We start from the raw sequence: 144,179 nt of genomic DNA on the forward strand, positions 1-144,179 counted from the left end.
GAGTCCTGCAGAGGAGCAGAAACTGATTTTCTAATGCCAGTCCTGACACGGAGCGGGAACGTCGACTGAGGATGGGAATTTGTGCCTTTTTATTTCATCCTATTATATTTTATTTTATTAAGAGGTTTTTAACAATAACAGGGAAACCAGTCAAAACGTCATTCACAATTTAATTTCATTAATTTGACTCATTTGTAAAAAGAAAACTAAAAAAGGAGGGAGAGAGAATGTTAAATAAAATGTATTACTACTCCTTCATTTTGTTAAGTCCACTAAGGACCCAGATGTTTGATCTACTGGCACGACTGCTCTAATTTTGCTTAATTCTACTTATTGTACTGATTATTTCGTCGAATTTGTCGCTCCTGGAGGATAAAACAGGACATTTATCTGACAGACTTCCCGCCGAATAATACATCTTAAAAGTGTCCTCATCAAATTGGACTTGGTTTGTTTGAACACTTGCCGATCTGTGCGCGCAGTAACAGCTGCAGTAATAGCTGCAGTAATAGCTGTACTGTTGTCAGCAGTGTCAGCCGAGCTGAAGCTGAGCTGAGCTCTCCGTCTGTTTTTATGAGGCAATAAATTAGATCCAATCTCATCTTATTGTGTTTTTATTGTCTGTTAGTCCAACGGAGATGTAAAGGGAAGTGCGGCCATTATTTATGGGAGCCTGATTTATGTCCAAAGTTTTATGCTGCTCTCAAACGTCTGAGCGCGTGCAAGAGACAGAGAGAGAAAGGGGTGGGCTGAGCTGTGGGTTAGAGACCACGTGACCGGGCCGAGGCGCGGGCCCCGGGCCCGGCCCCGGGCCTCTTTTGTTTTTAATTTTAGATGTAAACATGGACACAGAGGACACAGGACACAGCCGCAACAGGACGAGCGGCACGTGCTCCTATGAAGAAAAGTTGAGTGAAGTAAAATTATGAATTATTACAAATCAAAAACAAAAGATTGAAATAGTTATCTAATGCTGTTTCTGCATGGTGACACTGAGGCCAGAAAGGTGTCAAAGAAATAGGAGCTCAACTCCAAACACCTGCTGGAGGCCTCATCAGGTTCTCCTGCTCTATTTTAACCACACGGTCTGAACTCATTTGTCAGATGTGAAAACTGACCAGCATGGACACTGAAAAGTTCTTGAACGCAGACCTGTAGTTCTGCTCTGCAGGTGTCACAAAGAACAGCAGTGTTTGAATTGTTTAGCTGAAGACTGGCAGCAAATCAAGTAGTTAGTCCAATCAATTCTGACATTTGGCTGAAAGTTGCGGTGGGAAGCAGCTCAGTACGTCTTATCACACAGCAGATCTCTGGTTCTGGTCATAAATAGCATTATTTATTATAAATCTATAATGCTACCGTGCAGTGATTGGTACATTAGTCCACAGTAGCTGTGTAGTTTGTATTATTAAAGGAACAGATCTGAAGGTTAAACGTGTCTTCTTTTGACATGTTACATGTGTCTTTCAGATTCAGGATGAACATTTTCTGATAGTGATGCCATGTTTTAATGTTTTAGCCTCAGGTACTGACCCGATATTTAATCCTGGCATCAGTGTCAGGTCATCAGTGAACCAGAGACGGGCTGTTTGAAAGAAGTCCCACCTGATGTGGGATTCATAGCAGCTCTTTGTTCCCTTTAACTTTCACTGATAGAACTCATCAGCCCAGAAAATAAACGCAGAACAAATAGTTACAGTGTTTGATATCATTATATGCTTCTGATGTTTTATATAACTTTATAATATTTAGAGTTCCTACCTTTTCAGTATTTTTGTGTTTTAAAGTTGCTGATCAATAAAACGATGCATCATCACAGAACCTGACTTAAAGTTGGAAGTTAGTTGATCTCTAATTCTGCTGTTTGATGACTTGCACAATTTCATACTTGATGTTTTCTGACCCAGTTGGCAGCCAATGGGAGCGCAGCAGTGCGGCTTGTTGTCTGCGTGTTGCCATAACAATGAATACAATCAGAGTTCACCTGACAATAGCATGACTGCGTTTCAACGCAGGAATGTGCAGGTTCATTTCCGTAATTATTCACCCGAACACCACGAGTCCCGTTTCTCACTGAGCTTCTTAAAAAACTGACCATAGCTCTGAATAACATAACATTTTATTAAAGAATTGTTTGACAGACAACTCTCTCAGCAATGAAAGAAAAAGGAGCTACAAAGGACAAAGAAAGAAGTTGTTTTTCTCCAAAAAGACTCGATCTTTTTTCCAGCTAATAGTTTGTCTAAATATTCCCACTAAGCCCGGGCGGGTCACCGATCCCCATCCCTGCCTGTTCCCTGTACAAGCCAAGACATTTATGTACAAGGGTCATTATAGGAACATAAAAACTACTTATTTTCTTCTAAAATACAAGAACTAAAAAAATGTAACTTCAGTACAATGGACAAGAAGAAACACAATGTTGTTTTTTTTTCTTTCATAACAGGTAAATACTAAAAAAGTACAGTATTTTTTCTCGATATAAATACATGAAGGATAAATAATAATAATACAAAACAGAAAGTCTCTTTAAACTGGCTATAACAAATAAATATTTATATATGAATGTTCACTCGAACACACATTTGCGAAAGACGCTTTGATTGGAGGGCCTTCCGTCTTCAAAATAAGATTTTATTATTTTTACCTTTAACCATCAAAATGTAAACTCTAAGTGCAATAATGATGCCCGGGAGTGAGAACGTGTCACATCTGCACTTTTAACAACAACATGCAGGATTTACCTGGTGAGCATCGGTGAGGACCAATCAGAGCCCAGCTTTAGCGCAGGTCGTCTCACTGACGCCTCAACACGCGTGTTAAACGTGCAGCGTGTACACGTGAGCTCACCTCCATGGGACATGCATTTTTGTTCAAATATATACCCTGTATCCACGTTTAAAAGTCAAGATATTTGAGAACAAAACAAAAACAATAGAAAATGTGGACTTTTACGCGTTGGTGTCGGCGGATGTCAGAGAGCCCTCCGGAGTGATAGAGCGAGGAGGGCGGTGACTTCCCCCGACAGACAACCACGTGTTCTCCACTCTTCTTAGTTACCCTGTGTCGATGATGTGCTAAAATAGGAACATTAAAACGTTCTCCTCCGTGTGTTTGTGTGAAGATGTCAGCAGCTGGCGGACCCTGCCTGTGGAGGTGTGTCAGGGGAAAGGAAGCTAGCTTAGCATTGCTGTGTGTGTGTGTGTGTGTGTGTGTGTGTGTGTGTGTGTGTGTGTGTGTGTGTGTGTTAGCGTGTGTGAAGGTGTGATCAGCTAAAGTAGCTTAGCACGGATATGTGTCTGGGAGCTAGTTTGAGTTTCTTAAACCCTGTAAGAGTGATGGAGGGTGTGTGTGCTGATTGATGTGTGGGGGGGGGGGGGGGAGGGGGGGAGTCTGTGGGGGATTGTGGGATGTTTTGCCTTCGTTAGAAGCCATGTGCTGCTGCCACAGACAGGAAACGGTGGGTTAGTAGTGACCGGGACAGAGACGGCGGCGGCAGGAGGAGACACAGTGAAGCAAGGACCGTCCAGTGGTTTTAATGTGCTTCGTGAACCGGGGGGGGGGGGGGGGGGGGGGCTGTGTGCTCCCTCTATCTGGCTGATGGAGAGGCAGAGCCCTGCACATAGCTCAGCCCGGCTGACAACAACATGTGTAGCCTGGAGGGGGAGCGAGCTCGGCGTCGTAAATCTGAGCACCTCGTTAACAGCCCATTAAAATCTCAACTATTTCATTTAGCAGGCGGGAGTCCTGTTTGTATATGTGCATCTTAGGGGGGGAGATTTTATTATCAAAGTACAATTTTAAACCACATAGAGTTATGTGTTTTATTTTACTGCTGCTGAGATTTGCTCCGCCCACACACAACCTGTGTGGAGGAGTCCAGGACGTCAGACATCCGTCCCGCAAGGCGTTTAATTAGTGACGCTGCGGTTCTTTTTGCTGAGTGACTTCAATATGATGCAAACATTTTTCTTTCATTTCAGATTTCTTTTTTATAGTTTCTGACAAATATTTCGAATCAAAAGCTTCTTGTTTTGTTTCAACACGAAAGTGTTGAGACAGAACATTATCAGTCTGATTGCAGCCGATATTTCCCTGAACCACGCATAGGACACGTGTTGTCCCGTGGGGGCCGCGTGGGGGACATGTGACCGTCCACCACACCTACAATCAGCCTCACCGTCAACAAATGCACTCGGAGTAGAGTAGACGTTGCTCTTAAAGGGTTCGTGAAGGAGTTGTAAACATTTGTAGAAAGAGTTGTGAAGTGAAAGCTGAATGTCTGGCAGCCCAAACAGTCTGATAACACTCTGTTGGAGATGTTGAGAAGCTACTTTGGATGTCTGTAGTTTTACTCAGCGTTAGTGTCTTTTATCGACTGATCCTGCAACATGAGGGTTTTGGGTCCATCTCTGTTACTTGACACTAGGAAGAGCCTCAGCCTTTGTAAAATGATATTAACAGCTCTTTCCAGGCAGCAGTGAAAGCTGCAGCCCTAATCAGATTAGATGAAGCTCTTAACGATGGCAGTGGAAACGGGAGGGGGGGGGGGGGGGGGGCTTTGTGTGTGAAGAGCACAGGACAAACCACCGGAGGGCTCCTGCCTGTCTTGTTGTGTCCCTCCTGCAACCCCCCCTCTCCCCCCACGTGTTAGTGGAACTATTCTGTCGTCTTCACTACTTCCTACGTTGTCGTATTTTGTTTCCAAACCTGCTACAGGTGAGTGAGCTTGGGTGCTTCCTGGATTCTGCCCTGAGTCGAGGTGTGGTGCGCCGACAGCTCGGTGTACGTGGGGTGTGTGGGCGGGTCGCAGGGCCCCGGGGGGCCCCCCTCCGCCTACGTGATGCTGGTTGGCGGCCGACATGGGCCCCGCGCCGTTGTAGTCCATGGTTTGGTGATGCTGCGGCGTGGGGCCGAGGTGGTTTAGCCCGTACATGGAGGGCCCCGATCCGGGCATGGGTTCCACGTAGCTGCCACCCCCCACGTAGACTGGACTGGCCTGCATGTTGGTGGGAGTCCCGTAGCCGGTGCTGTTGGCCTGCACCAGGCCGTGGTGGGGATGGGGGTCGCCATAGTCTGGGTCTGGGGGCGCCGTACTTCTGCTGGGTGGGGCAGCCCTTCATGGGGACATTGGAGTAGGCAGTGGACATGGAGTAAGACACACCCTGGTGGGGCTTGCCGAAGGACGGTGGAGACGGGGCATCGTAGCCTGGGCCCCCGCCTCCGCCCCCCACTCCCATGGGGTGCATCGAGTTGAGGAAGCTGGCAGAAGACTGCATGGACAGAGGCGGGGAGCCCGTCGGAGAGGGCCCTCCAGAGCTGGAGCTCAGGCCCTTCAACTTCTGGTCCTTCTTGTACTTCATGCGTCGGTTCTGGAACCAGATCTTGATCTGGCGCTCGGACAGGTTGAGCAGGTTGGCCATCTCCACGCGCCGCGGCCGGCACAGGTACCGGTTGAAGTGGAACTCCTTCTCCAGCTCCACCAGCTGGGCGCTGGTGTACGCCGTACGAGCCCGCTTCGACGACGCCGAGGAGCCTCCGGTGGGACTCTTCTCCCCGCTGCTGCCGCTCTCAGCTCCCCCTGAAGCTGAGGACACACGAGAAGACATTCAGGTGAGAAACGGCAAGGCAGAAAAACAGAGGGACAATGAAGGTGAACAAAGGGGAGGTTACAGGGTAGAAGAAAAACAATCAGAAGAAGAAAGAAGTTAAAGTGTGAGAACTGTACAGAAACCTGGACGCTAAACAGGAAGACAGGGAAAGAAACGGATCAAATGAAAATGGAGAGAGCGAGGAAGGTAGAGAGAGTCTAACCCAATCAGGCGGCACACTGGAGGAAATTGAAAGCATTCAGGTTCTTAATAAAGCAGCAGGGGGGTCCGCGCAGGCCGGCTGAATTATCCCTTGATATTAGTTGTCAACACTTCATAACAGTGGCAGTTATTAAGAGACGGAGGCCCCGCTGCTGGGCGAGGGCAGCTAAATTGCATCTTGGCTGGAAAGACGAACCCCCCACAGCAACAGTAGCTGCAGCACAAGGACAGCGAGCAGGAAGTGATGTCATCCTGCTCTCACTTCAACCGGCTCTCCAATTTCTCACTACATTCATGTCATCGTAAGACTGACTTCTGATTGGACTAGAAACAGGAAGGAGTTTGAACGCTTTTTGAAATGCCTTCTGTTGGTGTTTGGGTAAATCTCCTGACTCTTGAGCTTTGGACAGAACCTGCTACCTGCCGGCTGATTGTGCATCACTCTTTGTAAACTCAAGTGACAAAAACACTTCCTGCGTCTCTGTAATAATAAAGTGGTTTCTCATGATGCTTTCCATCATTTGTCTACAAGCAATAAAACCTGGAGCACCTCAAATATACCACTTACCGTCACTGGATAAAAACAGCCGTGAGCTTCTTTCACACAAATCACACCTTACTGACAAAACGATAAATAATAATATTGCAAAATAAGTTGCAAAACTCTCGAAGCTCAAGTCGCCCGTTGGTATGTGAACGTTATGAAGCCTCCAGTTCTGATTCTGTCCATCACCATGATTACACCACAGGCCTGTCAATCAAACAGACACGCCCCCAAAAACAGGTCTTCTTGAATCTTCTTTTCTAATGAATGAGGGATTATTTTCAGATGGACCTCCAGAAAACTAATAAGAAGGAGTGACTTTAGCTAACAACACCGAGATAACTGACGGACACATTTTATTCACTTTGGATTTGATGAGAGAAGTTGAATGGGAGTCTATGGAGCCGGAGGCTTTTTGGAGCCGACCTCTAGTGGCACTCGCTGGTATTGCAGCTTGAGGCACTTCTGCATCGGAACCATTTTTCAGAGCCAGAAGCTACGGACACATTTAAATACAGTCTGAGCCTGAACATGCGCCTCTAAATGTCCCAAGAACCAGAGGGAATGAAAAGCTTCGTCCTGCAGCTTCCATGTCAGAGATAAAAAAAAAAAAAAAAAAAGTGTTGCTGCCACTGGTTTCGATCTGCAACGACGATGTTGTTCTCAAAGTAACAGTAATCCTCGAAGGCTACATACGACCCGTTGTGTTCACGAGGCTGTAAGGTGTCAGGTGTCAGTTTAATGTGGAAAGTTGAAACAGGAAGTTTGTCTTTAAACTGTGACGGATGGTTTGGTAATAATCTTACTGTTCTTCAATTTGTTTTCCAAATAACTTTGACTCACTTTGTTCATAACGTGTTTCTTGCTGTGATTTCAGGTCTGTGATACGGAGCTATAAAATAAACCTGAACAGCTCTGTGTCTTCAGTCTGCTCTGAGGTCATCCTTGCTGAGACAACCCTGAAGGTGTTTGTCTCTTTCTACTCGAGCCCGAACGTTAAAGGCTCAAAACGAGCGGCGTCCATCAGTGATCTGACTTCCGTTGCAGCAGGATTCTTCTTCGATCTTGATTTTGATTCTATCATGAACAGAGCGACAGTCGCTGCTCCGTCTGCGAGGCTGCAGCAGGGATGTGATGCCATGTGCCCGTGTGAACGCTTGTAATGTGTTCATGCTAATAATAGCTGCTGCAGTGGAGTGCAAAGTAAGACCTGAGATGCTCTCGTGTTTATTTATGTGGACGGAAAGATAATAGCGGGAAACACGATGTCATCTAAACGATTGATTCAAGTCCTCATCAATAAACAGTCTGATCTGTGAGCAGCTCTCATTATGGCTCAACGTATTTTTACTCATTAATTCCCACCAACTCTACGAAGTTATCCGTCTGTTCTTCACCTCTTATCTCACACGCAGATGATTTTCAAATCCATCATCCTCTTGTATGTTTGTTCCATTTCAAATGTCGGCCTGTCGTTCTCTCTCTCCTGAAAATCTATCCATCTGTTATCATATTTAAATTCATCCTGTTAATATCTTCCTACCTACAATGAGGAGAGGAGAGAGGAGGAGGAGGAGAACGGAAATGAACGGAGGTCAGGTTAGTAGACTGCTGTAATGAACTCCTGACGGCTCAGAGGTCATCCAAGAGGCAAAATGCCACTAAAGTTTATGAATCAAGTCCAACTTCTGCTCTTTAGTTCGGTTCTGACACCGTCCTTCTTTCAACCACCTCGACAGCTGAGCTGACCGATGATCTGATTTTCAACAAATATGATAACATGCAGCGCAGCAGGTACCAGCTGTCTGCGATCGCCGCCCCGTCTGAACCAGTGGAAACCTGTTCTGCCATAATAGCCTCAGAAACCCGGTGAATCCTCTGGGAATCTGGGCCTGGAAAGAGGATGCTGATAAGAGAGGTGAGGAAAGAGGGAGGTGGTGACGGGAAAGGAGAAGGCGGGATAACAAGGACACTAATGAGAGAGGGGGAGAGGAGGGAAGAGAGGGATGGTGGTGATGCTGTGGAGCTATGGGAGTGGATCAAAGACACAGACAGACAGACAGACAGACAGACAGACAGACAGACAGACAGACAGACAGACAGACAGACTCAGGTGCAGTGAGACACACCGTTGCCAGAGTTGTTGCTGGGTGAACCGTTTTTCTGCTTGGTCGCCTGCCGACTCTCCTTCATCCAGGGGAAGATGTGTTTGGCCAGCGTGGGGTTGGGCGGCAGTGAGGAGGAGGAGGACGAGGTGGAGGAGGATGTGGAGGAGGAGGAATTGGAGGACTTATTGGGGGCTGATTTAGAGACTGATGAGGCCCCAGCACTGCCCCCCGGCTGCTGAGCCCCGGTATTGCTGTTGCTGCTGGGGTTGGGGGGCAGCGGGGGGGGACACCTGGGAGCCCGGGTGGTGCTCAGGCGGCAGGCTGGGCCGCATGCAGCTGCCATTCAGCTCCTTGGTCTTGGCTAGCTGCTGCTGCTGCTGCTGCTGGTGGCTGCCATTACTGCCCAGTGACTGTAAAGAGCAGGCAGAGCGCTGGTACGAATCCACATCCAGATGGGCCGCCGACTGGAAGGCCGGCTGGTGGTGGGACACTGGGACCGGGGCATCGTAGCCCCCAAAGCCGTTGGCGGCGGCTGCGGCCGCGGCCGCGCCTGGCACCTGGTAGGACGAGTAGCCACCAAAAAGCGTCGAGGAGTTGTCGTAGTATGTTGTCTTCTGCATTTCTGAGAGAAGTGGCGGCGTCTTCTGGTGCTCCGGTCCTTATTGAGAGCCACTGCCGGAAGACCATTTGGTACCAGGGGTCACGTGACGGTGTCTCTCCAACGGTCCCCTGCAATCTGACCTAAGAGGTTAGCAGAGACAGAATAAAGAAATGAGAGAGATAAATCCATCTTCCTGCAATGAAAGGCGTCATGACATGAATAGAAACCACTGCTTTTCTTTCCTCCCCCCCTCCCCTCCCCCTCCCCTCGCAGCCCAGTGCACAGCCTGCAGATGCTCGGGTGGAGGGGGCACGGGGAGGGCACACACACACAAACAGACACACACACGCACACACACATACTATTGTTCAATTTTCACAGAAATGTCGACTTAATTCAAATAGTAGTTCACATTAGTTATTATTTCTATTATAGTCAGTTATTGTTCCTTGGCTTTTATCACTATTATGATAAGTTATTATTACCATTATAATTAGTTATTATTACTATTATAATTATTTATTATTACCATCATAACTAGTTATTATTACCATTATAATTATTTGTTATTACCATTATAACTCGTTTTTATTGCTGTTATAATTAGTTATTATTACCATTATAATTAGTTGTAATCACTATTCTAATCAGTTAATATTACAATTATAATCAGTTATTATAACTGTTCGAAATAGTTGTTATTACTATTAAAGTTAGTTATTATAATAAGACCTGACACAATGTAGTTGTCGATTTATTAGTTATTATCATTTCTATTGACTGATCATTTTATTTAAAAAATTGTATTTAAATCAAATAAAATCGCCGATGAGCAGGTTTAATGATGTTTTTCTACTTGAGATAATTGGCCTGCATGCTGAGTATTGTGTTTTTCCAGTAAAGCATTGCCCCATCATGTCTGCTGTTATTGGCTCTCAACGTGACATTGTGTTGTGTAATGGCGGCAGTGGCTGCGGCCTGTGTGACTGATGTAGGTGGCCTATTTCTGTCACCCTCCGCCGTCCACATGTGATTTACTGTATCCCGCCCGTGCGGCTGTTACCTCACTCTCAGCCGTCCCCCGCCACGAGCGATCATTGTTTCTGATTAACGGGCTATTTCTGCATCACAGTCCACTTTTCAACCGGTCAGCGGAAGATTGTTGGAGTTATTGAGATTTTTAGATTTTCTAAATGAAGTAAAAAAAAAAAATAATAAAAAAAAAACAGTGTGGGGAGAAAAAATAGGCTGTTAATAGAAGTCATATTCAAATGTCTCCCAGCTGGCATGGGGGTTTTAAATCCAGTCAGCATGTGGAGGAAAGTTTCTGAAAATAGTGCTTCCAATTTTCTTTTGGGTTTTTGGTCATTTGGTTCATATTGTGGGCCTGAAAATGAACGAAAAAAATATACAAAACACTTGGAGACAAACAAGGCACATCACAGAGGGAGAAAGGAAGAGCCCACTTGGAGCTCCTTCCTCCTCAGGAGATGAAATGTTTACCGGGGAGAAGCGCAGGAGAGGCGGCTCTGTCAGCACTCGACCCCGGCTACACTCCAGCCACCTCCGCCTAAACTACTGAGGCTCCGCGGTCATTTCTCTCCAAACAACAGAAGGGAAGTTCATCTGAAACGACGGCGTTTGTTCGGAGCTGCATGGTTGTTTTTTTTAATTATTATTATTTATATTCTGAACATTAAAAAAAGAAGAATAAAATGAGTGACAATGTTCTGGTTGAATAAAAACAAATACTAATTTGCATGATGATAATAACGGAAGTCTTGAAAAATATGTTGGTCTAGAAATAAATAAATAAATAAATAAATAAATAAATCCTACTTCAATTTGGGATGATTTCATAATCTGGTCAAATTGTGAAAGCCTACAATAATCAAATATTTGCCTTTGAACCTTTTTTAAGATGTATCACGAATATTTGGTTGCTAACATGAGGCAGTCCAGCCTGACTCCAGCTCTCAGCACGTCACACATGTCAGCCATTTATCTTTGTGCGAGACAAGCTGGAATCCTAATTATTTACTCTGAGGAATAGTCCGGAGGAAGGAGGGAGGGGAGGCCGAGCAGCGGGCCGCTGGAGGAGGAATACCTTATTAAATCATATTCCTGTTTCGCCATTAAACGGGACACGTAATGTCTGGCCCCTGGCATGTAGGGCCACAGCTTAATACAATCAGCAAGTTTTCCTGGACGCCTCCTCCCTCGGTCGTCCTCCTGAAACAAAAACAAAGGCAGAGCGCGGCCTGTCCTGGTGTCCACTGTCTCCGCTTTATCGACGGATATAAAATTACAAATGGCGCCTGCGATGAAGAGCTGTGCGGGCACGAGACGCATTAAGTTGGACAATCCACGCACTCCTTATCCCATTACCGGACACGCACGGAGCACCGGAGAGGGGCCAGGGGCCAGGGGAGAGCCGGCGAGCAGCACACAGCCAAGCCTCTAAAATCTCGTTCAAAATACACCGTTCAAACATTTGAATAAGAATCCAAATACCTGTCGAATAATATTTTAAAAATATAAATATATATATAAATTAAAAAAAAAAAAAACGCGCGGGGAAGGAGAGAGCCTGGAAGTGGATGATCCGTCAGAAACATGGTGGCGGTGTAAATAAACAGCTGAGAGGAGGAAGAAAAGGACAGAGATGGACGGCGGAAAGAAGAAGGGGGTGGGGGTGGTGGTGGTGGTGGTGGGGAGCTACGGCACCTTCCAGCATTGTGAACTCTTCTTGAACCGGGATTGAAGTCATTCGGGCCATAAATCACCGAGCCGCCCTCCGCCGTTCACAAACTGCACAGCCAACAAACACACCGTATCTCTGGTTTGTTGTTTTCAGCTCGTGCGTTTACCGGCTGGCCTGTTCCCCGCCGGTGACGTTCCTTACCTTCCTTAGCCCCGGTGGTCCCGGTCCAGTCCGGCACGGATCGAGCAACGCCGCATCACAGATAAGTCCTCACGCACGTTTCGCGTGGTGATCAATAATAATAGCAAGTAAATAAATAAATAAATAAATAAATAACGAATCCAGTGGATTTCTGCCTCGGTCCGCTCTCCTCCTCCTCCTCCTCCTCCTCTCCTCTTCCTCGCTCCACAAACCCCGCTGCTCCTCCGGTGCTCGGCCGCTTGCTGCCACCACAACACCTCCACGAGCCACAGCAGCAGCGGGAGACCGGGCTGCGCGAGCGGGACGGACACCGTGTGGCATGAACGGCTGGCGGAAGAGCCTGGGGGGGGCAGCCCGGTATCTACCGAGCCGAATTCACCGACAGGCTTGGTTTAGGCTACAGGCAGGCTAGCTAGCGCGCGAGCTGAACGAGTTTACCGGGAGCCTGCCTGCTGCCTGCTCGCGCCCCCCGCCCCCTCCACCTCCACCCTCCGCCCCAGCACCAGCACCAGCACCAGCGCTGCCTGCACCGCTGCTGGCTGATAACAATGGCCTCAGATGTGTCGCTCACAGCCTGCCAGACAAACAGCTTCTCCACACAGCGTCACCCCATCGCATGTTGGGTGTCCCTCGTTTTATGTCCCCTCTTCGGTTCTGTCTCCCCGGGTCTCCTGTCTCTCTTCCCCTCCGCGTCTCCCTCCCCGTCCGGGTTTCTGCGCTCTCGCCTCGCCGCGCTCTCCGCAGGCTACACGGTACCAGCCCGGAGGGGTGGCGGTAGTGGCCTTGGTGCTCTCACCATGGTGTTGACACCCCGCGCGGCTCTCGGCGGCGCTCACGGGGCTGTAACGAACCAGATCTCGGGGCTCGACGGTTCCCTCATCAGAAACTCAGCGTCACTCTCAGATTATGCTAATTTCTGTGGCTGGACGCGGAGCACGCAGGCGGCATGTTGGCTCTACACAACCAGGCCTGTGGGCTTCTTTTCCACGTGTCACCGTGAGGTCTGAAGAAGCTCTCTGAACTACTTTCTATGGTAGTTATGGTAACAGACAGCCTGCCCCTGGACCTGTTCACCGGCTGAACTTGGGCCCAACTTTTACGCACAATAAAAACAACATTTCAGGACTGAATCCGTGAAATTCCTTTTTAGCTTTTACATGTCTGAGTCTCCTGCTCAGACTTCCAGCAGCAGAGAACCCGCTGCTCCCAACAGACCCAGAGAAACAAAGTTCAGGCTGAGTCCATGATAGGAGACTCTTAAGAAGATAGGCGGCCTTGTGGTGCGTTCATGAGCAACTGGGAAGTGGGAAAGTACCCCTGTCGAACCGGGAGTATCCCTGTAGCCAAGGGAGGTGTGTGTGTGTGTGTGGGGGGGGGGGGGGGGGTTGACGTAGGGTTTGACGTCCCTTAAAGGGCAGTGTTTGTGGTGAAATAACGAAATGTTGCTGCTCTGAAGTGAAATAGACAGACTTGGTGAGTCCAGCCCACCGAGTTAACGAGCAGCATTAAACAGCAGATCATGGACACGTGTAGAAGAAGTGAGGACCTGCTGAGCTCTGTGTTCCCTGTGTGATGAGGTACTTTGTCACTTTTCTGTATCTGACAGTAGAAACAGCAGATTTTCTGTTTTTGAACCCTCTCTGGAAGTTGGACATTCCCAAATGGGAACCTTCCTCGTTCCCAGTTCCCTGGACGCCACCATTAGCAGTCAGTATTATAGCTTTGTTTTTTCAGCCACAGGTTAGCGGTTCCTGCTTTTAGTTCTGTATTTACTTTAATTGGAAGCAGGTAACTTAAATATGTAGGTGACTAACGCCAAACAACTCGGCTGTCCTTAGGAAGCCACTAGGCCTCAAATCTGACACGTACAAATACACTGCATAAAATAATGGAAACAATCACAGCGCAGACATGCAACATGTGCTGGACGGCTGAGAGCATCACTCAAAGCTATTTCACAAGGCATCGCTGCACTTATGCACACAAAAAGCAAATTAAAAAATGAAATGTTGGAAGAGAAGATACCGACATGAAGGATGCAGGTAAATGTGGCAGTTTACCAAACCAACAAAAGATGTGTGATGGAAGCAGCTGCTGTCGGGGAGAATCTTTAAAATCACCACTTTAAGGACTTTCAAAGAAAGAAAAACATTAGGAGAGGCTAAATGTTTGACTTGAACACGTGGGAGGAAGAAACAGCGAAGAGCAGCGACCTTTGAAGAGACATCTGAAGTGTAGAAACAGCGAGAGTGACAAGAAAATCCGGAGAGGAGGAGACGGAGGAGCTGAGAGCAAAGTGTGGAGGTGTCCTACACTGTGGAGGTGTCCTACACTGTTTTCATACCCCTACACATACGCGCACGCGCGCACACGCACACTCTCTCGCTCCGGTCTCTGCAGCTCTCTCTCTCTCTCTCTCTCTCTCTCTCCCACTTCCCTCTGTTTGTATTATTCAGGACGCTACCCCTGTCGTTTATGGCTACGTAAGATTTATGAGTTGTCTCGCTTCCAGCAGCGTGTGTGTGTGTGTGTGTGTGTGTGCGTGTGTGTGTGTGTGTGTGTGTGTGTGCGTGCGTGTGTGTGTGTGTGTGTGTGTGTGTGTAAACAGCCCAACTTTAAAACAGATAGCTGTGGTTGTGGGCTGCAGAAATGAGAGGATGAGCTCCGTGTAGGTGGAAGGTGGGAGCCTGAAATGTGTCCGTCTGCAGCTTCTCCTTTGTGCGGACTGAGGATCCAACCTCTCCACTCATTAACCAAACCACCAGTCAGCTGTTTTTTTGTCTTCCTTTTCTTTCTTCCACTGAGCAGCAGGGTGGGAAGAGACGTGCATGTGGATTACGTGTATGTACTGACTTGTGAAAGCACGCCGGTGCTTGTGAAGAGCGGCAGTTGTTCTGTATTTTCTGGGACTGCAGACGCGCATCGACGGTCGGTGTTTCGGACTGAGTCACGGATATCGGGTTTCACCGCCGCAGCTCCGCGCCGCGCGCAGCGATGGGAAGCCTCTCTCCATTTGTTTCTTTCCCCCTCTGGGACTGCAGACGTGGAGGCCTCTGAGGATGACACTCAGGAATTTCCTTTGACTCCTCTTTTTAAAAAATCACATATTAACGTGCGCAAAGCGTGTCGCCGTTTAAAAGCCCAAACTAAAATGTACAGATTCAGAATGTTCACGTGCGATGTTTGTTCCTGTTTGTGTGACCTATTTTATTGTGCTGACAGACAGTTTCATTACCCTGTTATGTTCCTACACTGTAGTGTTATTAGCAGTTACTGCATGTGCAAAGTGCTGTTTTAATAACTGTCACATCATGAACTGTTGTCTGCACGCGGCTCTAACCCGCGGCCATCATCACAACGCTCGTCATACCTCTGGATTATAGTTTATTACATTAGCACGTGTCCATTACATTAGATTACATCACGCTCGTACACTCGCGTGCTTTCGGTGCGAACTCGACGATTTTTAACAACTTTCACCAACATGTCTTCACACTGTTACACCACATTAATATGTTCGAGGTAACACGGCTTTGGAAACGGTAGTTATAAAACAACAACAACAATATGACACTACTAGTAATAATAATAATACAGGCTAATTATTATTGATTAACAAAATAATATCATAATAATAATAATAATAATAATAATAATAATAATATGGAAGGGATTGTGGTAAAAAACAAAACAACCAACAACTACATAATCTATCTTAAAATTTCCATTGAAAATAGAAATGACCACCACGGACATATGTTTTAAGATATGTGCTGTTTTCTTAAGATGATATGAGGTTATGATATGAGGTTATGATATGAGGTTATGATAAGAGGCACATCCTCCTCATCTCGTGCGTCTAACAGCGAGTGGATGCACAGACCTGGGCCTCTGTCTCATGTCCACGTGCATCAGGAGGAATAACGAAGCACTCACCGAGAGATGTTCTCTTTTTTCCCGGTGGTTTAACGGGGCGAAACGGGTTCCAGAAGTCTCCTAAAACCTGCAGGGTGGAGGGGAAAATAGGGGAGACAAGGGTGAGACAGAAGGGAGGGAAAAGGATAAGAAGGAAAAAAAGAGATATGCAATCAGAAGGTCTCGGTCAAATCCGATGCAGAGCACAGACCTCTTGTAGTCTAATCGAGTGGTTGGGACAGGAGCAACCCGCTGACAGGTATCTCTGACCTTAAACTATCCCCGGAATAAAAGCAGGAGCAGAGGGAAGTATGACGGCTGGCTGACAGTGATGGGAGAGCTTATTGATTCTGGATATCATATTACACGCAGTTTCCTTTCTTTTGCTTTTAAATAGAGGAACTCTGGCTTCAGCTCGAACTGTCTCTAATATTTAAAACAGGACATCACAGATTACATCACGTCAAAATGAAGAGACAGAAAAACACGAGGAGGTTGTGAAATTATCCATAAGCAATGACGCGGAAATTAGTTGCTACAAATCTGCACACACATAAATCCCGTTCAACCAAAGCATGTGTGTGTGTGTGTGTGTGTGTGTGTAAATAATAAAAAAGAAAATAAACCGCTCAGGTTACATTATAATGACCTTAATAAACACTGGGACGGTTGAGCAACACTACGAACACACGTCTAACAAATGAAGTCAGTATCGGCAAAAAAAACTGAATTAAAACAGAAGAACACTGGGCTGCGTCTAAACCACCAATCCGGATTATTTACATTGAAAGTATAATATAATATAATATAATATAACATAACATAATATAATATAACATAATATAATATAAAATAAAATAAAATAAAATAAAATAATATAATATAATATAATATAATATAATATAATATAAGCCGTGTGGAAAAACCTTTGAGTTAAAATAAAATGCAACTTATCTCAACTTATCTCAACACACAATGAGAAGTCATAAATTTTGTCAGCAGGAAGAAAAAAAAAGAAAAAAAGTTAAGTAATCGTAATGAAGCTGTTTCATCCACGCACACCATAAATAACCTGAACATCATTCAGAGAGAAAGCTCTCATCCCGGACAACATCCTCTGTTCCTGCCCTGAGCAGGAGGAGGCCTCCCGGCCGGTCAGACAGACATCCACCCGCTGCGGTAAACAGCGCATACAGCTCAGTTCTAATTGTATAACAGCTCCTCCGACCACAGGATGAAAAGCGCTGTCCGTGTCGTTGCATAGAAGCTGTTTTTATTAAAGCGGTGGAATAAAATCTGTGGCCTGCTCTGCTTCTGTTTCTGCTCCTGACAGCTTCTCCCAAACACATAAATCAAAGCCTCTCGTACCAGCCTCCACCCGCAGCAACTACACTGCTGCCACTACTCCTATGCTACAAACTTATTTATTCTTTCCTTCCATGCACTCACGCACAGCTCTGGCTGCCGTCCATCCCCATCGCAGCACCGGCCGTCGGGCTTTCCTTTCCCCACCCCTGCAGCCCCGCGGGTTAGTCGGAAATTTGCAGCCGCGGAGCAGGACTGGACTAGTCTAAAGTTGCCCGGAAAGTGATGCAGGGGCCGACTAGCTTAGCCAGCTAGCCTATAGGCCGAGACAAAGAGGGGAGGCCGCCTCCAGAGTCCCCAGAAGAGCTGATGAGCCAAATTCGGAGTGGAAGACGAGGCCGAGGGAGAAAGGGGGATTTCACTCCAAATAAAACACACGGGCGCTTTTCTCAGGGTGGATAGAGAGGAAAGTTTGAAGGGAACAATGGAGCAACAGAAACAGCAACAAGATATTATAGGAGCAACTGCAACTATAATTAGAACTGGACTCGTGCCCAGCGCGCAACAGAAGGTTTAGTGGGTGAAACACACCAGAAGAATGGAAGGAGGATTTCTACTAAATAAATCTTACAGTTAAAATGATTAGATAGATGATAGTTATATTATTTATTTACTTTATTCCAAGAAAATAAATATTCAGAAAACACCAGTGTGTGTGTGTGTGTGGGGGGTGTGTGTGTGTGTGTGGGGGGGGTGTGTGTGTGTGTGTGTGTGTGTGTGTGTGTGTGTGTGTGTGTGTGTGTGTGTGTGTGTGTGGTGGGTGGGTGGGTGCTTTATCTCTATTTCTGCTCTTATCTCTGCCTGGTTTGGTGGTGCCATCACCGGCCTGCCTCGGCCCACACACACACACACATACACACACACACACACACACACACACACACACACACACACACACAGAGAGATTGCTGAGTTGCAATATTTTATTTTATTTTAATTTCTTCGACATTAGAAACGATCCAAACACAACAGAAACATAAAAGACAGCTCCAGAAGTCCAGACCCTGCAGTAGAGGAGGTCTCACTGAAACACTCACACAGCAACATATTGGTGCATACCGCTCCAACCGTGACCTTTGACCCTCTCTAATGGTTAACGACTGTGCAGCAGAATCCCATGTTGGCCTCCAACTTTTATTCAGATACAGATTCGCAGGAATGCAGCTAATAGCACAGAAAGACAGTTTCAGAAATCACTGCTGCAACCCACAACAGTCACTCACGTGAACGGAGGAAGCAAAGCCACAACAAGCATACGGGCATGCTAGTTCTACAGAGAGTATTAAATTACAAGTCATAATAAATATTCATGCATCCTGGTTGTTTCTGCACTTGTTATAACCAGGAGGATTTTCCTCTGTTTGACACCAGTGTAATATTTTATTTTATGTTAGTGTGTCAGAGGCTGAATAAAGCAACATATTCAAATGGTGACCACAGCATTTGAATGTCAGCTCAGTGCTTTACAAATGATTATAAAATGTCTGTCCGTGTTTCCGTTGTTTGAAGTTTCACCTTCTGAGAAGCAGAGTTGGACCCTGAACGAAACCTTCTTCAGCTAAAAAAACAGGGCGGGGGCTGCAGAACTTTTCAACCAGAGCTGATGATAACTTTAAAATGTCCTGGCCTCAAACAACCCGTGGAGCACATACCCCCATGGCTATCCAGTTTCCGGATTTGAGGTCACGTGCTGCGTTGCCAGTGGGCTTGTGGCCATTTCTATTCTTTTCAAATGACGGCCATGTTAGAGATCAGTTACACCTGTGTTCTCTCTGTTTGGAGGCTGCATGTTGCCATGACACACAGTCGTATTAAAACAAGCCTGTCTTCACACATGCTTTCAATTCATAGGAGTATTTTCCAAATTTAAAATAGAACTTCATCTAAAAACATGTCACATATTTCCTTGACCTCTGGATACCTGAGTGTCTCTATGATTGTTGTCTTTTGAGCGCCGCCGCTGCTTCACCGTCAGCCTGCCGCTGATCAGTCACTATCAATACTCGTTTCACCTCAAAGGACATTTTCATCAAGTTCCTTCAGGTGTAATGAGGTCGAACGGCCGTGCAGCACCATCAGCAGCACCACAGACACAGGAACGCCAAATGGACAAGCGACGACAAACCGAGCACCGCAGCACATTTCACCTCCTCCCCTCCGGCTCCGGGCGGATGACACACAAGTTTCAACACCATTTTTCAAGGGGGAAGATATGCAGAGGAACCGGAGAGAGACACTCTACCTGTTCACAGCCTCCAGTTTGTTTGACTAAAGTGTTGGTCTCAGAGGAGCAAGAAGCGCTTCACATCTATTAGAACCAGAAAGTGAGAATCTGTCACAATCTTCTGTGAACTAACAACCACATGCGGAAGTTTAGTTTCACCCAGAAGCAGGAGGACACTGACAAAGTCATATTCAGACAATGAAACACCACTTTTTCAAGAGAGGAAATTAAGTATTCCCAGTTTTCCTGATCCAGGTGAAATGCATCTATATTACATCTGATCACCTGTAAAGCACCGAGAGCCAATAAAAACACATGGAATGGTTTGACATTAAAGGTGTGGGCCTATTGATCCATTCAAAATATCAGCTGAAGCCTTGTATCAATCCCTGTTAAAGTTACTGCATTACTCGTTGATAAAAACTCAACGCTTCCTGGAATTTTTTTTCAAATTAAAAGCCCCTTTGGCATTTCAGTGGAGAGAAACCCTTCTTTTCTTTTATTTTGAAACATTTACAGGAAGGCGTTGCGGCTGAATCGTACAGCCACACCGTAGTGAGGCGATGAAAAGGTTACATGACTGACTGTTTGTAAACTCTACACACAACCTGGACACCAGCACTGTAGCAGTGTAACAGCACACAGGTTACTTCAACACACACTCATATCATTTCATTCCTCTGTGTTGGTATTTTATCAGACAGGTTTGTGGATGAACCAACTCTGTCCCCGTAAGAACCTGGAATATCCACCTCACAACCATCTGAATTACAAACCCTCTTTGTTTGTAGCGCCGTGAACAGCTTTCCACGTGTTCTACAGTCGGCTGTGAACTGTTGAGATGTGCATCCTCTTATATCATTTACTGAAATCTTCCACTCACTGTCTAATGCTCCAGTGGACACATAACTGCAGACAAAAGAGCTATTCAAGGCCTGTTTAGGCCACAGGCTTTTCTGAATTTTCTCCCCAATTCATAGCCTCGCAAACTGCTGAAAGCTTTACGAGGATTTTACTAGCAGTCAGAGGTGCCGTCTTAGGTTTAAGAAGAACTTCCCTTTAATAGTTAATAAAAGTTTCATGTGATTCTAATCCAACCTGACTCCTTTAAAATGAATCCGTCTTTATGTACAAAACATGACCAAAAGCTTGTATCTTGCAAAGCGTGAAATAGACACGTCTGTCCACTACAGCAAAATGTGATAGCCACACTCAGAGCTGTCCAGGCGTTGACAGTTACACATTTTGTAAGTGTGAAACTGACACGCACAATAAATGTCACATGATGAAGGATCATGTGACCAAGTTACCGCAACAGAGACGTTGAGACAAAGTGCAAAGGACACTTTTCCGCAGTAGTAGGAGGCAGGAGCGGTGGCTTGGTGGCATTAATCACAGACTTAATCGAAGACAGAGTTTATTTTTTCCCTAACCCCAACCATGTGTTTTAGCTAACAGTTTCATTTGTCCGTAGATGACACAGTTCAAAGTGTGCAGTTCCACTACAGGAAAACGTGTAACTGTCACGCCTAGAAAGCCCAAAGCGTGGGCATGTCACATTGTCTTTAAGTCTTAAATCTCTTCACCAAAAAGTTGTATTAACTACAATGAATCAAAATACGTTAGATGGTTTTATTTTGTCTTATTTTATGCCCAACATGAGATCCTTCGAGCCAACATTTCACCCCAGTGTGACGATCCTCTGTAGCTGCAGGCAGGATCGCTCATCACCCCGAAGAGCTGCCCCTGTGGCATCAAGAAACTCCCAGCGTCAGCGCCTTCCTTTCACAGAGAGTTAATCTTTATCAGAGATGCTAATCTTTAACTTCCAACTCAAAAGAGAGCCCCGACATCAGGAGGGAGAGAGAGACAGAGAGGGCGTGAGGATGGGTGGGTTACAGGGAGGTATATGTGGTGGGGGTTTGCCCTTTCTGCTCAGGGCCATGAAAAGTGCCAAGCTCACCAAGTCTGTCAGGCACTGGAGGAACAGGGATGGATGTGACTGCTCAGACCGGTGGATAGTACTCACATGAAAGGAGAAGGGCTGCATTTCTGCTTGAGAGTGTGTCAGCATGCACGACATCGAAATACTGGAAAAAAAATGCCAAAACTGGCTTAAAGCTGCTAAAGTGGTTTGGTTTTGTAGTTTTGTGATGTTTTCAGTGAATTTTTATTTGGTGTCTGTTCTCCATATTGGAAGCCGAGTAGAATGAAGTTAATATTGTGCGTGAAATAGCAATGTGGCAATGTCTAGGCGTGACAGTGACACGTTTTGCTGTTGTCGACCGGCGTGTCTATTACATGCTTTGGCCTCCTTTCTAGGAAAATTAAACCTACTGCATAGTTGCAAGCATGTGACTGGCAGGAAAATGACACTATTACAAAAACACATGGTTGGCTAGGGGGGGAAAAAAGAACTTTGTTACCTTCTGGATTTTAACCTCATCATCACACATGACAATCTGATATTGATGCCATCAACCCAACGCTCCAACTCCTAATGTAGCAGGAAAATGTCCTTAGTACTTGATTTCAAGTACAACACATGATCAAATGATCTTTCCTCACCTGTATGTGTGTTTAGTTCCACGCCTACAAAACGTGTAACTGTCACGCCAACACATTTCCAAGTGTAGCTATCTCACGTTTTTCTGAGGTGGACGAGTGTGTCTATTTCACGCTTTGCTGTGATACCGGGTTGCATTGCGGTGTCTTGAAACATGGGTCGGCTGACCTCTCCAGTTAAATGCACAGCAAAACCTCTGATGGGTGATTGTACAGGCAGTCCAGTCTGTGTTGGATCCTGAGTGGAACGCCCCAAACATTAGCATCAGGCAGTTTTTAAAGGCCTCCTGCTCATCAGAGTTTAGGTTTGGGAAATCCTTCTGAATGTAGCCACATGTTCCACTAGCTCTGGTGTATTTCTCAGGATTAAAGCAGGGTGGGTTCAGGTGGGGGGGGGTTTGGATGTCCATTTCGTCATGGCGTGTCTGACCAATGGGGCATGTTAATTTTCTGGACATGCGGCCTCTATGGTGTCAGCCCATCCAGGCACAGGAGCCCTCGGTGATACGTGTGTGTTGTAATCTGTGGTTTGGCAGCGACTTCCAGTGGATTTTCCAAAGTTGTTATTATACAGCTTTGAGTTACGCTGAGTGTTGAACAAGCTGCACCACTATAACAGGCCTGTATCCATTTCCTAACAACATGCTGCTCTTATGGCACATGAATCAGAGGAAGAAGCCGGTGATTGTAATATAATCAGGCCACTTGGCTGAGCAGCAGACAGGCCTGCCATTAAGGCTGTTAGAGGAGGAGAAAGCGGCTGTATGGATGTCAGCCAGACCTGTCAGCCTTTATACACTGCAACAGCGTGCCCCCACTACTTTACTCTGATTGGTGTTTTGCCCATAGCTTGTCAGTGATGTATGAAAAAATCAATTAAATCACGGCCGTATTGGAGTTGCTGTGGGTTTTTCAGGACTTTAAAGTCTCTATATCCAAAGTGAGAAAAACCACCAAGGTCAAGCACGCTGGCCGATGAGCTGTTAGACATACAGCACATGCAGGGCAGGTGTTCCCAACCTCTCACTGGCTTTGGAAAACGACCCGGTATTTCTCCAGAAAAAAAAGCTAAAAGAAGGCGAAAGGTCCGTTTTTTAGTGATCTTCTAACTTTTCAGGTTCAGCAGGTGACCGACTGGGTTGGGGTGCCCGACCTGTCGATATTACCTGTTTACCTATTAACACATCTTTCCTGCTTCTAGCTCTAATTTAAATGAAGATTAGACTCACGTTTAATTTACTGATCCAATCTTAAAACATCCATCCAATCAGAAGCAGAGGATTTTATTTTCTCTGTTTGTCGGGTAATACTTGAAAGATCAAGAACAAAACCGGTGTTTGGTGAAACCAGTGAATGGCACGGGTTATGACGAAGAGGAGGTCATTTGGTATTTACTGGACGGGGGGACAGGCTCGTAGATAAAGCTCCTCAGTATTTGGGGGATTTAGGGGATTCAGAAACCTTTTTCAGTTCCTATTCATGTGAAAATATATCAGGAGGCTGACCACTGGCTTATTATTTGAAATGTGGGCCTTGTGTCTTAAGTCTTGTGATTCATATGGCCCTACATGGTGTAATTTATTTAGGGGGCATCTGTGCTTGAATGTTTTTGTAAGACTGACTTCACTAAAGACAGCTTTTCATCTGAGACCTTTCCCTCAGACTGGGAGGCTACTGCTTGGACACGCGTCCAGAAAAACAGGCAGGAACCCCACATCTTATCTGTAAAAGCCTCATGGCGGATCGGTATCTCTGCCCTGCGTAGAACCGCACCTGGTCTCATGCAGCACTTACACTGACAGCACACAGCAACAGATAATGGAAGTCTGTTGTTTTTACTTGCAGGACGACTTTTGGGTTAAAATGGTGTAATTCCTTTTCGATGCTTTTTATTCCCACTGCAGCTGCATTTCTAATCACTGCTGTGGGATGTTGTGTTGAACCAGACGAGATATCTACAGAAACAATATTAAAACTCAACAAATGAATGAAGAGGATTCAGATTGCTAAAACTATTTAATGCACATGTATTTTGCAATGTAATGGACATAAATTCCTCACTTCACCCGCTCCAAAATTCAATTGTGTTCCTATTTTGCTTATTGTGGTTTCGTATCCTTCAAATCTCCCATTAAATGGAGCTAATGTTCCACGTGGTCGATGTAAGCAGAAGAAACTCAACACATTAGTCAGAGCGGATTACGGTCATGATGGAATTAACTTTAGTCTAGAAGTGTTGCACCATCAGACGCCTATTTATTACCATGTTCCCTGTTTTCTTTTCAAGATCTGTGTAGAGGTAAAATCAGTTTTTATAGGACTATTTGTCCATTTGTTGTGTGTTGGGGTGGGGGGGGCCATAGAAGGACATGACAATTTGTGGATAGGTTAGAGGGAAAGAGAGAAGGGGGGGCGGGTGCTTCTTGAGTAAGCAATCTCTTCACACCATCATAAATCACAGCATGGCTAACATGCATCTTCTTTCCTTACACCAAGCAGCAGGTCCCTATTCACTGAGACACACACACACACACACACACACACACACACACACACACACACACACACACACACACACACACACACACACTTCTATGTCTGCACGTTGCAGGTAAACCTCTTTTTTCAAATGAGAGACTCAAAGGGAAAAATAAAGAGAGCGTGGCGCCCTGTTCGCCTCCTTCTCTTTCTGAGGCATCTGTCTTCACACACACGCACGGAGAGAGAGAGAGGGAGAGAGAGAGAGAGAGAGAGAGAGAGAGAGAGAGAGAGAGAGAGAGAGTTTTTTTGGCTTGCACACGGGCACACCCCGTGGATGCCTCGGCGAGTTTGAGAGAGACCACGGCCACACAACAGATAATTAATGACATGTTGAGCCGCGGAGCGCGTGGGATGGGGACGTCGGGAACACATAGCGGGACACTGAGCGGGAGGCATCCCGGCAGACCTTACCTCCTCTCTGTCGGAGTGTCTCTCCTGCTTGATCTCCTCCTGGACGCAGTCAGTTTTGGACACGGACGCACCAGAGAATCCCCTTCTTGGAAAACCTTGGACCTATTTTTGACTGACTGCGAATGCGTAATTACGCGCGGTCGGTCCAGGGGTGCACTCGCGTCCGAATGACACTAGAGTAAGATTCATACACATTAAACTGCAGCACTGCATGTAATCAGGACGCCTCTACAACGCAACGTAAAGAAGACGCCGCGTGTCTTCATGTCCGGTTTGGGAGAAGACATCAATTTTAGAGGTCCGTTTACAAAGCTCCAACAGTGAGCCTGCCTCCAGCTCACAGGCTGGCTGGGACTGCTCGGTCTGGGGCTCACTGTGTTACTTTACCCTAAAAAACACACCGCGTGCGCGCGCTCACCCCCCTCCGCCTGCACAGCAAAGTCCTCTTTATAACGGGCTGTTGCCTGTCCGGTACCACGGAAAGGGCTCGCGCTTTCCTTTTCTCACGCCTTATCGTTCACCGTCCACCGTCCACGAGCCGGTTTGGGGTGCAGCGCCGGCGGAGACTCCAGAATAAAGCTACCAGAGGCTCCCTGGATTGTGACGCGGTATTCCCTGGACTCCCTGCGCTGCGCCTCCTGTCTCAGCTCACCGACAGAGACAGGCCCAGTCCTCCTTCGTCCTTCCGTCTCTCCCTCTTCTCTTTCCGTCTTTTCTCCCTGACTATCTTTTTGGTTCAATTTGGCCTAATTCACACACACAAAAACAACAACACGTTGTTTAGTTGTTGTGCTGCTTCGTGGTCATGAGTCACATTGCTGACCTGTAACGCTCGTGGACATAAACCACAACGGAACCCGGTTCTTTCCCTTCTGTGCCACGTTCCCTTTTGGTCTCCTCTCGGACCTCTGGTTGTAGGTTCGTCCGGCTCTGGCGGATTGACACCATGAACTGTTCCTGAACCGGGCTGCGGACTGACAGATAGACAGGCCGCGAAGACCCAGGGAGTCGCGGAGGGGGAAGGGGAGTTCTGGTTCTTGTTCCTGTCCAATAGGGAATGTTGTTGAGGTGGGCCAAGGGGTTTGTGAGGTTCAGCGTGACCTGCCTGTCTGTCCTGCCTGTGCAGAGGCCAGATGTTGGTTATTACATGGCGTCAAACTGAGCGCGATCAGAGGAGAGGAAGAAGGAGAAGGAGGTTGAGAGCGGGGAGGAAGAGCAAAAATGTCGCTGTGATTTGACCCGCGCGAACTGTTTCCGTCGCGTTTGTCTCGATTCCACATTCAGTGAGTGAATATATGGGGATATATCCCCATATATCATCAAATTTACAATATTCCTGCAGTGTGAGAGGAAGCAGAAGTCAAATTTATAAATATAAGTTTACAAAGGGATGATTCAGATATCCAGATGTTGTCAGTCTGTCTCAGAATGAGCATCTTGGGACATTTGTGGACACTCTGGACATGAAGGTGCATCACTAAACTTTTTTTTTTTAGCCCTCCTGTTATTTCTGAGATGAAATTCATACCAAAAACAGATGCACGTGGCCTCGATTTCCTTCTGTCTCTCCCACTGCGTTCATTTGTTTTATCCGCCCACGCGCACACACAAGCTGAGAGATAAAGCGAAGAGGAGAGGGAGCGGAAGAGGAGTTCAATTACAGAAAGAAAAGCGTTACTTTGAGTTTGTTGTCGAGCCGCAGCGTGGCTTCAAATGATAAAAAAAAAAGAAAAGAAAAAAAGAGCACGGAGAGAAAATAAGCGCGTGCCTGTTCCCCTCCTAACATTTCCGGCTCAGCAGCTTATCGCTCTCGTGCATGCAGCTCCGCAGCCCGGTTGAAAAACGCGCAGCTCGCTCGCGGATTCTGGTTCCACTTTCGGCCGCTCATTTTTCGCGAGCTTTGAATCACTGCTCTCGCGCAGACCCTTATAAATTAGCGCGAGGCGTCTTATTGATTTATTTCCGAACAGCTAATCATCTGCGCGCGAGGAAGAGCCCGGGAAGTACCTGACGCAGGGAGCACGAGACTGGATATCTGCAGCCTGTAAGAAGACATACAGCAATTCAATAATAATAATAATAATAATAATAATAATAATAATAATAATAACAATAACAATAAGCTCGATGATGTTATTTTGTTTCTTTTGTAATACATCATGTAAAATGCTCCTTTCCGTTGCCGCTGATTTAAAGCTTCGGTAACGTTTTGTTAACATTATTTTTCCCACACTTCAATCTTTGGCTCGTTAACGTCCAGCGGCTCCAGATTTATGAGGCCGCGCGCTACTCTGATTTATGTTGGACTGTTGTCGAAGGCTCCTGCTCTCACTGCACCTACACACATACTGCTTCTTTCTTTTTTATTATCATTTTATTAAAGAGAGAATTAAAAAGCACTTCGGCCGTGAAGAGACTCATGAACAACCTTCGTGTCTGACGGCGGATATGGATCCACTGGATATGAGATATATTTTCAGAGCGGTTCAAGAGTTGGATTTATTTGACCGTTTTATTTTTAAATTATTTTATTTTACTGTTATGTTTTTTTTACAGCGCTCCCCTGCAGGTGGACTCTATCAGCTACATTTTAACGTGTAGATTAAACAGAAAACAGGTTAATTTTCTAAAATGTATTTTTTTTATTCATTTCACTTGTGTATCTGTTCTTCACCATCGTGGTTTCTGGTGTTAAATGGACTGTTGGACTCCGAGTTAAAAGGCGGATTTTAAAAAATAAATAAATGGAGACTGCTCCCTCTGCGCTTTAAAAAAAAAAAAGTCTACGAAGTGAAGAGAAGCGCGAGGCAGACAACATGGCTGCCAGTGTCAGCAGTGAGTGGGAAGATGCGCCTTGTGTGAAGTCTTGTCCGCTGACCTGCTTACGTTCTTCCAGACGCGTGGGTCTGCACCGACCTTGTCTTTGACCACATGCAATAAAAGGATGCTTCGCTCGCGCTGCATGAAAAAACACTCACGTTCATTTTGTGCTTCGTTTTTTTCAGCATTTCATCCTGAACAGAAAAATACAATCTCCCCTTCGGCTCTCAGTGAGCGGCCCATCAACAGCAGACAATACAGCCGAGATGAAGACTAACTCTGCGTCTCCACACACACACACACACACACACACACACACACACACACACACACACACACCGGATTAATTAATTTCAAATGCGCGAGACAACATTAAAAAGTAGAGCGTTAAATTCACAGAGGTGGAGATTAAAAAAACAACAGTATCCTGTTTGAAATGTCCGATCGACAGTTTTAATATGTCTCCCTACGCACCTCTGATTGTAGCAGATGTCACAGAGCTGCAAACATTATTCTCAGATTCAGTTATTTCAGTTTGTGGTGTCACAGAAGAGGACATGAATGATTCATCTGTGTGTTTGTCAGGTGAGTAACACACGTGCCTGTTCACTTCTAATAACAGCGCAGCGGCGACAGCGAGGGCAAAATTGTATTTAGTGGCGCGTAATTCGGAGAAAGTGGAGAGTAAATGTACCGAGGCCTCACAGGACTGAGAGAGCAGCAGCTAGAAAGGACGTCAGACGGGGAGATGTATCATTTCTCAACGCTGATTCAGATATTTGAACTATTTCAGCTGGTTTGACCCACAACTATGAGCCCAGACAAAACATACTGAACAGTGGACACACGATCATTTAAACCGACTGATCCTCACGCGCTGTTTTAGGAAGCTGTGTTTGACTCGATTTTTCACGCCAGGATTTCTCCCCTCCGTGCAGGACCGGGTTCACAAGCCGCCTCCTGCCTCCTCAGTCCGCAGACTGGCACGAGGAAAACACATTCCCGATGTTTCCTTGTCACCCAAATCAGATGTGAAGTCGAGCTACCCGGTAAAATATATAAATATATATGAAAAACGAAGGAGAAAAAAAAGAATCCTGTAACCCCCCTCCCTCCTCTCGGTATCCCTCCATTTCTTCCTCCGTCCACAGAAATGGGGCGAGATATTGTTTGTGACGTGGCGGCGGACAGCGCGGCCTCTCTGCCATTTCTGTGTGATGGGAAGCCGCGGAGCTGCTCTAATTTGGTTACACTAAGGTTTACACTGGTAGTGATGGTGGTGGGGGGGGGGGGGGGTACCAGGAGGCGGAAGAAACCGAAGACATATGACTGTAAAGTGATTCCAGGAGCACATGCGTCCATCTGCACGAGCTGCAGCCCTGCATTAGTCAATGGTTACAATATAATAATAATAATAATAATAATAATATTAATATTAATAATAATAACTGATAAAATTGTCTGGCACACCAATATTATTTCATGTAATAAATGTATTTGATGCTGCTCCCTGTCTTTTGTCCTTATTACATGTGTTACCAGTTGACACCAACACAGCAGCACAAGCGTCACAAACTGCACTGAATTATGGTCAACCGATGAAATTACCGTTACCTTATACCCCCCTCCTCCCCCCCCCACACAAACTTCAAACACACACTTGCTCGTAGCAAATTGGAGAGGCTATAAACGGAAGCACGAGCAGCTCACCGTGTCTCACACTGATTTTCCACAGAGTGTGCAGAGGAATGCAACATTTGAAATGAGACGTATGTTGATGGGACGAGAGAGAACGAAACCCTCCCCGCCCCTGCAGCTCATTTCCCCGGCACATTCAAGGGAAGAGAAGAAGGTCTGATTCACGGTGAAGGGTTTGAGCAAAGGCAGAGACTCTGAGTGCTGACATGAATAATGGCGAGCAGCTCCAGTCCAGCGGCACGTCTGGGGGAAAAATGAAAAAATGCAGGGAGAGAAAAAAAAAAATCTAAAACTGTACTCGCAGTGAATGAAGAGTCTGGTTCCATGTGTAAAGTTTAACTGAAGCATCTGTGTTCATCAGAACAGGAGAAGAACATGCAGGTAGTTTTGGTGACTTGAATAAAGCCACCATGCGCATTCCTCCCCGGAAGCGTCCTTTCCTGCACAAAGCATTTTAATGGTTGCACTTCAGTGGAAAGCAGGGGCCTAACTGTGCTCAGGAAGCCATGGACTCAAACCGGGGTCATTTATATCCTCAGCCTGGCTCCTCTGGCTCAGCTGCTGGGATTCATTCACACCTCCTAGCTAGATAAATGAGATTTTCCTGGCCGCCAGGTCCTTTTTATGAAATTTCATGGCGGCCGAGGCCACATTTAAAACAAATCTCCCGTTAATTAGTCGCCGCAGTAAATTAGGACCCGGAGCTACAGCAAGGCACTGTCACAGTGAGGCGGGAAACAGAAAGCAGCCCAGTAATAAAGTGTAAGAAAGCGGAGGGTGTGAGTGAGGGCAGAGGAGGAGGAGGAGGAGGAGGAAGAAAGAGAGGAAGGCAGTGAAAACACAGCCGGAACAGAGGCGACATCTCTTCCTCCTCTCCTTCTTCTTCCTCGTTCCGGTGGGTCAGCGGTCCGGCCGCCGTCGGTTTTCCATCTCCGTCTTCCCGCCGTGAAGGAAAACATGATTTATCGCGGGCAGCGCCGTAAACAACAGCTCTCCCTCACAAACACACAATGGCAGCCGCGGCCGCACGCTGACACCCTGCCTCTATCTATCAAGAGACGGAGAGAGACGAGAGAGGGAGAGGTAGAGGGAGAGGGAGAGGGAGAGGGAGGGATGGACGGAGGCAGAGAGAGATGTGGAGGCAGACAGGAGGTGATGGCACAAAGATGGAGAAGAATATCCAAGTGCTTCTTAGAATAAAAACAGCCATCGGCTGACGCTGCCCTGCTCCTCTCTGCTCTCTCCGGTTTGCGGCTGCACCGCTCCAGCCTATAAACAATGGCTGATGATGATGGGTGGGGGGGTGATGTGTAAACAACACGACAGCAACATGCACGATGAGAAAACACGGAGAAAGATGGGTATTTTTTGGGGGGCATATTTACCACGTTGTTAAAATAGCCAATGATTCAGTGAGAGTGATGCGGGCGAAGACGGCGCAGCGGCGGAGCAGATGAGGAAGAAGTGTGATTCCCCCCATGCAGTCCCCTTCCTTCCGCAATACTCACGGTGTCCACAACGACCCACAAGACGCACACCCGTCCAAATTTGTTTTATTGCAGCCTCCTTCTCTCTTTTCTCTTCCTCTCTCTCTCTGTTGGCGTTCCTCAGTGTCTCCTCTTCTCCCCCTCTCTCCCTCTCTCTCTCCTCTCCTCTCTCTCTCCCCCTCTCCCCGGTGCTACAGGGGGGCTTGTATCGGGGTTTTTTTTTTTTTTTTTTTTTTTTTTTTTTTTGAAAGGACAGTTAAGTTTTCCACGTCAGGCACTCGCGCGCCGGAGCTGCACCGTGTCTTGGCGTGATATTCCTGACGAATACATATCTATTCTGCAGCCTCTGCATTCATTATTGGATGAGTCACGTGACGGCGTGTTGGTCCGGGTGGGGGAGGTGGGGTGGGAGGGGGTGTGAGGTGCCCGTTCACGGGACAGATCTGGAACCCGCGCGTATATCAGAAATAAATGTTAAAAAACAAAAGGAGAGCACTTGTGTTATCGTGTTCACCTTTCAGCCTCTTCAGTGGGAGGCAGAGGAGTGTGTGTGTGTGTGTGTGTGTGTGTGTGTGTGTGTGTGTGTGTGTGTGTGTGTGTGTGTGTGTGTGTGTGTGTGTGTGTGTGTGTGTGTGTGTGTGTGTGTGTGTGTGTGTGTGCTGTAGGGTAGGCCTCTGACAGACACAGACCAATAAATGAAGATTGTCACCGCCTCGGTTGGTTTTTAAAAATGCCTGCCCGCTGCAGACTCCCTCTTCGTTATTCCTCACTGTCATCTCGCGCTCAGCTCCCATCAGTCGGCCGGATGAGGGGATTCCTGCTTTCTTCTCTTTCACAGCTCAAATATTCGATGATGACGGCGGAGATCATTTCTCTCCGGTTTATTTCTCTTGTTTGAGTGTCCAAAAACTAAACCAATAATTTAAGCAACTAAGACTCTTGCTAACTGCGTCAGTGAAAAGAAATCACGCCAATTTGCTAATTTAATCATTTTAAATTCATGCCTCGCATCGAAATATGAAAGTGAAGCGGCTGGAAACCAAAAAGTACAAAGAGAAGATAGGCCAGGCTTTTCTCCCACCTCTGTGACATCATATAATCAGAATTACGTTAAATAATTGATTTGGACCAAATTGTCCAACACCTCCTTTTGTTTCCCATGAACAAATGTTCCTGGTGGCGCGAGCTGCAGCTCGTTTCGAAGAACCCTTTTACTCAGCAGGGAGACAGTGGGACAGGTAGCAGCAGAGGACAGAGCCACGGAGACAAAGAGACACGCGGAGAAAGACACCGAGGAGGCAGAAAGAAGGAGAGAGGGACAGACAGACGAAGAAACACGGCAGAGACAAAAACCCCCGCAGCGAGGCCGCGCAGGGCAGCAGCAGCACAATGTAGGAATCCAGAGCTGGAGCCGCCTCCAGCAGGACAATGGAGAGCACAGAGCTGGGGCTGCGAGGCTCGAACCGAGCTGCTGAGGAGCAAACAATCAGCACTTCAAGGTCAAAGAATGGGCCGCAGCAGCCCGAAGACTCGCTGCTGCTCCTCACCGGAGACGGAGGGGTCGAACCTGAGTCTGCAGCGGCACCAGAAATATTCCAGAAGCTCCTGTTCACCCCAAACCAAACACTTCGTTTTATATTTCAGTGGGAGAACCGCGGAGACAAGAGAGGAGGTGGAAAATAAAAGAGAAGAAATATCAGACAAGGAGGGAATTCGGGTTTTGTCTCTAAATATGAGGGAAAAAATTGTTAGAATTGAGGAAATAAATGGGGAATTAATTTGGTGGTTTTTTTCTTTAATGCTAAACATGCGCAGATATTCGTATGAACTTTATCCCGAACACGCGCCGCTTCCTCCAGATTTTTACCCACAACAAGATTAAAATCAAACATTTGCGGTGGTGATGATGGCGTCTTTAATGACGGCCATAAATTATAGCAATCACAGTGTGAAACAACTGCTAAGATAAGTAGCAGCAGAGACCTGGGTCGGCCTGACAACAGCAATACGAAGCAGCTCTGTAAACTTGGCACAGCCACATGCAAAGCTGTTCCCACACAAAGCTCCAACAGCACAAACACAACGGAATTATGAAGGGCGGGTTTGTTGAGTCAAGCACCGGGAAATACTCACGGTAGCGGAGTAACGCTGCGAGCTGGGACTGTACTGATTGTTTGTGTGATGCTGCAGAGACACTTCACATCAGAGCACAGAACAGAACTACGTTTCACATGTGCAGCTTCCTGATTTTTGCAGGACAACACGCTGCAGATTCATGTCAATAAAAGCATTATTTTAACAACGAGATGCAGAATAACGGCGGATTTCTCTGAGTGTCTCTCGCTCCGTGATGGATTAAGACAGATTTTTCCTGCTTGTTAATGATTAACGAGGCTGTGAATAAAAAAGAGAGAAACTCAAAATGTCTCTGAGAAAGACCGTAAAATGTAAGTGTCAAGGCACCTGACAGGATGGTAAAATACGATTAATTTTTATCATTATTATTATTATTATTTTAAATTATATATTCGGATCAGTCGGGTCTCGTGCAGAGAAGCAGAGGAGACAGGAAAAGAAGGCGACAGATTGATTTACAAAACCTTTTACTGCGGCTCGTAAATCTGTTTCGAGACGGCAGCACGTGCACAACCGGTTTTTGAAATATTCGTCTCTTGCACGAGACGTGAGGGCTTCCCTCTGCTGTGGGGTTGCACCAGACTTCCCCGGCCGGGCTCACGAGCCGTGGCCCGGTCGCGCGCCCTCACTTATATTCCCTTTATATTATATTTATGTTAATAAACATATCAAAATCCATAAGTAATAACAGCTGAGTGATGAGACACGGGTTTTAATGCATATGTAAGCACGTTATGAAAGAGGCGGGACCTCTAACGTTGACCCTGAAATGGTGTTTGAAAGCCGCCTGTGAGGATTTAAAAAAGGACCAGTGACACTGCAGTGCACCCAGCCGGAAGGCCACGCAACAACTTCCCTGTATTTGTTTTATATTTTCACATGTTCACACATGTTTACAGCTTTAAATGTCACGTGAACACCAACAGGCCTCCCGGTTGTCCGCCAGCTCCTGCTGCATCCGTGCTGATGGAAACCGGGAGGTTAAATGACTAACCAACGGAGCCTCAAACATTTACAATGTTCTGCTTCACACATGAAGAAGGACGAATGCACGGTGACATTTTGTAGTGATTTCATCCGCCTTTGTTCTCCCTGTTCTTTTCTGAACCTCTCATTGTGGAATTAAAGACACTTAATTGTCGTCCAAATGAAGAAGTGAACAGGAGGTCTTAAATTCGTATTTGTCTTCACTTCCTGTGACTAAATGACCTTTCAGAAAAACAAATGTGAAGAACTGTTTTTTTATTCAAAACATGTTTTTGATATGACCGTGTAAAAAGTAAAGAGAGATTGGGAGATCCTAATGAGCCGCCATCATTTCTACAGGCCGCAGAAGGTCATTTATCAGAACCGGATATGAGCGAGGCGGGTCGGCTCCTCTGCACTCACAGCTGGACTTCACAACAAAGTCAAGTTTAAGAGCCACAAATGTGTCTTCAAGTGTTTTCTTATTTTTTCCTGTCAGTGATAAAAGCTCAGACTGATCTAATATACTGAGCAGTTTGTATTCATGAGTGCTCCAACTGCAAAGAAGCACCCAAATATGAGTATCTTCATGGTTTTGGTTCAGTGAAGTGTTTCCAGAATGAAGTGCACTCTTCATCTTCCTCTTCCATCCTGCAGCTAATTCAAGTAAACCGTGCACTGATGCTACTGATATAAAAGCAGTTGTTACTCATCTTATCATCAAAAAACTCGCCTCTTACTAACAAGGCAGAGCCCGCGTGCTCCAGCAGCAGGCCTGCAAAAGGAAACTGTTTCTGCGCGTGCAGCAACTTGGCAGCTTTCTTTTTAATACTTAATATGTGTCTACTTTTAAATACACACCCACACAGACACACACAGCCGGTGCAGTAGTAAAAGGCTGGCAGCCATATATCTTTCGTGACGACCTCCTCCTGCAGTCCGCGCGCCTGCACCGTGACCTCCTCGGCTCCTCGCGCTCTCCAGAATAATAAATTTCTCGGGCAACGCGGATGCAACGAGCGAGAGGGGAAAAACGCGCCGGCGATTTGTCTGGCAATTAGCAAACCACCGCGAGACTCCGCGGGCCAGAGCGCGAGAGGGAGAGGCTGCTGTTACTGTTGGGCTTTGTTGCGTGTGTGCCAGTCTGTGTCTGCACACGTGCACGCGCATACTGGACACATAACTGGTGCCTGCATGTTACCCTGCGTGTCCATCCGCGTGCATGCGTGTTGTGAAGCCTCTGCAACAACCTGTGGAGCAGAGTGAGAGCCGCCCACCTGCCCGCCAGCTTCATGCTTTTATTTCACACTTATCACACTGCTAATCCCACAAAAACACACATCCAACTCCGGTTGGAGAGACGAGTCAGGACAAGAGATGAGGCTGCACATCATTTACACAATCTGAAATCACAAAACTTATGTCTGTTTCACTAAATAAATAAACTGAAGAGAATTTTTCTGTACATGAAAGAGCGCCAATATCTGCCCTATGAGGCCATTCCCTTATGATATGACATCACTTGATCTCACCAACAGACTGGATGGCTTTCCTGCCACCAGGTCTCCTGGTGTCCTTCACACCTGCACCTTTCTTCGGTGCATTTTCCACCTCTTGCAGCCATTATTTTACTGCAGTCAACAGAGTCAAACCTACATGACACAAGCAGGCCTTGCCTGAAAGTGACAGGTCCATCCACTACGGTAAAACGTGACATAGCTACGCTGGGCGACGTCTTTCCATCAGAGTTACACATTTTTAGAGCATGTCTATTATAGCTTTTAAAAATGTCCCTTGCACTTGTTCTCAGTACCTTAATGTTAAGGTACATTGGTCACATGATCCTTCCTCATGTGACATTTGCATGCATGTAAGTTTCACGCTTACAAAAGGTGTGATATACAGGTTCCACATCAAAACCTGTCACGCCTCGACGGCCCTCAGCGTGTCCACCTCACGTTTGGCTGCAGTTGACGGGCGCGTCTGTTTCTGGCTTCGTTTGTACCTTTTGTTCCACAACAACAAAAGTTGGCCCCGACGCTCGTTATTCCTGTTTGCTTGTGGTTTTAATCCTTTGATGTGATCAATAATCGATTAATTGATTTTTTTATTTTTTTTTTGTAATAATGATGCAGGAAGAGACGGATGCTATTGAAGAATCCGAGCTCCATTACAAAATAAAATGAAGAAAACTCAGCTGTGTGTGGTAAAGAAATGCAACTTCGCTTCGGAGGAGGTTTGTAAAGACTTCCAATAATCCTCTGGGTGTTCTGACCTTTGACCTTTCTCTGTAAATGATGGAGCTGAGGCAGTTTACCACGTCATTTGCTGTAAGTGAACTTCTCTGGGTTACATCGTCAAAATATTTCAATCTAAAATCGAACGCTGTGTTCGGACGTGTTTTCAAAGCTCCTCTGGAGCACCTGACGGACACATGACTGAAAAACGCTCTGTGTTTGGATCCAGTGGGGCTAAAAGGCTAAACATCAAAATGTAGGAGACCTGAGAGCAAAACGTGCAGTTTTACTGAATTATAAATATAAGGATAGTTTAAGGAGGTGGTCGGGTAACAACGGGACACGAGGTCGCAGATTTAATTCCAATAATAGCCACGATTAAAAAAACACAAAGCTGCAGAAGTTTCGTCCTAAAATGGTTCGATTCCCCTGCAGTTCTGTTTACAGGATCTGAATCCTCCTTTACGAAGTCTGCTGGTTGACATGAAAACAGTTGTCTCCTGGATAACTTTTTAAAATCTTGCCTGACTTATGAGACATCAAATGAGAAATAGAGAATGAAGAGACATGACAGCTGTATGGGAAACCAAACTGACCAACGGCTTTTGGCCCTGTGTGATTATTCTTTGATGAATCAGTGCAGCCAGCACCGTCTCAGCTGCAGGTCAGATTACCAGCCGGTCCATTCCAGATGAATAAGAATCACACACGAGCACTTTCACAGTAAAACTCTCTTCCGTTTTATATGAATCAGCTTGGAAATGAATGTAATGTCAGAAATTTTACCAAACATGAACCAATATTCTCCTGATGAGTAGAGCATCATGTGAAAAAGGCTAACGGAGGAGGAAGGCTGTGTTTACTCTGATGTTCTCAGCCGAGCAGATCCAACAACACATTTAGAAAGGCTCTGTGTTCATGTGACAACATGTTTCCTCAAAGGAAGGAGGATTGAGAATCGTGTCCTGTTATGGCCTGTAGCTGACCCCAGCGAGGTGAAAGGGTTGTCTGTGTGTGTCTGTCTGTCTGTCGGTCTGCTGTGGGAGCGCCCGTTACAGTGAACCCCCTGGTGGAGGAGGCCTCCGGAGGTCTGGGAATGTCCGAGGGAGCTGAGGGTCTGACAGCCTTGTGAGGTCAAAGGGGGCCATAGTGGGGGTAGGTAGGTATGGTGTGTGTGTGTGTGTGTGGGGGGGGGGGGGGGGGGGGGGGGGGTAGCCACGGGTCAGCCTCTGGCTTCAGAGCCAGTGGACCTCATCGGTCAGAAAAACGTGTCCCCTGGTTGAACCCTGTGTGGCAGCTCGGCCGTCCCTCTGTCCCTGCAGGACCATCGATTTCCCCTCTTCTCTCTCTCTGCTTCTGAATCCCTTCAATACTCGCTGCTTCTATTTCTGCCATTTGTTTCTCTTACTTTTCCATGCATCTGATTACGTCATTGACGTCCTCGTGAGAGGCCGGAGCTGCTGCCCTTTTTTACTTTTTAATCCCGGGCAGATTGATTTCTGACGGGGTCAAACAGGAGTGAGTGCGCTTCCTGCGGCCGCTGCTGCTCGGTTCGGCGCACACCGGAGGCCTGAGCGCGCGCAGCGGCCGCCGATCGTTCGCAGTTCATTTGAAAAGTCTGCAGATCGTTTGTTTTCCAGCTAAATTGTTTTGGAGCGCAACCGAGAGAGTATCCATTAACTAGCTACCCGGGCTCTTGTAATTTTTCTTTTTCACCCCCCCTCCCCTTCTCTCCCCGTGAACGCCTCTCTCCAACTGAACGCCGTATTATTCATGTTCCCACCACAGCATCTCATTAAAAGCTAAAGGCCTAAACCACAGCAACACGTTTTAACCACAGCAACACAACCAAGATAAAACGCAAAGCAAACTTTCACAACCATTTCTGGCATAGACATTTCTGGATGTTCCTCAAGTCATATGAGCCTCACAGGCGACACTGGGAAACTAAAATTATAACTTTCGGATGAATCTGAAAAAAATCTCCTAAATGGACTGTCTCATACTTCCCACAAATGCCGTGCGTGAAAGACGCACAGCGGCACATTTTACGCAAAACAACAGATGCTCGAGAAGTGGCAGGCCTCACGTAGAAGTGACACCGGGGTGGAAACAGATGCACAAACTCAGGAGAAAACAGAACCCAGCACAACACAAGACCGTCATCTGTAGCTGTACGCTGCATGCAAACACACACACACACACACACACACACACACACACACACACACACACACACACACACACACACACACACACACACACACACACACACACAGCTTCCAACACAAACACTCAACTCCAAAAGTCCTTGCGCTAAAACCGAAGCCCCCACGGCCGTAAATGCCCCCTTCGCCTGACCTCACCAAATGTGCAAGGGGCAATAAAACCATAAAACCGCCACGGAGCCATCAGACACGGAGAAGCAAAAGAACCAAAGACAGAAAAGAAGAAATTAAATTCCCAGGCCTCTTACCTTTGACGCCATCACTTCCAACGACCTCTGGGCCCTCTTCCTCTGCGCTGCGAGAGCTCGTCGACTGGTTTCTTTTCAGGGATTTTCTTCCTTCCAAAGAGGAAGAAAGACGTTTTCTTTTTTTTTTTCTCGTGGTAGGATACATGTGGGGTGTAAAAAAATAGCTTGCTGATGGGTGGGAAGGGGACGTGTACGTGCTAGTGTGTGTGTGTGTGTGTGTGTGTGTGTGTGTGTGTGTGTGTGTGTGTGTGTGTGTGTGTGTGTGTGTGTGCGTGTGAGGAGGGCAGGTTGGGAGGAGGGTGGTGTCTTCCAAGTGTCTTCCAAGACGTCTTCTTTTCCTTCTTCTGTGTCTGTCTCTCTGCTCCTTGCCCTCTCTCTCTTGGCAGAAGGGTTCTTGTGTGTGGCTGCCAGATGACAATAGAGAAGGAGAATAAGGAGAAGTGTTTAAAGAAGAACTAGTGATTAATGATTTGTTCTTGTATAATTCTCGCATTTTTCTTGAGGAGCCGTCCCCTCTGTCCTGTCCAGAAAATAATGGCGGTGAACTTTTTTTTTTATTTTTAGAGGGTTGAGTGGGGGGTGGGCATCCTGACAAAATCTGCTCCCATTCAGAGGAGCAGCAGAAGGCCCCGGCTGATAAAGGAGGCTCAAAGAGAATAAGGATTCCTCGCTGGATTTTTATTGTGCGCGGTTGTCACCCCACGCGCAAATTCATTTATTTCATCTGGGACTGCAGTTGCCCGGGGACTTTAGTGGTTATTGTGGAGGCACATGTGTGCGTGCATACTGGAGGGGGAGGGGGGGCCGTGTAGGTGCTGCAATATAGAACACTTGGCAAAAATTACAGCATTCGGACACAAATATTATCTCGTGTGAGGAGAGGTGCACCGCCAGAGGGTGTGTGTGTGGAGGAGGGATATATATATGTATATATATATATATATATATAGATTTATATTAAATAGAAATATAGAAATTGGTTATTCCAGTCAGGACACTGTGAAAATGGCTCACGGGTCCGTTTGCAGTGACCACATGTAAGAAGAAGCGCAGTGTCTGGTCGTGTGTGTGTGTGTGTGTGTGTGTGTGTGTGTGTGTGTGTGTGTGTGTGTGTGTGTGTGTGTGTGTGTGTGTGTACAGTTTGATAGGAGGGCGGTTGTTTCACTGCTGGAGCCTCATAAATAGGAAGAAAACAGATAAATGGGCAGAGGGAGTCTCTGTGGCAAGAGGCCCAGGGAGAAATCAACCAACAAGTAATAGGGAATCTACTCTGGGCCGAGGAATACGAGCGGACCAATTTGGGGGGCACACTTTTTTTGTTTAAAGTTCATCGGGAGGAATGCTATTTTCTCGTTCACCCCCCCTCCTGCTCCATATTTTTCTATACCTGCTCTAAGAAAAGAAAATGAAAATTAATACGGGAGCCGCGCCTTACAAAAGAAGCCATTCGTCTTGTTGATTATCTATTTGGTTGTCAGGGTTTGAGCTATGGCGCCGGCCCGCTCCCTTTTTATAATATATAAAAAAATAAAACACACATGCACTCACAGCAGCGGCACAAAACACCGAGAGGACAGAAAAAAAACTGTTGTGCAAAAATTACACTCATTAAAGCATTAAAAGACCACGAACCGAAAAACTATTTAATTTTTTTTTTCGTCAGAACCAGGAGAAGGGAGGGCTGCTCAGTGTCGGGCCCGGTGCAAGCGCATCTGAGCAGCCGTTAAATTAACGGGAGAACCGGAGTGAAACGGATGGACGGTTTGTGATTTAAAACGAGATTACAGGACGTAATGTACCAAGATCACTCAGGGCCGGGACAGATTAATCATCGAAGGCTCTTGATTTCTCCAGACAGGTCGCTGTGCCTTTGTAGGCAAAAACCAACACCGGAATGACGTGAAGCTGTTCTTTGTGTGCGCGTGGAAGCGACGGCATGTTTGCTTTCAATAAATCCTCCACCTTCGAAATGTGAGGAGAGCAGAGACGCACGTGCCTTTTTTGTTTTTTTCCACTGCGGGAATTGGAAAAAAAAAAAAACATTTTTAGAAAATAATAAAACGGGAAAATAAAAATAATAAAATAAATATACACACAACATGTCTGTTAATTATCGGCGCAATTATGGAAGCAGCAAAAACTGCAAACCCCTTGGAGATTCAATTTTAGAACGAAACAGAATTCCGAAATAAGAGAAGATAGAAAATTATACCTTTTCAGCAATTTATTTAAATTTCTATGAGCTATTTACAAATAATATGAAGGGAGACACTGAGGAGGCAGAAGCAGAGAAAGGAGACACTTCCATCTTCAATAATACATGTCATCAACAAGAACATAGAAACGGATCTTTGGAATGTCAATAAAATATCATCGAATAAAAACACGTGCAGGATGAAATGTCTAAAAAACAAATGTCACAAAGTGAACGAACAGAGACAGAAACAGGAAGTGTGCGCGCGTTTCATGTTCGTGAGGAGAAAAATAAATCAACACCTTTCATGCAATAAGAAGCTCATTCTTTTTCTGAGTGTCCCTTTCTACAACAATTGCTTTTAATTAAATTACGTTTTTTTTTTTTTTAAAGTTTTCCATATACAAGAAATGAATAGCGCTTTTTGTTTTGCAGGTAATAATTATTATAATAACTCGTCACACAATTTCAAAAATATAAGAGCTCGAGAAGCCGTCACTTCAATAAAAAAGGAAAAATAAGATGAGCAAAAATAAAATAAAATAAAATATATATAAGTAGAACTGAGGTAATAGGTAGTACATTGTATAGTGCTATAATGTGTTGTTGAAGAATTCGTGCCAGGATTTTGCTGAAATTATTAGTATCCTTCATTCAGGCAGCTTTATAAACCCTGTTCGGTAAGTAGTGTGAATTTTTCCGTGTTTCCATCATCACAACATGAAGAACAGAGCAGCCACGCCCCTCTCCGCTCCGCAACAACAGCACACACAAAATAACAACACGTACAATTTCAAAAACGACATTTTGTCGTGAAACAAAACGGAAACACCAACAATTAGAAACGGAAACGGGCCGCAGGAACCACCGAGGATCACACCGGAGGTTACATCTGATGTGGGCGCACGTGCGGGTTTGTGCATGTGTATGTGATGAGTTTAAGAAATGAAATAAGGATAATTTCATTTATTACACGTGCGTGTGTAAAGGGGGGGAGTGAAGCAAAGAGGGGGGCGGGGGGCGGGGGGGGAGGCTTTGCTTTGTACCTGCAGAGTAAACATGACAAATGGCGCCGAGTTTTTGGCAGAATTAAAGATGAAAATGAGGATCCATCTTCACAAAACAAGAAGTCCTGGATAGAAACAGAAAAAACACGTGAGGGAACACTGAGCCTGCCGCCTTCAGTTCTGTCACCGAGCCGGTACCGGGCTGCTGTACCAGGCTGCTGTACCAGGCTGCTGTACCGGGCTGCTGTACCGGGGATATAAAAGACAGAAATAACTAGCAGAGGGGGTGAAGTTATTCATTTCATCTGTTCTTTCAGTTTCCTTCCTCTATTTTTGTTCATTTCATATCTTATGAATGGGATGGGAATGGTGGGACCCCCCCCCCCCCCCTCGTTTCCCACGTCATAACGTCATATCACGGAGAGTAACATCAGAACAGGGTCAGGCGGCGGCATCTCTCCCTCCCTCAGATCAAGGGCGCTATTCCGCTCCAAAATGCACATTCCGGTGTTACAAGCGGGAATCAGGGAGCGAAAGATTGGGCCACACAGAGAGCCAAAGAACCGGGCTATAGGGGTCCGGAGGTTCGGTTCTGGGAGCCGCTCAGAGCCTGGGAGTTTGTACTGCCGTTTGTCCCGGAACGGACCTTCGTGTTGGGCAGCTTGTGGTCTTTCTTCCACTTCATCCTCCGGTTCTGGAACCAGATCTTGATCTGCCGCTCTGACAGGCACAGCGTGTGAGCGATCTCCACTCTGCGCCTGCGCGTCAGGTACCGGTTGTAGTGGAACTCCTTCTCGAGCTCCAGAACCTGCTGACGCGTGTAGGCCGTCCGCGAGCGCTTCGGTTCACCTCCTGTGTAGTTTGTGTTCACTGTGGGACAACAAGGGGAACACAATCACATTCCACATAATACAAATCATCATTCTAATAACAGGCTCGTTGTTAAAGGTCGTGTGGTTGCTGCTATGAACATATGAGAGGCCTCCTGTAACATGGCGGACAGCAGACAGTGATTGTTTCATGTGGGTTCATTGAAGAAGACGCACCGCAGTGAAAACAAACGGAAACAGCACATGAAGCTGCAGTGAGGGACAAAATGTCCCTGTGAGCGTGGAGCCACGGCCCCGCGGCCCGGTGCACCGAGACAGGCTGAACTCGGTCAGACACTTTGAAGCGACACCTCCCGTTTATCCGACACTCTTTTACAGACTCTGTTTTCACAGAACACGTGTTGTCAGGTGTGATTTCAGGCCCCGCGGCGGTAAATCCTCGCAGCACAGCCGGCCTGACGCTGCTGTCCAAATGTGGTGAAGTGGGAGGACATCGGGGGCGAAAAGACAAACGGTGCAGCTCGGAGACACGATGAGGACTGATGCTACATGTGGAAAGAACAGAAGCGGGGACATTCTGCTTGGACTGATCCGGTGCACAAACTGAACGTAACGATGGCAGCCGTGTGTGTGTTGTACCGGTGGAGAATACAAGTGTGTGTGTGTGTGTGTGCGTGTGTGTGTGTGTGTGTGTGTGTGTGTGTGTGTGTGTGTGTGTGTGTGTGTGTGTGTGTGTGTGTGTGTGTGTGTGTTGGGGGGGGGGGGGGGGGATGCAGCAGGCTGGGATTCAACCAACCTGAAAAACAGCAGCGAGCAAACCAGCTGCGGGAGAATTCAGCGTCTCCTCCGGGAGGAGCACGAGTCCACAAACACACCGAATAAAGCGAATCATTCTGTCACGGAGGAAACAGCCCGCTGGAGAAAACGCGTTCCGGTGACTGTGGAAGGAGCATTTAGTCTCCGGCCGATCACGCGCTCCATTATTCCATCAGTAAATGTGCTAAAACGTCACAGAGACGCTGTACTCGGTTTTACATTCAAGGTTTTACGGCCGGCTCCATAAACAGAATATTTGAGCCCACATCAAACTCTCCCTCCCCTGGAACAACGAGCGCGGAAGGAAGGCTCACAGAGTAAAGTACACCGTTTACACAAGCCCACCACTTAAAATCAAATTACCAAAGCATAAAAGCTAACTTATGGGCTGCTCGGAGTTGTCATAAAGCGAGGAATTAGAGCAGACGAGCCTGAGATCGGACTTCAAGAGGCACCTCAGCGGAGAGGTGTAATAAAAATTTATGGAGGGTGTAATTATATTGGCCTTGCAAACAGACGATCGTAAATCTTGACCCAAGGGCAACTCTCCTGCTTGTAACGGAAAACCGGGAGGGAAGCCGTAGATTGTGACGGTGGACACCTCGCTGGCTGCATGGCTTCAAACTGCAGGCACAAAGGCGCACGGAGAGAGAGAGGGAGAGAGAGGGGCAAGTTTGCATGCAGCTCTTACCGATGTTTACATGGACTTTCTTCATCCACGGGTACACCACGGGGTCCTTACGAGAGCTCGCGGGGGAAGAAGTGCTTTGGCTGTGGGGCGTTTGGCCGCAAGACGGCGGTGGAGGCGGGCTCGGTGTCACCGACTCGCAACGGTGGCTCGGCTCCGGGACCGGGGTGGTCTGCAGCGCGGTCGGGGGGACAACATGACCCCGAGGGGACATCACCACCGAGGCGGGCTGCGCTGCACGCTGACACGGCGTGTAGGGCGGCTCGGATCGCTGCTGCTGCTGGTTCTGGTGGTGTTGATGGTGGTGGTAGAGAGAGTCCGGCTGGAAGGCAGCGGGCTGCTGCCTCTGGGAGCTGTAATAGTCCGGAGAGTGACTGGGCAGATAGTCGCTCTGTGAGTATTCCTCGCACGGCGGGAACTTGGGGTCCACATAGTTGGAGTTGATCAAATAGGAGCTCATGGCCATTAATTTGTCTTTTTGTGGAATTGCACCAACTCGGAAAATATATAACTAAAATTTATATCTCATCCCTTTACTCTTCGGTTATTCCTGTTCCGTTGAACCCTCCTACTTTTCTGTCAAGTGAACAAAGTTAAGAAGCCACGTGACGGCAGCCGGCCAATGGCGCGTCTTCAGGCCGAACCCCGGATAAGGAAATGGGATTAAGCATATACATGGCCCCCGCACGCGCATCATCATATGGCCTCAGTTTGTGGGCATTCACGGTCCTCCAATACTCTCCCCTCTCCCTCCTCCGATGCCCGCTCTGCTCTGCACATCTCTGCGCCACATGTCAGCGCGCCCGCCGCCGCGAGCGGCCGCAGAATCCCAACAATAACAACGCGTGTCCGACACGCTGCAAACACAGCACGAGCAGAAGAGAGTACCGGACAGGTGACAAAGTCCTCCCCTATCCCCTGTCCCCGAATCTGGAAGAGAAAAATAAAAGAAGACACAAAAAAAAAAAAAAAAAAAAAAAAAAAAAAAAAGCGCTTGCAAGGAGGTGTGTGTGTGTGTGTGTGTGTGTGTGTGTGTGTGTGTGTGTGTGTGTGTGTCCATGTATAGGGACGTGCTTTCCACATCTCTTTTTTTTTTTTTTTTTTCAAATGGTTTTAAATCGCTGAGGGAGAGGGGGAGAGGGAGTGGGAGAGGGAGTGGGAGAGGGGGGAGAGGGGGAGAGGGGCCTGCTGCACCGCCACCCAGCACCACCGTGTCAGAGATAAATCTGGCCTGTTTAGGATCGATATAAAATTCATCAACTAATTCAGGTTGCTCGGCCTCCTAAATCACCAGCAGACCTTTGCATTAGGAACAGAAGTCAGCACCGCTTTCCCCCTTATCAAAAACCCAGGCTGGTCCAACACGCGTCCCACTCCACATTTAACTCGCCCGGCATGTTAATGCAGCCTCAGCACGGCCGCCTTTTGCCTTGCATGTACAAACAGGATTTATTTCCTCCACTTTCTCATATTAACATCACTGGCATAGTAAGTCCGCCCGACGGTGCAGTTTTGCCCTTCAGCTGTGCATTAGTGAACACAGACCCCACTCACACGCACCGCCGTGTAGCACAGACTCACTCTGCCGTGCTCACTTTTTACCGACATACACGGACACAAAAACACCGACACACCGAGGTTTGGGTTTTTGTTACGCAGAGAAGACGCGCACAAAACACCGAGTTATAAAACATCAGAATTATGTTGAAGTATTGCTGCAGGTTTTACATGAACTGAAAAGTAATAATAGAATAGAATAGAGTAAAATAGAATAGAGTAGAATAGAATAGAGTAAAATACAATAGAGTAGAATAGAATAGAGTAAAATAGGATAGAGTAAAATACAATAGAGTAGAATAGAGTAAAATAGAATAGAGTAAAATACAATAGAGTAGAATAGAATAGAGTAAAATAGAATACAATAGATATTTTCCCGTTCAAACAGAGGAGACTAGCTTTGTGTTATCAGTAGAATTCACATATATACACACACACACACACACACACACACACACACACACACACACACACACACACACACACACACACACACACACACCCAGAGAGAAGATTGAAACATCCAAGTCCTTTGTTTCGAGAAAAAATTGACCATTTCTAAATCCCCCCACCACACCCTCCCACGCACACGAACACACACAACCCCTCCACAGCTGACCGCATCGTTTTTCACCGAGACAAATAATAAATAAAAACAATAGTCCAGTTCAACGTGCAGTTTGCCTTCAAACAAAGACGCACTCTGATGATCGAAAACAAATTAAAATAAAATGTAGAAACCTTGGATTGAGTTTTTGTCACCGGAGAGACACAAACGAAAATCAAATAAGCACCAGTCCAGTTGTCTGGTCCATATTTACAATATGCATAAGGGAAACAGTCATTTCTAACCTCCACGTTTATTCTGTCTAACGAATTTGACCGTGAAGCAGCAGTTGAAGGCCTCTGCTCCTCCTCCTCCTCCTCCTCCTCCTCCTCACAGCGCCGTCGTGTTTAAATCCACTATATACTCCCCTAGAAGCGAATTTGTGATTGTTGCAACGATTTTTACACAAATCCGGATCTACAGGGTAGATATAGAAGACATGGCTCTCTGCAGGTTCACACCGTCAATTGGCCTTTATTACTTTCATAACCCGCCGGTGCACAGAGATATTTAATCCGTCAGAGCTGTGTGTGACTCCTGACCTCCTCACGGCTGCTGGGTATTCTGGGAAATAAAGTTACAGTGCTGCAAACACTTCTGTCAATTTAAAAATCTAAAGCGCAAAATAAAAGGAGCTGCTGAGAGAAAACAGGTTTGTCTGTTTCACTGTCGCTCCACACAGTGGAAATGTTGATTTGTGTTTTTATGTGCAGATTTAAACACACAAAAAACAACAACGTGAACATTGATTATTAATTTAATGGACTGTGGCTCAATGCGTTTTGGATTACTATTCGCTCACCCTCGCGAACGAGTGAGCGCGCGCAGAGGAATAAAACATATAGAATTATGTGAAATATTATATCAAATCTATCAATTATATCCTTTATAATACCAAATACTATTATTTTACTCTGGCTGTTTATAGTGGAGGCCACATCAGGCCTCTAAAATGTTCTCTTAGTGGGTGTAATTTGTCACTTCTGCCATTAAAACAAGTTGGATCCAAAATTGAAGTATCTCTAAACTTTCTTCTTTTTTTTTTTCTAACATACGCACACACATACCGACACAATTTAATCAGAACTCCAGTTATAATTATTCAAAAACAGGGAACAGAAAAGATAGTTGGCAGCGCTCTCACAGGATGAACACAGTCTGAGAAGAGACAGATCACTTGGCACGAGGAGACGCTGTCCTATCAAAAACTATTCCGTACAATCTGACTGAAGAATGGATGGAGCAGAGAAGAAGTGGATAAATATCTCTTCATTGTGGTGAATGAAAGTCTGTCTCCAAAACTGATTTAACTGAATTAAAAAGTCACCAGCAAAAGCCTGTAATTTATAATACTCATATCTATCTATCTATCTATCTATCTATCTATCTATCTATCTAAATAAATACAGCTGTTTGTTGTTGTTTTTCTTGCGTCATCACTACACTGTAAATTAACCAAAACTAAAATTCAACTGAAACTATTTTAGTTGACATCCCGTCACACTGGCAGGCTATGATGAAAACAGATCATTTAATATATGAAACACGGATTCATGTATGAGTACACACACACACACACACACACACACACACACACACACACACGTGTAATTTCTACCTGCTCTTCTTCTCCTGCTCCCACATTGATTTTGTGACACGAACACTCCCTCACTGCTGCAGGCAATATTGCTGCTCCGCTTCCTCCAAAAGTTGCTCATACATCACCAGACCGGAGGGCAAAAGCAGAGAAAAGGCCGGTTCTATTCTATTCTATTCTATTCTATTCTATTCTATTCTATTCTATTCTATTGTGCTGGCGCCGGCAGGTGTGGGCGTGCTTCTGTCACCTTGACCTCCCACTCTGTGCGGGTCAGCTCAGTATCGATCAAGGTGTGTTGAGTCTGACTTCCCTCTGTCAAGTTTGTCACCAGCAGCCATTCAGGAGCCCGCTGCTTCCGGCAGCAGGTAGAGTTCAATGTGCCGAGCAGAGATCACACACACACACACACACACACACACACACACACACACACACACACACACACACACACACACACACACACACACACACACACACACAAACTGCCTTCAAACGAACTGAAATGATTGAGATATCACGAGATGTAAAATAAGAATTCATCTCTAGGTATGTTTTCAGTCAAATTTTTCTATAAAGTCTAATTGTGTGTAAAATAAGCAGCATCTTTTCTTCTGCTGTTTCTTTAGTGTGAATATGAGGCTACATGTCAATCAGCTGAGGATCCTTCACGAGCTGTGACACATCCAGCCTCCACACACACCACGAGTCAGTCAGTAGCTGTTCACTATTAAAATATCGAAATTCATGTTTCAGTAAAAAAATGTAAAATAAAATTAACTCGATTGTAAACAAATAAAATAAAATAAGTTATCGACATATTTTACGAAAGGGAGCAGCGGGGATAAGTGAGTGTTCAATTTCAGGATCTGGTTTTAACGTTTTATTGCGGGTCAACTTCGTTTACAGTTCAAACACCAACGGTGTGTGTGTGTGTGTGTGTGTGTGTGTGTGTGTGTGTGTGTGTGTGTGTGTGTGTTTGTTTACGGCTTTCCAGCAGGTCTGTCCCTCCAGCGGCCTCACACTCTGTTGTTTAGGTGCTGAGTGAAAAAGTAAAAAAAAAAGAAAAATCCCCGCTCCATGCTCGAGCTTCAACTCTTCTCTAAAATTGACTTATTTGAACGAAATAGTTGGTCACGTTAGTTTCATAAATACAAGATTAATAGTTAGGCTCCTAAAAAAAATAACGTGCCAGCTTCGAGTAAAATAAAATCCACATATAATAAAATAAAATGATTGTGTTTAAATGTGATGTTTAAAAAGCCACGCGGGTTTGGAAGAGTTAAAAATCCACAAAGAGAAAATGAAAGGAACAGATTGAAGGGTTAAACGGCCTCATTATCTGTCAATGCACTGAAATATTGTGAGGTGAAGAAGCTCCAAGGGCACCGACAGGGAAGAGAAATGTGCTTTTACTCCTTTGTGCAGTTTGAAAAATAAATCGAGGTCCGTTCCTGCTTATTGTCATGCAAAGAAACGGCCGGAGAAAACAAAGGCCCGCGTGGCCCTCCGCGCAGCAGCCACTCATCTGACACCGGGACAACTACACGGGCTACTAACGCTGTAAAATCATCTCAGTGCAGCAGGAGGTCCATCGCACCTCCACAACAAGTCCATGTTCTGTAGGCAATAACCCACGGATTAATACATACATGCAGAAAAAACGGGAAAAACACTCCTCACACGCTGCCAATAAACATGCAGAAATAAACCGGAAGTGGATTTAAACAGAAAACAGAAAAAAGAAACAACTTGTAAAAGCTGGGCGTTTTATTTTTCAAGTAAACAAACAACAAAAGAAAATAAAGACCAGCACGTGCCTGTGCAAAACAGCACAAAACATCTGGATGCAAACTGATAAAACCACAGAAACGCTCAGTCAAACAACCTCCGGCTGTATTTCTGCTTCTGCAACTCATTTTAGGATTTATTTTACAAGAACACAGAAAATCTTCGGATTGAAATGTTGGCAGTGATTCAGAATGAATTAAACTATGATATAATTAAATACAAATATAATAAAATTGTATAGAATACCGATGAACAATTATACATCCGAATAAAATAAAAAACTACAGGGGGAGAAAGTTGTCCAGCTTGACCTTTAACCTTCCACTGGCCACGACCTCGCCTTCACCCTTGGTAGCTATAATGATGTGGTTTGTGTGTGTGTGTGTGTGTGTGTGTGTGTGTGTGTGTGTGTGTGTGTGTGTGTGTGTGTGTTGAGGGGATATAAGACTGAGGATGTTTCTATTAAAACCTGATGATTATAGTAAACATGCAGAATTTTAAATAAAGCATGTTGATGTGAAGAGGAGTAAAAAAAAAATATTTTAAGCCAAAAACCTCTTAATTTTGGCCGAGCACGTGCACAGCCTGTAATCGATCAGACATATAAAGTGATCAGGTCTGAGCTGAACGCAAACAGGAGGAAGAGGAGAGAACGAGGAAGGGGAGGAGGGGATTTCTGCAGCAAGTCTTACACGTGGTCCTCCCTCCTCCCGGCATGGGCAAAGCACCTGCCACACACACACACACACACACACACACACACACGCACACACACGCACACACACACACACGCACACCGATGTCTAAACGAGGCGGTTTGTGTTTTCGGGTACTCACTCCTCTGCAGCTCGCGGATCATCCTCTCTTCTGATGTCGTCGACTGTCACCGACTTCCACAGTTTTCCTGATGTTATTACGAGTTCTTCTTCTTGTTCCTCGTCTTCTTCACACGTCCAACGCATCGGTAGCTGTGTTTCACTTATTTCCGCCGTAATGAGAAGCCTTCCTACCTCCCTCAGCACCCCCCCCCCACCCCCCCCCCCACACACACACGTGTGTCCATTCTCTCTTCTTCCGACGCCACAGGTTGTTTCTTCGTGTATCTTAAAAAAAATAAAAGTCGCTGTCATTTCCACGGACACCCACACTCACACGCACGGCGGCACAAGCGCAGAGATACGCAGCCTCCGGTCTCCGGTAAAGCGTCAACATAACGCTATGAGAGCAGCTGTGCTCAAACGTGAGAATACTTCACAGTTGGAGACAATTGAATCCTTCGAAAACAAGACGCAACGCTTCCATCAACATCGCGACGCTCCGTGCGTAAAATCCGAGCGAGAATCTAGAGGAGAGCACCCCCGCGTCGGCTCCCGGTGCCCGTGTTTCCCCGTGTCACAGGCAGCGGCGGGGCTGAGGGAGACCGAGCAGGACTGCTGCGGAGGCTGTGGGCTCTTTAAGGCATAAAGTGTTGTGTGTGTGCACGGACTCAAGTTTTCAGATTAATCTGCCAGTTTGGCACACTCTTTGTTTAACGGGCGAGGCGTGTCACCCCGCGTCCCCGGTACACATTTTAATATTGGTGAGACGCGCTGACCTTCCGTTCACCCCGAGCCAAGCCAAGCCCTCCCTCTGTCTCTCTGCCCCCCTCCCCTCCCCTCTACACACCCTTTCTTTCTGCCATTTCCACCTCTCCTTCCCTCCCCTCTGTCCCTCAGCCGCTCTCTGTCATTTCGTTCTTTCCCTTCTCCCTCTCTCGCTCTCAGTCATACTAAATTGAGTTGGAGTCATTACTTTGGAGAAAAATGGTCAGTAGAAGAGGAGGAGGAGGAAGAAGAGGAGGAGGAAGAGGAGCAGGGGGGTCTTTCTCTTTCTCTCACACAGATTTTTCTTTTCTTCCAGGATCATTTCTCCCTTTCCTTTTGTTGTTGCAATATAAATGACACGCCGTGCACGCTGACGTGAGAACCCGCCACGGAGCCGCGCCGTCCCCTCCGAGCCCTGAAAAGGAATATTTCGTAGAACATGAGTCTTTAGCTACTGCAGCTGAGTTCGAGTAAACCGGCTCTGATACCTGCTCCAGAAATATCAGGTGGATTTATTCGGATGTTATTGGACTGTCTGCTGAGAACCACCGACGGCTCTATTCTCTCCTATCATTACTCCGTGTAGCTCCAGGTATCAGGATTCACCCAGGTCCAATTCATTTGACAGGATTTATATTAATAACACCCTTCAGGTTTTATAAAGTTAGAGACATATGGGAAGAAATCGATAAGTTCCAGAAGGACCGCGCACGCGCAAACGGTGTAGAATATTAAAACCAGTAGCCTCCGTTTGACAGACCGACAGACCTGAATTGAAATCGGTGAACTCGGGATGAACTCGGGAGAAAGATGGAATCTAGTTATTCAGTCATTACTGTGTGTGTGTGTGTGTGTGTGTGTGTGTGTGTGTGTGTGTGTGTGTGTGTGTGTGTGTGTGTGTGTGTGTGTGTGTGTGTGTGTGTGTGTGTGATGGGGTGGCAGCCTGTTTGCGTCAATAAGCGCATTATTTATTGACTGAATTATCATTTTGCTCCTCGCCGGTGCAGGATTTCTCCTCTTGTCTGCCCTCTTTCCGCCTTTGAATCAAAAAACGGTCCAACAATCCACGAATTCAACAGGAGCTCGAACCTCCCGTTTAATCTGAGGTCAGAGCTTCCGGTCAATAAGGCGCTGCTCCACTTGCAACCTATTTATTTTAACTTTGTATTAATAAATGAAAATATTGCCAGTTCGTATTAGTAAGATAGTTAAAAATGTATTAATAACAATAATATATATATATTATTCTCATTATCATTATTGATCCACGACATAAATTCTTAGTATCCTGGTCATCTAGACCGAGAAAGAAAGAAAGAAAGAAAAAAGGAAAGAAAGAAAGAAAGAAAGAAAGAAAGAAAGAAAGAAAGAAAGAAAGAAAGAAAGAAAGAAAGAAAGAAAGAAAGAAGGAAAGAAAGAAAGAAGGAAAGAAGGAAAGAAGGAAAGAAAGAAAGAAAGAAAGAAAGAAAGAAAGAAAGAAAGAAAGAAAGAAAGAAAAAGAAAAAGAAAAAGAAAGAAAGAATAACAAGAGTTTGAGGCTCGTTCTTTTGAGCTCAAAGTAAATGGAGAAGGACATTAATCTTCCAATGGAAAGATCAGATAGGGAGAGTAATGTTCTGTGGATGGTGCGTCAGATAAGAGTTTATTTTGGACAGGCCTGTGCTGATAAGAAGAACTCTGCTTCACTGAACTCCCTCTCCAATGTAGCTGTTAGTTCCAAGCATGAAACCACCACTTTACAACCACTATATGCACCTGTGAACACACACACACACACACACACACACACACACACACACACACACACACACACACACACACACACACACACACACACACGCTTCTAATTTCAGACTTGCATATCTATGAAATAAAGTGTCTTTCAAGGGAGATCAGATCACACACTGGCGACTGCAGCTGGAGAAACGTAGAGGAAAAGGTGATATTTTATTATATTCCTGTAATGTTTTTTTCTGTTTAAAAGGCCAGAGCAGCTGAAAGGTTCATGTAATAATCATAAATCCAATTATACTATTTTTGGTTCCTCTTTGTTTCATGTTCAAAGGTCCAGAATGATCTTTAAAACAGGCTCTATATTTGAAACAAATGTTGGCCGGTGTGAACAAAATGTGGAGCCAAACACCTGCCCCCCTCCCCACCCACCCACCTCCATGTCACCGAATACCTTCCGCCCTCCCGCCACCACCTCCAACCCTCCATTTGTCCCGTCATGCCTCTCTCTCTCTCTCTCTCTCTCTCTCTCTGCGCACCGCGGCGGCAGGAGGAGTTTAGCTTTTGAAACCGGGGAAAGGAAGGGGAGGTCAGGCCTTCACCTCTCCTCTAACTCCTGCTATCATTTCTCTCATGTTGGACCCCCCCCCCCCCCTTCTCCCCTTCACCCTCCCTTCTGTCTTTGACGTACAGCCATTGGTGCAGAGTGGAGGGAGTGAGGGCACGACTCACGCACGACTCACGCACGACTGTGAACTCTTGACCCTTCAACTCTGTGAACTCTGCTGTAAACTGCCATCAGGACGTGCAGTCATATTGTTCTCTGACGCTAACCCTCCTCTTCCTCCTCCTCCTCGTCGACCAGGAAGACCAGGGGGAAGAAGAAGGAGGAACACCGACACTCACCCGGTGGAGGATACTTTAACCAGAGGAAAACACAGAATCACCTCCATTCAGGTTTGGAGCCTCGGTTCCTCTCCCCGAGCTTCCCTTCCCTCTCCATCCATCAGCTGCACACAGCTGTGTTCGAACAGAGGGCGGGAGGCGGGAGGAGGGAGGCGGGAGGAGGGAGGAGGGAGGGAGGCGGGAGGTGAGCGCAGGTTATCGTCGGTTAGCATTCAAAAGAAGTGGGAGCGCGTGCGGAGAGGGGAGGCGGAGGAGCGCAGCCGGGCTCGCGCGGCTCGCGCGGCTCTCCTTCTCTCGCGTCCTCCTGGTCTGAAGCGGGCTCTGGTGGCGGCGCGAGGGAGCTGCAATTCTCTGGGAAATAAATTGGTCTGACAAAACACCGGAGTCACAGCGGAGACGAAATACCGAGGAAGACGGTGAAGTCGTGTTTGTTTCCGCTCTCGGGACGACCAGCCATCTGCCCACTTATGATCACTATTATTGCTTTGGTATTGTTGTGAGCAGGAGCTGGAGAAGCTACTGGGATACAAGCTGCTATATTTACTGTCTACGGGATAATCAAGATTTAGCTTCAACAACATCCTTTATCTGATGCAGTCACTGAATCACACCGCTGCGGGACATTTTGTTCACATTATGGACACGTGACTAAAGTGTAAGGTTCATATCAAGTGAGCATGTACACCTGGAACATTAAAATAACTTCAAAAGAACAAACAGATTTCTGTAGTGATCAGCCTAAAATCCTGGTGACGTTAAGGCAAAAGACTGTCACGTTTTTACTGTAGTGCGTGTCTATTTCACGCTTTGCCGTGTTGCCAGAACGACTGTTGGTGTTCTTACTGAATATTTACCGACCTGATTTAAATTGAGCTTGTTAGTCTGAAATAAACTTTCCGCCCTTCTGATCCGGAAACGGGGAACCCTTGAAGACAAATAAAAGCAACCACCTGTTAATTCCCCCACGTGTGTGTGTGTGTAAGTTTTCTTCCCACTCCTTTGTAAACTCGAGGCCGTGCGTGGCTCGAGCCTGTCTGCTGACCTCTCGGTGACTCCTTCTCGTTCATTATTCATGAGGCGTGGCTGCGCGGTTCACCCTGTCAGATGTCACTTTAAACGGAAAGCAATCACAGGAGATGCTGCGACGGAACCGGCGGCGGGGGGAGGGGGGGGGGCTTAACCCACATTTAATGAACCCGCCACGGATGATCAAATTGGAGATGAAATAGAAAATAAAAAAGTTACACGCAGTCGGTTTCTGTGAAAACACACACAGGATGTTCACGTCGGTCATCCACCGCTCTCAGCTTTCTCCTGCCACTAAACACACCGAATCACACCCCACTGGAGCCCGCGAGACTCTCCCACACAGGCAAACACACACCTCAGCCATGCAGTGAGAAAAGAGCTCCTGAGCCCACTCATCATCACCAGCACACAAGCTGCGGAGCCACAACTCAGCGCCCTGTGACAGGTTCAAAGGAGCAGCAAGCCCGTGCACATAACACACAGAACACACACAGAACACACACAGAACACACACAGAACACACAAAACACACACAGAACACACAATGGCGAGGAGAAGCGGCTCTGCAGGCTGGAGCTGCCCTGTGTACATACACGGGAAACAGACACACACAGCACAAAGCCGCTGCTTCGCCCTCCCGGCACCGCCTCTCACTGCACCGACAAGAAAGGAGCTACATTTGTGTCACGCGTGTCGTGTCCCGTCCCTGTGTGTGTGTGTGTGTGTGTGTGTGTGTGTGCGTGTGTGTGTGTGTGTGTGTGTGTGTGTGTGTGTGTGTGTGTGTGTGCGCGATGGGGGGTGTCTGGTGTGGGTTCCTGTATCATCATTAAAAGGAGGAAGTTGATGAAAAATGACATTGGGAGTTTTTTTTTTTTTGCCTTCCTGTTTACTGAACTGAAACTTCCTCACGGACCGCGCGCTCCCGCAACTGACAGACACACACACACACACACACACACACACACACACACACACACACACACACACACACACACACACACACACACACACACACACACACACATATGTCCCCTGGCTGGAGGTTTATCTCACACCAGAAACACACTATTCAGTTTGGTCGTATCGAAAAAAAAGCAGGCTGCACAACATCCACACAATGCAAGGCCAATTATTATTATTATTATTATTATTATTATTATTATTATTATTATTATTATTATTATTATTATTATTTGTTGTAGATTTTTTTTCTAACATCATTTTGGTGCAACACAACAGAACATTTCAGACGCTGTTATTTATATATATATATTTATTTATGTATTTAGTCGTCCTCTAAAATGTTGTTAATTTGAACACTTTCTCGCCCAAATTATAGTGACAGTATTTTTACTGTACATATCTTACCACGGCACTATTATAAAATAAACCGTGGAGAGAAGGAAACCAGAAAAGATGTGTTTTTGTCACCATCATCGTTATTTCGGGTTTTTACATTTTCCGTAATTTTGTACTTTGAAGCAGAGCGCCTTCCTTCTCGGTTTCACCTCTCCACTGGTGCCTCAATAATTTATGGGATCACAAACATGATTGTAAACTACATTCCTGTTCGGCCGTGAAGAATCACTGCGGTGTCGGACGGCAGCTCCAGGAATCCCCAGGCTGAAAATACATCGTGGCAGAGTGGCTGCACATGTAAATGAACATATGACATGAGAGCCCGAGAACAGAGGAGCTTCCGGAAGCAGGATCCCCCTCTTTGCTTTCTTATTAGCGGATTAACTGTTGACCGACAAATCCACAGAAGCAGCAGGTCCATAGAAATACTGTAGAAACACTTTGGTGAACAGAGAAGGGAAATCTTCACTTCAGTGGGTTTAACGGATGAAATCAAAACAGAAAACATATATTTGCACTAAAAATAAATAAAATAAACTTACACAAAGCTGAAAAATAAACAAACGAACTCTCCCTTTATAAATAGGTTTCACGAGGCCTCGCGACATTATATCTTAGTATATAAAAATGTGGCTGCCAACTTGATAATAAGTCACAGGGTGAATAAATTCAAAATAAATTAAAAGATTGTTTCTAAATGTCTTAATGATCCTCTGTGTTCAGGCCTCTTCATGGCGCCACACTACGCAACACTAAAACACACCTATTCATTTGATTGTCTGATAATGACGTCACTCCTCTGATAGACAGCTCAACCACCTGAGATGAACGTGATAAATATACACCGGGATATGACCCCGCGCACAAGAAATTACTGCCTCGTATTTACAGCCAGTGAGACGGTAACACACACAGTTCACGGTCAGTTCATGAGATCACGTCAGCCCGTCCGCCTCTTCAACGGTGAACATTCATGACTACATTCAAAACAAGCGTGTTACTGTTCATTTCGCGGACAAACCGGGCGTCACGTCGTCAGAACGATTTCATTTGGATTTTGATGTTTGCGTCCACAAAATGTTGTATCGGTTTATTTTAAAGGGAGATTTATTTGAGTACATTTTATATATGCACGTGCTTTATTATTGTTGCTGGATTTCACTGAAGCTAAAGATGGAGCTTCCGAAATGAATTAGGCCCACTGGATATACTGGAAGTTTTGTGTCCCATGTTCTCATATTACTTTACAAACCCAAATGATATTTTATTTTGTTCAGACAGTGGCACGTGCTTAAACTTTTTTGATTTTAACATTTTATTTGGCTATTAATTTTGACCAGTTAGATACGAACTGTATCTCCGTATGCTTCAGTGGAGATCCGCAGTATCTGAAATAGGAAATATTTACATGAAATATTAACATGAACGCTTTTTATGGTTAAATTCCTCATTTACAGAAACTAAGTGAATATTGTACTAAAAAAGACGACATTTTACATCAGGTTACATACATATATGTATGTCTTAACAATTGTACCAACATTTCTGTTTACTTGGTGCGCGTGATACGTTTCCACAACAACATGTTGACCATCAAATATTCTGTTTCGTTTTGGTATTCCAGAGTGGATCTGCAGAAGTAGAAGCTTTTCTAGGCAACAAAAACAATTGCAAATGGGTACACATTCCATGTGTGTGTGTTTGTGTGTGTGTGTCTGTGTGTGTTTGTCTGCTAAGAATCAAACAACAGACCCAAGTTTTGGGGAAAAATACACCCTCAAAGGACTTGGTTAGGGAGCTTCGGAAATGTTTGTATCCACGACAGTCTTACACTCACACCCATCCTGCCTGGAAAGTCCAAGGGCGGGTGGGGGGGGGTGCATATTACTACAGTGTGTGTGTGTGTGTGTGTGTGTGTGTGTGTGTGTGTGTGTGTGTGTGTGTGTGTGTGTGTGTGTGTGTGTGTGTGTGTGTGTGTGTGTGTGTCCTTGTTCATCAATTTATTAGTTGACGTTAGCACACAATTTTTTTTCTAACTGTTAATCAGGGTGTTAAAACCAGTTTTACGCACACGATGGCTGTGCGTAAAACTGGTGTTTGATCCAGTTGATCCAGAGGGAGAGTGAACAGATGAGTCAGATGAGTTTTACGCCTTCAAAAATGACAAAAACACAGCAACACACAACATCTGTGGTTCTCTGTCAGTTTATCAGCCATTCAGCGAATGTGTTATCCAAGTTATTATCCAAGCAAATTCATTTCACGTAAAACGCAGGACGGAAAAACTCCTGACACTCGTCTTTACGCGTCATTCCAACCACGTTCTTAACGTTTTCTTGTACTTTAGTTTGTCACGCGTACAGACGGACACACACTCACATTACCACAGTACAAATGTACCCCTCTGTGATTACTACCAGTCACCTCGCCACACAGAAACACACAGCACGTCCTCTGCGTGCCTGATCGCAATCTTGACGCACACACCAAATCGTGGCCGTGTAATTGGTCTACACACAAACGTGCGTCTCACATTGATAATCTCACTTCATCTGTGACGCCACCACAGTCGCTCGGCCTGGGCCAGCCACAACAAGGAATCTCAAATGTCTGAAATACAGCAGAGCTTGGCGGCACTCCGCGAGCGCATTAATACAGGAGCAGTCCACAGTGAGTGAGTGACATGGTAATTACAACCCCCTCCCTCTCTCTTTCTCTCTTTACCACCCCTGCTCCTTTCTCTGCTTAGCCCCCACTTACAAGCAGCCTTCAAACTCTACTTACTGTGCATCTTGGCTCTCTCCCTCCACCGGGTTACCCACGCGTTCAGAGCAGAACAGACCGGAGATCGCCGGGCTCCGATGTGAACCGGAGCTGGAGCAGCGGCCGTAGTAGTGGCCTGCTCTCTCTCTCACACACACACTCCCTCCCTCTCCCGCTCTGTCCTACTTTACTGACCCCTTTAGGATCCCCACGAAGCCGTTAAACCGTCACTTGCTTTCTAGAATGTGAAATATATAGTACATTGTCAACTCCCCAAAACCATAAAACTAACTTTATGGACCCCACGTGACCAGAGGGGAGCCAGTGAGAGGTATCGGTTTGAGGCAGGCCTGATCTTTACGAGTCAACTTGGAGATAAAAAACCGTCATCTGTTTGACATGTAAATGTCAAAGCTTCCTTTTTATAGTTTGGCCCAAAGCAGAAGGGGGTTAGCTCAAAAATATCTCAACACACACAGACAGGAGATAGAGGCTGTGTCCGGATGAGGCTCGAAGCAGGACCAGCTCAGAAAAAAGCTGTAGGAGCAGGGAAACTGTAACAGCACCGGCCGGTAAGTGTAAAAGTTCAGGTGGTTGTTTACGATTGGAAACCAGGAGATGGAAACTTTTAATTAGTCTGAGAGTGACGTGCACCGCGGGAATATGTTGTGTTGTCAGAGTGGGTTGACGGGGATGAAAACTGGCCTGTGTGTGTCGGCTCTGTGTGCGCGTGCCTCTGGGTGTTTTATGCAGCTTGTGTTGTGATTGGTGAGCTTGGCGCCGTGATGCTGTGGTCCAGGAGGTTGTCGTCTTGGAAATCTGGTGTTCAGGTTTCAAGAAAGGCCTGAAATACAGAGAACGAGTCTCCACCCAGCTGTTCGGTGTGATGCCTCTTTATGGCCCAATTTGTTTGTTTGTTTGTTTTCACGCTGAATTAGTTGGAGGAGCTGAAAACGGACTTAGTTTCAGGCCGTGCTGTGTTAGATCTCACAAAATGCTTCACAGATATGTGTACAAAATGGCGCGTAGCAACCATGAACAGAAATATGTAGGAGGAGGAATTGTGGACTCGTTTCAGAAAGACAGTTGGCCCAGACCTTTCACAGGATTTACCCGGATCAAACCACACGATCCCAGGCTGCGTTGTGATATCACGCTCTGACCCGGAGAGACAGAGCTTTGCACTTATCATTCACAATCCGTTGGCACACAACCTGCCCGTCTGAACCGCACTGCACCAGGTTTTCAGTCGTGGTCTCTCCTCCAGCACAACCTCGAGGCTTCTAAACACCTCCACGTCTGAACAGCTCATGAAATTTGTCTGCCTCTGATGAATATGAGCAACTTTATTTATTTATTTTTTTTAACTCCGAGATACAAACAAATACAAAAAGCTCACTGGCAGAAAGCGTACAGGCCTTCAAGGACGGGAGCCACTTCTGCGACAGGCACACACACACACACACACACACACACACACACACACACACACACACACACACACACACACACACACACACACACACACACACACACACTCTAACACACTTTCACACACACCTCACACACCGCAACTGCAAACAGCCAACTGGTCACATTTAAAAATGTCCATATATATATATCTATATACATAATTTCTGAAACATTGATCCAATAATTACAATAATAATAACAATATAATACAGTTACACTGTTATGAATAATAGATCTATACACAGCATTGTAAATCGATACGGAGATGATGAGAAATACACACACACACACACACACACACACACACACACACACACACACACACACACACACACACACACACTTCCTCCATAAAAACAGGAGCAAGTAACGAGAGGGAGTTGTTTGGGCTGGGGAGGGGTACACGCGTTATTAGATGTAAATAACTTACAATAAGAGCTCACATGCTAATTTTTCTAAAGAGCACTTGGTCAATTACAAAACACCGACACATGAAAACAATATTGAGACATGAAACAATAAGTAGGTAGCGAGGTTGTAAAGTAGGGCCTCAGTGACGTCTTCATCCTGACCTCTCTCCTCCGAGCACATACTTTAAAAACGACGACATACAGGAACATTTAAGGATTTTCTTTTTTGTTTTGTTTTTTGTTGTTGATTTTTTTTGAAGAGCAAGTACCACAGTCATTTTTTTACGTTGCTCTAAAACACCAAAGACCAACATGCCAAACAATTAAAAAGTGCTGCGCTGTTGTTGTACAGTACTCCGTTGATAGCAGGACGTGTTATTTTCATGTTTCTTCATCACCGTCGTCTTTCTCTGCTCCATTTTCCGCCGGCCTCTTCGGTTGTTTTCTGTGATTTTCTTTTGCTTTAGTCTTCCCGCCGTTTGTCTCTCTTTCCCCTCCATGGAAGCATGTCGGAGTAACTTTCCCAGAGAAATAACAGGATGGGATCTTCTTTTTAAACGGTTTCCTTTCTAAGGTTGGAAGGCGCTGCCGGCGGCGGTGAGGCTCATGCTCTTCAGTTTGTTGTCCTTCTTCCACTTCATCCTCCGGTTCTGGAACCAGATCTTGATCTGTCTCTCCGTGAGGCAGAGCGTGTGCGCGATCTCGATCCGCCGCCGCCGCGTGAGGTACCGGTTGAAGTGGAACTCTTTCTCCAGCTCGAGCGTCTGGTAGCGGGTGTACGCCGTCCGCGCCCGTTTCCCGTCGGGACCTGTCATATCTGAGGGTTTGGAGCGGATAAAAGCCTGTTAAGGAGCCGGTGTGGATCTAACATAACGTGCCGCTATCAAGAAACGGACACATGGCAACATAGAAGGAAAACTCGACAACATCCTAAATGGACCCAGTACAGCAGAACCACCAAATATGGTCTCATGCCACTACCACAGATGTTGAGAGCTGCAGATTTGTTGTATTTAATCCTAGTTTTTGAGCTACAGGTGTTATATTATGGTGTCTTCCTCTTCTAAAGCCTCACATGCACAGAGCAGAAGACAGTTTAGATTTATTAGAATTAACGTGCGTAAAAACAGTGCGTAAAACTGTCCCTCATTCTAGTTGCAGTCTTTTATTTCAGCTGTTTCCACTCCACAGCCTGCGCTAAAAGATTTGCTTTTATTTGTCACGTTATTATTTTCTTTTGTAACTACCCCTCTTCTGTATTCCCCCCTTTTTTTCACTCCCTCTAGCTCCCTTCAGAGCTTTATTGCCCGTCCTCACCCTCACCTCTCTAATAAAGTTCCCACACGTAATAAAGCTTCAGTTTTCAAAGGAGCAGCAGCTTCCAAAGACTTCCCGGCCTCTCTTTCTTTTTCTTTTTTCCCACCCGGCTCTGTCTGCTCTCCCAGCCTGTCGGGCTCTGCTGCCCGGCTCTCTTCTCCCCTGACAGATTTATGACGCTTTTGTGGAATTTGCTGAAATAAAAAGGGGGGAGAGAAAAGACAAAGGGGGCAACAATCCGCCGTCCCATGCTTCTACAGAAGGAAATGTAAAACGAATTGGACCCTGATGCACTCAGAAAACACGCTAATACATATCTCTTCAGCTGGTTAACTAGAGGGCGAGCAGCTGCATTAAATTTCTGATTTCAGAGTCAGTGAAAAATTTTGAAATATCTCCAGTAAAGCAATGCGTAAAAAAACCCTGTATTTTTGTGCTTTTCTAGGAAGTTTAGACGCCTCGCGGACAGATTTTTGACAGCCATATGAAAATATGGAATTGACATTGACAAGAAGGCTTGTGGGGGTGCAGACAAAAACAAGGAACTGTGACTAATTGTGTGTCTTTCAGCTATTCGTAAGTTTACTCAAATCAAAGCAGCGATAAGTCTGGTGAATCTTTAGTGTGTGTACAAAGAGCACTGAGGCTCCCCGTGCAGCTCCAACAAGCACTAAACTGTTACCAGCCCCATGTGTCCATACAAACTATTGAGCCAGCAATATGAATATTATAACTGCTATGATACAGAGCTAATAAGCTTTAAACACAAGGGGAGCATGTACCATGGCTAATATGCAGCTTCCTCATCCAGGGGAATATCTGTGGTGGCTGAGCCTCGCTGCCCGTGCTGCCGGCGGCTGATCCCGCCGGGACGCCCTCCTGCTTCTGCACGGGCTGCGGGCGCCCGGTCCTGGATGGCGGGTTGCTGCCGTGACCAGCGTCTCGGTTATGTTGCAACTCCTCAGTCTCTGGTGACGCGTCGTCCAGCTCCGTGAAGTGCTGCGCCGTGGAGGACGCAGAGGACAGGTTTGGAGAGCTGAGATTACCGCTTCCTGGTTGCTCCGTGCGGGGAGACGAGCTCTGTGCGCACAGCTTGATGCTCTCCCCACCGGGTGACAGCAGAGAGTCCACCGGGGAGGCGAGGGAGCAGCTGGCCGGCTGTCTGAAGCCCCTCTCAGAGGCCGGGGAGCCGAAGCCCCGGGAGTCCCCGACGACCGAGCCGCTCCCGAAGTGTCCTCCGGTGTTAGCAGCGCTGCTGCTCCCCCCTCCCCGGTTGGTGACGGTCAGGTCCATGCCATTGTAGCTGTAGCCGTAAGAGCCCGTCGCATGGTGCATGGTGGCGGAGGAAGAGTCCCTGTACGTCCCGCAGTTCATCGCGCCGTTGCTGGCTCCATAATTTAGCAGTTGATAGTCGGGGCCATTTGGGTAGCGCCCCGAGAACGAGTTTACAAAGTAAGAGCTCATTTAGGTTGTTTTAGAGAGTTGCAGTCTTACAGCTGAGGACTGAGGGGAGCTTGATTTGTTAGATTTCTCTCGGTCGTTATAACGCGGGTACTTTCAACGATTTATGATGTATTAGTGAATTATGGCGTTGCACTGTACTTCGGTTTTAGCTATGTATGCGCCGTCCAAATATGGGGGTGGGGTGGTGTGTGTATGTGTGCGTGTTGGATAGAGGGGTGTGTGTGTGATGGGGGAGGTGAGGGGTGAGGTGAGGGAGGAGAGAGAGACACAGAGAGAAAGGGGGTGGGGGGTGCGGTCACGTGCTTTTGTTGACCAGTCGTAAATTCTCGCCGATGACTTTGGAGAGGTAATTCATGCTCTGAGGTTTCTCATGATAAAGGGGTGGGCGGGGAAAGCTCTCTCTGTTTCTCTCCCTCTCTCTCTCTCTCTCTCACACACACACACACACCCTTTATTCTACTGCGAGAGGTGCTGGGGGTGAGCTCAGAGCGCCCCCTACTGCAGACATAATTTATTGCACTGTAACGAAGTCAGGAAGAGGAGCTGGAGAAAGTGGATGCTCCAAAAAGAGTCGGAGAAAGCGCTTTAAAAATGTTATTTCTCTTCTCTCTTTCTGTGTGTGCGTGTGTGTGTGTGTGTGTGTGTCTGCGTGTGTCTGTGTGTGCGTGTGTGTGTGTGTGCGTGTGTGTGTGTGTGTCTGCGTGTGTCTGTGTGTGCGTGTGTGTGTGTGTGTGCGTGTGTGTGTGTGTGTGTGTGTGTAAAATCACTAACACCTGTTAATTGACTTTTGCTTTGGAGGGGAAAGTAACTGCGCGCGAGCGTAAACCATAAAAATAAGGCTATAATCATATATCATCATTAATAATAATAATAATAACAATAATAATAATGATAAGATACAGTAAAGCACTTAGGGCTTATGTACATGACAGACCAGATCCAATTGAAAAAAATGGTCATTGCTGCGCATTCAGCTCAGTCATCCATCATAAAAGTGGCTTTACGAACCAAAATACATGAACTTCTGTTGTGTTTGCGTTGTGAAGAGTTCCGTCTGTTCTCTAGAAGCAGTGGAGGCAGATTCACACTGTAAAAACACGCTGATGATAAACAACCACCACACACACACACACACACACACTTATGAACTCATGATGAGAGAGAAAGTCAGATTGAACCATCGCTGTACTTTTCTTTCTTTCTTTCTTTCTTTCTTTCTTTCTTTCTTTCTTTCTTTCTTTCTGTATTCCCTCCTTCTTTGTTGGCCCCCTTCTTCTGTCTCCCTTCCAGCTGCAGAGGAGGAATGTTAAACCTGATCTGTGACGTCCACACTGGATGGAAATCTGCTGATTTATGATTTGTTGATTCCCGGGTTGGGATGCATTACAGCCAGGGTGCCTCTGTGTATCTGCGTGTGTGTGTGTGTGTGTGTGTGTGTGTGTGTGTGTGTGTGTGTGTGTGTGTGTGTGTGTGTAGGCCTCTTGTGTGCATGTTTCATTGGAGCTCAGATACACCGGCTTGAACAGGGGACAGATGAAGAATTCCAGATTTGTGTGTGTGAAATGACAAATGAATGTACTCTGTGGGGGAGTGTGTGTAAGTGCAGACCACATCTCAGACACTCGGTTGCTTTCACACTGAGCGTCGGCTGCAGAAACCAGCAGTTGGAATTGAAATCATCTTGACTATTCCACAGTAACCAAGCAGATAAGAATCAACTGCACAAAGGGACTAAAAATCCACGAAGCACATGTCAGATTTATTATTTTGTCCACTTAAACTAAATCAGCGGAGCTGCGGGGACAGACAGGAGGAGGCTGTGACCGAGTTGGCACACACTTCTGAACACACTCCCTTGTTATATTTAGATTTTCAGTAAAACATTAAGCATTTGTTCCATGAACCAACTCGTTGAGCAGTGTCACAGTTTTTGGTAACGGGTGTCCGGTGAATCTGATTTTTCAGGTTGAGGACAGAAACTTTAAAAGCTGCTGAGCGTGTTGTTTTATGAATTATTTCTACAGAAGAAGAATGTATTAGTGTGTTCTTATAAATCTGTGTGAGCCCCCGGCGCCGGATGTAGATTTTAATCCCTGTTAGAGCAAGGTGCTTCACAGCCTGAGCTCCAAATCATCCTCCAGAGTAGATGGACAGATATTTTTACATGCACCTACTAATGTGAGCACAGTTCTTTGTAATGGAGAAGGAGACCGTCATCTCAGGCCCAGAGATATTCAGAGGCTGTTCAGATGCTCCACTTTTTTTAAGGTTCTTGTGTGTCGCAGATCATTTTTAAACACTTTAGAATCAGCTCTGAAAGTCCAGCATTGTTTCAACACTGCTTTTAACTTGAACTTTAACACAAGACTTTCAGTAGAGAATAAAAGGCACAGACAAAATACAAAACATTTTCTTGCCAGAAAACACACGTGTGCAGATTGTGTGTTTGTCTGTAAAAGGAGCCATGTTCGCTGTGTTAGAACATCTGCCAGCATGAAGTCGACAGCCACCTTACGGCAGACTCACTGTGGGAATCAAACCAGCGACCCTGCACGGTCACAAAGAAGGAGCCGCTGTACACCAACTAAATCAATCATCGGCCTGTTCATTTTTCTAAGAGTCATGTGAATGAAGTCACACTAAATTCCCTATTTCTGTCATTTATTGAAATCAATTTCTCTACAGATGAACAGTGCTTTTATATAAACGTATTGAGATCAAACTCCTTTAATTTTCGGGCTGTTGATTATTCACTGACAACCCGCCGTTTCCAGCTCGTCCTCAACTGGACGAGAATTTTTTTTTTTTAATGCTAGAATTAGAATTATTTTAGAAATAAGTGCGAGCCTTTTCTACACTGCTGATAAACTCAGAAACTAAATACCGTTATGGTTACATTAGTGTGTATTTGCTTCATTTTTTTCATGATAGTCAACATTAGGAGAACATTTCGTTCTGACATTTTCTGTCAACACACGTTGATCAAATATAGTAAACTAACAATACTCATGATTAGCACGAGATAATCTGAGGCTGCAGTTGTGTTCATGCGCGCGCATCAGTGAAACCAATGCTGGAAGCCGCGCGCCGGTCATTCAGGGGGCAAGCAGAGTTCAAAGAGTCACGAGGACATTGTCCACTTTGTCTGGGTGAAGTGTGTGTGTGTGTGTGTGTGTGTGTGTGTGTGTGTGTGTGTGTGTGTGTGTGTGTGTGTGTGTGTGTGTGTGTGTGACGTGTCTTGCTGGCCAGCTCGAGGACAGGTTAACTTTCTCTCACTGGGTCTGGTCATCAATTAGTTCAGGCCGCCGTAAGCAGCAGCTCGCGCCCCTTGTCACTTCCCCTTCGGACCGCCGCGTGCGTTTACATGGCCCCGGCCTCGGCTCGCGCGTCGTAAATATGTGCGTGCATGTTTCACACTAAAGTAAAGGGCTAAAAGGTTTATGAGTGTTTGAGCTCGCGGGTTTATGGCCACTAAATCATGAAATGAAAATGTTCTACTTCTGATACGGAACTAAAACGTCACTCCGTTCACGTGAGTAGTATGAATCATTAAACCTAAAAACAACCTCTGTCCATCCGTTTCTGTACATTTTATTGAACATTTCTCATAGATATACGGAATTACTGGACAAAAACACGTAACATAAACAAACAATATAAAAATCCATAAAATATGCATTTTCCTGAACGTTTTTAGGTAGTTTGGAGAATAACATCAGTAGGTTAACACCCCACCCCCACGCACCCCCTCTGTACTGAAAAGGTTAAATTACCCCATCCCACCCACAGGTATTGTTTCCACCTTGTTCCCTGGCTTTTTTCTACACAGTTTAAATGTGAATATGATATAGATACACATCCCCAATAGGTTTTTCCTCCCCACATTGTTTTGAGTGCGTAGAGCGTGTTTGAAATTGAAGATATATAATAGGCTACACACAACACATTAATAAAACCATGAACGAAATAGGGGGTGGGGGTGGGGGGGCAGTCCGAAGTCCAAAAGCTTCAAAACAAGTGCCTGACAGGAAGTACATCTAACAAAATTAAAAGACTAAGGAGCACAAAGAAGAAGTTCGGTGCTTTTGTTGGAATGCAGCAAGAAAAAAAAAAAAAAAAAAAAATCATCTTTTCACCGTTTGGCGGCCGATGACGTATTTAGTGAATAATTACTTTGGATGCACCTGACCCTTTTTAATTTTGTTTCTCTTTTCCCATTTCCTTATTTAATGTGTTCTCTCTCTCTGTTACTGATTTCCAATTATCAGAGCGCACAGAGAGCCTCCCGATCTGAGACGGATCCGTCTCCTCTTTATTCTCTCCTGCATGTTTCAACCCTGCAGCTCCTATAAAGAAAAGAAAATAAAATAGGCAACATTTTCCCAGAATTGTTACACCGGACCAAAGTCCGGGTGAACCGTGAGACGGGGAGGGAAGGGGACCAACCAGCACATCTTTTCTTCCATCCTCCTCTTCCTCTTTCATCAGTTTGTTTGTTTTTTCATCTTTTTTTTTTTACTCCGTCCGTTTCTCCTCTTCATCTGCACCGTTCACTGTGGAAGAGGAGGACGACGAGGAAGAAGAGGAGTTAATGAGCTTGTTCTCCTTCTTCCACTTCATCCTCCGGTTCTGGAACCAGATCTTGATCTGCCGCTCCGTGAGGCAGAGCGCGTGCGCGATCTCGATCCGCCGCCGCCTCGTGAGGTACCGGTTGAAGTGGAACTCCTTCTCCAGCTCGAGCGTCTGGTAGCGCGTGTACGTCTGCCGGCCGCGTCTGCCGGGGCTGCCGAATGTCCCTGAGGGAGGAGGACAGACAGAGACACGTTTTTACTGCGGCAACAACACGCCAATTATTCTGTTCTATTCTATTCTATTCTATTCTATTCTATTCTATTCTATTCTATTCTCTGGTTCTTTGCTGGTTGTTTAATACGATCTATTCTCTTCCCCAACAATCGGTGATCAGTACAGTTATTAATTCTTCCGTTAATAAACCCTTTCTGCATTCAAATATTATTTAATAGGATCCTTAAAATTCATTTTACAGTTCTAACGTGATTTTTAGCAGCCTGACTTCAAGAAGTCTAGACTGAAAAAAATCAAAGACAACAACCTAGCTATTCATGAATGTAATAATAATATAAATAAAAATAAAAATAAAAGTAATAATAATAATGATAGTAGTAATAATAATAATGGTAGTGGTGGGGCTCATGTTTCCCAGGGTATTCCCCCCGGTGAGGATCAGCTTCCTCTGATGCTCTCTAACAGTATTTCGGCCCCTGGAGGTAAACACATCGCCATGTTGTCAGTTTAGCAGCTTCAGTTTCTGGATCGATCTGGAAGGCAGATCATGGATGGAAAACCGCGCGCTACACTCAGGGCTCATATCTAAATATCCATAAATAAAAACTCAGCCAAACCGGATTATGGAGGAGCACTCGAGGGTTTTTGTGCCATCCTGTTCTCTCTCTAGATACCATTTACATCCGCAACTGTCATTTCCAGCCCGTGCTGCGTTTTATTCTGAGATATTTCTCTGTTTCCACCTCATCTGTCATAACCCAGAGGCCCTTTGTGGAGCAGGAGCCCTGCATCATCCACCATTACTCTCTTCACTCTCACCAGGCCGTTTTCTGTTAAACAAAGACGCTTTGGTTTGCAGCGCAGCATCCCACAATACTCGTTTAATTCTGCGCTTTAAAAGACCAACAGTGTAAAACAGGACACACGTGTGCTTATTTTGGGGAATAAAATGAATCAGATTATGTCCAACGAAAGATGGACCTGTACGGCTCTCTTTGAGCAGCATTTGAGGCCTGATTATCGAACTGTTTGGAATAAACCGTACGGCGCAGTGTTAACAGTATAAAACAGAGAAGAAGTGATAGAAAAAAGTTAATTCCAGGAGCGTGTTTTCTCCTTAAATATATATTTTGGATTTTTTTTTTTTTTAATTTAATTTTTAATTTTTAATTTTTTTAATTTTACCTTCTGTTTTACTTGTTGTCTAAATGCGGACTCGAACCGGAGAACAGTGTTTAAGACTTAAATAAAGACAGCTCCAGAGACAGTTAGACGGCAGGTTTTCAGGTCTATCTTTGTTTTCAGCCACAACACCGTCTGACAGCCTCTTCCTCCAACTTTCCTTCCCCTGCTCGGTAGCAGCGCCGGTCAGCAGGTCATACAGTAACCGGATCCACAACTCAAACAAACCCGCTTTATGACGGGCATTAAAATACCGAGCACATGACTGAGTGACAGGCCAACAAACGGGATCATAAAGCTGCTACTGAGAGGAGGAGGAGGAGGAGGAGGAGGAGGGAAACATCCGAGGAGCTGACAGAGGAAACAAACGTCACTTTTATGACAGAGATCATAAAATATGCAAAAAGAGAAGGAAGAAGAAGAAGACACTCACCGTTGCACGAGTTCATCCGCTGCATCCACGGATAAATGGGAGTCGACTTGTCGTCCATCGTGTCACCGAACAGCCCCTTCCCACCGAGCCCCGCGCACTCCGATTTACGGTGCATGCCGTCCTGGCTTGGCGCGAGTTGGTGCTCATCCAGACTGCATGGGTGCTCCTTATCCCGGTAAAAGCCCGTAGCTGCCGCTGCGGCCGCCGCTGCAGCCGCCGCCGTGGCGTAGTCACAGGTACCGGCTCCTGTCGCGCCCCCGACACCGACCCCTGCCGCCACCCGGTGCCCGCTGAACGCGCCGCTGGCCGCCTGCTGGTAGTAGGACGCAGGGTACCCTTTCTCCTGGTGCACGCCGCCTCCACCGGCGCTGTATGCCACGGCCGCGGCGGTAACGGCGGCTGCCCCCGGGTAGTGCCTGAGCGGGTGGTCGGTGTATCCCGAAGAGTAAAGCGGGATCTGACCCAGGAACGATTCTGCCGCCGCCGCCTGCCCTCCTCCACCAGTTCCCGGTATCGTCACCGGGAAAGAGGAGTTGACAAAATAGGAACTCATCGGAGAAAGTATGAGAGAAGAAGAAGGAGGAGAAGAAGAGGAGAGGGGAGGACAGGAGGGCACGGAACAAACACAACAACAACGTTGACGCGATGAAGAACAAGAAGGAAGCGCAGACGGAGGCTAACGGCTAACGGCTAACGGTTCTCCCTCCCGTCCTCCTGCCTCTCTGCCTTCCCCTGCCCGCACTTTATGATTTGTTGTGTTTTATAGCCGACAGTCCGACGGGCTGCTGCTATCACTTAGTTTATCGCAGATTGGGAGGAGGGGGGGAGGGGGGTTGGGGTACTGGGGTGGCTGAGTGCCAGTGTGGGACACAGAGAGAGAGAGAGAGAGAGAGAGAGATTGTGTGTGTGTGCGTGTGTGTGTGTGTGTGTGTGTGTGTGTGTGTGTGTGTGTGTGTGTGTGTGTGTGTGTGTGTGTGTGTCAGAGAGAGTGGAAAAGACGGGATGGGGTGTGGAGGGGTATAAGGGGGGAGGCAGAGACCAGCTGACCTCAGACTGACCAATAGGATGCCTCCGTGCCTGGCATTCGTTCGCCCCTTTTCCTTTCGTTGGAGAGAGGAAGACGAGGAGGAAGAGGAGGAGGTCTGGGAACTGCCCCCCACCCCGCACCCCCCTCCCACACACACACACCACCGCCTCTCGCCTTTCCTAATTCCCTTCTTCAATCTCCTTCTCTCCTTCTAATTTTCATTCAATCTCTCTTTCTAATCTTCCTCCGGTTCCCGGTGAGATTGCGCAATCATACCGGAGTCCTCGGCGCGTTAAATTGATTCTTTCTGTCCCTGCGTGTCTTCCTCCGTCTGTTGTTGGACTCATAAAAAGCAGCAGCTCGTTCACACGCACTCGTGCTCTCCCTGAGGGGGGCTGCTGCTGCACCACGAGAGGCCACCGAATAATAAAACATATTCCCGCCGCTTTGCAGATAATACCGAGCGCATTAAAACGAATTTGTCGAGCGTAAATCACAGCCGGGAGCGCGCGCATGCAGTCCGCGTGTGGTCCCGTGGTGTGTGTGTGTGTGTGTGTGTGTGTGTGTGTGTGTGTGTGTGTGTGTGTGTGTGTGTGTGTGTGTAGGCAGGTATGTGAGGTAGCCTGTATGTAAAGTATAATTGCGGTGTTTGTGTATTTGCTGTGTGGTAGATTTACGTCCCCTCCGGTCACCGCGTGCGTCCTCTTCTTACCGCAGGCTTTCTCTGAGATTCTCTGAGATTCTCTGAGATTCTCTGACGGTCACTGGATGCTTGTTCATGTTTTATTGCAGAGAGATAACCTGGTAGATGCAGACTGAATAGTGTTTCCTGTCCAGTGCTGCGGGTTTCAAACTGAAGTCAGTTTGTGTGCCGTCAACTATTATTTCCCTCCGCTGCGACGCTGTTAAGGCTGAAATGTAAAAGTAAAGAATTTATCCCAAACTGTCCCATTTGTTTGTATTTTTCTGTCCGCTGAAGGCTCGCGCCGGCAGTGAGGTATATTTCATGTAACTCCAGAACACAGCAGAGAAAAGAAAAGAAAAATCTAACTTTCATTAATGCATCCAGACATTTTATAACTTCTACTGAATCAATTTAATTGGTCCGTAATATCAACATGAATGCAATTCTAAATGTAAATAATAAATCAATTGATAACTGATATTAAAATAAATTGTACATATTTTAGTTTAGAAATATTTCACACAACTATCAGAATATAATTATATGCAAGAGAGGGAGGATTTTGTTCAATTGTTATTAGAGACTGGTAATATGTGTTATATTTGTGTGACTTTTTTTTATTTTGTACTTAATTGTTTTAAAAATCATGAATTTAATAGTAATATTAATACCAGAGTGTAAAGAAACAGCGACCGGATGGCCAAGTGAGTCCCCGGTTTGACTCCGGGCTGGCTGAACCACTGATTTCACTGCCTGTCTGTTGATAATAATAATAATAATAATAATAATAATAATAATAATAATAATAATAATAATAAAATAATAATAATAATAATTATATAACACACACACAAATAAATATTTTTAAAGAAGCTCACTACTCCTCTTCTTTATTCTGATCTCTCTTTAAAAGCTGTATACAAACACTGTATACAAATACTTTATAAAAAATACTGTATACAAATACTTCATAAAAAATTGTGTATAAAAAGTAAACAGAGAAGCAGCAGAATATTTTAGTGGACTTTCCTTATCAAACGGAATATGTGTCTGAGCTCGTAAAATAACCGCAGCCATAAATAAGTCTCGCTGTCTGTGTCTCTGTGTTCCCCCACAGGCTCAGACTTGTCTACATGGCCGAACTGCAGACAGTCCGACTGACAAATAGAGACAAAGACTCTATTTTTACTTTTACTCTACCCTCCCACCCGTCCATTCCTCCATGTCCTCTCCTCGTTTTTAAAGGGACACTGTTCAGAGGAACGACGATAAGTTTCATCTGCTGCCCTCGTTTTCTGTGGAGGATCACACAGACGGGAAGCTGTCTTTTTCTACTTTCGTTTTGACCTCTCTCTGTCTCTGTGTGTCTCTAGCTGTCTCTGTGTGTCTCTGCGTGTCTCTAACTGTCTCTGTGTCTCTGTGTGTCTTTGTGTCTCTCGTTGTGTCTCTGTGAGTCTCTGTGTCTCTCGTTGTGTCTCTGTGTGTCTCTCCCTCTTGCTGGCAGGACGCTCCGTTTCCTCTCCGCTTTGTGGGAACGGGAAGCAGCAGCATTGTGTTGGAGCTGACTGTGGTTTAATCATTAATGAGCACTAACAGTCGGGGACAGGACAGGCATGGCCTCCAGTCGGGGACACACGGGGGACGGTAATACTATTATATGTTTGGATGAGGTTGTGTGTTTGGATCACCTGGTTGGTAGGCAGAATAGGACCACCTGACAGAAGACGTGTCCGGTTGTAGATGGTGTGAAACTACTAAAGTGGATTGATATGCGGTTAAAGACGTGTTTTGGTGTCTCGCAGAGTAAATGAATGACAGAGCGGGAAGTTTATGTCCCTCAACAGATGCTGCATTCGCTTGTTAACACCAAACTGCTCCAGTGACATGGTGAAATCTGGATTATGATCAAATGAAAGTCTTTAACAGGATTTAACATTTCAAAATCATAGCAGGTGAAAATATTCGAGAGAAACATATTTCTAATAATTGTTACAATACAATACAAGTCTATAGGCATTATTATAATGTGGCACGATGACACGTTAGCAGTTGTTTTTGTGTGTGTGTTTTGTTTAGTTTTTATTCGATGTAAACAACGACTGTATATAACGTAATAACATGACACTCATAACAAGTCTTCCATACAGGCTGATGTCATAACAGTAAAAAGTAAATCAGTGCTGTAGGTGGAGGCTCGAGGCTGCACGAGACATATGTTAACACAACATCTAAAGCTGCACACACAATATAATAATGCTAAGTGCACATTTGACTTTATTAAAACGGAGTTACAGACTTATTTATTCAACTGAACTTGAAGGTAACAGTGTGGCCTTATTGCTGCTGGCCTCCAGCATCATGTGACTGCGTAAAAATATGACAATATAATATTTATATATATAATATAATAGAGTACATTGTCGTTGTCTGTGTGGCGTTGTTGTGGCTAATGCGCTGATTGTTGTGTATCTTTGCAGATGTGTTGTAGTTTCGGGAGAAACGGGGCGGCAAACGGCACCTGACGGCCCAGAACATAACGGGATAACGGAAGGACAGACGGAGACCAGCCACGTCTTCCGTCACGCGCCCTGCCGCTCCGCTGTTTTCCTCTCTGTACACCGTTTAACGGACACAGCCCGCTGGAGTCCACAACAACCAGAACCGCGCTCATTACGTTGCAAAAAAAGAAAGAAAGAAAAAAGTAGGCCACACGTTGCTGTTTCCTATTCACCGTCATGTTCAGAGCGGTTACCGTTAGTCTGCCCAGTTTTTACCGACAAGGTGACCAGTCATGTTTTACTACCGTTACCGAGCAGAGTGGGAGAACTGAACTTACCGAATTTATTCAGGCCTCTATACTCAGATGTACCAGCAGCCACATCAACATGCAGCTACTCCCACAGTCACTGCCAACACTCTGCACTGTTACTACTGCGAATAAAAATGATTATAATAATAGAAGCTGTGCACTAAAGCGGCGGAACTAAATCCGAAAATATTCTGGGACGAGTCTCCCACCGGTTCCCATTAGGACGAGCTTTTCAGGACGGATGTGCGCTTTGAAGCTGCCGTCTCTCCGCGCGCAGTAAATCCGAGTGCTGAGGCCGTGATGGAGCTGCAGTGTAAACAGCCGAGAGCCGCGGAGGGCTCCATGAATGTGAGGAACTCCAGAGATTACTGACAATTAAAGCTCAAGGAGTCACTGCTGCTTTACAGCTTTATGGCTCTTTTTCACCGTGTGTGTGTGTGTGTGTGTGTGTGTGTGTGTGTGTGTGTGTGTGTGTGTGTGTGTGTGTGTGTGTGTGTGTGTGTGTGTGTGTGTGAAAGAGAAGTCGGGACTTTTATGGCTTTATGACTCTTTATGACTCCTTGTAAAGTCAGAGGAATGTGGACGAAGTGAAAAACCGGCAGCAAACAGCAGAAGAACAAAACGTGCTGATCTGCACACAAGGAGCGCGCGTGCACACATGTACAGTTTCATGATCAACGGGTCCCGTGAAAAATATGAACTGTCTCTGAAATTATAGCATCGCTATTTATTTGACTGATTTCGGCCTCTTTGGTTGTTTTTCTGTTTTCTGTTTGTTTGTTGTTTTTAATGCAGAATGTATTTCCGGTGTTACACAAAAGCAGCTATGCTTTTAAATCTTGGCCGAAGACAAATTGTTTTTAATTCAAAATTTGAAGGAAACGTATTTCTAACTTTAAAAAATTACTAAAATACGTTGATTTTAAAATGTATTCCAAACATCTACTTTAGTTTAATGAAGAAATTCAGAAATGCTGTTTTAAAAATGTGGTAAATGTGTGTTTAAAATGTTTCTGTCACTCCACAGGTGGTTTCTTTTCCAACGTTTAAACATGAAAAGAGGCTGCAGACATGTTTCCAGTTCAGTGTGAGTATAAAGGAGGAAAATGTGTTTTCTTTTACTCATCCACGCGCCGTGTTTGCATCTTTAGTGTGAATGTTTGATTCACTACTTTCTGGTGTGTGTTGTTGTGTGCGCGCGCTGGCCGACCTCTCCTGCACGAGTTAATGAGAAACTCAAAGAAACTGCCGAAGTGGAGCTTTTGTTTTAAGGTATTAATCGTTTCCAGGCAGCGCGAGCCGGCTGGCTGCGTCCTTCAGGGGACTGTGAGCTCTGCTCTGGGTCACTTCACCGGACTATTACCGGGGAGCGCGAGCCCTCGGGCCCCGGGCCCCGTTAAAGATTAACGGGCAGATAAATGCAGCAACACGCCGAGACCTGCTTGTTGTTCTCAGAGTTTCTGAGATTCACTTCATCACTTATCATCAAACCCTTTGTTTTCATGTCGTTCTTGTAATTAAAAAAGAATAATAAAGCACGACATAACCTTTTTTTTTTTTTTTCTACACACATAATACGCACATAAATACGCATATAATTACAAAAAACAGTCTTTTATGCTGTTATCACCAAAAATACCGTTATATTAACCTATATTAAGTATAAATTCTGTCCGCATGAATATTTATCCTTTTTTTTATTTTTACACAGCTGAATAATGAAGTGTAATCCCCCTGATACCGCCTGTCATCATAATACACCACACAGAAATCCAATCCAGTTGTTTGTACGTCGAGGGGAGCGGTGTGTGTGTGTGTGTGTGTGTGTGTGTGTGTGTGTGTGTGTGTGTGTGTGAGGGGGGGGGGTATTGATTTTCTATCTGATTATAACACACTGAAGTTGATTTTAATGTCAGATTAAAGTCAGATGATGCGGCAGTCAGAAATGAAATAGCTTCAACACTGTGGTTTCACACACACACACACACACACACACACACACACACACACACACACACACACACACACACACACACACACACACACACACACACACCCTGATGCACAACAGATCTGCAGATGAGTTGTATGAAACGATGAAATCACCAAGGACGAGCTATCATGTTTACACACGCACGAGCCTATTGAAATACGTGCACGCGCACAACGCCTCTGACCAATCAGCACACATTTGACTTTCTAAAATTCTGTTTCCTTGAGCGTAACGCACGCTCGCGCACACTCATCAGCCTGTTGTGTGTTGTTGTGCGCGCGTGGCCTTTTTTCACGCCTCCTACACCGCAAGGCAACAGCAGCCTCGGAGGGAGACTAAATGTTGTCTGTCCCCCAGTGAAACCATTCTGTCCCTCACATCAAAGACAGAGAAAAGACAACTGCACGACACCACGTGCAAATGCACGCGCTTCTCTCGTCATGGTTGTTCTGGTCTGGTTTAATTCTAAAAGGGACATAAAGTCCACAAACGACAGCCGACGAAGAAGCGTGTGTTCGGTACTGCTGTCGACACGTCGCTAGATGGCACCAGAGCGTTTTGTTCGGGAAGTTCCGGAGCTGCTCGGAGGCTCGTTGTTGAGCTCCGCCGACCAGCATCGACACCGTCCCGGCTGTGTTTCAGTGGGACCGCCGCACCCGCAGCTCCGGAAGCGGCTCGAGAGTTGTGCAGCCCAACATCCGCCCAGTTCACTGTTAATTTATTAATATTAATAACGCATCATCAATGTTATACACACACGTTGTGGTTTAATTGTGACATTTGTAATACGGTTACACACAGGCTGTGTATGCAATGCAAGTTGAAATAAATCGTAGCCACTACGTATGTAGATACACATGTGTGATATATGTATAACAAAATTTAAACACAATGTTTAAACAAATATGCTTTTAATATAAATAAATACACGTGACTTCACCCATTGTGTGTTGAGTTTTACTGCTGATTATAACCGCTTCGGTTAGAACAATCAAATCAAAATAAAAACAATAGAAACAATGTTATTAATTATAATAAAAAATATTCATATAACCCACAATAATAATCATTTCTACTGCATTACGGGGACATTAAGAACGTTAAAAGTAACTCACTCAGAGACTCAGGAGTCTTCACTGAACCTCGAAGGTTCCCCGTCTGTTTATTGTGGTACAAAGAAGTACAAATAACATGCATACTATACAAATATAATTTCCAATTTAGAACCACGTTTTGATATTTCAGAAAAAAAGGAGCAGAGTATAGCCAGAGATGAATATCGTAGGTGTCCCCGATCTGAGTACGCGCTGTGATGCATGTTCTTTGTTCTTACTTTCAAACAGACGTGTTGGTTTCGTGGTACTGAAGAAATATTCGATTGAGTTCATGTTTAATACAATTATTCATTACCATATATCACTGCACAGATTTTAAAGACACATCTGAATAATATTTGGTACAAAAACACTGCTAATCCTAAATAAAATAGAAGAAAAATAGTGAGAAAATATTACGTTTATAAAAGAAAAATAGTGAGAAAATATTACGTTTATAAAATTGAGAAAATGTGCAGTCCACTAACGCTTGTTATGCTGCTGCTGTGACTTGGGGCTTATACAGTTTGACTCTGCTGCTTATTGAAGTTACAATATTTTCCCACTATGAAGGAGGGACTGTATTTTTGACTCCAGGCTAATTTTCCACATGAATATGTTCCATAATGTATCATATAAGAAAGTCGCATTTCAGCTGCTGTTTATCGACAGAGCAGAACACTAGCAGGCACTCAACACGGTCACTAAAACTATCCAAAAATGATCCCATTTTAATTGTATTTTTGCAGATATTATTTATTTAAATTGATTTAAAATATAAACTAAAATAGAAGTAGAAAAGCTCTTTTTGGGTGCATTTCCATTTGAATTTGAATTAATAACCATGAATATCGGTTAGATCTGCTCATGAACTCAGTACACAACAACTTCTTAGTATTCGTGTGAGAGAGAGAGTGTGTGAATGAGTGTGAATGTGTGTGTGTGTGTGTGTGTGTGTGTGTGTGTGTGTGTGTGTGTGTGTGTGTGTGTGTGTGTGTACGTGTGTGTGAGGCATTCTCTCCAGTAGCTATTTGATATTTGAGACAGCAACAAATTGGAGACCAAAGAGATGACAGACAGACCTGCAAATGTGTTTGTGAGTGTGGGTGGTGTGTGTTTGTTGTTGTTGTGTGTGTGTGTGTGTGTGTGTGTGTGTGTGTGTGTGTGTGTGTGTGTGTGTGTGTGTGTATTGGGTGTTGTCCTGGCCTGTTAGGTGCAGAAAAAAACAGCCTGCCCCAGGGAGGAAATGAGAAGGGAAACAAAGTCATAAAAGTGGGCTGGACGGCTAAAGAAACATTCCTCTGTGTGTATGCACACACACACACACACACACACACACACACACACACACACACACACACACACACACACACACAAACAAACAGGGTGTCAATCAGCTGACAGAACCTGGAAGTGAAACAGTTGCCACAAACACAGAGCACCAAACTCGGATGCAGCTCATTTAAAGCGCCTCCACCTGCAGCCAGGTGAAACCTCCAGAGAAGAACGACCCGGGAAAATGCACAGACCAACATCTATAACGTAGAACAAATGATAATAAACCCAGCCTAACATCAAAGCTCTGCTGTATGTATCTACCACCTTCCTCCGTGCAACACGCGGCTTTGGGCAAAAAAAAGACGAGCTCATCTTCAAACAGCCGAGCTTCCCCCGATGGATGGCTCCACGCTACTAATCCCACCACTCAGGAGAGCCAATTCATCTGGATAATCCATCAGAGAGCCTAATCCAGCGACGGAACGCTCTAATCGGAGATGGAAAGTAACACCTCATTTAGAACCTTGATGTCTGCAGCAGACGGAGCACGATCACGCAAAACTGCAGCCTCAGTGTCTTTCTCATTTAGCTCCTTAGCACTGCACATGCAGCAGCGCGCGCTGGGCAGCCGGAGGAGAAACGTGCATGAGCGGCTCTTACCGTTTGTTGATAATCCGTCACCGGTCCAACACACCTGCAGCTTACTTCGGCGTCCCGCGTGCAGGCAGCCAGACACCCTGGAATGGCACCAGAAAGCCTCAGACCGGATGAATGGATGATAATGGATGGAGGGGGAGGTGAGGGGGAGAAAGAGGAGGAATCGGTGCGGTGCGTTCCCCGTTGTCACTCAGTCGTCAAAACACTGCCGTCATCTTCATCGCCGCCCTTGTTATCATCATAGTCCTCCTCCTCCTCCTCCTCCTCCTCCTCCTCTTCCTCCTCTTCCTCGAGGCAATAAGTGGCAAATTAAATAAAACGTCAAATTCAAATCAAAAATCAAAATGATGATGTCATCTCCGGAATATTTTCCCGGGCCAGGTCTCGCCTTGTTTTCGCCTCATCCCAGCGGTACTGTCCCCATCTCGGTCCGGTGATGTAGGCAGAGACAGCAGCACGAGACCAGACGGAGCAGGAGCCATAGCGGAGGAGGAAGAGCAGGAGGAGGAGGAGGAGGAGGGGGACTAGGAGGAGGGGGGTTGTTGTCAACTTCTCCTCGTGCCGGTTTTCCAAAGTCACAACTAGCATGCAGAGTAACTCGTCCGTTTAATTATAAACGTTGTTTTCACCGCGGCCACCGGGCTCCGCGCGAGACACCTCGTGATCCCCGGTATAGCAGGGCACGAGAGGAGGCTGCTCGGGCCGGAGCAGAGTGCAGCAGCAATATAGCCACTTGGGAAATCATAAAAAGTTCATGTTCACGTTAAGCGCGTCCACATGACCAGCCCGTCGGCCAATCCCCGCACGCGGCCACTCATAAACTTGTATCACAAAGTTGTAAATTTTCATAAAACAACAAGGAATTTATTGCATTTCTTCACGGATGCTGTTGGAGGAGAGCTGCTCCTTCTCTCTCTCCCCGCCGCCATTTTCTTCTTCTTCAGATTCAAACACCGAAAAGAAACGAAGAATTGTGCTTTTGGATTCGAGTCGGTGTTTCTGGGTTCTCTTGTTGAATAACGCGCTGCGTTAACAACAGCCTGATCTTTTTATTTGCTGATACTGGGAAAAGGATCACATCAGAAACGGGCTATGTTTTTATTTTTCAAATCTATTTCATTCATATTTAAAACCAAAATGTTACAAAGTGACTTTATACCGTTACAAGTTATTATTTTCATTTTCTAATTCTATTAAATCTGCTGTTGTGGACACAGTTTTTGCTCAAATCAGAATATTTCCATATTATAATGTCTTCTTGCTGAAATGTACACGTCACCAGTATTCAACGCTGTCAGGAGAAAGTCACAAGTGAGTAAACATCAGCAGTCTCACGAGAGCCGTGAAAAGGTGTATTTTAGTGAAAGTAGCTCTGACGTGCTTTCTGGGTTGCAGAGAACAACATTTAAATGTTGTCATGTCTAATAAAAAAAAAAAAAAAACAGGAAAAGTCTCCTCGCTACCAAACAGTTTGTAGAACTTTGATTGTAATACAATAATTTCAGGCACCAGGTGAAACAGCTGGAGTCCTGGTACGTTGTTGGTCTAAATGATGCATGATGCACTATTTAAAGTGAACAAAGTGACCACGAGCCCGACGGTGATCTGGAGGCACGACACCAGCATCACCTTCGTGTCACTGCGGCTCCCAAACGTTGTGCGTAAAAGCGGTTTCGCAATGCGGCAACGCGTCACCAATTTAAGGGCCTGCAGGCCAGGAAGCCGCAGGACGACCTGAGACACTGCCAGAGACAAAACGCTGGGATTGTTTGGTTTTTCACATAAAAGTAATGCAGTCATACAGGACGAACCAATCTGATGTGAAATGTGAAAACACACCTGAGTGGAGGACTAGTGTTTGGACAGAAATATCTTTCCTCTGTTTAGGTAGGTAGGTATTTACTTTATTAATCCCCGAGGGGAAATTTTTTTTTAAATGCCGTTTAAAACGCTATTTAATGCCGTCTGAAAGCCTTTCAGTGCATCGTTTTATTTGATAATGTTCTCCTGCACAGGAAACGGAACCCAAATCTAACGCGTCCTGAATCTGAAATATGAAGCTTTCGCTCCAGGATGACCGAACATGTCTCCGCGTGTCTTTAGAGCTCCTCACTGATCAACGGAAAACCAACGTGTTGGACAAGACACGTCGAAACCACACAAACACTCCATTCTACACCCAAAGACCCACATGACCAACAGCACACAGAGCAACTGAACAACTGCTCTCTGTTCCTCTGGCCACCTCAGCCTGCAACCATCGCCGTTCTTCTCAATCTGACGCATTCAACTTATTTTAATTTATTTAATGGAGAGGGAATTTTTTTTAATCTGCATATAATATTCAAACTGCAGGACAAGGTCAGGTCTGGTCAAAGTGTGCAGATTTCCTCTGGATTTAATTTAAACACAGAAAACTTGATTGTAAACCGTCAGTGACCCACATGTGGCCTTTTTTTCAAACTCCAGTCTGGACGCGAGGCTTCCTCTTCATACACAGAATCCGTGTTAAAAATTAACAGAGAAGAAAGCAGCAGCACAGCAGACCTCCGACTCTCCATCGGCTGCTGCCTCTGTTTGATGGTTTTATTTGGGATTTCCGGTTATTTCATGGACGCAATAAAGACATTAGGACATTCTACAACGCCCTCCACACACACACACACACACACACACACACACACACACACACACACACACACACACACACACACACACACCACACACACACACACACACACACACACACACACACACACCACCACCACCACCACCCTGTCCTTGATGTAGCCTCTTTTTGGCTCACACAGACAGCCGAGGACGTCCAGAGGCAACACGGGCCTCTTTGAAATTTCGTCTTGATTTGATGAAATTTTTCTCTAACTTGGATGTTTCTGGCTGCTCTGGAACTCAGGTATTTAAAACAAATAAAATACATTTGCATAGAGTTTGTGCAGGTTGAAAATCAAGCTGTTGATCTCTTGTTCTTCTTCGACCACCCACGTAACCTCAAAACAGTCAGTTATTGGACCTCCGACTTCCAAGGTTAGCTTTAAGAAAAAAAGATAAAAGGAGGTGGCTTGTCATACTGAATGTGTTTTTAAATATTTTTACAATGAGAAGATATATAGATATATCTATATATATAGATATATATATATCTATATATACATTGGCACCACACATTTTAGCATTATTTGGTGGTTTGTTCTGACTGCTGAAGAAAATGTGCCCACATTTCGGCCTCAATTATTATATCAGTAAAAGTACGTGCAAACTCTTAAGAAAAATGTAGCATTTTATAGTGTTGTAATATGTTATCTAGTTTAATGAGGCTTAACAGTAACCTTCAAAAGTATCTTAATCAAATAATATTCCACCTCCAGCCTCATGTTCCAGTTTGATTTGTTTGGTTTCAGTTTACCGGATATTAGCTCACCAACTTTCATTTTTCAGTGTCAAACATTTTGTCACCTGCTAATATAAAGCACATATTAAACACATAAACATATCAGTTAAAAGACACTTTAATTTAATGTACTACGGACTTATCGTCTTCGTTTGATTTTATTTTCAGAGGGAGGACTGAAGCTTCATTTCTGCTGTGGAAATACTGAAACTTCTCCTGTAGATACGGTTAGCCGGAAGTAAAGGAGCATCAGTGTGCTGCATTGAAGCGTGTGAAGCTGCTGAGGATGTTTGAGGAGCACACTGACGCTCCTGCAAACCAGTTCACGGCAAAGCGTGAAATAGACACGCTTCCTGTAACCTGTGACGGCCGGTTCCAGCTTCGTGACGCTTCTGAGACTTCTGAGAGTTTTAGGATTTTCTCCGCCACGAGTGAGACATTTCAAACAAATGCCGACTTTACTACGTGCATGCTCCTAGTTGGTGAAGGAGCAGCGAGTAACTGGTTAAAATAAATATTTTTGAAGCATATTGAAGTGATGTGGCTGAAATTATCCCATAAACTGTCTTTATGATTCTTCCCCACACTGTAGTAAAATCTTACTGTAGATTTATAATATTAATCTGAAAGATGTGACAACACGCTCACTGTAGTTACGTTTTTTATTATTATAGTTATTATTTACACAAAAGAAAAGTGCACACGATGAGCAACAAACGAAAATATAGCTTTCAATTATTTCACATGGAGAGCCTGACCATTTTAAACAAAGTATAGTCTATACATTAAAATCACCTTGCATTTGTTTCGAGTTCTACCAAATACACACAGTATGAATATTTAATATGAATTAAATCAGGTGTCTCCGCATCTGCAGACTTTGCGTCTGTGGAGCCGAATAACTGATAAATATTCTAATAGACAGGATCAGATTTTCAGACTGACTGCAGAGTGCACTGCAGTCATATCTTCAGTAGGAATATGAAGGTTTGATTTCAAACATATCTTCATATTTGGACTTATATATCCACAGCAGTCAGTGCTGTTTAATTCACTGCATGTACAACTCTGCAGCTCACATGAGAGGAACGGATTCCTGAGCTGAAACTGAAGTCCTCCCGCGCACATCATTTAAGAACAACTCCTGTTGCGGTTTTATTTTCAGATTTCTGCTGAAAGGTGAAATATGATTTTAAAAGGTGATGTTTAATGTAAGTTGGTTGAGCCACGATGCAGTAAGCTATGAACAGTTAAACAATGTGAATTGTATGAAGCTCTGACCCTGAATGCAGGACGGAAGTCGTTTCTTAGTTCGACGAGTGCATCACGAAAAAAAACGCAGAATTATGAAATAAGAGATTTGTATAAGTCTGTATGCAGTGGAGTCATCATCATCATCATCATCATCACTCTTCCTCATCGGCCTCCGCCTCCGCCTCTGCTGCTGTTGGGGAGCCGCTCTCGGTCACCCTCTTCTCCTTCTTCCACTTCATCCTCCGGTTCTGGAACCAGATCTTGATCTGTCTTTCCGTGAGGCCGAGCGCGTGCGCGACCTCGATCCTCCGCCGCCTCGTGAGGTACCGGTTGAAGTGGAACTCTTTCTCCAGCTCGAGCGTCTGGTAGCGCGTGTACGTCTGCCGGCCTCTGCGTCTGTCCGCACCTGCAACACATAAGAACGCATGTTCCCTTTCAAAATAAAGTCCCTCCACTCTGAAGGAAGTCCTCTGTTACAGGATGGTCCTACATATTTCAGGTCTGATCAGCATACTGTACTTCATAGCGCCTGTTGCAGCAGCCAGATATCTGTGACACGGTGTCACGTGAGGTTTCGGTGCTCTCAAAACAGATTTGGAATAAAACGTTAGGAACGTGAGTTTACGGCAGCCGGTAGGGTCCAACTGAAATCGATTTCATAGTCACAGATGCAACCGAACATCAGATCTGTATCGGGTTATGGTTATAATTAATCTTATGGAAGTCCAATTTCAAATAATGTTTCAGTGAGAAATATAAAAAAAAACACTCATGGTAAATCAGATTATGCAAATGAGGCAACATTATGGCACTCGTATCAAAACGGATCATTACTTTGTATAAATTGTCATCATGTTAACCTGCAGGTCATGGAGTGTCCATGACACTTTTTTTTAGTTTGGTCTTTCATCTTTATGGAAAACAGTTCATGCCAAAAAGAGAAAAATAAAGATGAAAATTTAGTTTTTCTTATTTTAAGAAAAACTAAATATTACATAAAAATTCTGATATAAGATTAAAAAAAAAAAAAAAACTAACTCAAAATGATTGTGTTGTTTGTTGATTTGTTTGTTTTATATTTTACAATCTGATATTTAGGATTTTCGTCAGGTCGTTTTTTGTTTGTTTATTTGTTTGTATCCTCTTCAATATCCTGTCGTACAAAGTTTTGAAATCATCTGTAGGCAGTTGTTTTGATTTTATAAAATATGAGCTATGAAGGACTTCAAAAAAATTCAAGTTCCAGGATTTAAACCACTGAATTTTTTTTCAATATTAATTATTTGAAAATTGTATTATAATAAAAGACATTGTCACAAAGGCCTACACATACGTAGTGATGACATAAACAAGTTACATCAGAAAAACTTAATGGAACGAGAAACACTTGCATTAAAGAAGCCTCTGCAGAGGCTCAATATCACTTTATTATTTTGATGCTACTGATTTCTGAAATGATCAGATTTATAAACAGTTTCAACAATCTGACCAAATCTTTGTATCATGGTCACATTCACATGCTCCACTTCCTCTAAATGATGTTTAACTGTGGTTTCATCTGCTGTCTGTCTGAGCTGCTCCTCAATATTTACTTCACAACAGCTGATAAAGAACACAAACTGTAAACTAACTTCAGTAAACGGGCAACAAACCCGACTGATTACGGCTTCTGGTAGTCGGTGGTGGATATGAACACATGCTAATGTTGCACATGTACAATGTACATGCTGAAGCATTGTTCACTTCATTTAAAGCATATTTCCACTGCTGTTGATGTGAAGTAGTGCTGAGGCAGATTCAGAAACCCCTCTGACCTTCTGTCTTCATGAGGTCGCACGGCGCCTGAAGGTTGAAGAGAAACTGGGTCACACTTTCACAGCTCAGAGGTCGTCTGCAGGCCACAAAAACCTCTCAGCATGAATCTGAGTGAAACAAAACACCTTTCTGCTGCTTCTTCTTCTTGAAGTCCGCTGCCAGCTGCTCTAACCAGTTTCTAATCTTTATTTTGTACGTGTAATTTTAATCTGATCCCTGTTTCAGTTTGAATTCTGCTGCTCTGCTCTGGAATCTCTGAATAGCAGCTCACAAAGCCGGTCATCTGAGCAGCCATAAAAAAGGAGCGAGCAGCCCGACAACAAGCAGCCTCTGACGGACCTAGCTGGTATTTAGTGAAGGTTCAACTGGAATCCTCACATGGACAAGAACATACATACAAAACCAGGTTTGGTGCCCCGGAGAGGAGAAGTATTTCTGCACCAGACAGCCGTGAAACAGCATTTACATGCTGCTGTGTGGAAATATGATTTACTCAAAATGTAACTGATATCATGTAAAATACATAAAGCATGAACTGGTGAGAAGGGGGGGGGGGAGGGGTTTGTCGTCAGACCCTCACTGTTCCACATATTTTGTCTTTATGGTTCAAAATGCTATGAATCCTTTTCGGTGATGTAGTTTTTACTGATAAACAAATACATGACGATAATTATATTACTACATATATCAATAAATGCTCATTATTCATTTCCCATTCATGCCAGTGAAAGTTGTCCGTTTTCCCTTCTCCATTAAACAACTTATTCCATATATAGAAATATATAATATATATTTTATATATATATATATGTGTATGTGTGTGTGTGTATATATACATTAATATATAGCCCACACACACATTATATATATATATATGCCATGGTAATCACATGTTTAAAATGCAGCAGCATTTACATTACTGTAGGATACATCTATTATCTGCTATGCTTTTAAAGACCAGAAAATTTCATATTTTCCGTCCCCAAGCATCATGTTTCCTCCTCTGCTGACTGCGTGCGTGAGTCCCAGTTTCATTGGAGGCAGCAGTCAGTATGTGTGAGAGACTGAGTGTCAGCAGCGTGGAAGTGTGTGTGATTAAGTACGTGTGTGTGTTTATCGCAGAGCCATTTCCTTCTTGTTGAATGGCGCGGTGATACTTTGTAGTGCATCACACACACACACACACACACACACACACACACACACACACACACACACACACACACACACACACACACACACACACACATTAAATACATCTATAAAAAAATAGTGTTAGAGTGTTCATAGCGTGAGAGCCTGAGCACCTCCTTTAATAAGCGCTGTTTGTTTTGTTAGATGTTCACCTCACTCCAATCTTCTTCCACGCTCTGGAGTGGAATCAGATCTAAATTAAAATCTATAAATTCATTATCCAGACGGTACTCTCTCTCTCTCTCTCTCTCTCTCTCTCTCTCTCACACACACACACACACACACACACACACACACACACACACACACACACTAATGAGAGAGATGAGAAACGTAAATATAAAAAATATAATATTTAAATAAAAACATGTACTCTCCCTTTTAGAGTTAGACTTGGACTTTATTAATCCCACAGTGGGGAAATGTAGTACTTTTCAGTGTGTTTATATGTTGTACACACACGCGGACGTATATATATATGTATGTAGGCCTATATATAACAGTGCAAATAAGAAAAAAGAAAATGAGAGCTAGGTACGTTTACATTATGAGCCATGAGTGTAATTTTAATGCTGTTTAGTACATTTTCTATAATAATGTCTCAAATCTGTGGCTTTGCTCCGGTACTCAAGAAGAGACAAAAGGCATTTCTGAAAAACGTTGTTCATGAACAAGCAAATGAAACACGTTTTATTTCAGTGTTGAAAAGCTCCGTTTGTGTCACACACAGACACACACGGGGGGCAGCGCCTCGGTGGGACAGGTGACGGAAATGAATGAAGCCTGTTTAGTAGCTGTATGCCAGGAAGCTCGCGCTAATAAGAAGGGACCTCCCCAAACGCTGCTCGGAGCAGGCCGGAGTCCTGCAGTCGGAGTGTGTTGCTGCTGGAGACTAAGAAACTACAGCTCGAGCTCATCTTTTAACACTGAGTGGAGGAAACGATTTACCGCGTGAATCATATCCCCAAAAAGTACCATTAAAATATGTGCGCGCACTAATGGAGCGAGTCAAGTCGTCATGACTTCTGTTTGTATACCATGCTGACGTTTTTCAGAGAAACAACATCTTCACTTTTACGCACCAACATTCTCACCATATTACCCCGTTTTGAGGTGTTTAAATGTATTTAAATGCAGCATAAAAAACCTCTCTCACGGTGTTTGTTGTGTTCCGAGGCCCCGCGTCCATTCAGCTCCCGGTCCGCTGTGGCTCACAAAGCCGCTTTTACAATCGGGGGAAGAGCAAGCATTCAAACATCAAACCAATCCTCTAACTCAGTGTTTATTAGCGGACTGTGGTGACAGTACAATGGGCTTTCAGTGGGCCGGACAGGGAAACAACACGACCAGGACTCAGAGCCTCAGTATGAAAGAGAGAGAGGAGAGGAAGATTTTCTTTATTTCAAAATAGGTCAGGATCAGGCTCCAGCCAGCCCCGCTCCCCGCTCCCCTTCTTATACAACACCATTCAATGAATATTCACAAAGTCCTAAATTATGGTTTTATGGAGGGGCAGAGCCATAAAAGATGTGCAAAGAGCGCGCGCGAGAGAGAGGCTGTAAAATGGTGACAGAGAGAGACAGACAGGCATAGTTCAGCTGCCGCCAGTGGCCGCTGCGCAACCGGGCCAACAGTTTAAAGAGCATTTCAAGTCATTATTGGAACCTAATACACCCCCCCCCCCCTCACACACACACACACACACACACACACACACACACACACACACACACACACACACACACACACACACCGGTCTACATCTCCAATTTGCATGCACATTGTCTTCTAGTCCCCCCCCCCACACACTTACCTGAGGCTCCACAAATCACCTCATCACCTCTCATAACTTCACCGCCTCCATGTCCTCACCTGAGCTTTGCATCCAGGGGTAAATCCGCAGCTTCTCATCGTCTAGCTGCTGCTGCTCCGTGCGACTCTGCCTCCTGCATGCCGCCTCAGGAAGCAGAGAGGTCGGCGACCAGAGCTGAGACCGACCGGGGAACGGCTCCGCGGGGCATCCCTGCAGAGAGGAACACAGTGACCGGGCTCCTGGCGCCCTGTAAGCCCCTCCTGTACGTTCCTCCGTGGGGTTCAAATGATGCGCGCCAGGCTGAGTACCCCCGATGCTCCCGTTCAGTCCCGAAAGAGACAAACCGAACGATGAAGGAGAAGAGGAGGAGGGGAAGGGGGAGGAGGAAGGAGAAGAGGAGGGAGGAAACGGGAGCCTACCGCTGTTTCTCCCACTGAAGGCATGATGGTGGTGGAATCCGCGGGACACGAGGGCGCACGAGGGAGACACGGGAGGAGGCGCGGAAGAGGACGGGGAGGAAGAAGTTGGAGAGTCTGTGAGGAGCAGAGCGGAGCAGCTTGCGGAGGCTTGTTGGTATTTGGAAAACAACGCGCTGGCGAAGTACATCGAACTCATAATTTGATTTGTGGGCCCGGGGCGGTTTAATGTCGGCTTTTACGAGGACGCGTGAATTATTGGCGGGGTATTACTGTCTAGATTTACACAAAAAAAAATCTACCCACCCCACCCTATACTCCTCCACTCCCACCTCCCATTGCCCCCACGTGACATAGGGTCCATGTGATGTTGAGAAGACCAATAGCCGAGGGGGTTTCCCTCCGGATGCAATGTTATAATAGGACAAATTAGTTATATATCCATCCATCCATTTTCTTCCGCCTATCACGAGTGGGGTCGCGGTGGAAGCAAGTTGTGCAAGTTTATGTATATATATATATATATATAGAGAGAGAGAGAGCGATATACACACGTGTGTGTGTGTGATATTAAATGTGTTTGAGGCACATACGTAAATTCCCGAGAAGACTAAAGGACGTGATGGATTTCCTCTGTTTTGAATGTCGGTCCTGACTCACACTTTGCAGAGACCACACATGTAGAGGAGAGGAGAGGGTCACAGCTCCACAGCAGAACAGACAGGCTGTTGTGCTCCCAGCGTACCGCGGGCCGCAGCCTGCAGGCGGAGAAACACTGAATGTGAGCGACGTTTGGAAGCAATTCAAAAAAAAAAAATCATTTATCAATAATGAAATGTTAAATCTGCAGAGCTTTCACTCCACATTAATTCAATTTATAATCGTACCACTGTGTTTTACGTATCGAAATCTAGCCATAAACCATGTGACCAAAAGATCCTGAATGCTTCAGAGAACAAACCGTTAAAAGTTTATAGATTAAAAAAAAAAAAAAAAAAAAAAAAAACACACTCCTGGCCAGTTAAAATGAACCACCTCCGCCTGTGGGTTCACATCTGATATGGGTTTTCCCCGCGGGCACAGAAACTCACCTGGAGTACAGGTTACGGCTACGTGCCTAGATCTGTAGTTTGCAATAGTTTGCTGAGTGTAATGTTTAACGGGCCAAACAGGAGTCATCGGTGCATAAAAGTCCTTTTTTTTCTAGCGGGGTGGATGTGGGACCATGATAGGATCAGAAAGAAAAGATTTGTTTAACCAACGGCAAAACGAGAGATAGCCACGCAGTGCTGTCTAGGCGTGACGTGAAACTTACACATGCGTAAATGTCACAGATGAATGATCATGTGACCAAGGTACCACAATAAAGGCATTGAGACCAAGTACAAAGGACCCTTTTCCGCGGTATTAGGAGGCAGGAGGGATGGCTGGCAACACAATCCCAAGTGTAACAATGTCCAGTTTCCATTCTCTTCAAACATGTTTTTATTTGCTAATAGTTTTGTTTTTCTGTATATCACATGGCTCTAAGAATGCAGGAGGTTTCATTTTCGTCCACTTCAGGAAAACTTGTCAAGGTCACGCCTGGACTCGCCCAGCAGCTATCTCTCGTTTAGTGGACTGGCGTGTCTATTTTACGCCATGAGACCAGGTTGGTTCAACACATCTCGTGTTGGCCTTTCTTTTAGGCTGCTTTGTAAATTCCACTTTGAGCAATCAGCAATACTTCGCTGTATTGTGTGTAAAAACATCTTATCCTCATGCTGCAAAGAAGGTTTTTAATCTTCTTTAAAGGTAAAAACAAAAACAAAAATGCAGCAGATAAGTGCAAAGGATGAAACTCTGAAAAGCGGACACATGTTTAGACTATCAACACGTCCTGTTTCTAGTGATGGGCTCTGAGCGCGCATTTAAGTACTCACTTAATGTTCCGAGTGCGTCAGTATGGTCACACCGTCACTATGGAAACACAGAGTCGACGAACTGAGTGAAACATTTCAGCCTCAACAATCTCCATCATGGCTGCGGCGCAGAGAGAGAGAGGAACCACCGACCCGGTTTCAAACTGCAGCTGTTCCTGAACGCAGCCCTGTTTGGTTTCCGGCCTTTTTCCAACGGATCGGTAGACCTCCTGTCTGTTGAACATCCTCAGAGCAGGCCACCGACACGTGTGCACCTTATTCTCAGCAGAGTTTCTCTTCACATCGCAGCGTCATACGTAAGACACATCGAACCGGAAACCTGATCCGACACAATAAACAATAAATAATAAACAAGCTCCGGTCCAAACTGTGTATCTGCGTGAATGTGGACATATCTGTGCTGCTCCTGTTTGATCTTCCCACATGGAAACAATCCGAGTTCATTACGTCACCGTGATGATGATGGAAGGCGGTGTAATGGTGAATATGGAGACCAGGCAATAAATACAGTGGTGTTGGGACAGGATGTGTGTGTGTGTGTGTGTGTGTGTGTGTGTGTGTGTGTGTGTGTGTGTGTGTGTGTGTGTGTGTGTGTGAAGATGGGGCGGCGCCTGTTGTTTTAAGAGGAGATTTCCGAGTCAAGACTGAAATATTTGGCCTCGTGAACTGTGCGGTTTTATTAGTCTGGTGCTGACAGGGCGCACATGGATGAAGGAGAGGAGAGGAGAGGAGAGGAGAGGAGAGGAGAGGAGGAGGAGAGGAGGAGGAGAGGAGGAGAGGAGAGGAGGAGGAGAGGGGGGAGGGGAGGAGGAGAGGAGGAGAGGGGGGAGGGGAGGAGGAGAGGCAGGGAGGACACGGGGAAGGATGGAGAGAAAGTGGGATTGAAATAGGCGGAAGAGGGTGTTTCTTATTTCTGCCTATTGATGATTGACAAGGAGACTAAACAGAGAACTAACATGAAGCCTCATAAATTTCATTGACTCATAACAGAACTCCAATTAAACGTATTTATTACATTTTTTTTCTCATTTTTATTTTTATGAATGTTCTCTTTTTTGTCTGCACTGTGCGCATGCGTTTTACCCAAAAAGAGAAAAAGAAGACAACATAAAACAAACACCATCGATCCAAAAAAAACAAAAAAACAACTAAAACGACAGTTAGAGTAAAAAAGGAGCCAACCTACTAAACCGGCATAAATAGGCAGTTTCATGTTGTTGGAAATTTCATTAATTGCTACGTCATCATCATCATCATCATCATCATCATCATCATCATCAATCATTGCCATAACAACAACAACAACAACAACAACACAGAAGTGAGAAGTACAGTAAAAAGTGCACCATCATCATTTTAACTTAAAAACTATACAGCTGCCAAAGATCAAACTGTTAATGATAAACTTCTAACGATAGAAAGGTTCCACGATCAATGTTCCACAAAGAAAGGAAGCTATCTCCTTTTTTTTCTTCTTTTGTTTGTTTGTTTGTTTGTTTGTTTGTTTGTTTGTTTTACACACTAGTGTAGACTATGTTTGTATGAGTTGTGGATTCAGCCCGCCCTCTTCCATCAGTTTTCTTCATCGCTCCAGCAGCAGGAGGCCTGAAGCCGCTCCAGTCCGTCCAGCTCTCCAGTCGCCATTTTGGAGACTCCAAAGTGTCCTCCGCATCGGAGACAGCGGGGCAGTCCACGCCCACCCCCCACCCCTCCCGTTCAACATTTACACCCAGCCCTCCCCCTCCTCCTTTCATCCTCTTACACCCCCCCCTCCCTACATTTGCTTGTGGGTTTTCTCGCAGCAATCCTCATTCACGGAAGCCTGTGACCCCGCAGTGCCCGCTACCGCCACCACCACCGAGCCCCCCCCTCCACCTCCACCTCCTTCTCCTCCACTTCCTCCTCCTGTGCCGCCGTCCCGGAGCTCCTTCTCCCTCCTCTCCCTCTCCACCGCCTCCTGCTCGCTCTTGCTGCTGGGGAACTTGTCCTTGTTGTTCTCCTTCTTCCACTTCATCCTCCGGTTCTGGAACCAGATCTTCACCTGCCGCTCCGTCAGCGCCAGCGCGTGCGACACCTCGATGCGGCGTTTCCGGGTCAGGTAAGGGTTGAACAGGAACTCCTTCTCCAGCTCTAGGGTCTGGTAGCGGCTGTAGGTCTGCCGGCCTCGCCTCCTGCCCGCAGCTAGTGGGGTGGAGGGGGAGGGGGAGGGGGGAGAAAGTACCTTTGTTAAAGTAACTGGTCCCACTGATTTTCTTATCACAAATAAAAACATTCACATATCAGTTCAGTGGTTCTCCACACACACACACACACACACACACACACACACACACACACACACACACACACACACACACACACACACACACACACACTATCTGCTGTCATTACACGCAGACATATGGAGCCCTTACAGAAGTGCACATCAATATTTGATGTTACATCGTAAAAACTTTTAAAAGGGAAAAAGGACCTGGCAGAGCAAATATCAGAGCTGCCGAGTGTTTTCTGTTAATAAAGACCATCATGTCACATTGTTCACCTGCAGTGTTTGAATCCGGAGAGGACAGACACACACGAGGAAATCAAAACTGTCATTAATAATTGCAATGGCAGTCCAGAAAAATTAAGTGTTTCATGATAATATGAGTGAATAGAAATGAGGCATTTAACCATAAAATGCTGCAGCAGACGGTCGGCACATTAAGACGACATAAGTAATTATTTTCCATCAAAGTGTTTGTCTTTCGTTGCACCGCGGACAAAATATGGCACCTTTGAAGTAAAAACTGCTGCTTTTAAATCACTGATGTGAAGGAAGTTTAGTGGAGCTGGTGTGAGAGCAGCACACCGACGGAAACAATCCAGAACAAAAGAAAGGCTCTTTTTCTTGGAGTCCTGCTGATTGGTGCACTGAGCCTCGTGGTCTCCTGATGACCCGTCACGGGCCCAGAAGTCCTCCTCTAACAGCCAGAAGGAGACGTTGACGTGCAGGTGATGTAAAGGTTTTCTGTCTGGCGCTGTCACAGGACAACATCACAGCTGTACCAATTCCTGGGATCAGGAGGAATTAAGGAGCAACACGGATGCTTGGATACGAAGAAGGATTTCTGATATGCACGGGGAATTGAACCCTCAACTCTGCAGTGACTGAATGGAGGCACAGCACACCTATGCAGCTGCTTTGGAGGATGAATCCTACTTTCATCATTTATTTAGTATTTTCCTGTTTGTAGCGTCTCTTAGCTGCTGTCCTTCTCTCTCTGCTCTCCCCTAACCTCCAACCGGTCGAGGCAGATGTTCTCCACCTCTGAGCCTGGTTCTGTTGGAGGTTTTTCTTCCTGTTAAAAAATAGTTTTTCCTTCACTCTGTTGGAGGTTTTTTACTCCTAGTTTACATATGAATTGTTGAATTGTTGGGTTTCTCTGTAAAATGCTGTAAAGTTCTGTTTTAAAGACTTTACTGTGTTAATTGCCCTGAAATAATTTGTGTTGTGATTTTGCACTATATATATATATATGTGTGTGTGTGTGTGTATAACTGAATTGAGAGAATGATGCAGGCATTGGGAATGTGAAACATTTAAGACCCATTTACAAAACCTATTAAATAAGCACTAAACAAAAGCAGAGCAGTTGGCAGTTGACATTTGGAGGAATCAGACCAGAGGTTTCCACTCCACAGCAGATGTCACTGAGAGCTGAGGCTCCATAACACACACTAACTCAGCGGCCTAATCACATCTCCATATTCTCTTTTTCCCCGTTTAAGGTCGTTCAGAAAAAATGATTTATCCAGTCTTCCACGGAGGGTGAAAGAAATGGGTATCAGTTCAGAGTCCGAGTCCGACATCAACCCTCCTGCTTGTGTGTGTGTGTGTGTTGGGGGGGGGGGGGGGGGGGGGGGGGGGGGGGTTCCCAAGTATTTCATCCAGCGAGCAGGAGCCTCCTTCGGTGGGGAGGTTTTACGGTGCGGGGGAGTGAAGAGGCGATGTCCTTCTTTTTAATAATAATTATGACACGTGCCCCCTTGTTACAGTAGACTTCAGAGGCCCGTGCCCATCTCACGTTTCACACACAAAACGCACGCGCCCGAACCAGCCCCGGTCCTTCAGCAGCCCCGGTCCTTCAGAATCCCGGTCCCTCAGAATCCCGGTCCTTCAGAATCCCGGTCCTTCAGAATCCCCGTCCCTCAGAATCGCCGGTCCTTCAGAATCCCCGGTCCCTCAGAATCCCCGGTCCTTCAGAATCCCCGGTCCCTCAGAATCCCCGGTCCCTCAGAATCCCCGGTCCTTCAGAATCCCCGGTCCTTCAGCAGCTCGGTTGCAAAAAGCGGTTTTCCTGTTCTGACCACACATTTCAGCTCCCGGATGATCCGAGCTGCTGCACCGAGGACCACCGTGAAGCCGAGCTGTTAGTCAGGGGCCGACTCACTGTCCGGTGGTGGAGAAACATGAAGTCATGTTCAGAGTGGCCGCTCCTTTTTAAAGATGAAATGGGTTTTTTTTTTTTTTTTTTTTTTTTTTTTAAAGACATTCCAATCAACGAAGGCTAAATATTACAGAGGTTATGAAAATGTAAAATATGAGAATCTACAGGCCGAAGAAGCAGCAGGCACACTGTGAAGCAAACACTACAAGAAATGTTCATCACTATGGAGAAGACGCGAATATTATCTTTATCAGGTGTGTAAAACTGCGTCTCGGAAGGACACACGCACACACACGCACACACACACGCACACACACACGGTAACAATAATAACTGTATACTATTTTAAATAACAAACAACACACACTAAAGCTTTCAAGAAATATGGGCTCAAACAAAATAGGCTAGTATACATACCCCCCCTCCACACACACACACACACACACACACACACACACACACACACACACACACACACACACACACACACACCGAGTGCCTTCCTCTGCACATCATCGGTCTTATTGTGGTGTTTCTTTAAACCATCAATTATAAACCTCTCAAAGCAAATCATTATATTTTATTTTAGAAATCACGTTTTTTTATGCACTCACTCACTCTCACCCCCGCCCCCCCCACACAAACACACACACACACACGCGCACGCACACACACACACACACACACACACACACACACACACACACACTTCACCCTGTGACCACCGTGTAGCCAAATAATCCCTTCGACCAGGCAAGTCGTTAAAGAAAAGCAGTAAAAGTTAAACCCGGGTCAGAGCTGCAGGTCTAACATGAGGACCCGGTCTAACATGAGGAGTCACTCAGAGCTTCCTCCGTCCTCTCAGACCTCTCAGACCTCCAGTCCTCTTCCGTCTGCTCCCGTCGCCTGTTTCTTTCTGCTATGTCTTCTTCCCATCCATTCTCTCAGTATATGACCAGAGCAATTAAACCCTAAAGTCATTCATGAGTTTGGTGCCGTCAATAAAACCATAAACGGGCTTTTATCGCCCGGTCTGAACGGAGAAGGCTCTGATTGCCCTCCCTAAAGTTCTGCTTTAAAAAAAACCTTTTCCAACTTTCCCCTCATTGCTGCGACTCCGTGTCTACATGTTGTGTTCCCCTCCTGGAGGAGCAGCTCTGTTCCACGGACACGACCTGCTCTGAACACGACTAAAAGATTCAAAAGAAAAAAAAAGAAAAAAAAAAGAAAAGCACCCTCGCAGTCCGTCTCTCGTTTCCTCACCTTGCGGCCTCATCCAGGGGAACAGCTGCGTCGGCGAGGGGCTCTGCTCGGTCCCCTCCGCATCCTCGCCGCCGAGTCCCGGCGCGCCTCCCAGTTTACAGTCGCTGTACTGGACCAGATCCGCGTCCTGGGCCCCGAAGAGCGTCTGCCGCTGCAGGGCGTCGTATCCATAGAAGTTGCCCGGTTCGCCGTGGCATGTGACCGCGCAGGGGCTCTGCTGGTAGGGATTGCTGGGCAGCGTCGAGGCGCTGTGGTGGTAGAAGTCCTGGATCTGCGGAGCGTGCTGGAAGGTGGCACCGGAGCCCGGGCCGTACACCACGGTGGGCCGGTTACCGGCCAGGTCCTGTGCGAAACCGCACTCGTAGTAGTTCGGACGTAACGAGTCCCCGCTTTTATATTTGGAGAAGAGCGAGTTGACGAAATATGAACTCATCTTTGTGTGTTAGTTTCAGGTTGTTTTCGGCTCGGTAGGATCACAGTGGGGCTGCAGGAGCGACCGGCGGCTCGCACTTGTGTTTTCTTTACTTTTTTTTTTGCTGCTTCTGTCGCGCGGTCTGAGGCAGCGGCGCACCGACACGCGGAGGGGAGGGAGGGTGAGGCAGGTCTGCCGCCGGTGTCGGTGACCGTTGTTGTGGTGTTTCCCCTCACGGCCACAACAGACGAGCCGGTCGTGATTTGAGTAACGGTGACGGCAGCCGGCCAGAGGAGTAACAGCTACAACCACCACAACAACACCAGCAGTCACAGCGATTCCATAAAATCTCCAGCGAAGAGGAAGAAAAAGAAAAAGAACAGGGAGAAGAAGAAGAGGGAGAAGCAGAGGAGGAAGGGCTGGTGCGCATCACAATTCCGGTGTTCGCGCTTCAAGCGGAGCCCTGTCGAGCTCTCAAACGGGTTTTCCGTGATTTACTCCTCTGCAAATGAGTTGTTTCATATTTTTTCTCTGCCTCTCTCTCTCTGGCTCGCTCTCTTGCGCGCGCGCTCTCTCTCTCTTTCTCTCTCTCCTGGCCCCGGTGTGTGTGTGTGTGTGTGTGTGTGTGTGTGTGTGTGTGTGTGTGTGTGTGTGTGTCGGTTTCAGGGATAATTTGCATCTATTATCAACTCTTCATCCCATTGGCTTTTCTGCGCACATAGACAAACGTGCACGGACGCGGGCGTGCACGCACACACACACACATACACACGCACACACACACACACGTAGGGTCTTTTAGGCTACACATTTATCCTTTTCTGCGCCTATACTTGCGCGCGCCTGTAAGCGTGCATGATTGTCCCTTCGACGTTGGTTGGAGGAGAGAGAGAGAGAGAGAGAGAGAGAGAGAGAGAGAGAGAGAGAGATGAAGATGAAAAAGAAGAGAAGTTTGAAAGCGAATATGTTCAACATCCAGCAAGAAAGGACGAGGAGGAGGAGAGGTGTGTGTGTGTGTGGGGGGGGGGGGGGGGGGGGGGGGCATGTGAATTCCGTTTTGCATTTAAATAAACATACACACATGCACGCGCACACTGCCTACACTTCCAACAGAGGACACAGATTTGTTTTTTCTTTAAGTAGAGATAGAGGTTGGTTGGTATTGAGGGTGGTAGTGGTGTGTGTGTGTGTGTGTGTGTGTGTGTGTGTGTGTGTGTGTGTGTGTGTGTGTGTGTGTGTGTGTGTGATGGTGAATCGCAGCGAGCATCTCTCATTAATTGATCTGGTCTCATCTCCCTCCTTGAGTCCTTTACAGGGGAGCAAAACCCGAAAATGTCACGGAGCCCGCGAGAGGGAGGTGAAGTGTGTGTGTGTGTGTGTGTGTGTGGGGGGGGGGGTTGCGTGTGTGTGTGTGTGTGTGTGGGGGGGGGGGGGTTAATTGGTGTCGGTTTTAACAAGTACCGGCCTGTAAATGTAGCAGGGGTTTTAAAGGCAGTTTCTCGCCTCCGTCTCATTCCTGACTGCTGTGCAGAAAATAAACGAGCTCCACACATGCTCTCTGATCATCATATACTCTTATAAATATGATTTTAATCTACATGCGAGGAGGAGCAGGGAGGTTAATAGGCTAGAAGAAAGTGGCTGTAAATGCTTTAACAAACTATAAAGCTCCGTGTAACGGAGGGGCAGTGGGTGCTTGTTTACGTCCTCGCAGCAGAGAAACAAAAAGGGGGTGGGGGGGGGGGGGTCGTTTACGACGCGCCCTTTGCGCGAAACGGAGGCCGTAAAAGCCTCGATCCTTTCTCTGTATTTCCCACTAGACTGCGGGCCTTCCTGCCGGCTGTGAGCAGAGATCAAGTTATGGAGAAGGTTCAGCTCGGTGGTCAAAGATCAGCGGTCATCCACCGAGAGGGAAACCGAGAAATCCAGTTCCCGGGATAAGTCAGGCACGAGGAACTTCTGATGGATGTTGAACCGAACTCGCTCTTCTGATTTCGTTTAATATTATTTTGTTTTGCTTTCATTTCATTTCCAACCTGGACGCGCGCTCATATCAGCCGAACACAGTTCCTTTAATTTGTTTAGATGTTACTGCACTGACTCAGGAGGCCCAGACGTTCCCAGCAGAAGCCCGAATTACAGACAGCGTTGCATTAAATCAGCTGATTGTACGCCCGACGTCCTGAGGAGTAATTGCCGCAGTATTTTTCGAAGAATTACCCAGAATATGATCTTATTGAAACTTCACCGAGCCGTGTTTTACGTCTCCAATAAAGAGGTTGCTTATGAGATCTGTTGTGTGCATGTAAGATGGAAATGTAGTCACTATCTCCGATCAGCTGGCACGCTCACGAGCCGGTGTCCACACATCCCCTGTTGTCGAAAGATGGACTCCTCAATTAGGAGAGCGTGGAAGCGTGTTCCGGGTCGGTCCTGCAGAACACACACTCAGGCCAACACAAAGAGCGGCCGCGATGAACACGTTGGAGAGTTCCGTGCTGCCGTGAACATCTGCGTTCACACTCACTGCGGTTCATTCGGAGCAGGAAGAAACATCCAAAACTGGACTTCTCCCGCCTCGTTGTGCGTCACGTCCCCTGCGTCACGGCAACACCGATTCAAACATCTTAACACCGGAGAGAACGGATTTGAACCTACCAGGAAGGCCTCTCCGGAGCCTGCGCGTGCTGTTTTACCGGAGATCCGATGTTTCTGCACCACTGTACAGGCACAGATACGCCGACACTCTGATAGACATGTGGTGAGCTGCGTGCGTCCTTGGTGTGATTTTTGCACCAGGAAAAGTAAACATTTCCTGGTAGCCTATATGTATCCTGCACGCCAATGGGTCATTCCCAAGGCCTCAACCCTTCCTCTGCACGATGACAAAACAACCCGCCACTGCTTCAGAGGCCCGGATGTTCGGACAGAATCAGAAAGTCAACTCACTTCTTCCGAAAACACCTCTTTTAAAATACATATAAAAACAAATCCGTAGAGTTTCAGCCCCTTAAAGGAACCCCGGAATGTGTGTCTCCGGCGTGGGGAAACTGGCTTTCGTCCGAGTCCTGTTTTATCGATGGAGCACGAGCGCCATCAAGCGGCCGGTTGGAGTAAGGCCAGGGGGAGTGCTTGTAATGCGGCTTTATGGTTCTATTAAGTCCGCACATAAAGCTAAATAAGCTGCTTTAAAACAAAACTGCGCGTTGTAATTGGAAACCCGATGAGAGCGACGGTTTGGGATTTGTGGGAGAAAGAAACTGAGAGAGAGAGATGAGAGCAGGTCTGTTAGTCTGACCGGAAACCGGAAAACCGCCGTTGAGGCCGCATCTTTCTGGCACTTTAATAGCTATATTTTTAGATTCGTTTATAATTCATTAATCCATTCACAATATTATAACTTCAAACTGGGTCAATAAAATAAAACTGAGAATGTAACTTCACTTTGTCTCCGTTTTTTAAAAAATTTAAATCTCAATCAAAACTACAAATTTAACTCAGCATATATATATATATATATATATATATATATATATATATATATATAAAATTTAACAGTGTCTCTATCGGCTCCTGATATTATTGTTTTCTATACAATAGTATCACATAGAAACCCATATGTATTATATATAGCTCATAATAAATGCATTATTTGCTAATGCAGCATTTTAATTTAATTAGTAACGTAGAAGCAAATAACGCGCTGCTGCAGTGGCATTATAATAAAATCAGACAGCTAATACAAATGAAACACAATACTTACAAATAATTAAGTCATATTATCTACAAATGTTTTTTCTATCAAAATATTTGTATTGGTTGCGTTTAATTCAAATTCTACCACGTGCTGCTGTTTTAAACTGTAAAGACAAATATAAAGTGCGGAGATGTAAGTGAAGAGTTTTTATTACCGCAGATGATCGCTGCTCTTATGTGGAGTGTGTGTGTGTGTGTGTGTGTGTGTGTGTGTGTGTGTGTGTGTGTGTGTGTGTGTGTGTGTGTGTGAGAAGACGGCTAAATTACAGGCTGTAAACAGACCGTAAAGAGCGCCTGTTGCCATTACCTGAAGAAGCTGCAGCCCAGATCGTCACTTTCACCTCGTCAGGCTGCCATCACGGTGAGAACACACACACACACACACACACACACACACACACACACACACACACACACACACACACACACACACACACACACACACACACACACACACACACACACACACACACGGTGGGTGACACGAGGTCACAACAAATCAGCATACAATGTGGTGTGATAATAAAATAATAACAAGGAGTTCCCGCTCCGTGTTTCCACAGAAGGTTCCACTTCACGGAGGCATGTTTCAGCCTCTCGGGCCCCGCGCGCTCTGTAGGCCCAGAATAAAACGTGAGACGCGGCGTCTGCTGACTGCTTTTGTTTTTGGTGTAGTATGTGTGTGTGTGTGTGTGTGTGTGTGTGTGTGTGTGTGTGTGTGTGTGTGTGTGTGCGCGTGTGTGTGTGTGTGTGTGTGTGTGTGTGTGTGTGTGTGTGCGTGCGTGTGTGTGTGTGTGTGTGTGTGTGGTGTGTGTGTGTGTGTGTGAGTGTGAGTGTGTGAGTGTTTTAGACTGCAGAAATAGCCACAGAGCCAAACGGCCAGAAACACAAAGAAGCTCCCGGAGCTGAATGCAGAGGAGGCGGAGTGTTTATCACCAAACGCAGATTTGTTGATTTGTTGTTTTGCTTTTTCCCCGGTTTCCCGGTTTCCCGGTTTCCCGGTTCCCCGGTTCCTCCGCTGCCTCTATGTGACATGCAGAAGTTCCTAGAAGCTCTCTGATATTTGCCCTCTGCCTTCAGCTCCTATCAGCCCGTTTCTAACCTCCAGATAAATGATCAGCAGGGATGGGAAACTTTTCCTCTAATATTTCCTCTCCGTGTGGCTTTTCGCGCGCGCCCCTCTCCTCTTCCTCTCGGCGTGTTTGCTTTACAGCCGTTTAGTTCTTAACCTTCAGAAATTTATACGCTATAAACTTTTATTGCCGTCATATTCTTTTATTGCGCCGCACCGCTCTGAATCCTCCCTCTCTCTCTCCGCTTCTTCTTTCCGTCTTCCTCTTTGCTGATTTTACGACAGTCGGCGGCGGCTTCTTCCAACGCATCCGCTCCCGCATCCCTCATCACCCCCCCTCTCCCTTTCCCCCGAGCCCCCCGGTGCGTGCAGCACATCCTGCTCCTCTCGTGCTGTTTGTTTCCGCGTTTGAAAATAGGAAGTGTGCAAAACAACTGACGTGAGAAAGACGAAGATGAAGAGGAAGAGGAGGAGGAGGAGAGCTGCAGGAGCTTTATTGGGCCGGTGGGAGAAATACTATCAGACTTTCTCAAAGCAAAATAAAATAAAACGAAATGAAAGAAACCCTGACGGCCGGTTCTGACCTCCGGTGTCCGCGTGTGCTTCTCCAGTTCCAGAAGAAATAAATGTGGGAAGCTTCATACTTCCCGTGAGAAAAGAAATCAACCCGGTGTGACACGTGATGATGTTCAGATGATTAAAGACGGATCGGAAACATTTGGAAGAAACGAACGAAACGAGGGGCTTCTTCCACCGATCTCAAACCGGCCAACGGAGGCGAGATTCCCGCCAAACAAATAATCTGAGGCTGCCTGCTACAAACTGACATTATACTCAGAAATTTAAGCAGGGGAAATTATTATTATTATTATTATTATTATTATTATTATTATCATCACTATTATTATTATTGTTGTTGTTATATAACACTGTTGTACATATATAATTTTCAATTCATTTTATTCGTATTTACTGAGAGTTGACAAATCACAACTGTTTCTGACAAATAGTCCATATAAAAAATATGTATTCATTTTTTATAGAGACTTTTGTATTTATTATTATCAATACAAACATAGGCTACACATTTAGAAATAAAAACATCACACATTTGAGCTTTTCCACAAGTTATGTCGTTTATTATAGGTTTCTTTATGGACTTATATGTCTTGGTTGCAATGTGTATAAATTATTAATTATAAGAACGCTCATGCCTGTAAAATTCACAATAATATAATTATACAATTATAAGTCGAGGTATTATTACTATTGTTATTATTGTTGTTATTGCATTTGTGCTAATGCTGTTATTGTTGTATTTCATGTTATTTTCAGTGGTAATATTTCAGTGCAGCTGTACAATGTGCGCACACTGGTATCATATCTGCATTAGAAGTTATTATATTTCTCTCATTTGCAGCTGGAACATGTGCAGAGCAGCCAGCAGGATGTGGCATGCCGTCCAACTGTTAATGAGTCCAATGGCTCGTGCGATCTGATCCATACAGCCGCTTGTATCAGCGGGTCCATAACTCTCTTTGAGAGAATTTATGAATATGAATGATATTCTCTGCGCCTTGATGAATTATAGAAGCTGTGCTGTGTAAAACAGCTCATTTAGAGAGGGGGACAGGGAGAGCCGCTCTGGGTCCGCCGCGCGCTCATCCACCCAGAGTGCGTCAGTAAAGCCGGTTATTATATGAGTCTACATATAATTTTTTAATATGAGAGGATAAAGGGAAGACATATTGGCCACGTTCCGCCGTCTTGAAATATGATTTTTTTTTTTTTTTTTTTTGCCAGCAGCAGCACGTGGTTTTGTCTTCTGAGTTCATGTATAGTTTCTGAAAATATCAGTGAAACGATGAAGCTGCAACTACTTCAGCTAAATCATGCACAATGAGCCAATCTGGATTTTTTTTCCCACTGCCTCACACTGAGGACTCGTCACGGAGACAGGGGTGGAGGTGGAGGTGGGCGGGTGGGTGCACTGGGTGGCGTTTTGGTGACAATTTCAGCAACATAACCGCAATTGACTCCAGACCAGTGAGTTTCACACTGTCAGAATTATAGGTAATTAGAAACAGATTAAACACGAAGGGATTTTCTTCTGCAGGCTCGTGGGAAGAAACATTTGTGCTGTTGGATTATTTATATAAAGTGTCGTTTTTTAATCTAAAACAATCTACCAAACAAAATGGTTGCTGTTGTAGATGTCTGGCTCCACACTGTACTTACGGCTGACCCCGCCCTCTCACATGACCCCGCCCCCTCCACTCGATGTGACGTCTCTAGTGTTTCTGCACCTCCACAATTGAAAGTCATCTTCTTATCTGTGTGTGTGTGTGTGTGTGTGTGTGTGTGTGTGTGTGTGTGTGTGTGTGTGTGTGTGTTGTGAGACTCCTGCTTGCAGCATTCTCTGAGATTTACTGTGCCATGTGTCACAGCGCACACACACACACACACACACACACACACACACACACACACACTCACACACACACACACACACTCACACACACACACACACACACACACACACACACACACACACACACACACTCACACACACTCACACACACACACACACACACACTCACACACACACACACACACACACACACACACACACACACACACACACACACACACACCGGTGAAGCAGTTCGGGGCTGAGGCTGGAGGGAGGCCTGCAGTAGGAGAGCTAGCTGGGGGCTTCTGGATTTAATGAAGCTCGGACCCTGCGAGGCCTCAGAGAAGTATCACAAGTCCACAGATGGTTTATTGGAGGTCTTTGTTGGAGCCTGAACCTGCTTAAATCCTGGGGCCTCATCAGTGCAGCATGTTAGTGCTCAGACTCAGTTCACCATCACAGTTCTACCACTACAACGTGATAGTGCTAGCTCTACCAGCATTATATAATAAAACCAAAAACATTTATTTGACTGTCATGTGCTCATAAGCAGATAGATGTTTTTTTCTGTGAATCGGTGTATTTGTTTCAAGCAATAATCTCTAATAACCCACGAATAACACATTTCAGTGTAGTTGTGTGCATATTCAAACATTTTTGGTGTTTATTAATTAATTTACTGACAGCTTTAACTCCTATTCATGATTACATGAAAAAAGGTTAATGAATGCACAACAAAATATGATTCTAATACAAAGTATGACAATGATAAATGGATGCTTCATAACACAGGAAAGATGTGTGTTCATGTTACACTGTGTTGAATGATGTGGGATCTGTAAGCAGTCATGGAGGCTTCATTGAAGGCAGTAAATGCTTTAATATTCACTTTCAAAAGTGCCTCACATCTTCTCCCAACTGTCCCGGTGTGTTCTGACATCTTCTGCCTGAATGCTTAAAGTCAAGTGTTACCCAGGTTGTCTTGGTAACACTTGACTTTAAGCACATGCCAGTGCTTCTTCCCTGCAACAGATATTCACAGTTTTGCTGCACTGATTTTGCAGATCAGGAATTGTAGATCTACATCCTGTGAGCGTGCAGCTGTCTTCATCTGGAAGTTATATGTGGCGTGAATTGATTTTCTCTTGTCTTATATAGTTTTCATTTATCAAGTAACTTCATATGAAGTAAAAAACATTGATTAGATCAGTATTTGCTCAGTTTCCTGCTACTCAGCAGGCAGCGTGTTCAGCATGCTGGAGAACTGTCCACAGCTCTTCCTCTGTGGATTCAGCCTGATCCGCTCTGACTCCATGATGCTGAGTTCAGGGCTCCGTGGGGGCCACACCATCTGTTGCAGGACTCCTTGTTCTTCTCAAGTCTTTATGACTCTGGCTGGATGTTTGACCTCCTTGTCCTGCTGCATAGTGAATTCTGGACCAATCAGATTCCTCCCTATTAGTGCTACATGATGGAGTCTAAAATGCCCAAAACTCTTGCAGGCACTGTGGATCTGAAAAATGTGAAGATTTCTTTGGCAACAATGTTTGGGAAGGGTGGAGCAGCTCTGGAGGGATTTGGATCTCTGACCTCAGTATTTCTAAAATCTTGGCCATGCCCCTGTCTGCAACCACAATCACCAACAGCAGCAGCAGAGTGCCCTCACACAATTTGGGTTGGTGCTGCAGTGTTGGAAATGTACCCTCCTCACCGTGTTTCTGTAAGTGTGCATTGAACTCCTTTCTGTTAATATCGTATCCGTGCTTTCTTTTGCATGAACAGCAGACTAGAGAACTTTTACTGCTTCCAAAATTTCAGCTCCAGCTCTGACTGTTTCTGTAATGTGAGAAATAAAAGAGGAAACAGAGACTGGATCAGACTTAGTGTCTGTACGGGTCATTTGGTGCAGAGACAAACAGAAGAACCGCAGCAGCTTCAAGCTCCTAATGGACGGATGACGACGCTTCTAATGAATGCACCCATCATCTCTGTCTCTAATCTGTGTGTGTGTGTGTGTGTGTGTGTGTGTGTGGTGGTGGTGGTGGTGGTGGTGGTGGGGGGTGTTTATGGGTTTATGACAGTCTTTTGGTGTTGCAGCCAAACAGACGCCTTTAAGCTCCAATGTACAACTGAAGAGACACATATTTTCAACACATGCTGCTTCATCCGCTTCTTTCTCTTCCTCTCCGTCTCTTCTTATCTGGCGACGTATGAGAAGAAGACGCAGGCAGAGCTGATGTCTTTAAACGTTGCCATCACAGCTCCAAACGCACGAACACGTCCTCCCCATCCCTGCTAGATAGATAACCGTCTGTTTAATTAGCAATCGGCAGGAGCAACACAACCACACGGAGCCTGGTCGTTCTGTAAAGTCTCTTCTTTAATAGGAATCCAGCATCAGCAGTGCCATCACACAAAGAAACAAGAGACAACAACACCGAGGAAGAAGAGAGGAAAACATAGAAGGAGGGAGGGAACTCTTCACATGGAGGAGATGAAGAGGAGGAAGAGGAGGACTGCAGGTCGGCCGCTGTTAAAAAGCCTTTTACTGCGGCCACGTGGCTGAGAAACAGAAAGACTTCAGGAGCTGCGAGCAGCAAAAGACCCAGAAACCTCGTTCCTCAGCCAGGACAGGAAAACACTGGGGCAGAAAGGAACAGACAATAACTAATATAAAAATCATAATTTATATATAGGGCTATGGAAGCGTTGCTTCATTGGAATCAAAGTTTTTCTTCCGTCCCAAAACATCAGCAGAGACACAGAGAGCTCATCAGACTGACATGACAACAGTCGGCACAACAACATGGAAAACAATATCAAGAACAAAAAGACAAATCATCTACATTACAGTAAGAGGACAAAATAATATTCAGCATATTCAACTCATTCCAATAAGAAAGACGAGGTTACTCACTTTATATACAATAAATTAGAAATGTTTACTTTTTAGGAACTTCTATGTCTTTTTTTAAAATGTTTTTTTTCCTCCTGTAAGCATTCCCCTTCGACAGATTTAACACACAAAGAGATAAAGGACGAAATAACGTCTTCAAAAGGACTTCGGGCATGCGCAAACCATGTAAACATTTGTACTCAGATATAGATTTGATGCTGCTTCTCTCTTTTAAGACGCGCGGGAAGGGCTGGCTGTGGACCCCTGGAAACGAACTGCACTGAGCAAAGATCCGCGTGTGTATGTAAACTATAATACTATAATGTGTGAGCGTGTGTGTGTGTGTGTGTGTGTGTGTGTGCGTGAGGGATTTTTATGGTGGAGGTGTTGTTTATGATCCGTCCATAAAGCTGCCATTGGGCGCCGTGAGTACGCCGACACTTTGAGAAACGCCACAGTGGCAGGCCGGCCTTCCAACATGGCCTCTTCATGTTTTAACAGCCCAATCAATACAACTCTGCATAAACTGCAGTCTAACCAGATAATACTCAGAGTTAATACATGTTTGTTCAAGCATTTTGGAGTAAATCCTAACTGATGCCTTGTCAGCTGATAGAGGGCTAGACTTTAAATAAAACCTCTGTAATTTTATTTTCAGGGATAAAATGACAGAAATATAGAAAATGGTCAGTAAACATCAGAGTGGTTTGCTGTTTCTAATTTCGTTTGGAAAGCGTTGGAAACGTGTTTCCAGTTGAAATGAGAGCGAAAGCCTTCTTGCATAGCAGATATTACGTAATATATGTATGTACAAAAATAGAGCTGATTCTTTTTTTAAATGCACGTTGAATAAAGACTGGACGGAGGTGAAGTATCTTCATGTTCTCAGTGTGCTGGGCGCAGACTCGTGCTGCATGCTCACACCGATCTGTGCGCACTAATGTGCATGAAACAAGTAGCAGCCGTGAGGAGTTGTGTACTGGCCGTCTGATTAAAAGTGTTTGTGTTTAAATACAGTTTGAGAGTTTGTGGCGTGAAAGCATGCAGAGTCAGAGGAAGTCCATCAGAGGCTGCACTGAAACATCTGACAGGGGTTCACACCAAACTGAGTCTTGCTTCTTAATTTGACCGATGGATATGAATTATTAAAAACCTGGTGCTCTATGCAGTATCCCCTCTCAGATAAAACCCCACTAACTCCGGGCTCGTGGGAGGCGGAGAGCTCGACTATCGATAGCCGATACAAGTCGCAGATGAGCCGCCGCCGCAGCGCATAAAGCATCCGGAGAGCCGTCTGAGGGGCGGAGATCCACCGTATCGACAGCAGCCTAATCGGATCTCTGGCTGCTGAGTCGGGGGAACACCCCTGCCCACCGCATCACTTCCACACACACACACACACACACACACACACACACACACACACACACACACACACACACACACACACACACACACACACACACCTCTCGTGCCTCCTCCGGTATCTACTCATTACTTTAGGCCGACAAGCGGGAAACAAACGGCGGCGGGCTGCTTGTATCTTCCAAACATTAGGCGCGTACTAATCAAATTCTAGCAGAAGAAGAAAAATAAGCACGAACAACAGTGTGTGTGTGTGTGTGTGTGTGTGTGTGTGTGTGTGTGTGTGTGTGTGTGTGTGTGTGTGTGTGTGTGTGTGTGTTTCTTCGTGCTCATTAATGACCATGTGAAATACGGCCTTCTGCACCTCCGCGCGCCGCCGGTGTCAGCCACTGAAAAATAACTAATAAAACGGTAGAGCAGGGATTTTTTTAATTTATTTTTTGGCCGACCCCTCCTGTTTTGTAGCATCAAAAGGCTGCTCCCTTTCTTTCCTTTCACAATGCAGTCTAATATCAAACCCTAATTAATAGTCGAATATAAAACCCCACAGACGTAAAACGAAAAGTCGATGAGGTCATCGGACAAACAGTCTTTTCCACAATTTCATGAGTCCAACTCGTTTAAAGGAGAGGAAGTCCAAGAAGACTCATCATCATCACCCAATAAAACAAACGCCAATGGTTCCAAAGTTTCGTTCTGTTTTACTGAGCAGTCCTTCAGACCGTCCTCAGGGCCTGTCAGGAATCAATAAAGCAGCTGATCGGTTGGATTGATCAGCTCGGTCGGACTGGAGCTCACGTGTTCGGTCCTGAAGGTTAAAACAGATTGGAAACAGCAGATATGTATATTTTTGCAGTTCTTGGAAAGGCCATTTTGTGTAAATAAGAAACAAAAGGCTTTATGCCGGATATACGGGCTGAGCGCGTGTGCGTCTAAATGTATGTGCGCGTGTATTTGAGCTCGGCCTGCTAGTCCTTGGGTTGGTCCTTGGTCTGTTTCTTCATTTTCATCCTCCGATTCTGGAACCAGATTTTCACTTGCCGCTCGGTCAGGTTGAGTGCACGTGCCACCTCATGCCGCCGGTCCCGCGTGAGGTACATGTTAAACAAAAACTCCTTCTCCAGCTCGAGCGTCTGGTATTTGGTGTATGGGCACCGCTTCTTCCTGGAGGAGCGTGCATGCAACCAGTTGGCCGAGGGGTCATCTGGAGAAAGAGAGGACGGGAACAAAGAAAGACAAGCAATTAGGAATAAAATAAAAGTAAATCCATTCTCTTTTTTTTTTAATTTATTTATTATTTTTATTTATTTATTTAATAAAACTCAGGAAACAAAGCAACAAAAACTCTCAGAAGAAAATATCTGCGTGCGTAAAAGTTGTAGAAACTTGTGCCTAAAAGATTTTCTCTGACACACCTTACTTGGTAATTGACACTTCAGTGCGTAAACCGAGGTTATGGTGTCAGCTGGCTGTTTTATTTCACTTCACCAGACGGCCTGCTCAGAAGGCAGAGTAAGGCCGGGACTCCTCAACATGCAGATGTAACAGGACAACATGACGGAAATAATCTGACTTTTAAATTACAGAGGCTCAATTCAAAAGTTGTGTATAAAATAAGTCAAACAAAAGAACCTAAATTCAACGGAATTTAAAGTGTCGGAGGAGATATGAAGAACAGTTCACAGGAAGAGAGAGGACTTTAAGCAAATGACCAACTTTAGTAATTCTGCAAGCAAAAAAAAATAAAACACAAGTGGCGGGAAAAAAAGGCGGAAACGGATAAAGGTCATACAGGAAGAAATCAATTAATTGGTATGTAAAGAATTCACAAGAGCGGAGGAGAGGACGAGACGGAACCAAACACACCGAGTACTGATGGGCCAAGGAGACAGGTGAGAGCAAGAACTGGCGCCAAAAAAAAAAAGAAACAAATTAAATACAGGAAGTAATTAGAGTTATTAAAAAAATATAAATATAAAAAAACCCCTAAAAGGCAGAACCAGGATAAGTTGATTACCGGACATCAGGGCAGGTTTGTGTTTGAAGGTGACCTTCAAAGACGAAGCTGCTCTGCTCAGGTAGAAATAGGCTCCTTGCTTTAGTACGCATGCGTGTCTTCAACTGAATCTTATTTTGTGACCAAAAACGGGAGCAGATTAATTCTCACTCCTGATGGCAACAAACACACTCATACACAAAGAATATGGTCTTTTTTGGTTTTGTGAGAGTGATGAGCACTGCGTCACTTCTGAATGCTCCTGAATTAATAAGCAGCGGGAAATGTGTGGGAACACAGGAAAATATGTCTTATGTTCATCTCCCGCGTTTCATGAAGGAGATCCACGTGATCTCCTCACGGTTCCCTCGGTTGATCTCTGGACTGTTTGAGTAAAAGTAGCACAGTTTCTTTTTGACATCAAGTACCCTCCATTTTCCCGCGTCACAACTATAAGCTCCAGCACGCGAAGAGACATAACGACACAAAGTCTTTCATGGCGGGAAACTACGACTGAAACGGTGAACAACAAGTCTGCGAGGAATAAATTCAGCTGCTCTGACATGTCACATTTCGATGAGAGAAAATGATGAATTCCTGTCGTCATTTTTTTGCATCTCCCTTCTTTTCTTCTGTCTATCGCCTCCCTTGTTTTTGAGGCCACCCTGGCTTGCCCCCTCAACCCCTCCATTCCCGCCACCCCACCCCTCTTTATAGCTTGCAGGCCGATGTAATTATCAGAAAGTTCTTGGTTGGGGAAACCTCTGATTGGTTTAGGGCTGAACACACTCAGCAGAGAGCTGAGGCTGCAGGAACTCTCACGGCAAGCTTCTTAAAGGACAATTACAAACAAAATAAAGGAAGAAGAAGCTCAATTTTAATCAATTCATAAACATCTGTTTTATTTTTTCCATGAAATAATGATCTATAACTCACTCAGAGCTGGTTGCGGTTCATTTCAACTGTTTACATCCTCTAAATAAAACCCAGAGCAATCATCCCCTGTGGTTCGGTCTCGCTCAGTCAAACCAACAAAAAGACTCTTCCACCAGAGTCAGTGAAATTAAAAACAACTTCTGTAGAAACAGGTAACATCTCTGTCTAATCATTGTAAAAGGAGTTATTTCTCAGTGAGTATAATTAAAACAAATAAAGAGAACGTTACAGAGGCCGTGATGAAGAGCAGCAGCAGCATGCACAGCACAGATCAAGACCCCACTGGGATTATTTCCAATGCAATGAAGAAACAACAGCTTTAACTATTGTTCCTCCACTGCGTTTTATCAATTACACCATCGCAGTCAGCAGTGCAGTGCCAGCAGTCTGCTACACAACCCAAATGGCACTCCTGAGAGGGGACTCCACTCTGGATAGGAAAAAACAGCTTTACATAAAGTCACCGCGTTATTCTTAAAGAGGTGATGGAAGTCACACTGACTGAAACGCAGCACACACGTAGTCCAAGCAGCAGGACGAGGTTCAGTCTGGGTGTTCAAAGCTTCATACTGCTGAGTGACGGCAGAACAGACAATCGGGCTCTCAGCAGGTTTGAAGAGAAAGAAGTTACAAAGGAGACTTTGTGTTTACATGTAAAATACAGCCACAGTCCTGCAGCCTCAAAAGGAAGAATCCCTCACAAGTCATGGGCAGAGACAGCTTCAGCCCCTTATGATGCTGAGCAAGGACAATTACTGCGCGCGCGTGTGTGTGTGTGTGTGTGTGTGTGTGTGTGTGTGTGTGTGTGTGTGTGTGTGTGTGTGTGTGTGTGTGTGTGTGTGTGTGTGTGCGTTACTGCCTGAGGAGGCAGTCTTTTTCCGAGATGAGTTGGGTGGGTGCTTTTGTCTGTCTTCAATTTCACTGGTAATATTTCACTGCATGACAATCACACTCGCAACAACTGCAGACGACATGCGTATGAATTGTAAACAGAGTTGTGGCACCAACAGTTAGTTTCCATTCTGCATGGAAGTCCAATTCCTCCTGGATAAGAAAATAAAATGTCCTCGTCATAAGACCAAATTTGCGCTTTGAAACTATGTTTTATTTGAAGTTTAAATGATGTGACAGTATAAGTCACAGTGGGATAATAACCTCTCATCCTTTTCACTTTATTTGTTTTGAGATATCTCTATTTTTCACCCATACGTCTTCTCTAACCTCATAATTTAGACTTTTCTGTAAGTGTTTCCTTTTCCTGTTGGATATCATTTCTTGTAGAAAAGACACACAAGGAGGTGCTGAATAATACATCAAAGCAACATAAATCTTAACCCACAGTTTATTATGCAGTTATTATTACTATCATAACTTTTATTATTATTGTAACACCTGTTTTGAGCCATCGAACGTGACCTATATTAACGTCCTCGCTGTCAATCATCTGCCCTCGGGGTTGGATTTCATAATGAAAGGTGTGTTGATTCAACAATAACAAACTCTAAAAATTAGTCCCTCATTGTGGATATCACAAATCTGATTCATCAGCAGATTCTCATCAATCGGATCAATAAGCTATCTGTTTCAAACAGAACCACTTCCTCCCTGATTCTCCCAGATTCGGGAGAAAAATCCACTAAAGTGATGACCATGCACTGCTTTTTTTTATTTCTTATAGATGAGAGAGCCTTAAGAGTCCCATTGGAAATAATAAAATACAATAAATAAATACAAATATATGAGTTATCTGTTTTCTTGTTGTCTTGTTTTGGTGAAAAGCACAAAAACCGTCCAACTCTGAGGACTTGCATAGCCCCGCCCACTCCAACACTACAAACATGTAGGAATGTACCGACGAACAGGGCCATGGCTTCTTTTTTTTGCCTCATATGAGGGATGTGAGAGGTTTTCCTGCTCGGTTTGCTGGTGTGTAAACTCAGCAGATTGGAAACAAGACACTTCGGGTTTAAAACGATTGGGAGACAAAGATGGCCGCCAGTGTTGGAAGCAACCCCCCCCCCCCCACACACACACACACACACACACAGACTTCCTCCCTGTGTTGTTCCCACCAGCCGAGTTATAGTTAGTGGCCATCGTCAGTAAATATGTCTTTAATATCCTCTGGAATCAATTTCCTCCAACATGACCGGTGTGTAGAAGATCGATTTGCTCTCGAGGCACAATGATGCCTGGTAAAGAGGTGGAGCTGGGGGGGTGAGGGGGAGGTGGAGGGTGCGCTGCTTTTGTCCCACAGTAAAGTGGGTGCTTTGCATTCCCTGCGTGTATAATCACCTCGAGGATCATACATTACTCTCGGAGTTGTGCCGCAACCGTGGCTGTCATCCAGGATGACAAACCAGCTGACGGGTGGTGGGGGGGTGGGGGGGGACCCTTTTCCTCTAAGGACTGGACAGACGGGCATGATGATGGATGGAAAGATAGAAAAACATGTAGGTGAGGAGGGTTCTAGCAGGAAGTTGTCCGGCTGGATGAAAACGTTTCTACTCGTGTAAAGCCGCCTGCTGTGGCCTGTACGACCCTGCAGCACCATGTGTTTAATGGTTCGCTTACACAGTATGTGTGTTTGTCTAGGTGTGTGTGTGTGTGTGTGTGTGTGTGTGTGTGTTCACTTTGATGAATGCTTGGAAACAGTGATGAAACGGATACAAGACTAATATCACGTCTCTCTCTCTCCGTCTGCCTCCCTTTGCAATTTCACCCTAATAGTTCCAGAAATTGACCTCCCATATATCCTAAAGGCACGTTATTACATTTCCCCAAGTCGTATTTTATGAGCCCCCCGCCCCCATCCCAACACCCCCAACCCGGTACACCCCATCTCCCCCCAACCACCAACAGCAACACGCCAATTAATGGGCTTGTTCAGCCGCCGTTATAACTTAATAAACTTCAGGGGTAATAACTTTCTGGCTCTGCCTGGCAGCAGCAGCAGCAGCACAAAGACTGAAGTGTAATCTCCGAGTTGATTCTGGATGGACGCCCGGCACCAGGAACACAAAGAGAAATCTGTAGCTGGATGCGGCTGTAATTGGATGTGACGTCTGGAAAGGTGGGATTCCAGTGATGTTATTCACACGGCAGCCATTTTGAATAGATGCAGAGAGAAATCGGTCCTATTAAGATACACCATGCAGACACTTCTTATTCCTCCGCCTGTATCGTTATCACAGGCTGGATAATCTCGCCCTCAAGATGAGCTGCCGGTCGGGAACCTTCACAGCGTCTCATTTGATCCAGTTTAAATGTTTGGAGCAGGAATCAGGACAGTTGGTTGTGTTGATAGAATATTCTGGGGGAATGTCTCTGTTTGCCTTCACAAACACCAACTACATCCTGCTTATTATCAAAAGAAAAAGCAGCTCTGTGAAATCTGCCATGCAGTTATGTTTATAACAAAGTCAAAGCTCCGGGAGGATTCTGGCCGCGGCTGAATAAGACACTGTTCGTCCACTTATGTGAACACGTCTGAATACAACGCAGGAACAAAACAACAATGAGGCCTCTGAAATGTTACGAATTCTTCCTGAAATAACTCAGCAAAGTTTCTGTCCTTATGCTTTCAATTTACAGATAATAGTCAAATGCACTTTTGCACTCTCTCCCGTGAGAAAAACTATTCTGGACTGCGAAACATTTTCTCGACACAATCAGGAGCTGAGTGGAGACTGAAGCTGTCTGAACTTCTAATCCACCCTGAAGATTAGCAGTAATATTCAGGTTAGGTAGAAAATAAATGAAGCTCGTGAGCTTTAGAGGTGCTGAAAGGCCTCTTTTTGAACCTGTAGACACAGACACGGTTGCAGTCTGAAGCTGAGCTAAGTGGTGGCTTCAGCCATGAAGCTGACGTCAGTCTTCTCATCCAACTCTCACAGAAAAGCACAGAAACACACCTCGGTCAGATATTGATGAATTTAAGCCAGCAGTGAGGGCAGCTCATTCCAACCCTAACCCTAAACTTCTTAGATAGAGACAACGTTTCACTTCTAAACACACTAATTCACACCAACAGTGAGAAACAACCATGGCTAAAGGAGCATGTGTATGTCCAACTGTCCCAGAAAGGTCACAGAGCCTTGAGGAGCTGGTTGGTTGTGTGCTCACATGACAGGTCCTACTAACACACTCAACTAACACACTGCTGTCCAGACACATGGAGACACAAACCACAAGAGCAGCTGCTGACCCTGAAGACAGCTCACAGGGAAACCTTTTTCTGTTCTTCAGACAACTCTTGGTCCATTTGCACCGACAAACCTTCCTGACCACCAGGCCACGCAGACACACAGTGGGGACACCGTGTTATTGGTGGAAAGTCTAATAATTCAGGCTGGAGGCTTCTGGGCTCCATCCAGCCGAACCGCTCCATGCTCTGATGGATTGCACGCTCAGATGCTCTAATAAGGTGGCTGTGTGTGTGTGTGTGGAGGGGGGGGGGGGGGTGATTGTAACTTGTATTTCTTCTGAAAAGGCCAACATGTAGGTGGAAGTCTCTCTTTCTGCCTCGCGCCCTGCGCGGATCAGAGTCCTCGGACAGATATTAGATTTATTCAGCAGGGTCAGAGGAGGGAGACAGAGCCCGTTCACATGCAGCAAAAACAGCTTTTTTAAAAAGTCTAATAAATAATTTTCTAAGGAAACTCATTTCTGTCCCGCCCAAAATAAGTCAGGAGGTTTTGGAAAAGAACTTCGAAGGGAGCCAAAAACCGCCAACACGTGACGGAGTCGGTGTCGTTAGTTGGAGTGATGATAGAAAAACAGAACAAACCGGAGACCTCCGCGGCCTTACATCAGCATGACTGCTTAAATAGGAGTTTTATATTATATTATTATTATAGAGTGAATAAAATAGTAACTTACACGGATAACCAACAGGCTATATATAAATAAATAAATAAATAAATATATATATATATATATAGACACACACACACACACACACACATGGTTGATCTCTTTTTTTCCTTCTCCTGGTGGTTCTCTCGCTGAGCCCATTCCTAAATGTATGCCTGCTTGAAGAACCTGCTGTTCTCGTCCTGACTGTCCCCCTCGGAGGACGGTCCCCCTCGGAGGACGGTCCCGTACCACAGAGGCTGAGTTATGAGGCCTCTGCTCGATTGAGAACTAATCTAGCCGGCTCTGTGTCGAGGCGCCGGTCAGTGATGGACGGCCTCAATCTTTTTATCATTTTAGAGGAACACAGACTGTGAAATGCATTCATGTGGTGGAGAGAAAAATACGTTACGGCGTTTGGGTGGAAAATAATACACTGATCTATTATTATTATTATTATTATTATTATTATTATTATTATTATTATTATTATTATTACAGAAGAGTGAGATTGAATGATTGGTCTTTAACTTGAGAAATACGCACAACGCGCCCGTGTGGAGGTTACAATAAACGACGGGAGATGAAGAGGAAGAGGAGCGGAGCGGAGTAACGGACCCGTTTCAGGACACCCAGCCTCAGCTTATTAACGGACTGCTCACCTTCACCTGAGGAACACAATCCAGCCGGTGGAGCTCCGGAGCTCACGCCGTGCTGGAAGAAGCAGGAGGCCTACGGGCTTTTCCACACACCGTGCTGGCTACTTTGCTTTGAAGCAGTTGGCTCCAGAGAGATTTTCTCACTGAACCGGACAGTGTTTTGCAGAGTGAGCTACACCAGGAGCCTTCAAAATGTAACGGAGCGGAGACGCAAGCGCGTGTGAGTGTGAGGGAGATAACGGGAACCCTACGACCTACAATCTACGTGTAAAAACGACGAATCAAAGGCACCGAGCACTCGGTTCTTTTCAAACAGGACAGGAGTGCGCATGTCCTGACCATATAAAGGTTACCCAAACTACCTTCTGCTGTCAGACTGATGGATTTGAGGAAGAAGAGGACAACAAATCTCACTCCTATTTCCAGACTTTTTTTTCTGTGCTTTTTATTTATTGGTCCTGCTCTGACTCGTTTAAATCATCCTCCTCCCGAGTTAATCCCTCTCAAGGTTTCCAGCAGCACTGCAGTCTTTTACTTTCTACAAGCCTCTGGAATACATTCATATAACTCTAAATTATACACGTGACACTATGATGTCGCTTCATGTTTAACTGAGCACCCCGAGTCCTGTCAGTCACCCAGTCTGGTGGGGATGAAATGAACAGGTTGATGGAGTCATGTTCCCTTCCTCACTTTGTCAGGACTGTGTGGGGTATTGATTCTAATATATTTGTAGTTGTTACTGTGCTTGTTTTCATTATATTCAAAATTATTCCAGGATATTTGAAGATTGCACCACATTAAAAAAAAAAAAAGAAAAAAAAAAAGGGAAACTGTCCCCGTGCAGGCGCTGCTGTGGCCCCGTCCCAGAATATGGTTGCTGGTTTTTTTTGTTTATTTTTGGAAGATACGAGCTAAATATCCCAGAAAGTAACAGAGCAGAAGGTGGAGGCACTTCTGCTCTCCGGCTCTTTGTTCTGTTTTATGGCGGCATTAAAAGCATTTACAATCTCTGCGCTCGCTCTCTGCCTCTCCCGCGCGCTCTTTCCGGCTTTAACAACTTACTTTGATCCGGGACGTCTTTGTCCTCACTCCCCTCACAAATGTCCTTATTTTCCTCGAACCCTACTCCCGCGATGGCGGCCGGATGGTGGCTCAGCTCGCGCGCCGGCGTGGACGTTGACTCCAGAATGTACGTGGTGGTGTCGTGCGGGTGCTGTCCACTGATTTTGGGTGGGATCTCCCCGCTGATGTGGCCGAGCTGAGGCTCCAGCTTGACCTGCCCCGTTTGGCCCTGCCCCGGGACAGGCTCGGAGCCGCGCGGCGAGCAGTCCAGCCATGAGCGAATGTACCGTGTGTCCGCGGCGGGCACGTGCTGGGCTGGGATGTACGGGTGGTAGACGGTGGGGAGGCCACTGGCACCGTGGTGCGGGCTGAACGGACTCCAGGACGACGAGAAGACCGGAGGCTTCGGCTGGAAGCTGCAGGATGGATAGGGCTCGGGGAGGGGGTGTTCCGCGTGCGCAGCACCGCCGGGCTGCCTCCCTCCAGCAGCCGCAGAGGAGCTCGAGCCGGAGTACTGGACGCTGGAGAAGCGGGCTGGAGCGGAGAGTTCATCGCTCTCGTGACTGATGATGGAGTCCACGTAATAGTTGCTCAAAGTCCCAGAAATGGACATTCTCGGACATTATCTGCGAGACGCCGCGAGCTCACTAAACGGAGTAGAAGAAGAGAGACATTAGGAGATTTTCTTCTCTTTCCCCTCTCTCTCTTTTTCTTCTTGTCTTCTGTCCTTTGCGAGCTCTCCCCCTCCCTTCCTCTCTCTCTCTCTCTCTCTCTCTCTCTCTCTCTCTGTCTCTCTCTGTCTCTCTCTCTCTCTCTCTCCCCCCCCCCCTCTCTCCTCCAGCCCCCTTCCTTCCAAAAACCTCGCGCACTATAGTGAAACAAAGTGCCACAGCCTGCAGCCTCGCGCGGCGCGCGGGGGTTTGTCGGCTCTGTTCACAAGGCGCAAACTGATTGGTCGGACTTTTTCTTCGAGCCTGAAAAAGCGTCGATGGAGCGTAAATCAATCCTGCACGCGGACCTCCCTCTCTCTCTCTCTCTCTCTCTCTCTCTCTCTCTCGGTCTCTCTCTCTCTCTCTCTCTCTCTCTCTCTCGGTCTCTCTCTCTCTCTCTAATAGATTACCCCTTTCTAAATAAATTGTCTTGTTTATATGCAATATGTAAAATGAGCAGTCCGTCCGTATATCTGCTCGGTGTATCTACGGCCGCTGTCAAACCAGAATTATATCAAACCGTTAAATTCTGCTTCGGCCTGACAGCATGTATGAAATGCAAAACAGAGACAATGGCTGACGGCCGCCATTATTTTTATGTATTTATGTTTTTTTTGTGTTTTTTTTTTAACCTAATCACAATAAATGCGCGTGCATTTCAGTGCCCCCCCCCTCCTTCTTTTTTTGGAAACAACAACAAACACACATTACTCGGAGAGCAGCCACTCTTGCTGAGTTGTGAACAGTCACTTCAATCAATCCCTCCATCAGGGAGAGTGCCTTTAAAGCACTATTAGTAGTCATCAACAGCTACTTTCTATCAAAGACAAGACAGACTGTAAAATTCTCACCTTTATGTTTAATTATTCTTCCACTTTCTGGGTCTGCTCGAAGCTCCCAGTGAGCTGCAGAGCCGGCTGACACTCTTTTATTGGCAGATTAACAGTCATTTTTGTTAACGAGCGCCATTAAATCGGGTCCTGCGCGGTTACGTCGCTTGTCTTGACAGCGCAAACTACTTCAGCTACTTTTTTTTGGGGTCCTTTTAATACCATAATAAAATCGTACATGAGGGCGGCTGCTTTGGTTTTATAGAGCTGATATACGGCCTGCTGGTGCGGACCGTAAACGCGACTGAAGCTGTGTCAGACTTCCTCCCGGCCGGATGAAGGGCGCTTCTCACTCAGCGGTCAGGCTGCCATGAGGAAGCACAGCTTCGGACCGCAGCTCAGTGGACTAACCGGGGACCGAAGCTGGAAGCTGGAAGCTGGAAGCAGTGAACCGGAATAGAAGCTGCAGCTGGCTCTGTTGCTCGGTGGTGGAGCCGGTGGTGGGCACTTCTGCTCAACCAGCAATGTTGGAGGAATAAAATTCGTCTTTACGCTTTTCATGAGGAGCAGCAGGCTGAACTGGTCGGGAGGCCAGACTTCTGACTTCCAGCTGACCTTTATCAAAGTCACCTGATTGTAAGTCTTTCTATTTCTTTATAATTATCACAGGCGCGGAGTCTCGGACTCTTTGGAGAGGCCCGGCTGCCACTCGGGGCTATAAATCCGATCTGTGCGTCGCATTCGTAGCTAACATCATTATTTATGACGATTAAATATGAACTGCGCCTTGCTTATGGGGGTTAAAGCTGTTATTTACGAGTATGAAGGTAGGCTGCGGCGCTGCTTTCACATCTGCTGAGGAGAAATGATGACTGGGACCAGAGACTGGCTGAGTGGCTCATTTCAGGAGCAGCAACGCAAACCCAAACCAAGAGTCCATCAAAGGCCGACGCTCCGGCGCAGCGCTGGCCTTTGAGCTTGAATTCACCACATTCATCTGTCGCTGTCTTCAAGGACTATTCCAGCTCATCTGGAGGGCTTCAGTCTGAGAACAGCGACACAATAAGAACACGACTGAAAATAAGAAACTTCATTCAAGGTTTTTCGAATCAAACAGAGTAAAGTCACCGTCCGATGTGAGCTGTGTCCCAGAAGGCCGTTAGCCTCGAACAGTGAGTGTGATGTAGAAACAGCGTCATCGTCTCCCTCCAGTGAAGTAAAACATGATACAATACACAAGAGGAGATTTGGCGTGCGTCGCTTCACATAGTTCTAAACGTGCACGTTACGCAGTATTTCCAACATGCTCAGAGGAGAAAGCACCCCCCCCCCCCACCCCCCACCCCACTCCCAAGTAGACACTCAGGATATTTTTCAGTCGGAGCGGCCTCTCCTCAGACCGCAGGCTTTGGGGATGTTAATTTCGGAGGGCCTCCGCCCTGCCGCCGGCCGCCAACCAGGCAGCGCGTTAATTGGACACACTGGGTCTGAAAAAGCTCCACATGATCTGCAAACCACCGCCATATTCTCAGCGCGTTTCCTGAGTGCTTGTTTGATAGAAATAAACCACTCTTACACAAACATATTCACAGTTTGCGTTCAGACATTGTGAGTCTTTTATCCTGTTTCATTTAGTCATGGCCACAAATTCAAAAGTGCATCATGAAGTTCAAATATTTTCTGTTGGTCATTGCACAGGTTGATGAAGATGAGTCGGCCCGCTGGGATGTCAAATGAGGCAAAAAGAAGAAGAAAAAGCTGCCAGTAGTGAGTACTGCAGCTGCATGCAGGTTCCAGCCTCGCTCGTTGTTTTCTACCCAGTCAGACTGACGGGAGTTTTTTTTTTACACGAAAAGTTCTTATATGTTTATTAAAAGTGAACTGAGGCTGTGATCAGAACATAGAGTCATTATCACCTACCAGAGGAATTAGGTAGTTATAATCTAATAAATAGTGCGCATCTCCTTTTCCTGAGATGTTATATTAATTCCCAAAAGAAGAGTTTAAGAAACCAAGAGAACTCGTCAAAGACATTACATTCCAGCATTGCTTTTTTTTTTTTCCTCACACATTTGAAATGGCTGAGCCGCCCTGTCAACGAGGCTGAAACAAATCCAGGCGGTCAGTTTTATTTCCTGGAGCTGAAGTCTTCATTTCAACTAACGGGCATATATATATATATATATATATATATATATATATATATATATATTTATATTTAATTCCCCCTCAACCACGGCTGGTTTTGGTGAGAATTTATTGTGTCGGGCTGCAGCACGGCCTGTAGAGACAACTCATCAGGTTGTAATAAGAAATCATATTTTAACTAAAAAGTCTTTTGAACGTTTATTATTGTCTATTAAAGACAGCTTTCATTAAAAAAAACAAATAAAAAAAGTTGACAGGAGGTGGGTCAGGTATATGAAGTCTTTTGAATAACTAATTAAACGCAAACATGTCGTTTCAGACCAGTTTATTAGAGGAGAACTTGAATTATTAATGCACAGTGTATAACATTATAAAAAGGTCAGATAACAATAATAATAATAATGCAGACGCTGCTTTAATATTTACAAAATGTCAGATGCTAGCCAAACTTCTCTTTGGAAGTTTTAATATAAAATATAATATTTTAGAAACATAAACCAGATCATCCTTTTGGTGCTTTTAACTTTAATGTAAAATGTAAAGACTGAGGTCCCTTTTTTAAATAGTCAAATACAAGCTGTTCTTTTTTCATTAATTGTTTAGTATGTTGACTTTTTTTTTAATTCAAAAGAAATATATATATATGACAACCAAACAAACATGACAGTACATGTGTATCTCTTAAACTTAACCTGAGTAAAAAGGAATTTTTTTCATTCCCAAGACTGGAAGTATGGAGCTTTAAAACATTTTAAACATTTAAAACAACTTTTCTTTGGATAATAGACACTTATGGCTGAATTTATCTAATCAATATCCATCAATTTGGTAAATGTAACCTGGTCATTCTACCATTTTTCTATCATCAAATCTAATATGCAGGACAATATTTACCACAGTATACTTTACATATATATTTCTGATAAAAAAAAACCCAGTAATTTAATATGATTTGTGGTGAATGATCCATATTTAATATTCTCCTTTGCTGTTGTGACCTGACAGTAAAATAAGAGCCAGTAAAATCATGTGAGCGCTCGATGGGCCTCACAGATTATACAGCATCATATTTCTCAGATTAAAAGCTTCAGGAGGTTTCAGGCGTTTTCCCAGAGCTTCTTCACAGCTCAGCTGCAGTGGGAAGGTTGTTTGTATATGAAGTCAGTGGAGCCGTGTTACAGCCGTGTTACAGCCGTGTTACTGACGTGTTACAGCCGTGTTACTGACGTGTTACTGACGTGTTACTGACGTGTTACAGCCGTGTTACTGACGTGTTACAGCTGTGTTACTGACGTGTTACTGACGTGTTACTGACGTGTTACAGCTGTGTTACTGACGTGTTACTGACGTGTTACTGACGTGTTACAGCCGTGTTACTGACGTGTTACTGACGTGTTACAGCCGTGTTACTGACGTGTTACAGCTGTGTTACTGACGTGTTACTGACGTGTTACAGCCGTGTTACTGACGTGTTACTGACGTGTTACAGCCGTGTTACTGACGTGTTACTGACGTGTTACAGCCGTGTTACTGACGTGTTACTGACGTGTTACTGACGTGTTACTGACGTGTTACTGACCGTCCTCCACAGCGGGGAACAGAGTGTCATGATGTGGGACGAGTTCTCAGTGACAACAAACACTACGAGACACATCTGGCCATGAAGTCGAGCTGCCAGGGACTGTGTGTGTGTGTGTGTGTGTGTGTGTGTGTGTGTGTGTGTGTGTGTGTGTGTGTGTGTGTGTGTGTGTGTGTGTGTGTGTGTGTAGTAGGCTATATAAATAAGAGATCAAATAGTTCCGTGACTCAGATGACTTCCACGTGTGTCACAGAGTATAAACATGTGTGTTTGCAGACAACGGTCCTGCTTCTGTATCGAGGCTTCATTTCAGCATCATTAGTAAATCACCATCGAACATGTTTTCACTTCCACAGCTCTGCATCAGATGTTTAGAGTTCACATGTATTCACAGCACAGTACAGGAGTCCGCAGGGGACATTTCCACCATCAACCATACTTTAATATCATTTCCATCCAGCTCTGTTTCGTACACTGCTTCTCTTGTGGTTTTGGTTTTCCCATCATCATGTCATGCTGTGATCTGTGGTTTTAAAGAGAGTACATTTCTGGCTTTCCTGACAGCCACATTGAAAACCTTTGTCCAAGGTGTGTGTGTGTGTGTGTGTGTGTGTGTGTGTGTGTGTGTGTGTGTGTGTGTGTGTGTGTGTGTGTGTGTGTGTGTGTCCTCACAGGGATGTTGACATGATATGCTGATGATGCACGTTTTATAAATGACCCTGGATCCCGTGTGCCACGTCTGACGCCATGGTAAGCGCTTCACTTCCGGTTGCAGTTGAACTGTGATTCATCTCAGCTCATAAGTCTTATCTCTCCGACACCACATCTGTCAGGACAACGACTAATTCCAAATCGTACAATCCGTTTACTCTTCTTGTGTCTGTGTAGTCACATTTCCCTGCTATCTTTGTAACATGTAATTTCAGGTCTGCTAGCTTCACAGTTAAAGATGTCTTCTCTCTCTCTCCCTCTCTCTCACTTTCCCTCCCTCCCTCCCTCCCTCCCTCCCTCCTTCCCTCCACCTCCTGCTCAGGGAGTCAGATGTTTAGTTATTCCACTGCCTCCTTTAGTGATAATGTAATGAATGTACCCTGCCTTTTAAATTGCATACTATTGCTTTGTACTTTTAGTACGTACTGCAGCTACACTTAAACAGTATGTACTGTTGCATGTAGTATGTGTACAACTGGAACATACTACTTCATCATAAAAATGGGCCTTGAACTTTGACCCTTTTGGTCGTATCCACCGACATTTGAAGTAAAAAGAAAAAGGATGTGATTTGGAACAAGTACGCTTCCTTTTAATGCCTCTTCTTCTTCTTCCTTTTGTGGGCGGAGCATCGGCGCCACCAACTGTCTCGGCAGCTCCGTTGATGTAACAGTGTAACCTGCATACTGTAAAATACGAGCGGATGTTGTAGGATGTCCTGGTACTTTTGGCATTTTAACATACTATGTTTTGGGACATGCTAAACTTTTTCTGGCATGCTAAATAGTACGGTAGTCTGGATACTGGAATTCAACTGTAGTCTTTTTACAGCATTGGAGGCGAGGCTTTCAGAAATGGAATCACGGTTCTGGACCACGAACCACCATCAGCTGCAGCAGCTAACGAGGCCCTGGCAGCTGAGCGTGGCATGAGGCGGGACACGCTGCACGCAGACCATCGTGAATAATTGTGTTGAGAGACTCTGTATCCAGGAAAAGTAAATAGAGGAGGCACCTTCCACCCCTCAAAAATGGAGTTCAGTGGTTTGCAAAAGGAAAGCTCAGCTGAGTGATAATGGAGCACCGATGTTCACCGTCATAGAGTCGTGTCACTCCCAAGAAGAGAAAATCTGGAAACCAAACTAAAAAGGAAAACTCCAACTGGAGGAAAAGAAACTGCCACCTGACTTCTTTAAAGATAAAGGAGCACAGCAGCAGGAGGTTTCTGCTGAATCATTAGTGGTTTAAAACGAAGGCAGTCAGCAGGAGTTTAGATCGCAGCATGTTTGTATTGTAAGATCAATTCCTCAGCATCAGAGCTACAATGTCACGTGACATCACAGAGCACCCACCACCCCCTTCAATTCCAAGAAATGGTTTGGTCCGGCATACAAAAAAGAAGTTGGAAGATACAGGAGCGAAATGAAAGGCGGGCGGATGTCACCCAGCTTTTCACCAAGAAAGAAAGGTGTCATCTGAAAGTGGTGGAAATGATTTTGATACCTCAGTCCACTGTGGAATAAGATCCTTTAACTTTAGTTATTTATTACCTTCACTGAAAATTCAGAATAATTTCCTTTCACGTCATTGAGAATAACTGTTTCATGGAGATGATTTTTATTATTATCATGATAAAAACAAAATAATAAGAATTCAAACACTTAAAATGTTTCCACATAATGATCATGGTATGAAACAGAAATATCTGTTATGTAAGTGGAGGCCTGTTGGATGCTCAGCTTTTGCATGAACTTATTTTCAAGTTGGTACTTGGTTAAGTAATCTGCTATTTTTTATTATTCTTTTGTTTGTGGACAGACTGGAGGATAATTGTCCCCAGTTCAGATCTGACACCAACTCCTTTGTCACCATCAAAATCTGTGAATAAATCTGGAGTGAAGTTTAATGCAGTGTTCTGTCATTCTTTCATTTCCCATTGAAGTTACTTGTAAGTGCTCGTTTACCTATTTTGGATGAGTGGAAAACTGTCCTGTGGTCTGACAAATCAAAATGTGAGATTGTTTTTGAAAATAATGGACACGGCATTCTCCAGGTTAAAAAGGAAAGGGACCATCCAGATTGTTATCAGTGCACAACTGAAAAGCCCTTCATCTGTGATGCTACAGGGATGCATTAGTGCACATGGCATGGGTAGCTTGAACATCTGGAAGGAAGCATTAATGCTGAATAATATATTCAGGTTTTGGAGCAACATATGCTGCCATCCAGACAACGTCTCTTTCAGGGAAGGTCTTGTTTATTTCAGCAGAACAACGTCCAACCACCTTCTGGATGCATTACAACTGCATGGCTCCGTAGCAGAAGAGACCTTGTGCTTTAAAAAATGTGGCTGTGCTGTAAAAAGAAGAAGTGATGCAACACATGCCCCCGTCCAAACCTTTTTAAGACATGTTTTTGGTATCAAATTACAAATAAGTTTTTTCATCAATCAACAAAATTATTCAGTTTCACCCATTGATATTTTGTCTTTGATCTATTTGCAGGTAAATATGGGTTAATGTGATTTGAAAATCATTGCACTGTGTTTTTATTTATATTCTTCACAGCATCCCAACTTTTTTGGAAGCTGGGTTGCAGGTGACTCGAACCGTGGCCTCCTGGGTGAAATCAACCACACCCAACCTTCCTACAGCAATTCTGTACTTTGTCACGCCTAGACAGCCCTAAGCGTGGCTATCTCACGTTTTGCTATTGAGAACAGGTGTGTCACGCTTTGCCGTGATACTGGGGGGCATTAAGTGTCACATTGGGAAAGAAGATTAGTAACCGATTGCATCTGTGTGTTATTAACAAAATCTATTGTGGATATTTTTTTCAACTTAGAAACACTTTGCTTAGAATTAAGTATAGCATTGAATAGACCAGGCTGACGTGGTGAGTCCCGTCTTTGAGGCTGAGCAGTGGAGCACTGCTGTTCCTTTTTTCCATACAATCACCCAAACAGTGCATCACTGATTACAGAAATGAAGACCAATGAGTCTTTATACGAAATATTACAAGAAGAAAGTGGAAGAAAGGAGTGTACAGTTCCATTTTAATAATGTCAGCTCCAACAATAAAAGATTGGTTGCATATTAAGGCATCTATAGCAATAAACCAATAATATAATAAATAAAATTCTGATATAACATTTAGAAAAGTCGTGACATGCTTCATTGCATGAAAAGAGTAGGCTTAGAACAACCAAAGTTAACCATTTTTGAACTGGACTTTCTTGCACTGTGGAATTCCACTTTTACTTTAAAAGTACTAAACGTGAATACGTCTTCCACCACTCTACACTGAGAACTGTATTCAAAGAATGACTATAAATTCAGTTCGATAAAGTGATTATTTTTCCCTGGTGTGGAGCCGTTGTACAAACTCGCACTGTTTGAGCTTTACATGGTCAAACTTTAGTGTAGCTCCACAGAACAAACATCAGAAGTGTTTGGAAGACTCATGAACGGTAAACTGAACTTGTGTAAAATTGGTGGAGACCCTTTAAATTTCTGTCTCAGATTGAAACTATGAAGAAAGTCATCGTTTATCCTATATTAGTGATGTTAGAACATGTTTACCCCTCCAACACTGATGGACAATTCTCCACTGCCCTTATTTTTTTAGCTGTAATCTCCATTTAATTTAAGTTCATATGTGCAACCAGGCTACATGAGCTAAAAGAAAACTCAAACATCTGTAGAAAGTTTAACTGCCTCATGATCAAAACAATAAAATAAGAGACTATAATATTTCTTCATTTCATTATTGTCAGTTTGATGAATGTTGCACGAGTTCATACTTTCATTACATTAAACTGGTACTTGTGATTCAAAATTCTGATGTTGACACAAACAAAGTTATTTTCAATTATTATAGAAGTGGATTTCAATAAAATGCCCCATTAGTTTTCAGAGTGAATTCCTCCATTTACAGACTGGATGTCAACAACAATCTACACTCTGTGTTTCAGGCGGTGTTGAGAGAATGGAGAGCTTGTACAGGTTGTTGTACCGGCGCCAGAACGCAGCCAGACGATGAACTACGGCTTCTAAATGTTAATGTGCTAATAAACCCACTGCAAATTATACAGAAACCCTCTGCCACCGACACAGGAGAGTAAGAGAGGGAACAGATTTACAGCCTCATGGCAGCACACTGAACTTCATAAAATATATTATGCTTGAAAATGAGCACGACCGGCGTTCATCATCACGACACGAGAGTGGGCGCACGAGAACGAACAAGGAAGGCCAACTGCATTTGACCCTTCTCTGACACACAGACAGAGAAAACCCTTATAAATTGTTTTGTAATGACTACAGTCGTATGGTTTATAGGCAAATCTTACATCAATGAAACCACATTTTTTACATATTTTACCAATAGATATACTCTCCAGATGCCAATAATTTGAATGTGTTTATACAGGCAAAATAGCGGGTAGTCAAAAGATAAAAGTTCTACATTAGTGTCCGGTCACTGGACCGTGTGTAGTACTCAGATCTTTTTCTCAAGAATAAAATGAAATGCTGAAAATACTCAATACAAAATATTTCTTAAACGTATGCTGAGCAGCTAGCGCCGTCTCGTAGTACCACTTTGTAGCACAAGATGGTACAGTGAGTCACTGTAGCGTCCAGCCTGCCTTTAGTTCTACATGAGAAGAAGTTGTGTGTTCTAACCACAGACTGATTATAAAAGTGTTCGTAGCTTCCAGATCTGTAAAATGGTTCCGATGCAGAAGTGTCTTCAGCTGCGATACCAGCGAGTGCCACTAGAGGTCGGCTCCAAAAAGCCTCCGGCTCCATAGACTCCCATTCAACTTCTCTCATCAAATCCAAAGTGAATAAAATGTGTCCATCAGTTATCTCGGTGTTGTTAGCTAAAGTCACTCCTTCTTATTAGTTTTCTGGAGGTCCATCTGAAAATAATCCCTCATTCATTAGAAAAGAAGATTCAAGAAGACCTGTTTTTGGGGGCGTGTCTGTTTGATTGACAGGTCTGTGGTGCATACTGACCGTGTTTGGACAATTTAAAACGGATCTTTTGGAAAACACTCAAGTTTCAGTCGATATTTTGTACTGACTGATATTTTGTGACTATGGTCTGCCTAAAAAGAGAAATACAGACGCTATAACTTAAACCACAGCCTTATCTGATAGCAATTTATTTTGTCTATCCACTACTGGGTCCATTTAAATCTAACTTTACACACTGAGAGCCGGTGTTACACTAAAATCTGTCCCCCATCAGATTCTGTGACCTGCCCTGATATTCTTCACTCTTCATCACTAAACATGACCAAGCGAACCGACACTGTCGCTACAGTGACTCAGTACAGCCCCCTAATGTACAAAGAAATGGGATTTAATTCTTACAAATCACAAACTTTGTCGTCTGATGACTTAATGTCTGCAGAATGGAAGTGTTCTTGCTGAAAGAGGTATCTAATCAGTTATTTCTATGTGGACCTCATTCCCTCAGTTGATGGCTTTTTGACGGCCTTCAGTCGTAGCTGAGGTCACTTTAGCGTTGTCAAGGCAATGCAGCTATATTAGTATCCATGCACATGCCATGGGTATGTAAATGAATATGCCTAACAATTTGTTTTGTTATTATCTGGGTTATGGAGCTTGTTCATATTAAGGTGAGGGGAAGTCTTGGATAGAAGAAGGGTCGGTGTAATACACTCATGCAATCACAATACTGAGAAATGTGCAAAACAAATCGTTATAACAGATGAAAGTAGCATTTTATAACTCTTTACTAGTTCATGTACAAATGAAATGGACCCCCTTGGTCACAAGTTCAGGTTATTTCCTTCCATACGGGCGTTTTCACAGGCGATCTCCTCTCAAGACTGTTTGATTAACGTCTCTGTAAATTTTGTTGCACCCGATAATATTATGAGAATAGTGAGTCACCATAAAAGCTGCTACACTGCAGTGTAGGAATAGTGTTACAGGTAACATTCTTGAAAGTAAAATTATATTTTAGTAAAGCTGCAAAAGTATTTGTGATGGAAATCGTGGAGATGAACTGAAGAAGTGAAAGGAGACCATTCTGGGCGACAGCACAGTGATTTTAATTGGCAGCAGCTCGATCAAGGAGATTCTCAGCAACAGGTGGGTGATACAGCAGCCATAGATGTCCATGTTATACTTCTTGTTCTTGTGATATTATGAATGTACACTGATGAAATTGCAGCACTGCCATTGTAACAAGTTTAGATGTTTTTGCCCACGTTTTGCTCTCCACACATTTTTGTTTTCGTTCCGTATACAGTACTTTACCTACTTTACCCCTAGCCTACTCTTAGTAAATAACAATATTTAAGATTGTTATAGATGTGAAAAATAAGGTTCAAACACAAATAGTAAGCATTGTAATAAAAATGTTATTTCCACATTTTGAGCGGTATCCATATCAAAGACAGCAGGTGGGTGCGTGGGGAGTTTTTTAAGACACCTGAGAGAACCAACATAAAGACATTTGGAAGCATAGTGCTGCAAAGAAAGTGTTAATTGTGAACTCTGATGCAGTAAAAGATGGGAAAACCATAATTTACCCATTTTAAATATCATATTCAAAGAACATGTGTTTTTTTTATCAATCAATAATCAACAAGAAAAGGCTGCACATTCTTTTATCCATCATGTCGTACATTTAGCAGCACAAAGTAAAACATGTTGACTGCTACACACAGCTGGCAGAAGTGACATTGGGTTAAATGCAGGCTTTACTTGGTTTCCTCCTCTGCTCAGTCGGTGGCATGGAGCTGGCGTGACTCAGGCAGTTTCATGTTCCTGTGACCTTAAGCATCCAGCCCAACAACTTGAAACTACCTATATCACACAGCTCCCTGGATGAATCCAGTAACTTCACACGGGGCACCAGCAGTGACCAGGGCAGCAGATGGAAACCCTCCAGCAACACTCACTCATCTGAGAAAGAATTAGTATTTTATAAAATTCAGTGAGGCCAATGGTGACAATGGCAATGTGTGAATTTATAAATCATTGGTCAGATTTTTCTGAGAAACATCATTTCACTGAATGCTGCAGTTAACAAGAAAGAAAAGGATGCAGATCTGGTACACTGAGGCAGTAAGTCAAAGCAAAGCCAACTGTACTGAAGGCCTGGTGGCTGAATAACGGATGAGCCAAAGAAACTGGGGCAGATGGTTGAAGAGCAGGAGAGTCATGTGACCTTCTTTAAGAAAACTCTGTCTTGTTTTGTGAGGAGGAAACGTCCGGTGGAGACATCATCTGCTCCAGAGTATTTTTCTGTCATAAGATCAATCTGTAAATGTGTCAGTGAATGATGGGGAGTGAAGAGCAGCCAGACTTGCCTGTTGGATGAAGATCTGACTCCTCTTACCAACTGCCTCTACTGTGTCCCGCTGTTGTGCAGTGAGCTACTCGTGCCATGAACAGCAGAAAAGACAACATGTTCTCCAACCTGAACAACCGCAGAGGTTGTTTGTCTCTCCTCTGTGTGTACGACCCAAAGAGGTGCTTCCTCACAAGGTGCCTCTTGCTTAACGAAATATACTAAATATAAGGAAATATAGCAACATGCATACAGTTTGGTTGGTTGTTGGTTTGTAGCTCCAAAACTACATCACCTTATGAATTACTACACCATTAGATGGTATTGTCACAATTTGTTGCAATAAGCTCCTTATTATTATTATTATTATTGCACAAACAATAAGGTGCTTTTTCTTATGAGGAGACAGCCTTATGAGGTCACATCTCAGGTCAGTTATTTCTAATTGACTTTGTTATTGAAATGGGACTTATCTATTTATTTGGCTGTTTCTGTTTATCTGTTTTACAATAAGTAAACAGATAAAGCAGCAACTCTTTTGTAATTTTACAAGCAGCTGCTCAGTGAGTGTTAACTGTTGTAGTAAATTTGACCTTGTGTTTCCATTGCAGCTGTGAGGGTTGCGATATTAACCAAGACTTAAATCTTAACTCAGTTAAAACCAAATCCTTTTGGTTGCCAAACCCTTTTAAATATTTGGCATAACCCTAATTTTTCCATAATCCCTAATCAACCAAATTGGACATACACCTTTTTTTCAATCCATTTATGGGCAAAACTGGAATTGTCTGCCGATAAAGCTATCATGATGATGATGATGATAACAATAATATCAAAAATATAACAAACATTTTGTGCTTTAATTTCCTTTGAGTAGCTTTTGGGCTCTAAACCATGATGAATTTGCACTACTGACAACTTTAGAGGCTTTTTAACAACTTTATAGATTTTGCTGTGTTTTATCTGGCAACAGATGCAACACATGGCAGCATGCCTATGTATGGTTGTGTTTAGCTCAGCCTCGGACTGATCTGATGTCACTCTGTTTCCTCCCTCCTATCTCTGCTCTTCAATCTGGTCTTTGTTTGATCATGAAGCAGATTAATAAAACCAGGAATATGTGCATTTTTTTCTCCTGAGGCTGAAACACTTTGAACTTGTGCATATGCCTCTCAGGAAAATGTGCATCTCTCTGTCTTTCTGTTGACTTTGAATGCCACTGATGAATATTGAGTTCTTTCTGAACTTACTGTAGGGATGTGAAGTTAAAGCCCCAATATGTTAGTTATTTTAAATAACAGTTTCACTCTTCTACTACGGAGCCATGCGGTTGTAATACGTGCAGAATGTGGTTGGACGTTGTTCTGCTGAAATAAACAAGACCTTCCCTGAAAGAGACGTTGTCTGGATGGCAGCATATGTTGCTCCAAAACCTGAATATATCATTCAGCATTAATGCTTCCTTCCAGATGTTCAAGCTACCCATGCCATGTGCACTAATGCATCCCTGTAGCATCGCAGATGCTGGCTTTTGAATTTAGCGCTGATAACAAGCTGGGTGGTCCCTCTCCTCATTAGTCCAGAGGATGCAGCGTAGATTGTTTTCATAAAGAATCTCAAAACTTGATTCATCAGACCACAAGACAGTTTTCCACTTCACGTCAGTCCATCCTAAATGAGTTCGGGCCCAGAGAAGGCGGCAGAAGAACATTATTCTAAGATTGTTGCACTATTTTCCCACACAGTCTTTAATAATGATGAACCTCTCACCACCTTCACTGCTGAGACTATGCCCATCTAAAATGCTCTTTTTATATCCAATCATGTTCCTGATCTGTTGCCAATTAACCTAATTAGTTGTGAGATGTTCCACCAGGTGTTTTTATTTAGCATTACACAACTTTTACAATCTTTTGTTGACCCTGTCCCAACTTTTTTGAGATGTGTTGCTGCCATCAAATTCAAAATGAGCAGATATTTTTCATTAAACAATAACATTTCTCAGTTTAAACATTTATGTTATCTTTGGTCTATCTTTAATCTCTCGATGAAACTAGAAGAAAACAATCAGTTAGGGAAACTTCAAGAATGTCTAAAAGACATAAAGGCCTGGATGACCTGTAATTTTCTATTTCCAAACTTAGACAAACTGAAGTTGGCCCTGAACACCTCAGAAATTCTTGAGTTGCACTGGAAGCCATTGTCTTGGCCTCCAGCACCACTGTGAGGACCTTGGAGTCTCTTTGATGAGAATTTGTCCTTTAACTCTCATATATAAAGTCTGTAAGACTGCTTTCTTTCATCTAGGTAATATTAACATCAGGAACATCCTGCCTCAGAAAAGCTGATCTATGCTGTTATTACTTCAATCCTGGACTGTAATACTGTAACTGCCAGGATGTCCCAATAATTCTTTAAAAAGATGCAGCTAATCCAATTTTTTTTTTCCTGTTTAAGCTTCTCTACATCGACTTCCTGTAAAATCTGAAAAATAATTCAAAATTCTGCTGCTGACTCACAAAGCTCTTCATGACCGAACTCCATGTGATCTCAGAGCTCTAGAAGCAGATCATGCTGGCCTGCTTGAGGTTCCCAGAGTTTCCAACAGTAGACTTCATCTTTCAGGCCCGTCTCCTGTGGAACCAGCTCCCAGTTCTGGTTCAGGAGGCTCTGCTTTTAAGATCAGTCTTCAGACTTACTGTTTGATAAAGTTTATAGTTGAAGCTGCTCAGTGACCCTGAACTATCCTCAGTGATGCTGTTAAAGGCCGAGGCTGCTGGGGGACCTCCCATGATGCACTGGGCTCCTCCCGTCTCTCTATTTTACTCTCCATGCATTTATACGGCACCATTGCATCTCATTAACCTCGTGCCTTTTTAAACTCCAGTTCTCCTTGTTTGTGTGTTTTCATGTTCTTTTTGCAGGTATCTCTGGAGCTACATGTTTATGGTCTGTGATTACTGGCTGCACCAACAGGTTATTGTCTCCTGCATCTCTATGCTGTTCTTCTCTCTCTGCTCTCTCTTCACTCCAACCAGTCGATGCAGATGTTCTCCACCTCTGTGTCTGGCTCTGTCGGAGGTTTCTTCACAGCTGTTGCTCATGTGGAACTTGTTGGGTTTGTCTCTAATGTTGTAAAGTTCTGTTGTGAGGACTTTAGTCCCGAGATGACTTGTGTTGTGATTGGGCGCTGTATAAATAACATTGAATTCAATGGTATTGAGTTTCGCTGGCTTTGGCACCACATCCAAACATTTATCATTGTCGTATTTCTATCTCGCTGCAAGAAGAAAATAACTTGTTTAGATACATATTTTTCTATGAGTTTCTATGAGTACAGGTGTAGGTAAGAAGGACCAGGGAGCTGCGCTATATTGGGCTTATGGGACGCGTTCTCGTGGACACAGTGCCGAGTGTACAGCAAATTTCTGGAGTGAAATATCCTGGAGTTCAACAAAGAGTTGGATTGTGGGAGTTTATTTTCTAAGTTAGACTCCAGCTTGTGTTCAGAGACTCTTTGGTAATATTCTGGTGTTCATTCTCTGAGTGTTGAGGAGCATCATTCAACACGACTCTCTGTTTACTGCACAGATTTGTTGATGTATTAGCATTTCCCAGCATGCCTTAGTTATTTCTTTATAACTTTTGAGAATAAAGCAACCAAATTAAATCAAAGTGATGGGCAGAAATTAATATTTAGTTTTGTTAAAACATGCTGTTTATTAATATTTCAATAAAGACATAATGATAAATAAAATGGGGCTATCATTCAAAACCATAAGTGTACAAGGGAGGAACGCAACATATATAACAATCACTGGCAATAAAATATTGCAGTTAACACATTGTTACACAAAGTTTTCATGCAGCATAAACTGTTGCACACTGAATATAATCACACTGCATATAATTGTTAAATATAAACTTGCTATGAATATGTTGTTGTCAGTCTTACCTGAAACCTTGATAGTGTGATGAAATTTTAACTCCATGAATGATAAATAAACAACTCATGCTTTTAAATGTTGACTGCTAACACTGAAAGAGTTTCACTTCCAAGCAATTCAAGGTTAAAGTATATTTACTCTTCATGGGAATCGAGTTTTAACTCCCAAAGATTTCAGGTTCAACTCCTGAAAAGTGTTAAAAATCAACTCTTAGAAAAGAGTTCGTTCCACTCTACTTCAGAGTGAATTCGATGGTCTCACATATAACAAGGCAAAAAGAGTTGATTTGAACTCAGAGTTTATTTCAAAGATGTGAACTTGCCGTGTGCCTTAGGTTTAGGCACAACAAACTACTTGGTTATGGTTAGGAACAGATTATGGTTTGGGTTTCTTAAAAGAAATCCGTGTTGACTTTGGCTTTATCATGGACTGAACCTCTGGTATTCCTGAACGTCCAAACACTCCTCCCTCTGTGGACTTTTTCACCCCTCCTCGTCATGGCATGACACATGCTACCTTGTATGTATGCTTTTCACGCCAAAACTTGTGCAGATCTCTCCGACACCAATGTCTGTGACAAAACAGCAGTTTTTGACTCCCTGGGAATCAGAACTCTGTCTTATCTCCTCACACACGTGCAGTTGTGAAGCAGAATTTTATCCACAAGAATGCTGTAATTAAAATTAGTGGCCCAGAGGCCTCTGTTGCCATGCTCAGCAAATGTTCCATCTTCTTCCTTTGAAAGACCAAATCAAAAAAATATAAAAATAAGAAACTTTTGCTAGCTTTGCTGACTTCATAAAACAACTCTCTCGAATTGTCTTTTAGTTTTAGATTCTTTCATCAGTTTCACTTTAACAACATCTCTATTGTCCGCAGCACGTCATGCAGGGCTGCTTTTCATATTTGTAACACTGAACTGACATGCCTGAAGAAATCAGACTGTGTTTAACATGTGCTCAAACTAATCTGAAAAACTGACAAATTGCAAATGATAATTAAAATACAATTTAACTGTCACGCCAGTACAATAATTTGCTTCAGGTTTTTATACGTCCGTTGCAGACTTGCGTTCTTCCGGTTGGACTCAAATGATGAGACAGAATCCAGCAGCCGGAGGTCAGACTGCTGCTGGACCTAACAAATAAAACCCTTTCAGCACCAGCATCCTCCTCGGTTTAATGATTATCCAGCTGTCTGGGAATCTCTCGGGCCGTTCAAGTGATGAGCTCTGTGAGGAAACGGGAGGTCAGCCGCCATGCAACTCAGTAAATAGAAGAATTGAAGATATGAAACACGTCATGGGAAGGTTTAGGACTACTGCGAAAAGATACATTTTAAGTCTCAAAGAATCCGCAACGTGCATCGGAGACAAAAAGTCGGACGTTAAAACAGAATGCAAAACACAGGACGGAGGACAAGACTTTTCAGGAGGCTCAAACCTTCCCTTGGAGTCTTTTGTTGACTACAGAGAGGAAATAAGGGGCAATTCAGCCACCATAAAACCACACTATGCAGCAATATACACCACGTGTACAACTGCCTCCTCCACTTCCTCTGACATCCAATAAACTCGGGTCAATTACCCCTGTGATAAAAAGTAAAGGTGCGGGAGAGAGGGAGGCAGACCGGACAGAGAGGAAGCTGGAGACAGAGCGGCGCTGCAGAAATGTTCCCGTCTCAACATGGCGCCTGCAGACTTTGAGCACGAGAACTACAGCTGTCCTCCTTCCCTCCTTTATCACCATGTCTCTCTGTCTTTCTTCTCCTCTTCCATTTCCTGCTCTTGTTTATTTCCTTCTGTTTTCCTGTCTGTCCCACTGTGCACTCAGACTTTTCTCTGTTCCCCCCACTCAATAACAGTCCTTTATGCCACAGAGTCTTTTCTTTTCCTCCTGTGCTAGTGAACAGACAGCAGCTGCCTATTGCAACAGCAGAGGAAGTCCAGCCATGTGTTCCTGATCAAAGCTCCACACTGAAACCCTGTGGGTCGCTTCTCATGCAACATAACCACTCGGAGGGTCACATTTAGCCCGAGATGGGACAGGGTGAAGGTCAGGCTGAGCAACATGGATCCACGTCTCATAATCTTCCCCTTTAGTCCTCTGGTCATCTCGGGTCTGATCGCAGATTAGATACGTGTAAAGATACTGTGTTTGGCTATATCGTATTTTAGAGCTGACTCTACTCTCCAGCCTGTCTTGAACCCTTTCAGGAAAAAAGTACACAAGTTACTTAATTTTTTTTATAAAGAGAAATACAGACATGGCAGGAGCTCTTTACTGAAGCTCTTTATGTGCATCTGACACTGATACTATATGAAACTGATGCACCCATGAATTTGACCACAGAAAGCTGCGGTGCCCTACGCGTGGCCCTACGCGGTGCTCTACGCATGGCCCTACGCGGTGCCCTACGCGTGGCCCTACGCATGGCCCTACGCGGTGCCCTACGCGGTGCCCTACGCGTGGCCCTACGCGGTGCCCTACGCATGGCCCTACGCGGTGCCCTACGCGTGGCCCTACGCATGGCCCTACGCGGTGCCCTACGCGGTGCCCTACGCGTGGCCCTACGCGGTGCCCTACGCATGGCCCTACGCGGTGCCCTACGCGTGGCCCTACGCATGGCCCTACGCGGTGCCCTACGCGGTGCCCTACGCGTGGCCCTACGCGGTGCCCTACGCGTGGCCCTACGCGTGGCCCTACGCATGGCCCTACGCGGTGCCCTACGCATGGCCCTACACGGTGCCCTACGCATGGCCCTACGCGGTGCCCTACGCGTGGCCTTACGCGTGGCCCTACGCGGTGCTCTACGCGATGCCCTACGCGGTGCCCTACGCGGTGCCCTACGCGGTGCCCTACGCGGTGCCCTACGCGTGGCCCTACGCGGTGCCCTACGCGGTGCCCTACGCGGTGCCCTACGCGGTGCTCTACGCGGTGCTCTACACGTGGCTCTATGCAGAATCAGAAAAGGTGAAATAAAAAATAAAAATGTGTGGTTAAAGAAATGCCGTTTATAAACTACACATGCGTACTAGTGCACTGTTGAAATATGTTTGTATTGTTTGTGTCCAAACTAAAACGTCTCAACAATCTAAGTTTTCAACTTAAATGAGCAGGAAGTGGAACAAGTCCAAATTCAGAAAGAGAAATCAGAATGACATCACATGCTTCTATCAGATCAGAGTGACTCCGACAACCCACTAAAAGATGGAAGTACAAACGGTGGAGTTGTGACTCCCCTGGCGGGAATATGATATGAATGGATGTGGATAGTGTGGTGCTACTGTGACTATTACCATGTCACCACAACAACAACAACAACAGCAGTACAGTGACGACCTGCACAGAGGGGCAGCAGAAGCTTCAGGCTTACATCAATATGCTATACATGTTGAATTATTTGATATGAATATAAAACGAACTCTTCAAAGACCTCATGTTCATTTAATATAAGAAAAATGTATAATGCTAATTGTTTGTGTATCACAGTTAAGCCTTCTTTGCAGACAGGTTTATTTTAAGTAAAATTACAACTTCTATTTTTTACTGAGGAACCAGAGATGACAGACACCGAGGCATGCTAAATACATAATTACAACAAATCATAACTATGAAATTCCAGTGTGTTTAAAAGGGGAAGCACCCATTAGCAGTGCCTCTAAAAGAACCAGACTAGTACAGTCTACAGTTAGTTTAAAATAATTCAAAAGGACAAATTCAACTAATTAAATTGTTGTCATTTACAGAACTTGATCAAACTTGCTGTTTTTCTAACAGGCTGCTGTAGCAGAAGAAATTAATGCACTTTATTTAAAAAATATAGGCTACATATACTTGTAATAAAAGGATCAGTTTCAGTGACCAAACAAAAGTGGGATATTTAAATACTTAACTTTCATATTGTTATCCTGAAATCTGCTGTCTCTGTTTGTATCAAAGACTTTCATTGTTTAAAATGTGCTTTTCTTGTTATTTTATGAATGAGTAAAATGCTGAAAGATGATCAGTTTATCGTGGTATAATTAATTTGATCTTCAGACTCTTTTGAACTTGTAAAACATACAGGAAAAAAATGTAAGGCTTCAGAAGCTGAACGGTTAAATGAAATGAATAAAATGTGGCAAATCCAACTAATCAAGCTGATTCAGAGTTTTGGCACATTGTGACGTCACTATTTCTAAAATCAATGGCGTCAATCAGACTTGAATGAATAAGAAAGTGTTGATTTTAAACCACACTGCTAACAATGGAGGCCTATTACTTTTTCCTGAACAACCTCAGGCCAGTCTGCATCATGAAGACAGGCATGAATGAATGAAACTATTAAAAACAACGGAGAAAGTAAACAGACAATAGAAAAGCAGTGAAAAGTTGGACACGTCTTACCCCATCACATCCAGCCCATGTTCCCCTGAGGCCGTCTGCCTCTCCTCTTCTTTATTTGATGTACTCGGACTTGTATCGTTCGCTGCTTCACTTTTTTATCTTCACAATTTAAAAGTTAGATCCACCATAAAAAAAAGAAAAATAAAAAAATAAATCTCCACATACTCAGGAATCAGGTGAGTGTCCATCTTAAACTGCTGATATTCACATTAGTTCAGTGTCCCGTTAAACTCCAACTGGTCCTGAAGAAATAAAACACGGTGGACATCCCGAGTTTCGGGAGATAAACGAATCTTTGACCGACCGACTGATCTCATGTCGTCCAGAAATGTTTGAACCTGCAGCTACACGAAGAGGACAGCACGCGCAGCTAATTACAGCTCCTCGCCCTCGGACTCTGTGTCCCGGAAGTTCGTCCTCAGCATCAGTCCACCTGCTGAAATGATGTCGCGCGGCTTTGTCCATACTCAGGTTCTGGGACAGATCACCACGTGCCCGCCGGCCAGGTCCAGATGACAGTAACGGGTCCGGTCGGCTGTCTCCAGGTCCAGATGACAGTAACGGGTCCGGTCGGCTGTCTCCAGGTCCAGATGACAGTAACGGGTCCGGTCGGCTGTCTCCAGGTCCAGATGACAGTAACGGATCCGGTCGGCTGTCTCCAGGTCCAGATGACAGTAACGGATCCGGTCGGCTGTCTCCAGGTCCAGATGACAGTAACGGATCCGGTCGGCTGTCTCCAGGTCCAGATGACAGTAACGGGTCCGGTCGGCTGTCTCCAGGTCCAGATGACAGTAACGGATCCGGTCGGCTGTCTCCAGGTCCAGATGACAGTAACGGATCCGGTCGGCTGTCTCCAGGTCCAGGGCCTCCTGCTTGCTCTCAGCACAGCGCCTCTTCCTGTGCACTCGGGCCGACAACCAGGCGCCGAGGGCCCCGCCGGCCGCCCGCCGGTCCCCGGAGCCTCTAACCGGGCGGCATCTGGCGGGGAGCGGAGGCGGACAGACAGCGGACATAATTTCATACATTTTGGATAATGTTTTTAATGATGTAGTAACGGATTTCAAAAGACAAAAAAATGGTAGGCTAGTGACTGGAAAAGATTCCACTTTTTTTTTTTTGTCTCTGGAGAGAAAAAAAGTGACAAAGAAAAAACAGAGAAACGTTTTTATGGTGAAAATAACGCTGTTTAAATATCCTTATTTTGGAAACGCTTAAAAATAAAGCAACGTACCGTTTGTGGGTTCACCGTCTCTTTAGCTGTTTCACACTGACAAAACAATAAAAGGCACAATTATAATTAGGCTACATAAATTATATTATTATTATAGTAATTGATTTTAGTCACTAAAAATAATATTACTATCATGAATATTATTAGCATCATTATTACAGAGAATGTGGAAGGCCCTGTGTGTTGTGTGTGAACAGTAGAAGCAGTACAGCTGTAACACTTCTCTAAACTTTCGGATTTGTTCTCACACAGCAGTGTTAAAGTTCATTTTCATGCTGAACCGTCCGGAAGACACACACTGACACACACACACACACACTGACACACACACACTGACACACACACACACTGACACACACACACACACACACACACACTGACACACACACACACTGACACACACACACACTGACACACACTGAAACACAGCGACTCTCCAAACACACCGTTGTGCTGTGATGCTGACCGTGAACACGTCAGAAGAATTACAAGAAGGATCTCATCAGAGTACTTAGAACTGAGTGTCACTCAAAGCAACGTTATTATTTGGATTATCAATTTATTTAATAGCAATAAAATGTTTACCACCACGTTAACGGACTTCTAAACATTTCAGACACGAGGAACATGAAATGAAGGAATCCGGGTCAGCTGCTGCACGCTGTTCCAATTCATTCACGGCGTCCTTATTTCTCCCACACACACTTTTTGTGACGTCACGTGATAGGATTATTTTTCCTCTCAGCTGTTTGCACACTTTTAGCCTTTTTCTGACCTGAGCGTGAGTTTCATACATGATGAAGAGCCACAGCGAAGAGGAGCAGCGGGGAGCACCAAACCTCCATCTGCAGATGAACATTTGACACCCGAACTAGTTGTAATTTATCATTTCTGCAGGGAGACACGCAGATCTGAGGTTCTATTCAAGAATTCAAACCATGCAGCAGGCCTACATGAACTGTTTATTCTGTTCCTTTAATATTATGGGATGGTCTCAGAGTGAAGAGGGAGATTATCTGTTCATAAAAAAAACTTTAATTCGCTCTTGTTTTTGACAAAAGTGCACACAGTTTTTGACATTTACAAAATTCTCATTATTTAAACCTAAAAACGAAAAATGTTTGAGGACATTATTTTTAAAAAAAAAATATAATTTCGATTTCAAACAACACTAATTTGACTATATCTGTCTTTCAAGAAAATGTAAAATTAAAATGTATAATTAAAGGTAAAATCTGTGAGTACGTCTTTCAGTACAGTGCAACAAGAACAATACAGATTTATCTTTTCAATTAAATATGAAATGCGGTCAGATCGTAGCGATTCAAATATGCTCAAACAATTTCGATTTGGCTTTTAATTTGAAAGAAAAATCGCTGCGGCTCGTTCAGCGTAATAAAAACATGAAACAATATACCCAACAATATTTCTTAAATTAATACAATTTTAAAAAGGACACATGTTTCTAATAATCAGGGAAACGGTGACAAACTGTGTGTGTGTGTGTGTGTGTGTGTGTGTGTGTGTGTAAAGTAATTTTATGATGACTCATTTCTTCTCCTATAAGCCTGCAGTTATTTCAACTGTTTGAATTGTTCATCCAGCTGCTGCCTTCACGAACACCGTGTTACCGCTGAAGAGTTTCTTTACATCAGAACCAACAGGACAAAACGCCCTCCGCTGTCAGGACGGGGTACTAAAGGGGTTTTGGTTTGTATTTGTACCGGCTCGGCCCTTCCTCTCCGCTCCCGGACGGGAAGAGGGCAATAAACTCATTTCAGGGAGAGGCATGTTGGGACAAAATGACTCTGTGTTTAAGAGCCCGCCATAAAACGAAATAAAGAAGCCAGGAGGCAGTGAGGGGCCGACGGAAGAGACGCGGCAGTCCCCGGGTGTCGCCTCCCCTCCGGCTGCTGCTCTGACATGACGGCCTCCGTCCTCCGGCCTCCGTCCTCCGGCCTCTCCTTTCCTGTTTGTGTTTTTAACAGTCCACCTCCATCTGTTGTTCCATGAGACACCACCATCTCTCTCTCCACGCATCCTCTCTTCTCTCCGCAGATTCACGCATTCCTCTGTCCTGTTTCAGAGCTCCTCCCGCTCTTCCTCCTCCTGCTCTTCCTCCTCCCGCTCTTCCTCCTCCCGCTCTTCCTCCTTTATAATTAGTTAGTCACTTGTTTTTTCTCTTCGCCGCCGCCTTCATCACCCCCCCCCTCACCCCTTACACACACACACACACACACACACACACACACACACACACACACACACACACACACACCACTTCCTCCTCCTCCTCCTCCTCCTCCTCCTCACTCTTCCATACCTAGAATCGTTCCGCTCTCATCCGACCAGGTTGCCCGGTACCGAGTTTCCTTCTCGGGTTGCGACGACTCGCGCTCATCCTCACGAGGCCTGCAGATGGCGCGAGGTGTCCACGGGAGAGGGGGTGTGCACGGACCCGCT

The 144,179-nt window shown here is 45.0% G+C and overlaps 7 protein-coding genes across 7 annotated transcripts; all 7 read right to left on the reverse strand.

The window, feature by feature from the left end:
• Nucleotides 1-4,646: 4,646 nt before the first annotated feature.
• Nucleotides 4,647-50,891, reverse strand: hoxb3a (homeobox B3a). Its single transcript, XM_069177332.1, is given in 8 exon segments — nucleotides 4,647-4,818; nucleotides 4,820-5,093; nucleotides 5,095-5,587; nucleotides 8,487-8,740; nucleotides 8,742-9,206; nucleotides 15,908-15,974; nucleotides 38,813-39,216; nucleotides 50,737-50,891. Coding segments are annotated over 5 exon segments (1,470 nt in total). The 5' UTR covers nucleotides 9,086-9,206; nucleotides 15,908-15,974; nucleotides 38,813-39,216; nucleotides 50,737-50,891; the 3' UTR covers nucleotides 4,647-4,713.
• Nucleotides 41,032-44,883, reverse strand: hoxb4a (homeobox B4a). Its single transcript, XM_069177336.1, has 2 exons — nucleotides 44,351-44,883; nucleotides 41,032-42,883 (listed from the first exon to the last, which is right to left on the reverse strand). The coding sequence occupies exons 1-2, from the start codon at nucleotides 44,811-44,813 to the stop codon at nucleotides 42,582-42,584; spliced, it is 765 nt and encodes a 254-aa protein (XP_069033437.1). The 5' UTR covers nucleotides 44,814-44,883; the 3' UTR covers nucleotides 41,032-42,581.
• Nucleotides 50,892-60,634: 9,743 nt separating the features above from the next.
• hoxb5a (homeobox B5a) lies at nucleotides 60,635-64,185 on the reverse strand. Its single transcript, XM_069177313.1, has 2 exons — nucleotides 63,253-64,185; nucleotides 60,635-61,970 (listed from the first exon to the last, which is right to left on the reverse strand). Exons 1-2 carry the CDS (start codon nucleotides 63,932-63,934, stop codon nucleotides 61,723-61,725), a joined length of 930 nt encoding a protein of 309 aa, XP_069033414.1. The 5' UTR covers nucleotides 63,935-64,185; the 3' UTR covers nucleotides 60,635-61,722.
• Nucleotides 64,186-67,714: 3,529 nt separating this feature from the next.
• On the reverse strand, nucleotides 67,715-71,149 carry hoxb6a (homeobox B6a). Its single transcript, XM_069177308.1, has 2 exons — nucleotides 70,356-71,149; nucleotides 67,715-68,730 (listed from the first exon to the last, which is right to left on the reverse strand). Exons 1-2 carry the CDS (start codon nucleotides 70,906-70,908, stop codon nucleotides 68,450-68,452), a joined length of 834 nt encoding a protein of 277 aa, XP_069033409.1. The 5' UTR covers nucleotides 70,909-71,149; the 3' UTR covers nucleotides 67,715-68,449.
• Nucleotides 71,150-79,989: 8,840 nt separating this feature from the next.
• LOC138215269 (homeobox protein Hox-B8a) lies at nucleotides 79,990-97,969 on the reverse strand. Its single transcript, XM_069177337.1, has 3 exons — nucleotides 97,415-97,969; nucleotides 93,673-93,902; nucleotides 79,990-80,186 (listed from the first exon to the last, which is right to left on the reverse strand). Exons 1-3 carry the CDS (start codon nucleotides 97,845-97,847, stop codon nucleotides 80,085-80,087), a joined length of 765 nt encoding a protein of 254 aa, XP_069033438.1. The 5' UTR covers nucleotides 97,848-97,969; the 3' UTR covers nucleotides 79,990-80,084.
• On the reverse strand, nucleotides 84,012-90,054 carry hoxb7a (homeobox B7a). The gene is made up of 2 exons (XM_069177333.1): nucleotides 89,443-90,054; nucleotides 84,012-84,967 (listed from the first exon to the last, which is right to left on the reverse strand). Exons 1-2 carry the CDS (start codon nucleotides 89,996-89,998, stop codon nucleotides 84,714-84,716), a joined length of 810 nt encoding a protein of 269 aa, XP_069033434.1. The 5' UTR covers nucleotides 89,999-90,054; the 3' UTR covers nucleotides 84,012-84,713.
• Nucleotides 97,970-109,692: 11,723 nt separating the features above from the next.
• hoxb9a (homeobox B9a) lies at nucleotides 109,693-119,589 on the reverse strand. The gene is made up of 2 exons (XM_069177320.1): nucleotides 118,839-119,589; nucleotides 109,693-110,532 (listed from the first exon to the last, which is right to left on the reverse strand). Exons 1-2 carry the CDS (start codon nucleotides 119,449-119,451, stop codon nucleotides 110,297-110,299), a joined length of 849 nt encoding a protein of 282 aa, XP_069033421.1. The 5' UTR covers nucleotides 119,452-119,589; the 3' UTR covers nucleotides 109,693-110,296.
• Nucleotides 119,590-144,179: the final 24,590 nt, after the last annotated feature.

Source organism: Embiotoca jacksoni, unplaced genomic scaffold (genome assembly GCF_022577435.1).
Source record: "Embiotoca jacksoni isolate LCO1_2020_lvr unplaced genomic scaffold, fEmbJac1.0.p SCAF_71, whole genome shotgun sequence".
NCBI classification, from domain to species: domain Eukaryota; kingdom Metazoa; phylum Chordata; class Actinopteri; family Embiotocidae; genus Embiotoca; species Embiotoca jacksoni.

What these genes read in the sequence shown, in the direction of transcription:
- hoxb9a (XM_069177320.1), bottom strand. Translation starts at nt 119,451, where the DNA reads ATGTCCATTTCTGGGACTTTGAGCAACTATTACGTGGACTCCATCATC. An exon ending in CAAAGACGTCCCGGATCAAA is followed by an intron (nt 110,533 to 118,838) that starts GTAAGTTGTTAA and finishes CTCTTTCTCCAG; the next exon opens with ATGACCCCTCGGCCAACTGG.
- hoxb5a (XM_069177313.1), bottom strand. Translation starts at nt 63,934, where the DNA reads ATGAGCTCTTACTTTGTAAACTCGTTCTCGGGGCGCTACCCAAATGGC. An exon ending in GAAGCTGCATATTAGCCATG is followed by an intron (nt 61,971 to 63,252) that starts GTACATGCTCCC and finishes CCAAACCCTCAG; the next exon opens with ATATGACAGGTCCCGACGGG.
- hoxb4a (XM_069177336.1), bottom strand. Translation starts at nt 44,813, where the DNA reads ATGGCCATGAGCTCCTATTTGATCAACTCCAACTATGTGGACCCCAAG. An exon ending in GAAAGTCCATGTAAACATCG is followed by an intron (nt 42,884 to 44,350) that starts GTAAGAGCTGCA and finishes GTTGTCCCACAG; the next exon opens with TGAACACAAACTACACAGGA.
- hoxb6a (XM_069177308.1), bottom strand. Translation starts at nt 70,908, where the DNA reads ATGAGTTCCTATTTTGTCAACTCCTCTTTCCCGGTGACGATACCGGGA. An exon ending in GCGGATGAACTCGTGCAACG is followed by an intron (nt 68,731 to 70,355) that starts GTGAGTGTCTTC and finishes CTCCTCCCTCAG; the next exon opens with GGACATTCGGCAGCCCCGGC.
- LOC138215269 (XM_069177337.1), bottom strand. Translation starts at nt 97,847, where the DNA reads ATGAGTTCATATTTCGTCAACTCGCTCTTCTCCAAATATAAAAGCGGG. An exon ending in CCCCTGGATGAGGCCGCAAG is followed by an intron (nt 93,903 to 97,414) that starts GTGAGGAAACGA and finishes CCACCCCACTAG; the next exon opens with CTGCGGGCAGGAGGCGAGGC. An exon ending in GCAAGAGCGAGCAGGAGGCG is followed by an intron (nt 80,187 to 93,672) that starts GTGGAGAGGGAG and finishes TATTGCCTCGAG; the next exon opens with GAAGAGGAGGAAGAGGAGGA.
- hoxb7a (XM_069177333.1), bottom strand. Translation starts at nt 89,998, where the DNA reads ATGAGTTCGATGTACTTCGCCAGCGCGTTGTTTTCCAAATACCAACAA. An exon ending in CCCCTGGATGCAAAGCTCAG is followed by an intron (nt 84,968 to 89,442) that starts GTGAGGACATGG and finishes TATGTGTTGCAG; the next exon opens with GTGCGGACAGACGCAGAGGC.